This window comes from Mesoplodon mirus, assembly GCF_964341445.2.
Source record: "Mesoplodon mirus genome assembly, chromosome: 4".
In the NCBI taxonomy this organism is placed as follows: Eukaryota; Metazoa; Chordata; class Mammalia; order Artiodactyla; family Ziphiidae; genus Mesoplodon; species Mesoplodon mirus.
In genome coordinates this window covers 183,754,565-183,869,885 of record NC_138979.1, presented here as the reverse complement: position 1 = coordinate 183,869,885, position 115,321 = coordinate 183,754,565, and the positions used below count along the sequence as shown (strand labels likewise).

The window sequence follows — 115,321 nt, the reverse complement described above, 5'->3', positions numbered from 1 at the left end:
TTATCAAGGCCTCCATTTATTCATTCAATCAAACAAATGTGTTTTGGGATTTTGTTTTTTGTTTTTTTGCTATTCAAATACACAATTTATTCCTTGGCTTTGGAACATTTTGGCATTAACCCAATAAAAAGTGTCTAATGTTTATTTGCTCTTTAGTTCATTCCTTCATTCGTTTGTTGGTTCATTCATTCTACAGACATTTGCTGTGAGCCTTCTTTTTTTTGTTTTTTGGGTTTTTTTTTTTTATGTGAGCCTTCTTCTGAAGGTCAGGTGCCATGCCAGATAAAGACTCAATTCTTGCTGCTAAAGGACCTCGCCTTTTTATAAGAAAAACTTAAAGGAGGTTAAAGATTTATGTGCCTTTTCACTTTGTTTTGCATATAAGATGGGTTTCTGAAGAACTCTAAATTCTACATTTGTAAATCAGTTGAAGTCTTGGGAAGATGTATGGCTGGAGCTTGCTATTTAAATCTTTTGGGGAAAAAAACCCCTGCATAATATATGTGTAAACGTATAGTTTCATATACTGGCCACTCTGGTGAGAAATAGGTGTGGTAGCAGGAAAGGTAATTTGAGAACAAATTTATGGTGACATTATTGCCATCTGGCAAGAGGGGAATCCATTTATGACCAATATTACTAATGACGACAGATGAGAATTCATCTATATTCCATTCACTGAGCTGCGGTCCTTAATTGCATGATTATGTGCATTCTTAATGATGTCATTTAGTGATTAAAAACAAACCATATCCAATAAATGGGATGGTAATGTGTTCAGCTGTACATCATTGAGATTCTGCATGAATTAAATTCACAGGTTCTTAATTCCCTCCTTTATAACAGATATACTTGCTTCCTTTCAGCTTCATGGATAAGGGTACAGAGGAGAACCTCTTCTATATATTTAATATACGAACGGATATGTTACCTGCTAAGATTTTATTTTTGCCTGTAGGACCTTTTATTGCACCAAGTTAGAGAAGCAGGGAAATATTCTTAAAAGATAGCCATCATTTGGAAAAACCATCTGTTTTAGTTGGACGAGTGTACACGTGAACTGTATCATGAAAATTTGCTGTGAAAGTGCTCTTTCTCCCAAATGTTACTTTTGTGCTATGACTATTTATAATGTCCTGGATGAGTCTACAAAATGTTTTATTCAAAGTCCTGTTGCTCTCCCAAGACTGCCATTATGAGGAAACAGTAGAGTGTAATAAGTTACACTGGTGTATTAGGCATGCCTTTCAAGTTGGTACAAAAATCATATCAGGCAAAATACATCCCAGAGTAGTGAAAACATCTTTTCCACCTGGTGGCCAGATTGGCCTGCTGAAGTGCAGCTCTAATCCTATCACTGCTCAGCTCAAAGGTCCCCCGTGGCTCCCCACTGCCTGCTAAATGAAGAGCCAGGGGCCAGGCCATCCTTCCCAGTGTGGGATCTATCACACATGTTCAGGCCTTGGCTTACTAGCCTGTGAAATGGACCGTTTGCTGTTCTCTGGATACAGCCCTACTCTGTCCCCTCTCAGACTTTGTGCTGTCCCTTCTGGTTGCTCCGTGTTAGAGACTGGACTGTGTCCCCCTGACATTTCTGTGTTGCAGCCCTAACCCCCAATGTGACTGTATTTGGAGACAGAGTCTATGAAGAGGTAATGAAGGTTAAAGGAGGTCATGAGGCCCTACTCCGATAGGATTGGTGTCCTCCTAGGAAAAGGGGCCTCAGAGCTCTCCCTACCCTCCACGTGAGGACACAGTGAGAGGGTGGCCATCCTCTTGCCAGGAGAGAGTACCCCCCCAGAAACCTAACTTGCCGGCACCTTGATCTTGGACTTCCAGCCTCCAGAACTGTGAGAAAAGAAATGTCTGACGTTTAAGCCACCCAGTCTGCAGTATGTTGTTATGGCAGCCCGAGCTGATTAATATACTCCCTATTCTCCAAGTCATCACCTCTCAAGGTTCATCAAATGCCATCTACTCACATGGCACCTGCTTTGGGGACCCCTCCTCCCTCCTCTGAACCTGGTACTGTCCAGGGAGCCCCTAGCCCCTCGAGACCTTGACTAGTCCACCCCGTGGGCTCTGCATGCCCCGAGAACAGATTCCCTCCCTCCCGATGCTCTGCATGTAGAAAATAGATTCGACATGGAAACATGGGTTCCTGTAACTTTTCAAGAAGGCTGTGGCGCCCTGCCTCTGTGTCTCGGGCAGTGTGCCAGGAAGCTGCATTCCTAATTATCTAACAGTATTAACTGTAAAGTGTGTGTCAGTATGAAGAGAGGAACAACCTTTTTTATTTTTTTATTTTTTGGTATTTTGTAACCAGAAAAGCTCTTTATGATCATTGGACTAGTTTCCATTTTAAGCTAATTAGTAAATTGCATTTTTGGCTCTTTAACTGGCTAGGTTAAATTTAGCTCATCTTTTCCCTTCAAGTCAAGCTGTCAGTGGGATCTGCAATTAAAATTTTCACTCTCAACTTTCTTTCCCATTCAAGGGAGAGGTTGGCAATGTACCTCCTCTTCCCAGCCTCCCTCCCCTCAGCTTTCTCCCCAACCCAGGGCTTCTCATGGCTGCAACCGGCCAGCTCCCTACCCCTCTGCTTGCTGGCCAGCCGTGAGCAAGGCTGACAGCCCTGGCTCACGCCCACAAGCAGGCAAGGCATGTGCCCATGGCTGCAAATCAGCCTCATTCGTGCAGCTGAACACCTATCATGCCTCAGACCCCAAAGGAGTTATTTAAAATATGCAACAAACTATATGACCAGGAACGGGAGCCTGGAGGTGCCCCGACGCGCAAGGTAGGAGCCCTTCCACTGCTGGGCACAGGAGGTCTGAGGGGGTCCCAGAAGAGGAGGCTGGGTGGCAGGAGGAAAGGGCTCATTCGGCGGAGGAGGAGGGGTGGGAAAACACTGCAGAAATACTGAGCTCTACAGAAATATTTGACTCTTCCAACAATTGCCACGGCCAGGCCCAGGTGTGCCTGCTTACGCTGCGCCCTGCCTGGCCCCAAAGATGCCTGAGAAGGTCACGGTGAGGATCGTGGATGAGTTCATGCAGAAGTCACAAAGCCACGCCTGCACGGCTATCTCGGAGAGCCAGGAAAAGCCCCCCACCCCTAGAATCCCACCCTCTCACCTCCAAGCCATCTGCTCTTTGCCTGGAACTCCGCTTCCGTCCCTCCCCACCCCCCCACCCCATCTCCCCTTGAACCCTGCAGAGGACTCTTCCACGGCCCACCCCCAAGCGCAGTTCAGAGGCCCAGTTCCCCAGCCCCTCAGTAGGACAGCCTGAGAGTGGGAGTGGGGGAGATGCTCACGCAGCCTCCGTCGTCGGGCGGAAGAGACACCAGGCCGGTTCCCCCTGTGTGAGCATCCTGCTGCCCGTCCTCCAAGGAGACGGGGAGTCACAGAGCAGCCTTATGAGCAGAGGCTCGCAGCCGACTTCTCTCGTGGTTGTTAAGCAAGACGGGCTGGTGATTGCCAAGAAGACAGGAGGAGGCCTCCATTATGTGGGCACCAATGCATCTCCGGGTGGAGTGTGTGACAGGGAGCAGTGCCCACCTCGGTCTGGCTGGTTCCTCTTCCCATCCACCTCTGCTTTCTGCGTATCTGGGTGATGGCAAGTAGGGCGGAGGAGGCCACCCAGGGGACCAGCTGCGGTTGAAATGAGCTCTGTGGCCTGGGGAGTCTATGGAGCAGAGAGGGAATCCGGGAACAAGCGCCTGCGATTTCGCAGTCAGAGTGACTCGGAAGTTCAGTGGAGAATTACCTGTGCAAAACCTGGAAAACATTTGTTCTCTCCCAGGTGTGGGACCCCGGGTGAATGCCCACCCCTCTCTGGCCGACACAGGAGGGAGGTGGGTTCTAAGACCTCCTGGTGTCCTCCCAGCCCAGGGCTCCCGTGGTCCCAGCTGTATCGAAGGCTCCCAAACACCTATCCATGGAATGGTGACAAAGGTAGGGAGTGAGGTTTCCATGGCAGGAAGTGAATTTAATTTCAGGACTTGGCCTTATTCTGCAATTGTCCATCTGGCATTTTTGTAACCTTTGGTTTATGAAATCATGGCCAGAGTAGATAGTCATTATTTATTTATTTATTTTGGCCATGCCACACGGCTTGCTGGATCTCAGTTCCCCAACCAGGGATTGAACCCGGGCCACGGCAGTGAAAGCCCAGAATCCTAACCACCAGCCCACCAGGGAACTCCCAGATGGTCATTATTTTTAAGTATCCTTATTTAACAAAATAAAAAGTTGGCAGCTTTATGTTTCTGTCCTGGATGGCCAGAGATGTATGAAGTCTGTGAATCCCATTTAGCAGGGAGTCGTGGGTCCTGAAGGACTTACTGCGGGCTTTGGTCATGGTAGCCCCAGAGGGGTGGGAGGGGGAGGGGACACAGATGTGCACCCCATCTGTGGGGGCAACATCATGACCACCATGCTCAGAGTATGTTCAGGATGCAAAGCTTGTAAACCTTGTGCAAGGGATTGAGATGCTCTTGTGTTTTATTCATTCAGTGAGCTTGTACGGTAAAAGCACCTGCTCCTGTCTGCCAGGCGTTAGAGCACAGTGGGTCAAATCAATTTAGCAGAGGACTGAGACCAGCCTTTTTTTTTTTTTTTTTTAGCGTTTATCTTTAATCTTTATTTATTTATTTATTAACATCTTTAGGTATAATTGCTTTACAATGGTGTGTTACTTTCTGCTCTATAACAAAGTGAATCAGCTATACATATAAATACATCCCCATATCTCCTCCATCTTGCATCTCCTTCCCACCCTCCCTATCCCACCCCTCTAGGTGGTCACAAAGCACGGAGCTGATCTCCCTGTGCTATGCGGCTGCTTCCCACTAGCTATCTATTTTACATTTAGACCAGCCTTTTTTAACTGAAAGATTGTGGAATAGAACAGAAATGATTGGAATATATCATATGTAGACATGTAGTAGGTAAGTATTGATTCATGAACCTTTTGTTTCAAGTATATATAGATTCAAATATTCAAATATTTAAAAATATGTATATATATGTATATATTCTGCTTCTGTATGGAGGAGTAAATTGCTCACAGACCAACCCTCCTGCAGACAACATATACAAATCTACAAACTATGGACAATATAAACAAAAACAACAGGGCCCTAGAGGGTAAACATAAGTAGACACGTTTTGGAGCAGCATCAAAGCCTAGAAGGATCAACCCACAAGGGGCAAGTTTCCTATTTTTGTGGTTTTTCCCTGAGGGCAGCCACATTTGTGATGGGGGCATGAGGTAGCTAAATTCTAGTAGGAAGCCTGTTGTCCCTGTGGACAGAGGAACAAAGAGAAGGAGACTTAGACAACCAGGATCACTGGAGAGTGGGAAGGAACCCCACGACACAGAGAGCTGGAGAAGAAAAACCCAGATTTTGTGTGTAAACCCTGCCCAAGTCTCTGGCTGAGCCCCAAACGTGTGCGCAGATCAAAGCAGTCTGAACTCCCACCTACCACAAGCGTCATAGAGTGTAATGTTCGAGTCTAGCCAAGTTAATTGCCTAATGAAACAAAAACATCAATGTTCTACAAAACAATATCACTGAATCAGTTTCCACAACACAACATTCACAATGTCCAGGATACAATCCAAAATTACTCTACACATGAAGAGCCATTTTCAAGAACAAAGTCAATCAATAGATACCAATCCTAAGGCAACCCAGATATTGGAATTATTAGGCAAGAAATTTAAGCAGCTATTATAATACTCAGTGGGGTAAAGAAAAATACGTCCTAATAAAAATATACGACATCTCAGTCAAGAGATATAATACATAAAAATGAACCACTTGGCAGCATTATTCATAACAGCCAAAAAGTAGAAAATATCCAAATGTCCAAATGTCTATCAACTAATGAATGAGTAAACAAAATGTGGTTCAACCACACAATGGAATATTTTTCAGCCATAAAAAGGAATGAGTTACTCATACATGCTGCAACATGGATGAACCTTGAAAACAATAAGTGAAAGAAGTCAGTCATATAGACCACATATTGTATGATTCCATTAACAGGAAACTTCCAGAAGAGGAAAATCTATAAAGACAGAAATTAGATTAGATATTGCCAGCAGCTGAGAAGAAGGGAATATGGGGATTGGTTGCTAATGGGTACTAGATTTCTTTGGGGTGTAATGCAGTGTTTTGGAATATATAGTGGTGATGATTGCACAACTTTGTGAATGTACAAAAAAAACCCACTGAATTATATACTTAAAATGGATCAAATGAAAATTTCAGAACTGAGAACTACAGAATTTAAAATGAAAAAAGTCATGGGATGGACTCAGAATGAGAATGGAATGACAGACTGAAAAAATCAGTAAACTTGAAGGGAGATGAATAAAAATTTCCAATCTGAAAAAGAGAGAGAGAAAAAACATAATAGAATAAAATTAGCAGAGCCTCAAGGACATGTAAAACAATATCAAAGTCTAAAAGTCCCAGAGGACAGGCAAGAGAGAATGGGGCAGGAAAAGTATTTGAAGAAATAATAGCCAGAAACTTCCCACCGTTGGACAAAAATATACATTATAGTTTTAAGAAGCTCAGCAAAATTTGAAGAGTAAATGAAGAAAACTATGCCTTAGGCACATCGTAATCAAACTGCTGAAAATCAAACATAAAGTCAAAACTTTGAAATCAAAGAGAGAAAAACCATGCATTTCATAGAGGGGATCAATGATTTGAATGGCTGCAGACATCTCATCGGAAACCACGGAGTCAGGGTATAGTGGAATAACATCTTTAAAGTGCTGAAAGAAAAAAATATCATCAACCCAGAATTCTATATTCAGTAAAAATATCTTTCAAGAATGGGGATGATATAAAGACATTTTAAAATGAAGGAAACTTTGGTAATTCTTCACCACCAGACCTGCATTATAAAAAATGCTAAAGGGAGTTCTTCAGCTGAAGAGAAATGATGCAGGTGGGGAATTCGGATATTCATGAATGAATAAGTGGCATCAGAAATAGTAAATATTTGGGTAAATATGAAAAAATATTTTTCTTCTTAATTAAAAAAATTACATGTAACTTTCTGAAGCAAAAATTATAACACTGTCTTCTGGGATTTATAATAGATATAGATATAATACATTTTGCAACTGTAGTGTAAAGCAGGGGTCCCGCACCCCTGGGCCATGGACCAGTATCAGTCTGCAGCCTTTTAGGAGCTGGGCCACACAGCAGGAGGTGAGCGGCAGGCGAGCGAGCCAAGCTTCATCTGCTGCTCCCCACTGCTCGCATTACCTCCTGAACTCTTGCCCCCCAGTCTGTGGAAAAATATCCAGCTAAGCCAATAATTACATTAAATCTTATTGGGCTAAACATTCTAGTTAGAAGGCAGAGATTACCAGAATGGAAAAACGAGTAAGACACAACTATATTCTGTCTATGTGCTATCACTCTAAATAGAAAGACATGTCTAGACCGAAAGTAAATAGGTAGAAAGAGATGTAACATGTAAGCCGTCAGTATGAAAAGGTTGGAGTGGTTCTATTAATATCATGGAAAACAGACTTCAGGACAAAGAATATTACTAAAGCTAAAGAGAAACACTTCATAATGATTTAAAGTTCAGCATGTCTTCATCAGGAAGACATAACAATAATAAATGTTTATGTGCCAAATAGTAGAGCCTCAAAAAATACATGAAGCAAAAATTGACAGCTTTAAAGGGGAGAAATAGACAATTCCACAATCATGCTAAGAGACTGTATCACCCTCCTCTCAGCAACTGATAGAATAGTTGGAACAACAACAACAAAAAAATCAGTAATGACAAAGAGGAGTCCAACACACCCTGACCTAACTGATATTTATATGTACAGGTTACGCTATAAAATATATTACTTACTATGAATCATTTCTTTAAAAAAAAAGTTTGAAAATCACTCTGCCAAGGCAAACACAGAGGACTGAACCATAGACCCTTAAAATTGAACATCTAGTGGGGAAGGCAGACACAGATCATGATAATATAATTGGAAATTGCTATAAGGAAGGCTAGGAAAGGGAAGGGATTAATGTTTACTGAGTGTCCACTATGAGCCAGGCCCTGTGCTCAACACATTACATAGCTATATAATTCTTGTTATTTGTCTAGATGTATTATCATCCCCATTTTACAGATGGGGAAACTGAGGTCCAGGGAGGTAAAATTACGGGGTTCGTGTCAGAACTGGGATTTGAATCAGCTCTGACTCTTACAAAATGACCATAGGAGGACAGAGAAGGTAGTTCCTTTACTTTTGAGGAAAGTGGAGAATAATGGTACAGCGACGTTTAGGTGCCATCAGAACAGGGTGGACAAGAGAGAAATGGAAGAGTATGAGCAAAGGTGAGGAGGGGGGAAAGTTTGTGTGTGGTATTTATGGATGTCGGGTGGCTGGAACTTGGAGGGAATAGGAGGGGCTGGTGGCAAATGTGGCTGGAGGGGTCTACAGGCACTAGATCAAGCTGAGCCCCATTTCCATTCCCAGGCAAAGGGAGAGAGAGAGGCAGCAACAAAATAAAGAGCACATCTCCCCCTGCTTGGTTGGCTGCCTGTGGGAGACGCAGCCTGGGAGGAATTTTCCCTACACTTAAATTGAGGGTCCCCAGTGTAATGTCCTGAGAAAACCTGAGCATCAACGGCAGGGACATCTAGAGGACATTGTGACACTTGTCCAAGTGCTGACACACATATTCCCTGTCCCCAGTCCAGACTGACGGCTTAAAGTATGGGGATGGGTCGTGTGGAGACGTGTAAACAATTAGCATCCCCTTCACTATCCGGGAGGCCCCAAAAGGAGCGAAATAAGATGGGCCACATAAACTAAGGAACCTCGGACTGTCTGCATTAGATGCGTGTCTAGGGGAAGAAAGGGATGCCCACAAATGAGAAGACACTTGTTTACCTGCCCACTGCCAGGGAGGCCAAGGTTACTGAGGTTCAAGGCCAGCACTGCCTACTGAAGATGACCCTGTGGAACTTCTGGCTCTGACTTCCACGGGGGTTGCCTCCTGCACACGCTCCAGAGGGTCTTCTCCTGCTGGTGCCCACCACAGGGGCCCTGGAGCCAGGGCCATGCCCTTTGGGTCGGTACTTTTCTTGGCATCTCATGGATGAGTTCTGCTCTCAGGAAGACCTCAACCAGGGTCAAGTGTCCCCACAGGTGACCAGGATGCCATCTGCAGAGCAGGCCTTGCTGCCTGCACGCTAACACCCTCCAGCTCCCCAAGTGTCCAGCAATGCTGCAAAACCCCTGCCAGGCTGACTTGCCAAAAGAGATGATTAATGCTGTTCCCTTTTCTGCTTCTCAGGCAAGTAGCTGGCACATGGAGGCTCCAGGGGCTGGCTGAGAAAGGAGGACCAGAAAGGGACCCTCCGGTGGCTTCCCCTTGTCGCTGGAGGGGTCTGTGGTTCCTGGCTACCTTGAGTCAACATCAAAACAACCAACCAATGCCAGTTTGGGTCACCCTGGAGCCCCAAACTCATGACGAAAAGACATGCCTGCTCTGGGGGTTCTGGCTAGTGAAGTTCTAAGTCTTTGCCTTTTTTTTTTTTTTTTTTTTTTTTGCTGTACGCGGGCCTCTCACTGCTGTGGCCTCTCCCGTTGCGGAGCACAGGCTCCGGACGTGCAGGCTCAGCGGCCATGGCTCACGGGCCCAGCCGCTCCGCGGCATGTGGGATCTTCCCAGACCGGGGCACGAACCCGTGTCCCCTGCATCGGCAGGCGGACTCTCAAGCACTGCGCCACCAGGGAAGCCCTAAGTCTTTGCCTTTGACCAGCTGTTCTGGTGCATCTGAGCAGGGATTCTCTTTGTGCCCATGAATCGAATGCTACAGTGCACGTGGCAGTTCTCCACGTGGCGCCCCGTCCGCCTTCTCTCCACCTCCTCCCTTTTCTGTGCTCCAGCCCCGTGGAATTACTGATGGTTCCTTGAGTTGCATCAGGCTGTTCTGTGCCTTTGCCCACGTTCTTCCAGATTTCTTCCAAAATCTCTTCCTCTGTGGCAGCTCAGGGAGCTCCACAGCCTTCACCCTCCCAGCTCAGACTTAACCCTCCAGCTCACACGGCTGCCCCGGGAGACACTCTTAGCCCTCACCTCACCAGGCAGAACAAATCCTTCCCCACTCTGGGTCACTTCTGCCGACAGGACATCCTTCTGAGAAGTCCACTTAACACGTGCCATCGTAATGACCCTATTTTCTCAACTCTAAGACAAATCTTTTTGCTTTTGAAGCTTTCCGAAATAAGGCTGACTCTTAATGTTCAGTGCATACATTTTGCATAGGAGGGCTTCTCCCCTGTTTCCCACCCCCGGGAGAAGCTCCTGTGAAATCACAGGCAGGTCTTAGAATCAGGGAGACTCAGCCCCCTCCCCTGAATTATCTCTATGCCCCACAGCCTGGCGCAGATGGAACTTGGCAAGCATTTGCTGGATACAAAGCGGAATCCAGTTCAAGCATTTCTTGAGGCCCGTACTAAGTCAAATCACCTGCTCTGCAAAGTGGAGGGTTCTGGGTAAAGGCAAAGCAAAGTTCCTGCCTCTAGGGGGTCCCAGATGTGTGTGTGTGTGTGTGTGTGTGTGTGTGTGAATGGGGGTCTGGAGAGACCATAAGGAATGCCGTTGACTGTAACGCAAGATAAAACCACCTGCAACAGCACCTTGGCCTGCACTAAGTAGAGGTTTTGTATTTGTTTTTTGTTCGTGATTTTTTTTTTTGGAATAAGTTTTTACAATTTGTCGGTGTCTTTAATTTTTTCAATCAACCCTATAGAGAATCCTAAATTCCCATTTGCCATTTTCATTTTGCAGAGAGAGGAACCAAGTAAAGAGTATTGCCCAAGGTCAACAGCTAGAAAGTGCCAGAACCAGGACCCGTGGCCCAGCTGGTCTCATTCCCTGACCCCCGCGCTCTCTTGGCTAGAGTAAACTCTGCGTCGTGGGACCTAACTCTCCTCTTTAAAATATAAAACATGTAGCCCACTCTTCAGCAGAAGTCTAATCTCAGTTCTGTGAAATAAGAAGTAAATCCTGAAGTTTCTCTCTATGCCTTGTTCTCACACAGTCACCATGGTGATGGGAAAATATTATGGGAATATGAATCAGCAGAACCAGCGAAAGGACCTTTGGAAAACGGTGACTCCCAGTGGACATGCCGTATTTTCAAAGCAAACACGCCAGGATGATGGATTGCACTTCGCTTCCTCCAGAAACTTGAAGGCCAGCCTCACTCCATTAGCGACAGAACCACTTCTCTGGGCACTGGTCTCCTCTCCTTTTTGTAAGAAAAGCACTGGCCGTTTATTAGTATGATTGCTGCTCGGCAACATGGGATTGTGATTATGTGCTGGCTTCATTAAATTTTAAACATTTTTCCTTGCCAAGCGGAACAAATTATTGATGTTGATTTGGGTGGATATTTAACACTGTCCAATAGAATTTCAATGGTGAAGAGGTCAAGCCTGGTTTTTCAGTCTAGAATGATGACCAAACATTAAATATTGTCTGAACGTAACGACTGGCTTACCCTGTTCTTGGTAAGCCTCCCTAAAATTCATAGAAAATCTATGTGTCATAAAAAATACCAACTGAGTTCCTCAAAAAAGTCAAAATAGGGGCTTTCCTGGTGGCACAGTGGGTGGGAATCTGCCTGCCAATGCAGGGGACACGGGTTCGATCCCTGGCCCGGGAAGATTCCCACGTGCCTTGGAGCAACTAAACCCGTGTGCCACAACTACTGAGCCTGCGCTCTAGAGCCCATGCTCTGCAACAAGAGAAGCCACAATGAGAAGCCCGGGCACCACTTGCTGCAACTAGAGAAAGCCCGCGCACAGAACAAAGACCCAACACAGCCCAAAATAAAGAACAAATAAATAGATAAATTTATTTTAAAACAAAGTCAAAATAGAATTACCATATGATCCAGCAATTCCACTTCTGGCTATACATTCAAAACAATTGAAAGCAAGGGCTTGAACAGGTATTTGTACACCTATGTTTATAGCAGCATTATTCATAATAGCCAAAAGATGGAAACAACCCAACTGTCCACTGATAGATGAATGGATTAAAAAAATATATACAGTACACCATGAAATGGAATATTATTCAGCCTTAAGAAGGAAGGAAATTTAGACATGTTCTACAACATGGATGAATCTTGAGGACATTATGCTAAGTGACAGTCACAAAAAGACAAACACTATATAGATTCCACCTACATGAGGCTCCTAGAGGAATCAAATTCATAGAGACAAAAAGGAGAATGGTGGCTGCCAGGGGCTGCCAAGCGGTGTGGGATTCAGAGTTAATGTTTCAAGGGTGTAGAGTTGGTGTTTTGCACGATGGAGAGTTCTGGGGATGGATGGTGGTGATGGTTGTACAACAATGTGAATGTGCTTAATACCACTGAAATGCACACTTAACAATGGTTAAGATGGTAAATTTTCTGTTACATGTGTTTTATCACAATTAAAAAAAAAAAACCAGTCGAGGAATGGGCAAGGCAGCGGTTGGTGTCCCTGAACTCTGATTTGGATCTACTGCTGGCACTTTAGTCCATGTTTCACCAAGCATGGATGGTGCTGCGGTCATGTGTGGTCCACCCTGCTTCCTCTATTCTGTTCCTGAACTGAGACACAGGTGGCTGCCTCTCTCTCCTGACTTGGTCGGCCACCTCCTCTTTCCTTCCCACTGCACCTCAGGCGTCTCTTGCAGAAAGCCTGCCCTGCCCTTCCAGGGCCCTCATTATCCTCCATCTGTTTACAGGCCCCTGTGCCCCCTTAGTCTGCAGCCCTTGAAAGCAGGATGCAGTGCCTTGGGACTCAGAGCATGAACTTCCAACCAGTGGCATCAACAGCACCTGGGAGCTGGCTAGAAATGCCAACTATCCACCCAGCAAATCAGAATCTTGGGGGGTGGGCTCAGGAATCTGGATTTTACGAAGTCCTCCAGGTGAAGAGGGCTTTGTCACCCATCTTCCACCCTGCCCGCCCCCATGGCTCTTAGCCAACAACTGCCCGGTGAGCCAGCAGGATAGGCCAGCCCCTGAGCTCAGGGAGGGGCAGACTCTGAGGGGCCATGCACCCTGCAGAGCCCCGCAGGATGCAGTTCCACCTAGTTTGGCCTTTTCCCTTTCCCTGCCCTGCTTCTCCCTCTCCTATACCGGTTTCTCCTGGGAGCACGGCTCTGGGGAACCCACCTTACATACACAGCAATGGCTCATTGATTTTTGCACCGTGCGGCTGGACATGCAGTAGGTCTCAGTCATTGTTCATGTTAAACTCGATCGCCTAACATCTGTCAGTGCATTTTTTAATAAATGTTTTTTGATTTTCACCAAAGATGTCATTTCTTTCAACCAAGGGAGTGACACACTAAGGGGACCATTTACAGTGTCACTCTTTACCCTCATTCCTCCACACCTTAGTGAGTGTGATGGTTCAATTTCTGTGTCAGTTTGACTGGGATAAGGGTGTCCAGATCGCTGGTGAAACGTTATCTCTGAGTGTATCTGTGAGGGTGTTTCTGGAGGAGCATTTGAGTAAAGAAGTTGGACTTGGGGCTTTCCTGGTGGCGCAGTGGTTAAGAATCCGCCTACCAATGCAGGGGACACGGGTTCGAGCCCTGGTCCGGGAAGATCCCACATGCCGCGGAGCAACTAAGCCCTCGTGCCACAACTGCTAAAGCCAACGCGCCCTAGAGCCCGTGCTCCGCAACAAGAGAAACCACCGAAATGAGAAGCACGTGCACCGCAATGAAGAGTAGCCCCGGCTCACCACCACTAGAGAAAGGCCGCGTGCAGCAACGAAGACACAACGCAGCCAGAAATAAATAAAAAAGATGTTGGCCTTGGGAGGGATAAGTTAGGAGTTCAGGATTTACATATACACACTACTATATATAAAACAGATAAACAGCAAGGACCTACTATATAGCACAGGGAACTAAATTCAATATCTTGTAACAGCCTATAATGGAAAAGAATCTGAAAAAGAATATATATGTATAAGTGAATCACTTTGCTGTACACCCGAAACTAACCCAACATTGTAAATCAACTATACTCCAATAAAAAAAAAAAAAGAGGTTGGCCTTCCCCAGTGCAGGTGGATACCACCCAATCCACGGAGGGCCTGAACAGAACAAAAAGTAGAGGAAGGGCCAGTTCATTCTCTCCTCTTGAGCTCGGACAGCCATCTTCTCTGCCGGTGGACATCAGAGTTCCTGATTCAGCCTGGGACTGACACCTAATGGGACTTCTTGGCCACCCTTTCTCAGGCCTCTGGGCTGGGACTGAATGACACCCCCAGCTCTCCTGGTTCTGAAGCTTGCAGGTGGCAGATCACGAGACTTCTCGGCCTCCCGTGATCTGCCATTTGCAAGATTTATGATAGGAATTGACTCAGCCAATCTCCTCTTGTTTCTCTCTCTCTCTGTCCTATTGGTTCTGTTTCTCCAGAGAACCCTGACTAATGCCCTGGGCTCTCCTCGCCCTGCCGTAGGCCGTCCCCACCTGGAGGAGGCACCTGAGGCCCTCAGCTGACCTGTGATGTTAGCACCGTGTGAAGTGCAGCCCCAGCACCCAAACCCTGCCTTCCAGGAGGGTCTCCACGGTTAGCAACCTCCTGGAGCCAAAGCCTCCCTCGGCCCGGCCCCTCCCACTCGGCAGATTTGTGTGAAGGGTAGGCGGTGACGTCTCGGGCCCTCTGGTGTCCCCCACTGCCCTGAGCGGCCCCCCATGTCACTATCCATGCTCGTGTGTGTTGTGCAGCTGTGCTGAGGCTCCAAGAGGCTAAGGAATGAGAATGGTAAATGCTAAAATCAATGGAAACATCTGTACAGCTTAGTGGAGGATCCAGAGAGAAATCCCAGGCACGAGAGTCATGACCAGGACACCAGCTCTGTGCCCCAGGCACGCGGTGGCTGCCAGGCGCTGCTCTAAGCACTTCCCAGGGGTGGCCTTGGGGCTTCCGCAGAATGACCCAGGGAAGCTCGCTGTGGGTGCGCCTGGGGGTCTGCCTCTGAGATCCTTCCTGGTGTGCATCCTTCTTTCTTTCTTATTGCTGAACAGCGGTGTGGTGCATGAATGTACTGATGGTTGATCGATTTTATTGTGGACGAACATCTGGGCAGTTGAAGCTGTCATAAAAGTGCTGCTGTGAACATGCCTGTCTTGTAGTGAATGCATGTATTTATGTCTGTCTTTACACACACACACACACTTATATACAGGTACATACATCATGCATACATACCTAGGAATGTCATTCAGCTTTAGCAGATAATCTCAGTCTTCCAAACTGCTTCTTCCAAGTTACACTCTACCAGCACCAGGCGTGAGTTCTAGTGGTTCCAAATCTTTACCAGCATTTGCATTTCCACTTGCATAACGTCTAAAACAAGCGAAGCTACTCTAGAGTGAGAAGTCCGGCAGTGCTCACCGTGGAAGGGGTGCGAGGGGTATCCGGGTGCTGTAATGCTCTGTCTCTTGATCGGTGCTAGTTACACGTGTGTGTGTTCACTTTGTGTTCACTTTGTGTTGTGATGGTGTTCTCGCCATCTGTGCACTTTTCTGTATGCAATGGTCAACTTCAATTAAAAAGTTTATGAAAAAATATAAACTGAGAAACAATCCAGGGGCACAGGGGCCATTATTGTCCTTCTGGTTCATATGAAGACGCTGGAGGTCAAGGTCACGACCTGGTGCTGGGTTCACTGTCAGAGTCAATTTACGTGAAGTCCCTTTTCTGACTCATCCCCACATCTGTTTGGTCACTGAGTCATTTCTACCTCCACAGTGTTTCTCTAACTGGTCACCCATTTCCGTTCGTGTTACTCCTCAGGCTGGATTTTGTCACCCTCAAATTTCATGTTCACTTTGCCCTCAATTCTAGCCCAGGTGTGATCAGTTTGAATACTCATTCTGTGATCTCCCAGGCCACCTCTTGGCCCCAGGCTCGGTATCATCCACTAATTTGATAAGTGTACCTTCCCTGTGTCCATCCAGACGCCAATACAAACGCTGAGCAACTTTCCTCTACCTGGGAAAGAGCAGCCAGGTCTCACGACACACAACGAGAGCCCTGGCTAGATTGCCGTGGGCTGAGTGATCCATTCTGGTCGGTGTTTGACAGCCCCCTCCACCCCCCACCCCATGGCTCTTCCAGCCTGCTTCCTCCCAAATTATTCACAAGCGTGCTATCTGGCAAACAGTCCTCCACTGGACAAATACTGATTCAGCACCTCCTTTGGGAAGGCCCTGTGCAGGCGATGGTATGGGTACAGAGCTGGATTGAACTTGGCTCCTACAGAGCTGAGAGGAGAAAGGTGACTCTGGAGCCAGACAGCCAGAGCTCAAATCCTGACTCTGTCACTTGAAAGCTGTGTGACTCTGCCCAAGTTACTCAGCCTCTCTGAGTCTCAGTTTCCTCATCTGTTAATAATAGTGCCCCTAGGGGTGTGGTGAGGATTAAGTGAGTTAACAATTGTAAATCTCTTCCAAAAGAGAAAGCGCTTTACAAGCTTTGGATGGCATTACTTCTGGATCCATCTGTGATTCCTCCTTTTCTCTTTTTCCCTGCTTGCCTGTGGTTCCCCCCGGGTCAAACCTTGGTCGTCTCTGTGGCCCTCGGACAGCAGAGAGCGAAACATGCACCGGAGGCTCTTGGGTGAGATGCACCCGTGTTTGAAACCCAACTCTATACTTACTGGCTAAGCAAGACACTGTTTGCACAGCCTAGGGTGAAAGCAGGGCTGCCGCACACGGGGACCGTCAGCCCAGGGTAGGTGCTTGCTTGGTGAGGCCAAGATGAATACCAGCAGCAGGGGAGAGAAACGTGTTTCAGGCTGCAGGAGACTAGAGGCGTGAAGGAGGGACGGTCGATAGATGGTCCTCCTTTAGCAAGGCGACACAGGGATTAAATCAACAAAAGGCTGAAAGTCATTTCCCGTGACCAGTGACTTTTAAAATCCTGCACAGTAACGCCCAACATCAAGGACTGATTCCATGCATAATGCTCTGCCATCGTTAAAAGTGGTAACTGTGGACATGACGCACCGATGTGGGAAACTTACCACAATGCTCAGCGGAAGGAACAGGAGATACCATTTTCTTTTTTTTTCTTTTTCTTTTTTTTTTTTTTTTTGGTTCGCGGGCCTCTCACCGCTGTGGCCCCTCCCGTTGCGGAGCACAGGCTCCGGACGCGCAGCCTCAGCGGCCATGGCTCACGGGCCCAGCCGCTCCGCGGCATGTGGGATCTTCCCGGACCGGGGCACGAACCCGTGTCCCCTGCATCGGCCGGCGGACTCTCAACCACTGCGCCACCAGGGAAGCCCAGGAGATACCATTTAATGGGTGGCTTGATTGGCAACCCTGCTCAGAACAGGTGGGGAGAGAAAGGAGGTCCACATGGCTGGCAATGCTGGGTTTCCAAATGAAGACACTACAGTGGATTTTGTTTTCTTTTTCTCTGTTTAATGCAGAGGGTTTTTTTTCTTATACACAGTTGGAAGTTGACTTTTTTTTTAATACATTTATTTCTGTATTTATTTTATTTTTGGCTGCGTTGGGTCTTCGTTGCTGTGTGCGGGCTTCTCTAGTTGCGCTGAGCAGGGGCTACTCTTTGTTGCGGTGCGTGGGCTCTAGGTACGCAGGCTTCAGTAGTTGTGGCTCGCGGGCTCTAGAGCGCAGGCTCAGTAGTTGTGGTGCACGGGCTTAGTTGCTCTGCAGCGTGTGGGATCTTCCTGGACCAGGGCTCAAACCTGTGTCCCCTGCATTGGCAGGTGGATTCTTAACCACTGTGCCACCAGGGAAGTCCTGGAAGTTGACTTTAAAAAAAAAATGGAATGGTTTAAGCCTAGCCCTTTAGCTCCTGATCCGTGAACAATCATGGTGTTTTTGAGGGCATAGCCCTGGCCCTGTTGCCCGTGAAGACGGTTGAGGCTGGGCTGGGCTGGAAGCAGTGCCTGAGTATAGACGGGTGTCCTCCAGACCTGCAGTGCCACATCCCAGCTGCTGACCAGGACAAGCCCTTCCCTCTCTGGCCGAGGCCTGGACCATACAATATGCACCGGATTCCTGCCCAGGCTGCTGGGAGGCTGAAATGAAAGGAAGGGTGAAGTGGCCACACGTGGTGGCCGTGGATGCAGGGAGGGTGCTGGCAGTCACAGGACATTCGCTAAGAAGAGAAACCTCCCTGCCCAGGAATGCACACAAGGCCGGCAGAGGCGTAGCTGGCAAGGAACAGCCGAACTGTCGGAAAGCCGTGAGGTCAGTGAGATCAGGAAGTGGGCACGTATGGCAGCAGCTGGGGAGCAGGAGGGAGGGCCCCCCAGGGAGGAGCAACCTTCAGCCAAGGAGGCCGCGCAGAGCTCACCTCAAACCCCAACCCTGACGGCCCGTGTGCCCACCGTGTGCACCCCATCACCAGTGGGAGGCCAAAGCTGGCTCCCGCGAGGCTGGGGGCCCTGCGCCGGAGGAAGCAGAGCCGCTCCCTCCCCTCCCTGCTAGAACCTGGGCCCTACCCTGACTCCTGGCCCAGTGCTTGTTGCGTGATGCTGGGGCCACCTGCACCTGAGCGCGCTCTGATCCAGCAGAGCATAAGCTCTTTGAATGACAGGTAAATTACACATCTGGGCATCAGCTTCTCAGCCGGGGGGGCCTCGGTAAAGCCAAACTTCTTTCAAGATGTGTGGGCCTGAAGCAAGTCTCCCAGACGAGCTCAGGCCTGCTCTGACCCCGATGGCCCCTCCAGACCTGCCAGCATTGTCATCAGAGAAGCAACAGCCAAGTAAACTCCAGATTCTGTGAAAACCAAGGTGCCATGTTTTAACAGAGCTAGAGAGGTGTCCTGCAAGTTCACTATGATGGGGAGGGAGGGAGGAAGGCAGGAATAGGTGCTTTATAAGAAGCTTTATAAGAATGCTTTATAAGAAGTCCTTGGGAGCAAGACTTCGGACACAGGACTGAACCATTCCCAGCCCTCCTCGGCCTCCCCAGGAAGCCTGGGTAAAAAAATGCATAATTTATGAGGATGAGCCTATGCATATTCATGAGCTTGCTGCCTTCCAAGGCCAGTTGCTGTCTGTGAAAAATCCTCCCGCAATGAATTATTGCGTGAAGGAGCTATGGAAGCCAAGGGCAGGCCTCCAGTCCTCAAAATGGCTATAATCTCTAAAGCTTGCTTTGAAGAAAATGCTCCCAATGTGCCTGCCTTTGGTCAAATGAGGGGGGTTGCAGAGAATGAAGTCTCCACCGTGGGGAACCCCTGAGCCCCCAGGCTGCAGTGATCAGGGTGGACCAGCAGCATTTCAGGGAAACAGAGGCAGGTCTCCATCCCCAGAGCAACCCTGCATACCCAGCAGGTGTGACTCAAGACTGAGCCCTCCTAAGCCTCTGATCACAGACTAGCAAGAGCCTAAAAGGCCCTCTGGCCAGGTATCATCCTTTCTGGGCCTCCGTCTTTCCATCTGTTGACTGGGGAGGCTAATCCCTCCTTCCATCGACTCTGAAACATGCTTTTCACATTTAAGCACCTTCAAGACAGAAGTGTGCCCTGCCATCAATGCCTTGACTGGGTCAGGGTTTGTAGGGCAGTGTTTCCTCTTTCTAAGCCGTCCAGAAGATAAAGTGTGTGTTACAATCAGTGTATCCTAGGCTCTGATGAAATACAGCAGTAAGCTACCATTTACTAAGCACCTACTGTATGCCAGGCACCATGCACACCACTAAGCATAGGGGCTGGCGCATAGTAGGTGCTCAATAAATGTGAGTTTCCTCCTCTTCTCAATCCTAGGAAGAAAGGGCAGTCCTGCTCATGGCAATTTGCCTGGGAGAGAAGTCTGTTCACGCAACTCCTTATGTCCGCATTGTATTCAGGGAGCTTCATGGTGTTTGAAGCACTAATTAAGTGGCGCAGGTTTAATTTGGATATGTGGTGAGGTGGGAGGACTGAAAAGTTTTCCCAAACTAGTCACAACACCATTAGAATGTTACTCATGAACCCCAGGACGGTGATTCATTTAATATTCCAGCTGGCGTTTCTTGCTGACAAGCGACTCACATGTGACTCAACTTTGATTTTGCTTATTAAGCATTAACCAGCACATTTCCTCATCCCAGAAAAAGTCATTTTGGAAGCCTTGCTGCACCTGAGCTTGTGCGCCCATGAGTGTATATTTGTGTGCGTGTGCGTGCACGCACAGGCACGTGCACCTGCACCCTGGGGTGAGTTCATCCAGGAGTGTCCCGGGATGTGTGACGTGAGGGTCTGCAGTGCTGGCTTTGTTGATACGTGACCTGTGCTGTCATAATAGGGCCCTGCGCTCAGCTTGATGTTCTGCTTGAAATTCTTTGGCACCAGGCCCCGCGAATTGTGTAGCCAGCCTGGGTGTACTTGTGCATGTCTGCACGTCTGTGTGGACGTGAGTCCATACAGATGGGGTGCAGGAGTGTGTGAGGACATGTGTGCGTAGGGACTGAGAAAGTGGACGTGAGGGGACATTGAGTGCCAGAGGGTGCCTGAGAGAGGGACCCACAGCCCACAAGGGGAGCCCCCAGATGCGGATTCCACGGGCCTGGGTGCAGCTCAGGAATGCAGGATTTTCACGAGCCCCTCCTTCAAAGTGGCTACAGTTTAAGAACCACTGACCATAGGTCTTAGGTACTGAAAATCAAGGCCGTGACACAGCGGCATTCTTTACGGGTGCGTTAGAAACTCGTGCTGCTCAAAACCATTTCACTGCCCACGCTATTATCTGAGCTCAGGTTCTCAAAGGACCAGCTGCCCACCAGGAACGCGAAGGAACCAGTGAACCTTGAGGCTGCTAACCAGGGGAAGCCCAGCCAGAGGCCTCCCTCAGCTTCCTGGGCCCTGAGCCAGGTGGTGACTCACGGCAGAGCAGGACAGAGTGGCCTTGACGGCCAGCCCTCCCAGCCCACGTCCCTGCATCAGTGGGGCAGGGCCAGGGCTGCCACTGCTGTGATTTCTCTGATTTATCAGCATGGGTCGTACAGCGGGCCCTGCTCCCATGTTCCCGCCCTTGTCCATGTTCCTGGCCTAACCCTCACCCACACTGAGACCCACCCTAAATCAGAAGTGATTGGCCTTGGCCAGCACCCCCGCTGCCATCAGGGGATGCCACCTCCAGAAGCCCAGGGGAGGTCCTAATTGTACCCTCCTGGGGCCTAGCTGGCACCGGCCCTCAGATTGTTGGCACCTGACACCATCCAGAATAACTCTGTTCCCAGGCTCCATCTCACTGAAAAGCCATCCCAGGGTCAAGATGGTGCCCCCTCGCTGAGCACATCACGGCTGGGTGAGGGGTTGCAGGGCAGCAGCCTGCCGCTGCCACTGGGCAATCCCTTGAGCTCTCTAAGCCTCAGTTTTCTCATCTGTGAAATGGCCCTTTCCTGTGCCAGCCCTTGGCTTGGGGCCTGGCTCCTGCCTCCGGCCTCCCTCTGGCCACACCTATTCCCAGCAGCCCCTCTTGGCCACCAGAAGCTCATCTCGGTTCCCCATCCCTGCCCTGTGGGGGGGTGGGAATGGAGCCACTCATCAGCATCAGTGTAAATTAGACTTAGAGTCCTGAAACTTACGGTTACCAAGGAAGGGAAGCGGGGAGTGGGATGAATTGGGAGACTGGGACTGACATATATACACTACTATGTATAAAATAGATAACAAATGAGAACCTGCTGTATAGTACAGGGAACTCTACTCAGTGACCTAAATGGGAAGGAAAGCTAAAAAGGAGTGGATATATGGATACGTACAGCTGATTCACTTTGCTGTGCAGCAAGAAACTAACACAACATTGTAATGCAACTATATTCCAATCAAAATTTTTAAAAAAAGTAAATCAATAGACTCCAATGAAAAATTTTAAAAATGTATTATAGGTCTTCCCTGGTGGCGCAGTGGTTGAGAGTCCGCCTGCCGATGCAGGGGACACGGGTTCATACCCCGGTCGGGGAAGATCCCACATGCCGTGGAGCGACTGGCCCGTGAGCCATGGCTGCTGAGCCTGTGCGTCCGGAGCCTGTGCTCCGCAAAGGGGGAGGCCACAACAGTGAGAGGCCCGCGTACCACACACACAAGAAAAGTATTATAAAAAACGAATGTATGTTTGAAATATAGTCACAGTCTGAAAACAAAACCAAAAAGAAAGACTTCGAGTTCTGCAAGCTTTCGGTGGACCAGAAGGAGCTCCCAGTTTCCCAGGAGGGAAGCGGCTCCAGGACGGGAACCAGGCTGGCCCAGCACCACACTGCCAGCCCGAAGCTGTAACGGGACAGACATTTTCTGCTACTCCCTCCCTTCCAGTGAATGCTTTCTTCCATAGCTGCCACTGTCAGCCACCCACTGTGTACCAGGCACTCTGCTGGCTGGATTCTGGAGCCCCTGAAATGGTCATAAGTGGTAGGCAGGGATGTCATAGATGAGGAAATCAGGGCTCAGAGAGGTTAGGCGTCTTGCCCAAGGACACACAGCTTATGAGACCTGAGACGGAAGCTGGGGCCTTCACAATGACACCTCGCCTCTCTGAGCAGCGTCAGCCTAGCCCCAAACTCCTCTGGGCCCCTAGGGTCCCCATGCCATTCGAAGCTGTGTAGCCCCCATGGGTCCTCCCTCAGCTCCCTGACACAGCCCAGGTGGCTGGGAGCACAAGGCCAGCCCTCCTATTATTCACACCTCTCTTTGTTTGTCAATGGGGACCTGGCCCAGAGGCCCCAGCTTTGCCAGGAAAGATAACACGCCAACACCTGACTCATCCTCCTCTGCGCTCCATCTCAATTTCCCCAAAGAACATGAAGGCCTATTGTTCCTGGCCCAGTGCAGGAGGCTGGACCTCCCTCTCATGAAAGGAAGACAAGCCATCAGCAGGATTACAGGATTAGAGTTACAGCTTTTCCTTGTGGCCACCTGTTCCCTCCTGTAACACTGCATGGGCACGAGGGGCGGGTGCCTGCCCACTGCAGGGTCTCGGGCAGGGGTGGCCTCGGCTCCCACAAGCCCGGCTTCACTTGCATCATGGAGCTCATGCAACTCTTTTCAAGGTCGGTGCTACTAGTCCCACGTTAGAGGTGAGGAAACTGAGGCTCACTCAGACCACACAGCCGGTGGATGACTTTGCCAGGGATCCCTGCCCCATGCCGGGTGGCATGCTGACTCATTTGTCCTCAAAACAAGACTCGGAAGAAGTGAACTCGTGTATGAGCAAACCCTGCCCGCCCACACCTCTAAGTCTAATTTGATACTTGCCTTCAAGCAGAAATCGTAAAGAGAGAACAAAAATGCGAGGCCACGAAAGGGAGCCATGGAAGGTCAGCCTGCAGCCCCTCACCCCTTCCTCCTCTACCTGCAGCACAGGGAGCTGGGCAGCTGATCTGGGAGTGAGTCACGGCTCCAGTCAGAGGTTCAATGGAGTCCCTGGATCAAAGGATGCCTTTGGTCTCCAAGTGTCATGGGTGTCACCATGGGGGAAGCAGGGCAGGGAGGCGGCCTTCCAGGCTAGGAGATGGGTCCCTCCCTGCCCTGGCAGACCCCACCACGCTGATGATGCCACTGCCCACACAGGATTAAGATGATGTAACAGGAAGCAGCCTAGTGCTGGGACAAATTAATGTCTTCAGAATGTTGGCAGGCACTCCAGTGACACCTGGGCATGAGCAAAACGTGGCAATGTCTTGTGTCTCCCCACCCCCAGTGATGAGACACTTTAATATCACCCACTGCTCCACCCATTTTACACATCAGGGAACTGAGGACCAGAGAGGGGAAGGGATTTATCCATGAACCCCCAGGGCCAAGGGGGGTGTCAAATGGGGTGGATGGGGCACTGGTTGGAAAGCTCTCTGGCTTTGCATCCCAGCAGCCCTGCAGTTGAACCCTCATGCCTCCATGGACTAGCCATGTGATGATCCACACCCTCTGACCCTCGGTTTTCTTGTCCATAAAATGAGAGTGTTAATAACACCCAGCTAACAGGGTTGCAGGGAAAAGATAACAGACACTACGACTTAAAGGCTTTGCAGACAGCTGTCAACCCTAAGTCTTTGTAAGGGCTGTTGGAGGAGCAATGACTGGCAGCAACAGAGAAATAACAAGACAGTTTGTTGAACACCTGCTATGTGTCAGGTTCTGGGCGTAAAGATGACTCAGACATAACTGCTGCCCTCAAGATGGTCAGCATCTAATGAGAAGATGCACAGAGTGGAGTGATGGAGGCACACAGAGCAGGCCCTTCCCTGCCGGGGAAGGAGAGGCGGGGAGGGCAGGAGGGCACCCCTGGGAAAGATAAGGCATTCCAGGAAGAGGGACCAGCACTGGTCAGGACCAAAGGGCGAGAAACGGCGTGAAATACGTGGAATTCCATCTGCTTGGCTGTACTCGGGATGTGAAGGGGTGGGGTGTTGGCAGTGCTGGGCAGGGAGCCCAGGGTGGCCAGTGGTGTCAGACCACCCAGAGACGGCCAGTGGGTGCCAGGCCAAAGGGCTCAGACTCAACTCTAACGGGGAATTCTCCCTGAAGGGTCTCACTAGCTGAAGTGTCAGGGACCCCAGGCTGCTGGGCTGAGACAAGAGGTTGCCCCGCGGAAAGGGCAGGTGGGGGGCTAGGGTGCTTCCGTGGGGGACAAGTCATCAATAGGCAGGACCCCCCAGCACGGGCTGTGCTCGCTGTGTCACCTCTCCTGCCCCCTTCTCACGGTCATCTCGAGGTGGGCCCCGAGTTACAGATGGGGAAACCGAGGCTCAGCCAGGGGCAGGCGCTCAGCAGGGAGTTGAAGCGGGGCCACCTCCCACCAAAGCCCTTGCTCCTTCCTTCCACTATGCTACCTTTCAGCTTCCTGGAGTACTTCTTCCATTATCCACACATTTCAGGGTTTGTTTCCTAATTCAGGGTTCACTATTTAAAAAAACCTCTATTTCAAAATGTGCATTTTTTTTTCTTGTTTTTGCTGTACGCAGGCCTCTCCCGTTGCGGAGCACAGGCTCCGGACATGCAGGCCCAGTGGCCATGGCTCACGGGCCCAGCCGCTCCACGGCATGTGGGATCCTCCCGGACCGGGGCACAAACCCGTGTCCCCTGCATCGGCAGGTGGACTCCCAACCACTGCGCCACCAGGGAGGCCCCCAAATGTGCATTTTTTAATGCATATTTTTAAAAAGTAGCAGCTGATTCTTCTGGAGTCAGCCCCCCGTGCATCCTCTCCCTCCAGCCCCATTTTCTCAGAGCCATAAATCACTTTCTTAAAGGGGGCCGGGAGACAAGCTGCGGTTCACCAGCCAAAGAGGTTTGGGCTCCTGAGGCCCAGAGGGGCAGCCGGGAGTCGCCAGGCCCTGAGGCAGGCACTGCTCCTCTGGGAAAACACCCCAGCCCCTCGTGTCTGCGCCTCAGACCAGCGGGACCAGAATGCTTTCTGCTGCTGCAGGCCTGAGCTCTGAGACCAAGATCCTCACCCTCTGGCTCCACACACAGGGCTCAGGGATGTGCTGGGGGTGAAGGTCCAGACCAGCCATGTCCTCAGTCCTGTGAGCCTGGAAGGTGCAGAACTGTCATCACGGGAGATATTCTTGGGGGGATGTTCTGGTTGCCAATAAGGAGAAATTTGGGGGGTTTACTTGCACTTAAAAATTTTCCTGTTGTTGGGCTTCCCTGGTGGCGCAGTGGTTGAGAGTCCGCCTGCCGATGCAGGGGACACGGGTTCGTGCCCCTGTCTGGGAAGATCCCACATGCCACGGAGCGGCTGGGCCCGTGAGCCATGGCCGCTGGGCCTGCGCGTCCGGATCCTGTGCTCCGCAACGGGAGAGGCCACAGCAGTGAGAGGCCCGCGTACTGCAAAAAAAAAAAATTACCTGTTGTTGATCTGAAATTCACACTGAAGCAGACATGTGCATTCTATCCGGCAGCCCCAGTGTCGCTCACAGGAGTTACAGTGAGTGCCTACCCATGTGTGTGTGTCGTGGCGGAGTCCAGGGACAAGGACTTGGAATAAAAAACGCCTCTCCTGGGGGCTGTGCTGGCTGCACTGTCTCCAGGCAGAGGGCTTGGAGGTCCCAGCACGTTTGCACTGAGAACCGGCTGCATTTTACACACCAGTCGCTTGCCGGGTCCATCAGGAGGGCCTCTGGAGCAGCTCCATCTGGGACGCGGTGATTAACAACTCCAGCCTGGGCTGGCAAAAGGCCCTGGCTTTGACACCTCTTATCTTCTGATGCTCAGAATCCCTGGAACTTAGCATCTCCACTTCCTTCCTGCTGCTGCTTGTAAAACCCCAGGGAGGCCTCTCCACTCCTCTGCTCTGAACCCTTCCACAGCTCCCCCCTCACAGAGGGGCAAAGCCAAGGGCCCCTCTTGGACTGCAAACAGGCCCTTCACAACCCGCCTGCCCCCTCCTCTCCGGGCTCACCTCTCCCCACACCCCTATTCACTCTGCCCGAACTGACCTCACTGGTGTTCTTTGAAAAGATCGGGCACCTCCACCTCAGGGCCTTTGCCCCTGCTGTTTCTTCTGCTGGGAACTCCCTTCCCTCAGCTATTCCCAGGGCTCACCGTTCACCTGTTACCCTCTTAGAAAGACCTTCCCGGGCTCTCTCCAAAGCACTGCTCTCTCTCTTCCCTGATTCACTGCCCTCCACCCTTTTCACCCTCATCACCATTGTACATCCTTTGGCTACTTATTTTGTTCATTGTCTGTACACTGAAGTGTCGACCCTGTGAGGGCAGGGACCACACACTCTTTACAGCTGATCAACAAATGTTTGTTGATTGACTGATTGACCAAATGCCTCTGCTGCCTCTGCTTCTGTGCCAGGTCACCCAGGACCTTCCATGCAGCAGGCCTCGCTTCAAGGACTCGCTTTGTAATAGGAAGACCCGTGTGTGAGGCTGTCTCCAGCACCCTGGAGGCTCAGCTCCTCCTGGGCCCTGGATGGCTGTGCTTTCGTGTGCCTCTGAGCCAGTCGTGCTGCCCTCTGATCTGGAAGACTCTCCCCTCCCTCGTCACCTCCCAATTGTCCCTCGAGACCCAACTCAGGGTCACCTCCTCCAGGAAGCCTTCCCTGTCTATCCCTCATAACTTGAGTCACAGCACATGGGTTACTGAGCTCTCATTGTCCCTCTTCTCAGTTGTCTCCCTTCCCAGCTGTGACAGAGAGCCCTCTGTGTCCCCAGGACCCTGCGGTGGTCCAACCGACAACAGGTGCTCAGGGCATGATTGGCAGCTAAGTGAACAATGGCTTGCATAGTTTCTTTTTATTTTCTTTTAAGAGTCTCCTTCATAGATCCTGGTGCTTCACTGAAAGATCTTTAGAGGCACTGGCTCCAGACTGGTTCATTTCACAGGCAGGGAAACTGAGACCCGGAAGATGAAAGGCGTGGGAACTAATTCCTGTCTAGCATGTTCTCTGAGCCCATCACCAGTGTCTGAGCAGGGTGACTCCTCCCCTGGCCACCCCCAGCTGCTGTGGGACTCTCCATGGCCATTCCTTGCGGGGCGGAGGTCACAGCCTGCACCGAGGCCATGGCGTACTGGGATGCTCAGCCCAGATTGAGTCCTTCTGGAGAGAATAGACTTGGATCTTTCATAGAAAGATTAAAAGGGTTTCTAAGCCCCCAAACTTCCCTTTCCACAGCAAGAGAAAAGCCTAAAGAGCACAGAGAGGGTGGGGCAGGGAGAGGAGGGGCCCAGGAGGGAGGGAGGAGGGCAGGGGACCCAGGTAAGGCGGGTGCTCGCTGCCTCTCCCTTGGGGCAAAGCCACCTGGGGACATCTGAGACCCTTGGGCCATTTCCTTTGGTCCCCAGCAAGAGCCCCGGGAAACTATAAGCTTCTCTGAAGAATCCTGTACTTGTGCCTGCAGTGGGCTGAAGGCCCTAATCCCTGGACCCTTTGAATGTTACCATATGTGGAAAAAGGGTCTTTACAGGTGTGATTAAACTAAGGATGTCAAGGGGCTTCCCTGGTGGCACAGTGGTTGAGAGTCCGCCTGCCGATGCAGGGGACACGGATTCGTGCCCCGGTCCGGGAAGATCCCACATGCCGCGGAGCGGCTGGGCCGGTGAGCCATGGCCACTGAGCTTGTGCATCCGGAGACTGTGCTCCGCAGCGGGAGGGGCCACAGCAGTGAGAGGCCCGCGTACCGCAAAAAAAAAAAAAAAAAAAAAAAAATTAAGGATGTCAAGATGGGGAGATTATCCTGGATTATCCAGGTGGGCCTAAATGCCACCACAAGCGTACTTATAAGAGGGAAGCAGACAGAGATTTGATGCACAGAGGAGGAGAGGGCAGTGTGGCCTTGGAGCCAGAGATGGGAGTGATGAGGCCACAAGTCTAGGATGCCCAGAACCACCAGAACCTGGGAGAGGCCGGGGACAGAGTCTCGTCCAGTGGGAGCCGAGCCCTGCTGACCCCACGGGAAATTAATATCGCGCCTCAGCCAAACTGTGCAGGAGCAGAGGGGGAGTCGGGGAGGAGGGGAGACGAAAGCGGGACCCTTGGGCTGGAAGCCACCTGACTCACTGGGGCTGGGGTGCAAAAGCGGGGCCTTCTTGTCTCAGCCTCCACGGTGCAGTCTGTACCGCAGAGCTTCCGCACGCAGGGCCAGGCTACTGCAAGGTCCTGGGTGACCCGGCACAGAAGCAGAGGAGGCAGCAACATTTGGTCATTAGTCATTCAACAAACATTTACTGATCGGCTGCAGACGAGGAAGGCGTGGTCCCTGCCCGCACTGGAGAGTACGGACAATGAACAAAAGAAAGCTAGACGTGTTTCTCTCCGAAGTCTTCCCATGGAGTTGACAGTTTTATTAAACCACTATTTATTTTATTAAACTATTATTTAAAAAAAAAAAGGCTAGACGTCACCTGAAACCCTACCCTTTTCCCCTCCCTCCTCTCCTAAAAGCCTCTCCTGATAAGCCACGTGCATAGGATAGAAGCTCTGTTCTAATAGAATCCCCCCGCCACTTCTGCCCTTGACCGCGTGTGCTATTTCATGCACACTTAGCAGCCATCCTATAAGGTATCATCAGCCTTGTTTTGCACATGAGGAGACAAAGGCCCAGGGAGATTATATGACTTGCAAAGACCACACAGCACCAGGTGCAGAGCTGGCATGCCAGGGCCAGCCTGTCTGATTCCCGGTCCCTGCTTCCCACCTGTGTCCCGCGTGACTGTGGACAGAGTGGCAGGATGAGGAAAGAACCTGGGACTCCTGCAGGCTGCAGCCTCCACACCCAGCCCCAGGGCCTGGAGCCCCCTTAGGATATGACCCGCCCTTCCCAGGTTAGAGACTCAGTTGAGCATTCCAGGGCCCTCAGGGGGGGCTCCAGAATAGAACGTAATTGTTCCCTCCGGGGCAGCCTAATGAGCTTGCCATCCAGCAGTGGGTTTGTTTTCCACCCGTGATGAGCTGACTGTGTTCCCTCACCTCCCGCCTGGCTCCTGGCTCAGGTTTCTGCTACACAATCGGCCTGACCATTGGCACCTCCGCCAGGTCCCAGGCTCTCACCCAACCTCCTGGGAGGATGCTCCTGGCCTAGTTCCAGAGCTCTCTTTTGACAGACGCAAGGGTACAGATCCTGGAAGGGCAATGTCAACCCCCATGGGAGCAGCCACGGGGAGGAGGCCAAATAACTCATGATAAGAAAACCCACAGGTGCCCCTCCCCAGAAACCCAGATGACAGGCCGGGCTTGTCTTCACTGCGCATGTGGTCTGGACACCTGCTTCATCTGCATTTCACCAGGCTGCATAGACACAGCCCAATCACTTGGACTGCCCAGCTGAGCAGAGCTTCAAAGCTGGGGAAGAAGTCAGCCAGGGCTGGGCCACTGCCAGTCAGCACCTTTTCTGATGATGTTTGTCCCTTTCTTTGGAACTTGCAGAAGGCTCCAGATTTCCAGCTTTCTCCATGTTGCTCCTTCACACCAGCCCTCAGAGGAGAGGCTCTGACCCCAGCCTGCAGATTCAAGCAGCAAATGTTTGCTGGCAGCCTCTCTGCACCAGGACCCTAGAATTATCTCACTGAATCCTCACCACAGCCTGTGAGGCAGGTGCTGCTGTCATTATCCCCATTTTACAGATGAGGAAACTGAGGCATAAGTTCTCAGAGCCGAGAGGTGATGGCCAACAAGCACATGAAAAGATGCTCAACACCGTTAGTCACTAGAGGAAAGCAAATAAAAACCACGAGACACCACTTCACACCCACTGGGATGGCTATAATCAAAAAGATCACAACAGGTGCTTGTGAGGATGCAGGGAAATCAAGACCCTCACGTACTGCTGGTGGGAATATAAAGTGGTGCAACCTCTGTGGAAAACAGTCCGACCGCTTTTCAAAAAGGTAAACATGGATCCAGGAATTCCACTTCTACGTGTATAACAACCCTAGAGAGGTGAAAACCTATGTTCACACAGAAACTTGTGCACTAGCGTTCACAGTGGCATTACTCATAATAGCCAAAAAGTAGATGCAAGCTAAATGTTCATCACTTGATGAATGGATAAATAAAACGTGATCTAGATCCGTACAATGGAATACTATTTGTCCACAGAAGGAACGAAGCACTGATACATACCAAACACGAATGAACCTAAAAATGTTATGCTAAGTGAAAGTAGCTGATCACAAAAGGCAATGTATTGTATGATTCCATTTACATGAAATGTCCAGAATAGGCAAACCTATAGAACTAGAAAGTAGAGTACTGGTTGCCAGGGGCTGGGGGTTGACTGCTAATGGGTTAGGGGTTTCTTTGCGGGGGTGGGGGCGGGCGGGGTGTTGAACTTGTTCTAAAATTGATTTTGGTGATGGTTGCATAACTCACTTTCAATGGGTAAGTTGTATAGTATGTAAATTACATCTCAATAAGGCAGTTACCAAAAAATAAAAAAAGTGATGGCCCAGGACTCTCCACAGAGCCTGCAGCCCTGAAGGTCACTGGCTATACCCTCCTGCCGCCCTGTGGGACTCAGAGGGGCCTGAGCACAACTTCCCTGACCAGCTGACCCCGCAGCTGATCCCACAGCTTCAGGGCAGGCTTGGGAGCCTGGGACCCCCACATGCTCTGAGTTAAGGCCACCCCCCAGACCCCACAGGACCAGGGAGATCCCAGCTGTGGCCTGTCCTCCTGCCAGATGCGCCTGTGTGGATGCTGATTGGAGTGGGGATCCTCCCAGGAATTGGATGCTCTCACGATGGCACAGCTGCCAGTCCTGGTGGCACCAATTCATTTATAGCACCTTGCCTCCTGGGTTGGGGTCATGGCTGAGGCTCTTCCTCTCTCAACAAGTTTCAAGATGGAAAGAAAAGGGAAGGCATTCCATGGGGGCTGAGGGATGGGGTTTTTGCAGGGCCTCCCCATGTCCACCTCTGACAGCGCTGAGGGCTGGATTTCCTCCTGGTCACGCCCCCAGATGTCAGGAAGGAGTACCTGCTGTGGGGGGACTTCCAAGTTCCCGGCTGGAACTCAGTGGTAATTCATCACCCACAAGTGTCCAGGCCTATGAGGTGGGGACAGTGTCCCTCACAGAGCTGTGACGGCACGGGGTAGCAAACGCAGATGGGAGGGAGCTGCCCAGAGCAGGCCACACAGCTGACGCTCAGTGAACCGGAGCTCGTGGCCGTTGGTGCTTCTCTCTCTGGGAGGAACTGGGGAGGCCTGGGGTGGGGCCTGTCCAACGGGTGGAGCCACAGTCCAGGCTGTGTTCCAGCCTCAGCCACACTTCCTGGGTATGAAGGTGCCAGGAGCACCCACCAGCAGCAGTTCAGGGATGGACTGTAGCCCCAGGCTGCGTGGAGGGGCCCCACTGTCACAGGTGTGGCTGAGCCCACTGTGGTCCTGGGGCAGAGGCGGGGGCCAGCGCTTGGCTGACAGTCACCGAGCAAGCAGAGAACTGCTCCAGAGAGATGCTGGGCCTTCGGAGGCCCCTCCGGAGTCCTAAGATTCTGCTACAGGAAAGAGAACTGATTATCTTATGTAACATTCCTGAGTCCAGATTCTAATGGAAACCTCTTCAGAAAGGGTAAAGGACTTGCTGGAGGTCACAGTACTTTCATGTCAGGACTAAGCTCAGGGCCAGGTGTCCAGGTTTCAACCCTGGTGCTCCCACTGGCATACCCCTGCCTTCCAAAGGAATTCGGAGCGAATCTCATCTGCTGTCTTGGCTCTCATATAAGCCCTCTCCCAAGCCTGCTCCCTGATCCACTGGCCTTCTTTGGGAAGGACTGAAGCTCTCCCAGCCCTCCTCAGGCTGCAAGGCTGCTTGGTGCAAAAGAGGAGAGCCAGGTTGGGGCCAGCACACCTGCATCCTGGTCCCACCTCCCGCATTGTGTGCTCTGGGGTAAGTCACTCAACGTCTCTAAACCTCAGTTTGCTCATCTGTAAAATGGAAAAACAGTGTTTACCACATAGGGTTACAGTATAACGAGAGTCATGCTGAATTAGGTATGCAAAAGGACCTAGGAAAAGGGGAGACAGCATTTACTTAGCGCCTACTGTATACAGTCTCATTTAGTGCTCTCGTAACTTAAGTCCGTTAACCTTGTAGAGGAGGAAACTGACGTGGGTTGGTGAAGGCAAGTCTGCAGGAGGAGACCCAGCTCTCCCCTCACACTGCAGGGCCCAGCAGGACATGTGCACGGGGGACGTGCTTATGACAAACACACTGAATCAGGGTGTCCACTCAGACCGCCAGCTCATCCCTCCAGCGAGAAGTGGCAGGAGGGGTGTTTTTGGCAACTGCACCAGTGCTTTGACCTGTTTTTCCACCCGAAACAAATGAGGCCGGATTCCTAGAAATGTGTTTAAAGCGGGTAGAGAGTTCTTTAAACGGTTTGGCTTAGAGGTGGAAATACGGGGCCCAGAACTGCAGGAACGTTTGTGCCCTGACACGGAGCCCAACATCCCCAAATTCCAGTTTTAAGTCTCGCAATTTGGGTGACATCATTGACTCTTGGGGCAGGGCTCGGAGACCACCTCCAGTCTCCGCAAACATTATTTTTAAACCAGGTCTGATCTCGTTATACAAAACAACGTGTGTCATCCATTGCCACAGCCCTCTGTTACGCTGTGCATTTTTATTCAAATTCGTTTAGTTATATACTATTAAAAGTCAGGTAGGAAAGTCTGTAACAAAACTGATGCTGCAGCATTTATTTGGTGATGTTGTACCATCGAGGAAACAGTGTCTGTATGAGAAGAATGAGGTACAGACTCACGGTTTTTATTTTCCAATATATTTGCATAACCATTTCCTTCTAAACTCACGTCCTATTTTTTTAATCTGTTGATCTCAGTGATTAAACTGGCTCATGAACTATTCCTCCCAGCTCCCTCCTTTGTGCCTTAGCAAATAATAAATCAAGAGAGCTTTTTGGCAATAAGCAGCAAACTTTTCTCTTGCTTATGTTTTCCTCGCTGGTGCTGTGACCACATCTTTCAGAAATTAATTTTTGGGCTTTTCAACTCAGGTTCAAATCTGTGGGAGAGAACACGTTTTGAAAAATCTTGCCCCTGGTTTTGGGATTTGCATATCAGAAGGACTCATGATTTACAGTTCAGAGGCTTGCTGACACATACAATATGCTCCAAACATTTCATAATTTAAATGGATTACTTTTTAAAGAGTCAATTGGGAAAAAAAGTTAAGGGGGGGGCAAACATTACTAATCTGTTCCCTAATGGGAACCTGTACCCCGCCCTCATGCCATTAGGTGTGGCTATAGGACTTGTTTTAGCTGATGAAATGCTGGCAGTGATGATATTGATCACTTCTGGGCAGAAGCATTTAATTGCCGGTGTGATGTCTCAGCCCCTCCCGTCACCTGCCTCATGAGAAGGGGAGCTGGGTCCCTATGGAGGCATCACACCCCCTGAGTCACCATGTAGGCGACCTGCCCTGGAGAGTTACCCAGACCTGCAACAGACTTTGCATGAGCGAGGAATACACCTTTGTTGCTTTAACCCACTGAGATTTGTTTTTTTCACAGTATACCGAGCCTGTCCCGAGTAATAGTACAAACCAAAAGGGGCTGTTCTGATCAATGCAAAAACTGGAAATCAGTAAATATGGATGATAGCAGATGCCTTTGGCCCATCTCAGCCACCAGTTCCTGTATTTTATTTTGCCTGCATAGTTTCAAGAAAAAAGCTGATAAATGGTTGCAGACACCCACAGCTTTGTGTCATTTTAAAAATATAATTTAAAATATTTAAAATGTATCCTGCTATCTCAAGAAAGGTCAGTTAGAATGGACCCAATACTTTAAAAGAACAGAAGTGGGGGTGGGGGGGTGGGAAATTCCCTGGCGGTCCAGTGGTTAGGTCTCAGCACTTCCACTGCAGACGTCATGGGTTCCATTCCTGGTTGGGGAACTAAGATCCAGCACGCTGTGCGGCTCGGGCAAAATAAACAAAAAACAAAACAAAAAACAGAAGAGGGTAACTTTTATTTCCTGGTTGAATTCCTAACAGCTTCTAAGCTGTATTTCTTGTCCTAAGTGTAAAAGCCCCCTAGGGTGCTTCAGACACTGGAGCTGGGACTGGAGCCGCGTAGATTTCTTCATTTGCTACTCAGAGGTTCACGGGTAGAGCCGGGGTCCCTGAGCCCTGCCTGATGTCTGAACACAGGACACATGTGCAGAACTGTGTGCTCACCTGTAGGAGTCCACCGGGGTGGATGCAAATTTAAAAACCCCCTCTGGGGGCTTCCCTGGTGGCGCAGTGGTTGAGAGTCCGCCTGCCGATGCAGGGGACATGGGTTCGTGCCCCGGTCCGGGAAGATCCCACATGCCGCGGAGCGGCTGGGCCCGTGAGCCATGGCTGCTGAGCCTGCGCGTCCGGAGCCTGTGCTCCGCAACGGGAGAGGCCACAGCAGTGAGAGGCCCGCGTACGGCAAAAAAAAAAAAAAAAAAAAAAACCCCTCTGGGACCAGAAAGGGCAGGAGGCTTGTTCTGGGTCACACAGCAACGAACCTCCAACACATCTCCCAACAACCAGTATCCTGTGAGCAGTACAGGGGTGTCCAGGTTGGCACCAGTCAAGCTGTTTCTGAGCAAGAGGGGCAGATGGTGGGGTGGGGGGGCGCCCCCCAGGAATGCAGGGCCCCTGGGGCTGCAGACTCCAGGGAAGGTTCCCTGGGGGAGGCAGGGCCCCACCAGCCTGGATGACGGGCCGGCTTTGAGCGGGAAGAGTGAAGGGGTGAAGCCCCACAGGTGCCGAGGGGCGTGTGTTAGGGAGTCAAGTCCCGGCTCATCACTCTCTAGCCGCTGACCCTGAGCCAATGTCTCTTTCTCTTGGGCCTCAGTTTCCCCCTCCATAACATGGGGATCCACGGGTAGGGAGTGTGGACTCGGAGTGTGGCGTGAACTGTGACGCGTGGGAACCAAGAGGGGCGGAAACGGGGCGCAGTCTGGAGGGTCCCGAGCCGCCCCTGACCCCAGCCTCCTGCGCCAGGTCTGATGCTCCTCAGCTTAAGCCCTGCCTGCCGTCACTAGCACAGGTACCTGGACCACCTATGGCCACAGTCTTACGGTTCATTCCTGAGGACCACCGGCTGCCACCCATACCTCTCCCGGCCCGCGGTTCACGGGAGTCTGAAGGCGACATCTCCTCTAACCCCCATGACACCCCCAAGGCCTTGGTGTCACCCGCACTTACAGATGAGCCGGCCGAGGTTCAAGAGGGGAGAAGGACCTGCCTGTGTCCGGGGGCGACAGGTCTGCCTGACCCTGGAAGTCATTCTCCATCGACTCCAACGTGCTGTGCGCACCGACCCCTGGGGCTCTGCCAGGTCACCCCACTGGACCCCGAGTCCCTGACGGATGAGCCGTCTGTCCTCTGGACCGTCCTGGCGGGGAGGCAGCGTCGGGCCTCGGCCTGCCCCGCCCCCTCCCCTGCCCCAGCAGCTGCCCCATCCTCCCTTCTCCCCCCCCCCCCAGTGGGCCTCACCCTCTCTGCTCAGGACCATTTCACCAGGCTCCTCCCAGGCCTCCTGGCCCCCAGAGTCTCTCTCCTGACCTTTCACCCCCCACATGGAAGTGAATCCAGGCACCTCCCCGGCTCGAGGCTTCCCTGGCTCCCAGCCAAGAGGTGACAATGGAACCCAGTTGCTGTCTGGGGTCGGGGACAGCCCTCACCGCCAGGAGGGGAGCCACGTAGAGAGATGCTGAGGCCCAGGGGCCAAGCCTGCCTCTCCTGGGGGAAGACGCTTCCTCTCCAAGAGTGGGGCCTAAATAATTAATAATTATTAAATACATAATAATTAAAGCGTTTTGCTTTTATCTCCTCACAGAGATGCTCACCCAGACCCAGGCCCAGAGGTCGGTCGGTAGCCGTAAAGGAGAGCAGAGCCCAGCCCACACCTCGGAGGGAGGCGGACGCTGTTCTGCAGCCTGGCGGGGGGCCCACTGCGAGGTCCGCGGGCAGCAGGCTGGGGCAGGCTGGTTCTGGCTCTGCGATGCCAGGAGTTGAGTGAGAAAGGGGTGGACCACCCCGATGTCAGCCACCAGCCCCCCTCTCCCCAGAAAAACCACTTCCAACTGTACAAACAATGTGACTGCAGTCCCCGGGGTCGGGGGGATGGAGTGGGCAGTGGTGTTTGTAGAAGGAGGTTTTGCAGGAGGAGGGAGGAGGTCACTCTGCTGGCTGAGCCCTTACTCAGGTCAGGGGTGTCCATCCTCACCACAGCCCCAGGAAAGGGCAAGTGTCCACCTGTCACCGAGCCTCAGAGAGGTTAAGTGACTTGCCTAAGACCACTGAGCCAGGGAATGGCAGAGCAGGGGTTCAAACCGCAGGCTCTGGTGGACCTGCATTCGGGTGCTCTTCTGAGACTACAACGGCCTATTCCTTGGTGCTTGGAATCATAAAATTGCTTTGCTGGAAACTTTTCCAAACATGGGAGGAACGGACAGCACGGAGGCTGGATTCTCTTCCTGTGGAGTTCTGCCAAGAGGTCAAAGTCACCACAAGGTCAAAGGCAGGAAAAGACAGTCAACAGACCCAGGATATAAGGAGCCCCTCTACCCAGGCATGGGCCAGCACTTACAGACACTGTGTAAGTCTCAGGGCCAGTGAGGGACGTGGCAAGGCCCCACTTTATAGATGAGGACGCCGAGCCTCAGTGAGGAAGTGACCTGTCCAGCCCGCCACCTTGCTAAGGGGCAGAGCCGGGTCTGGAAGCCAGGCGACTGTAAGGGAAGCACCTTCACTGGACATGGTTACAGGCTGGCCGTTCTCGGTGCAGGCGAGTTCCTGCTATAAATATGATGCTGACTCCCGGTAACCTTAGCCTCCAGGCTCCCCTGCCCAGGCACAGGGCCATAAATCCCAGGGCGGACTACCTGCCACTGCGCTCCGTGCTGTGGAATTTTCCTGACACTCTAACAAGGTACCACCTTTTTTTTTTTTTTACAGGCTCCAAATTATTGGAAATAATTGGAGCCTGTAACATTGGAGAAATGTTGAGCTAGCTGTCTCCAAATGAGAAGGGCCGTTGCTCACAGGAGAGCCAGAAATACCTGCAAGATGGCCAGCTTCCCCATCCCCCAGGTAAGCAGAGTAGGACTTCCTGGAAGGGGCATCTGATCTGGGTTCTGCACAAACAGGGTCCGGGAAGCTGGGTTCAAAGCCCAGCTCTACTATTGACCAGCTGGGTGAACTTGCACAAGTCTGTCTGCCTCTCCGAGTTTCAATTTCCTTAGTTATACAGGGCAGTTCATGCCACCCTCCTCCTGAGATTAAACAGAGTGTCCACAATGGCCAGGACACAGCAGACAGTTTGGTCCCTTCATTTTCCTTTTTGGGTTGCAGCTCATTTACTGGTTGAATAATGAAAACAACAGCTATGATTGCTAACAACAAGCCTGGAGTTATGTTCAGTGTGTTACATGCTTTTGGTCGCTTAATCCTCCCTGGAACTTGAAGAGCTAATGTCTGTTATTGTCCCCATTTAACGGATGAGGAAACTGAGGCACAGCACCCTTGAGTAATCTGCCCACGGTCACACAGGTCGTGGGCAGAGAGCTGAGAAATCTCCCGCTGTCTACACAGACACAGAGATTGGATACTGAGAATAGGTGGAAATATTTCACAGCAGCCTCCTGGGCCCAATCACTGCTGCACAGAAGGAATCCAAGAAAGACTTGAATTTCAGACAACAGACTCTAGGAGCGCTCCCCCCTCACCATAGACAAACATACATCTCTGCACACAGGCTCTGTCTTTACTCCTGCCAACCAGGTGTGATCCCAAGCCCAGCACATCAGAGACCAAAGACCATCACACGGTATTTTGTAGGCGGGAAGCCAGGCACCAACCTCACCCAGAGAAGCCCACCCAGCCAGGACGGGCAGAGCAAGAATGCTGCCCACCAGCTTCCGATCCCGCTGACCTTCTCCCAGACCCGACAGTGAAGGCTGTCTCCTCCCAGCCTCCAGGCCACACACACACACACACACACACACACACACACACACACACACTCTCAGTACCCATTCCATCGCCCCGAAGGGCTAATATTGTCCTGGGCTTCCTGAAATACCCATCCCCACAGCAGGGCGGTTTTACCAGCTGCTAAAAGCAGGGCTGTGTCCCTGTGGAGGGAGAGGGCTATTCCGGGTTTGGGTCAGGTGTGGGCAGAGCCAGCCAGAAAGGGCCTGTCTGCACTTCCCCCACCATGCTGGCTCAGCGGACAATTCCTGGCAGCCAGCGCCACTGGAGCCCAACAGAAGAGGGCGAGGTCGGGCCAGTTTTGTCAGTGTCCCCCTCCCCAACACACATACACACCCGCTCTGTTCCACATCTGACTCAGCCAGGCCCAGGCGCTGGAACTGTCCATCTGACACCATGCAGAGTGGGCACACACCGCTGTTGCCCACAAGGCACCCCGAGGCCCTCCAGGACAGCCTGATCTGCCCGAGATTCCCCACGGCAACGTTTGCCGGAGAAGGAATCCATGACCTACAGGCACACAGTGGCTTAGGCGGTCAGACTTGGCTGGAGGGGGCCGGGCAGGGATGCACAGGCCCATGGGCTTCTGTGCACCGGCCCGGGACCCCCACTTGCTGTTTCCACGAAGACACTGCTAAGCGCTCACTACACACCTTCAGACGCTTTCATGCGTCATCACATTCAATGTTCACGACCCCCTGTGGGTTACATACTGTCACCACTGTCTCCTTTCTCACCTGGGGACGCTGAGGCTCAGAGCAGTCAAGCCACTTGCCCAAGGTCACCCAACTTGGAAGTGAAGGAACTGGAACTTGAACCTGGGCAGCCTGACTCCAGAGTCCCCAATATATTCCCTGGATTAAGCTGTCTCCTGCCCCCGCCCCACCCGAGGCAGGTTCAGGATGACGTCCACATCAGAGCTTGTCTTCAGCTGGACGGAGCCAGGGGCCGCCAGCCAGGGACATGGGCAACCAGTCCCCACCATAGCCCCTTGCCCCGGGCAGAGCAGAGGACATGTGGGCAGACTCCAGTGTCAGACCACCCCTCCGCCTGCCTGTGTCCCTGGCCATTTCCAACCTAGAGGATTTGGGGGCCCATGGGGGGTCTGCTTCGTGCTGTCAGACCAGAAGCTCAGAACTTCCTGGAGGTCTCTGATCTCTGGGGAGTCTGATGGATGCTGTGGACTCCCCCTTCCCCCTGATGACAGGTAAATGTTCATGCACACTCGTTTGCACGTGATTCCAGAGGCCGGCACCCTGAGCCCACCCAGGGTCCAGCCGCAGCCAGAGCCCCTGCTGCACCGTGGGTCGCTCCGGACGCCCCGCTGAAAGCCGGGAGGGTCTGCAGCAGAAACAGCTTCCTGCTCTAGCCCCGTCGTCGGGAAGCCGGGAAAGGGGGGGTGGGGTGGGGGTGGGCGTGTGAGACACAGTGAGCTTTGAAAGTCACTCGCCCCCCGCCAGGAGCCAGCCCCCCGAGGCATCAGGCCCAGAGGAAGGGGGTCCGGCCCCACAGCTGCCTGCAGCCTGCGGGGGGCCCAGCGCCCTCAGTGACCAGTGGCCTTGGCTCTGCAACCAGAGCAGCAGTGGGTAAATATAGCGCTGCCACTCACCGGCCGAGGGGCCCTCGCCGTCCGACATGGTGCAGGAGATGGGCGGGCAGCCGGCCACGGCCCGCTGGGACGCTCAGGGCCCTCGGCGGCTGTCACCCACCTGGTGGGGCTCTCGGCTGCTGGCCCCGCTCGGCGTCCAGTCCCCAGACAGTGTCCTGCCCCGGCAGCCCTGGCTACCCACCCCCATGCTGGGTCAGGCAGATAAGAACGCGCTCCAGGGCCAGGAGCCGGCGGGATTGGTGGATAAATCTGGGCACTGCCCTCCCCTGCCCGGGCCTCTCCAGCAGCCTCAGAATGCTGCCCAAGAAACCACTGCACCCCCTGGTGCTTGGTCAGGCTGCAAGACCCCCGCCCCAGCCTGGGACCCCAGAATGCCTGCAAGCTCTCTCCCTGGGACTGGTCCCACCTACGCAGTGAGGGGCACTTAGGGGCGTTAGAGAAGGAAGACAAGGAGTGATGCCAGCCTGGAGCACATGTGCCAGGTGCCGGGGTCGTGCTGAGTGCTGCCGCTCTTGTCCTTGCTCTCAGGTCCCTGGGGCGGCCTCCCCCATGTTCTCCATGTCACAGAAGGGGTTAAGTGACCTACCCAAAGCCAGTTAGGGGTGTGACCGGAGCTGGGCTCTGGAGCCGGGCTGTCTGTCTCCAAGGCGACTGTAAGGTGTGCCCCTCGCCTTTGTTTGGCAGATGGGAGCTGTCCACACTCAGGGGCACCTCCGCCTCCTGGGTTCTAACTGCTCCATGTGTGCTGGGGGAGGCGGGGAATGGAGATGGACCCCCCCCTCCACCAAGGACAGCCATGTGACCCTGTGTCTGGCACAGAGTGGGTGGTCAGGAAATATCAGTTGAGAGAAGACACCTCAGCAAGCACTTAGTACGCACTTGCTGTGTGCTTGCCTAAGAGCCAACCCAGTCCCGCTCCTGAGTCCCCACAGGGATCCAGGCCAGAGACCAGCGCAGTGAGGCAAGTGGAGGGCTCTGGGCTGAGTTCCCAGGGCTCGGTGCCGGTGCCAGGGCTCGAGCCCGCCCAGGCTCGAGGTCTACCTTGTTCTGCATGCAGAGCACAGAGGGAGTACGGTGACTTAAAGAGAAGGCTGGTATCAACCCCAGTCAGAGAAATACTGGAGGGCTTCCTGGAAGAGTTGGCATTTGAGTTACATCTTTGAGGAATAAGAAAGTCTTTTCAGGGGAAGAAAGGACACTCCAGGAAGAGAGACCAGCAGGTGCAAAGGTAAGAAGTGGGAAAGCTCAACTGGAGAGTGACAAGGGGCCCTGGCAGGGGCTAGAGATAGTAGTGACCCCAAGGAGAGAAGAAGGTTGACGCTTGTGAAAAGGGAGGCACACAGGGCTGGGGAAGCCAGGGCAGGCTTCCTGGAGGAGGGGGCAAATGCTGGTGGTGAAGGGTCCATGAGCCTCAGAAAAATGAGAGGGGGGTGGAATGGTATTCCAAGGCATCTAACAGCTCTTCCATTGGCAATGAGACCTTTCCTAGCCTGGAGACCTGGGGAGCAGAGGCAGGAGGGGCTCCCTTCCAGAGACGGGGTCAGGGGAGGGCTGTAGAATCACACCAGCTGTCAGAGAGAACAGCAAAGGAATTCAGTCCATGTGAGATGGTTCTAGGCCTCTTGGCCTTTGCCTGTGGTGTTCCCTTGGTCAGGAATTCCCCATCCTCCTCCCCCGTCTCCTTCTCTGGGAAGCCTTTTCTGACTGCCCCTAAAGGCAGGTCAGAGGACCCTGCACTCTGCTCTGCAAATTCTGACCTCACTGTGGACAGTGCCTGGTCCTGGCTGTGTCTACCTCTTGGGCGGCTCTTGCAGTTATGAACAGTAATGAGCTCACTGTCACTGGAGGTATGTAAGCAGGGCTGGACAGCTACTGGGTGAGGACACAGTGGAGAGTTCAAGCATCAGGTGGAATTAGATTAAATGGCTTTGGAGTCCCTCTAGAGTGACTTGTCGTGGTTTCCCTGGACATTTCCCTGTTTTAGCCCTGAAAGTCCTCATGCATCCTGGGAACCCTCAGCCTCAGGCAAACAAGGCAAGGACTGCTGGTCATCCTGGGTCCCTCCTAACTGAGATTTTTATTTTAAGTGAGAAAAAGACAAAGGACTGGATCTGTCTCTGGAGCCCTACACCCCCAGCCGCTCCACCCCAGAAATCCTCCCCCTCCTTCTGCACCAGCTAGATGTGATTCCAGGACTGGGATTCTAGGCGTGAGTGGAAACCTAGCTGCCCTGTGCCTTGGGAGGGCACGCGGGAAAGAAAGGAGGCAGGTCAGCAAGGAGAGAAGCAGCTCTTCTGGGCGCCCCCTACCTGCAGAGTGGGGAGGAGTCTCTCCCGCTGGGTCTGGAGGACTAAGGAGATAATGCCGCAGGGGGAGCATCACAGGTGGCAGCTGTATCTCTAGGGAGGGGCTGGAACCAGGTGGGACCCACTTGCCCAGGCCTCCACCTTACTTTTCCCCTGGAGCTGCAGCGGGAGGGCATGAGCGGGTTCAGAGCTGCCTTGCTGTGTGTCCTTGGGCAGGTCATGGCCCCTCTCTGTGCCTCCATCTCCACGTGGGTGGAGCATTTATGAGAACTTCATGCACCGAGGCCTGGGCCAGGCTTGGGGGCAGGGAGAACCCCACAGAGCCCTTGCCATAAGGCACACATGGTTCCGCGGGGCCTCGCAGCCTGGGCTGATGGCCCCACCATGTGTGTGTCACCTCCGGCAGCATGTGCTTGGGGCTCCCTGGGCTGGGCCCCCAGAGCAGCGCACTGTGGAACCCACCTCAGGGTGCCCCCCGAGACCACCAGAGGCCAGGCCAGGTACCACGTGTGTGCCCAGTGCTGGACGAGCAGCGGGGCTGCAGAAAGAGCCCCACCAAGGCAGCTGGACTCCCAGGCAGAGGACTCCACCGTGGCCACTTCCAGGTGGGGCGGCAGGACCAGGGCTGGGGAGCGTGATGTCAGATGAGCCTGGGTCCAGGGCCAGCTCCGCCTGTCCTCCCTGGGGACTGGGACGAGCCACCCCTGCCTTGGTTTCTCAACTGGATACGTGAGGGGCGACGCTTGTGGGGCCCTCAGAGAGGACCAGGGCTTAGACACCCTGTGGGCACACTCCACCTCCCCACCCTGCAGCCGTCTGTCTGTCTGCCCTTGAGTCCCGCCCGGCTGGAGCCGGCTCCCTGTGTGCAGGCCACTTCCTCTTCCTGTCCCTGGTCCCAAGTCCCTTCCTGTTTTCTTTAGCGTGGGAACATGTATTGGGGAAAAAACAACTTGATTCCTCTGCGCCTGAGCCCACTGCGTGTGTGTTCATGAGCGTGTGTGTGACAGTGTGTGCGGTGCACCTGCGTGCACGGGAGCGTGTACTCGAGTGGAGGGGAATGTGTGTGTGTGCACATTCCTGCGGGAGCGTGTATGTGCGTGTGTACTTGGGGGGTGGGTACCTATGCACCTGCGCCCTCTGGCCCCTCCCAGCCCATCCTGCAGCCCTGACTCTGCGTGGCCGAGGGCACCTGTCGTGTCCCTGTCACGGGCACCGAGACCTGGCATGGTCTTAGCTCACAAGGAGCGTGTGATGTCATTTCAGCCGCCCGGTGGGCATCTGTGATGGGCAGTGGCTGCCGGGGCCTGAGGGGGACGTGGACGCAGCCTCCTGGGGGGCTCTCGGGCACGTGGGGGGTGGCGGAGGAAGGGCAGGGCAGGGCGCAGGGCGAGCGGAGGCGGTCAGGGAGGGGCAGCCGGACACCTGGACGCCCAGGGTCAGGTTCAAGGTGGAGGAGAAGCTCCGGCGAAGAGCTCGGGGTGCCGCGGGGATGGATGTGGCGGGACATAGGGTGAGGGGGCGGGCGGGCTGCTCCTGTGAGCTTGGCAGCTGGCCAGAGTTGGGGTGCTTGGAAGGGAATGGGGGGTAGGAGGTGCACGTTTGCCGGGTTTGCTCTGAGCTGGGGTCCCTCCCGGGCCCTCCCCAACATCGTGCGGTCTCGGGAAGCTGTGTCCCACTTCACAGGGGAGGATGAGCACGAGCCTTGCAGTGGCCGCTTGCCTGGGGACCGTGCGCTCGGCGACCTCCCACACCCCGCTCGCTCCCCTGTCAGCCCCTGAGTTCCCACTGCTCAGCCAACCAGCACCGATGCTGGGAGCAAAGTGACCCAGGAGGGAGGGAGGGTCAGGGCTGGCCCGATCAGAGGTGGGAGGGCACGGGAGCCTGGCGGGGTCAAGGTGGACGCCCTGCTTCCTGCGGGCACCTGCCCTCCCCACATTCACACAGACCCCAGCTGGGTCTCAGGGGTCCCGGCACCTCCTCCCTGCTGGACACCCCGTCTTCCTGGGCCCTCCGCCCCGTAAATAGAGGCAGGAAAGTTTCAAACAAGGAGCCTCACCTGGGGCCTTGGTGACCATGACTTGAAGAAGGACAGAGGATGTCCCCATTGGATGGACCTGCGTCCCCTGGGTGTGTGGCCTTGGGCGGGCCACCTAACCTGTCGGGGTTAGGATGGGGTGTGCGATGCACAGCCAGGGCCGAACACCAGGTGTGTCCACCTCCTTAGCTTAAAACAGACACCTCCTTAATAGCTCAGGTCACGGCAGACACACACCCAGATGCACGCAGCCTGAGGCACGCAGACACGGAAGCTGAGACCCGTATGCACAGCCTCACACGCGAGAGACAGAGATACACAGAGACAGGGAGACCCCAGACACAACAGAGATATATGGGGAGACACAAATGGACACACACTTGTGGGGCTCACACACGCACCCATGGGCTCACATATACATAGGGCTTACACACACACACACACACACACACACACACACTCCAGTGCAGCTCTGGGAGCTGGTTTCCCACACCTGAGGCACCCCCAGCCTGCCCAGGCACCCTAAGCTGATGGCTGCCTGGGTGTGGGTGGCCTTGGGTGAGCCTCCTCGTCTCCAGGCTCCCAGCCAGGAAAGAAGCCTGAGAGGCCCGTCAGCTGCACTGGGTATCCCTGGGGTGTGAGGGTGTGGGCAGTTCCTGGGTTCCTTGGGGCAACCCCTCACCTCTGGGCGCAGGCCAAGGAGCTGCCGTCATTTGGTGTGTGCGAGGGACGGGTGGCCCAGGGGACGCGGAGCTGCTGGGGAGACTCTGGCCTCCTCCTCAGGCTCCTGGGCTCACAGCAGGGGAGAGGCCCCCCAGGGACAGTGAGACCCCACCTCTCGGGGCCCTGTCTGTAGAAAGGGGCCCGGGGTCACAGTACAGCTGGGCCCGGGGCTGGCCAATGCCACCATCACGGACTCCTCCTCAGCCAGGGTGCCAGGGCCGCCCGAAGGGCCCTGCCCCCAGGCTGGGGACGCAGGAGCTCTGCCACGGCTGCATCACCCCCCTCTGCCCCCCAAAAGCTGAACCAGCGCAGCTGGGCCCGAGGACCGGGAGTGGGGAGGGGAGACAAGCCCTTTGCCCCTGCCCACCTGGCATTGACCCTGGGACCCCCCACACCCCACCTGGGAGGCCGAGCTCCTGCATGAAAGGCTCCAGGACTCCCCACCTCCTGCCCGGCCGCACCGCCTTGAGGTCCATGGAGCCTCCTGCAGGGCAGGCCTGAGGCCTGGGCACGGCCAGCTGCAGGCTGCCTGTGGGACAGCCGAGAGTGGGAGGCTCTGGGCCTCCTCTGGCCCCATCCTCTGCTGTGACCCTCAGGCCCCCCACCCTGGGCGTGACCACTCGGCCTGGCTGGCCGGGCCTGGCCCACCGGCAGAGGCTGCCTAAGGTGGGCAATTCCAGGAGGGTGACCATGGTTTCCTCCAGTGGGAAGAAAGTGCGGGAGAGCCATGTTCTGGGAGAAATAAGTGTTTTCAAAGCCCTAGACCATCTGTCCCCATCCCAACCCTGATTCAGAGAAATGCCCCTCCTCTGCAAGTCTCCTGCCGCCCGCCAGAAATATCCCAGTGTCTGCCCCCTCTCCCGGCTGGGGTTATTTTTGGACATCCAGGCAGGATGCCCAAGGCTGTCTGGAGGAGCCCAGGGTGAAGTCTGGGCAGACGTGCATTTAGGGGTTCGAGACCCCCCCTTTGGGTCACATACTTATCAGGAAGCTGCCAGAAGATGCGGGATTCTTGCCTCAGAGGAGAGTAAGCGTCCACGCAGAGGGGGTGCAACGCAGAACGAACCCCTGGCTTGAGTCCCCTCTCGCCCCTCCCCTGAGGTCACCTCCAGGTGGTCATCCCCTCTCGTGATCACGCAGGAAACCCCACACACACTGTGTTTGTGGGGTCTGCCTGGCTGGACCTACTAGGGTAGCGGACACCATACCTACTCGGCCAAGACAACCAGGAGGGGCTGAGACCCATCCAGAACCTTCCCAGCAGGACAACTAGTTGTGGTCCTCTGCCCAACCATGTTGGCGGTCACTGAGGCCCAGCAGGGCCACCAGGCAACCCCAGAGCCAGCCTCCAGTCCCAGCACCCAGAGCACAGAGGAAGAAAACCTCCCATCTGACCACAGCTGGGCCAAGCTTCTCATCTCCACACCAGCAGACAAGGCTTCTGAGGCCACTCCCCACCCCAGCCTGGCCAGAAGACACCCTGAGGGTCCCCCATCACCAGACTCCAGACCCCTGGGGCCGAGGGCACCGGAGGTGACTTCCGGGGAGCATAAAATGCATTTGAGGTGTTAGAGCAGCTCAAACCTGAGGGGTCAGGGGGGACTTGGGTGAGTGTGCAGGCTGGAAGTTTCCTGCCCGGAGTGAGACTGTAGACCCACCTCACCTTGTCCAGGTTTACAGATGAGGGGGCGGGCTGGGAAAGGGCCATCAATGCCCGAGGTCCTGAGGGAGGGAACGGCAGGGCAGAGAGGACCAGAGAGACCTAGTGAGGCATCAGGAAACAGCCTGACGCCAGACTCATCTTTGGGCATTTCTCCACCGCGGGACTTTTCTTGCCAAAACTGCCCCTTCCAGGTGAGTCCAGACCTCCCGGCTCGTCCCACTGCGGGTCTGCCAGCATCCCACCACCAGACGCAGGCCCACTGCCCGAAGAGGTGAGGGGAAAGCACCGAGTGATCGCTGCCCCCCCACCCGCGTGGCAGTGCCCCTGCCACCCCACCAGCTGCCTGACCCTCGCCATGCCTCGATGCCCCATCTGTGAAATAGGGACCGTGATGCCCGCCTCCCTACCCCCACCCCAGTGGTCATTGGATGCCCCAGACCACCCGCCCCTCTCGCCCTGACCCCTCCTCCAGGAGGCTGGGCTTCGTCGCCTCGAGTCCCGCCCCCTCCGGACCTCCGGACCCTCCGAGGGTTGGGGAGGCACCGCCCACCCTGCCTGCGGCAGACCCGCAGTTCTGAGAGCTGCGCCGGGGCGCCACCGTGTGGCTCTTCTGGGAACTGCACTGCCCCGCCTCCTCCTCTGGACGTAACAGCGATAAATTAAAGATGCCACCGCCAGTTCCAGTTCCAGCTGCTGAGTGTGCAGCACCGACGCTGAAAGGCTCTGTGCTAAGCACCGCCCACGCAGAACGTTCTTAATTCTCCCACAAACCTTCGGATGTGGGTCCTGTTATTTGTCCTCCCTTACAAATGGGGAAACTGGGGGCGAAGCCCCATAACTAGTGACAGATGGCGTAGGATTTGACCCCAGGAGGTCTGGCTGCAGGACCTTGGTTTTAATCCCATCCATCTTGCCTGGGCCCCGGGGGTTGGTACCAGCCCTGTGCACACTGAGGTCTCCTGGGGGGGGGGGTTAAAAGGAAAGGTTTCCAGGCCCCAGCCCAGCTGACCCAATCCAGCTGGCCCAGACACACCCTTCTCAGAGCCACAGGAGGTTCTGGACTCCCCACCACCACCCCAAGGCAGGGACATGGAAACAGAGAGGGTGGGGCGTAGCTTGATAAGGGCCCAGCCGAGTGCTTAGGTCAGTCCGGGGCTGGGGGAGCGGGAGGACCGTCACTCAGCAAGGAATCTGCAGCTACAGAGGCGTCCCAGAGGCCAGACGCCCTGCCCAGAGGCTCAGATGCGGCCACCCTCGTGGGACCCCATGTCCAGCCTGGGCTGGGAACGCAGGCCCATCCTAGGGCAGAACACCCACCTGTGCTGAGCATGCCACTTCCTCCCCTGAGCCTCAGTTTCCTCATCTGCTAACTGGGAAGACCCCTCGGAGCTGTCGTTCAAGACTGCAGCAAGGCCTGAGGAGCTGACGTACAGCAGGGGGCAGTCCGAATCTGTGCCCTCTCAGGTATGGTGGGGGGGACCTGTCCGGCGCACGTACCCCAGGCAGTGGGCCAGCTGTTCCTGCATGAAGACAGACTCCCAAGTGCCGAAGGAGAAACAGGCCCTTTCCCTTGGACAGGCCCAGAGGACATGGCGGTCCAGTATTTCCTGCCCCTTGGCCACCCGTCAGCCTCGAGGAGGAAGGGACGGCTTCCTCACCCACCCACCGCCGCGAGGGTTACAATCTCAGCGCCTGGGCCCCAGCAGCCTCCTCCTCCACCCAGGTCAGGAGGGGCAGCCCTGTGCCAGCAGATGCACAGGTGCAGTGGGTGTGAGGCCAGGCGTCCACACTCAGCTCCACCAAGCTGCCCCTAAGAGAGATCCTGGGGGCTCCAGCCTATGTGAGGTCCTCTGGAGTGTCAGTGGCCTTGCTGGGAGTAGACTAGACCACGCAGGCCCCAGGGCCCTCGACCCTCTCAAATCAAGCTCTCAAAACTGCCCACAGTCCCAGCCTCACCCCCCAGGAGCATGGCCTTGCACATAACATGGGGCCCTCCTGGGAACCTGGGCCGTCTTCTCCCGATGTGGCACTCTCTGGGCCTCTCCAGGGGCAGCTTCCAGAGCTGCATCAGCCCTTAGGGAGATCAGCCTCAACAAGGCACCCATTTTACAGATGAGAAGACAGAGGCCAGAGCGCCCTGGCCTGGTCTAGCCGTTCATTCATGCAGTCAACACATTTATTTATTGAGCATCGACTCTGTGCCAGGCCCTGGGTGGGCACAGGGGGCTCAGAGGTGAATCACACACAGACCCTGCCCTTGAGGCACTCACAGCCTGGCAGGGCAGTCGGTCACATCGAAGGACACTCATGATACAGTGTGGTCAGTGTGGTGCTGGAGGTAGCACAGGTGGCCAAGGGAGCACAGAGGAGGGGCCCCTGGCCCAGCCGGGGGGTGGCAAGGGGGGCTTCCTGGAGGAGGTGACACCTGAAGAGGGCTTTAGGAAGTGAGCAAGAGTTAGGGTGTCTGGCAGAGGACGTGGCCTGTGCAAAGAGGTGGGGGGAGACAAGAGCACATCTGGGCGGCTGCTGGGAGGAGGCAGGCTCTGGTCCAGGAAGGGCAGTGGAGTTAGCAGGGGACGGAGAGCTCTCAGGGCTGTGAAGCAGGTGGCGGTGCACAGAGAACCCGCTGGGAGCCAGTGTGGAGGGCGCTCCCGGGGAAGAGGGCGGGGGACAGCGTGGGCGCGGCCCTGGCGGAGGAGTCCGGTCCTGCACGGGGCCCCTCAGCAGGGCGGGGGCGGGGGCGCGGGCTGCCAGCCCCGAGGCTGCAGGGTGCACAGCACGGGGTCCAGCGGCTTGAGCGTGGCCTGCTCCAGCAGCCTGAATCGCTGCCCGGGCACCAGCCGGAACTCCAGCCTCTGCAGCAGCTTGGCCATGACCACCTTCACCTCCATCTGTGCGCGCGGGGGCGGGGTGGGGGGGTCAGTGGCGTGAATGAGGGAATGAGCAGCAAATGCCACAGCTGCCTGGGTCCCCAGCCCCCAGCCCCCAGCCCGGGGACCCAGAGCAGGGCTCTGAAATGCTTCCTGGACAAGACGTCACCCCGCAGTCACTTCTGGGCAGAAACCCCAGCGCTGGCCCCTTACCTGAGCAAACTGCTGCCCAATGCAGGAGCGGGGTCCCAGGGAGAATGGGAAGTAGGTGAACTTCGGCCTGCGTGCGGGGCGAGAGGCGTCAGGAGGCAGCCCCGCGACAGTCGTGACAAAGCCAACCTTGTGAGGACCGGCTTTGGGCCAGGGCTCGTTATCGAACATGCTAAAGGCATCAACAGCTGACTCGGCTAAACTCTGGGTCAGCATTGTCTCATTTTATCCTCCTTCGAGCCTTCCGGAAGGAGCTGTTATTATTCCCATTTCACAGATGGAGGAACTGAGGCTCAGAGAGGCAAAGCAACACCCCCAAGGTCCTACGTCACTTACTCCACTTATTCAGCCGGTCACATGCCCAGCTCTGGGAAGTCTGGGTCTGGACTCAGGCGTCTGTCCCCTGAGCCTGACTCTCCTCCCCACCACTGCTTCAGTACTTGAAACCATTCACTCCCACAGCCACCTCTAGAGGGAGCCGTTGGTATTCCCATTTCTCAGATAGGAGCATCAAGGTGTGGGGGGGCAGGGATGCAGTCACTTGCCCAAGTCCCAGGCCTTCCCGGTATAAGGGACTGGTCACGAGCACAGACTTTAACACCAGTCTGAGCTGGGCTCAAGCCTTCGTTCTGCCCTTTCCTGGCTGTTCATCTTTGTGCAAGTTACCTAGCCTCTCTGAGCCGCGATTTCCTCCCTGTAAATGGGGGCAGAGTGGGGTTCACAACGCCCTCGCAGTGATCTGGAAGGCTATGTGGGCTCAGTGAGCACAGGCAGCTCAGACCAGAGGCCACTGGGACCATCCTCCCACCAGGTCTCCACTTGTGGACAGCTTGAAGAGAGACTTACTTGGGTGCTTTGGGGCTGAAGCGATCTGGGTTGAAAGTCAGCGGGTCCTCAAAGTATGTGTCCATCCGCCCCATGACATAGGTGCTGAACTGCCGGGCAGAGGATCTGCTTGTCTCTGGCTCCGAGGATGGGTCCCCTCGCACCTCCCAACCTGCTGCAGTCACCCAGTGGGGAGACTCGGAGCAGAGTACGCCCTCCTGCACTCCCCACCCACCTCTCCACCCGCCCATCTCTCCACCCATCTCTCCACCTGCCCATCTGGACCAGTGCGGAATTCCACTGGCCCCTGGAAAGTCTCTAAGAGGAAGAAAGGGGGTAGCCCAATATGCTGCCAACCAGCTGGGCATGCTCCATCATCCCATGCTTGACCTCACCCTGTGGGGGGTGGGCTACAATTATCCCCATTTTACAGATGAGGAAACTGAGGCTCAGAGGCTCATGACTTGCCTAAAGTCACCTGGCAAGTAAGCGGCCAAAATGAGATGCAAACTCAGGTCTGCTGCGAGGCCATCTGTCTCTAGATTCCTGAGAGCTGTTATTGTTCAAAGTTTCTCTTCAGCACAAGACTTGCTTCAGCGGGGTGGGGGTGGGGGAGCCGCAGCGCCCCCACTAGCCTTTCACCTGCACACCTGGTGCCTCCTGATTGAAGGTGATGCTCCATGCCCCGGCCCCCAGGGGCCATTCATGCCCCATAACTTGGGCCCTGGGTGCTGACCTTTGCACAAAGTGTCTCCCCAAGCCTGTGCTGCCCCTGGTTCTCTGTGAGAGTCCAGGGCATCCAGGGCTGGAGGCGGGGCCTGGAGCTGAGTGGGAGCATAAGACCAGGAGGGGTCTAAGGTCAGCAAAGGGCGCCTACTGTGTGCCAGGGGTTTTGGCCAGACACATGATGTACGTTATCCTGTATTATCCTGTCGACTCAGGTACCATTATCCCCACCTTACAAGGATGGTACTGAGGCCTGGAGGTTCAGGGTCTTCCCTGAGATGACCCAGCCAGCAGGGAGCAGGGCCGGGATTAGAGCCTGGGTGTGCCCACTCAAGGTCCACGGGGTTGCACACGTGGGTTGAGAGTCAGCCCCAGGGCTTCGCCCTGCCAGATGTAAGGGCATTCTGAAGAGATGGTCATTAAGGCAGGTGGTATTGGTGCAGGATGTTTTAAAAAAAAAAAGTACAGATACGGAATTCCCTGGCGGTCCAGTAGTTAGGACTCCACGCTCTCACTGCCGAGGACCCAGGTTCAATCCCTGGTCTTGGAACTAAAATCCCACAACCTGCATGGTGTGGCCAAAAAAAGAAAGAAAGAAAAAAAAAGCACACATGGATGAAGCTTTGATACGTGCTGGAGAGGGCTTGGCAGAGCCCTGGGGAAGGGAGACTCAACAGGTGGGACTGGAGCACGTCTTTCTCCTCTGTAAAAATAAACATAGGGGGCTTCCCTGGTGGCGCAGTGGTTCGGAGTCCGCCTGCCGATGCACGGGACATGGGCTCGTGCCCCGGTCCGGGAGGATCCCACATGCCACGTAGCGGCTGGGCCCGTGAGCCATGGCCGCTGAGCCTGCGCGTCCGGAGCCTGTGCTCCGCAACGGGAGAGGCCACAGCGGTTAGAGGCCCGCGTACCGCAAAAACAAAAACAAAAAACATAGGTTCTGTCTGGGGCTGAACTGCATCCCCCTAAAATTCATAAGTTGAAGTCCTAACTTCAGAATGTGACTGTATTTGGAGATAGGCTCTTTAAAGAGGTAATTAAGTTAAAATGAGGTCATCGGGGCCCCTAATCCAGTATGACTGGTGTTTTTTTTTTTTGCGGTACGCGGGCCTCTCACCATTGCGGCCTCTCTCGCTGCGGAGCACAGGCTCCGGACGCGCAGGCTCAGCGGCCATGGCTCACGGGCCCAGCCGCTCCGTGGCATGTGGGATCTTCCTGGACCGGGGCACGAACCTGTGTCCCCTGGATCGGCAGGCAGACCCTCAACCACTGCGCCACCAGGGAAGCCCATGACTGATGTTCTTATAAGAAGAGGAGATTAGGACATAGACACACACAGAGAAGAGGCCAGGTAAGCTGGAGGGAGAAGATAGCTGTCTGCAAGCCAAGGAGGGAGGCCTCGGAAGAAACCAACCTGCTGACACCTAAATCTTGAACTTCTGGCTTCCAGGACCATGGGAAAATAAACTTCTGCTCTTTAAGCTACTGTGTCCGTGATGCTTTGCAATAGTAGCCTCAGCAAACACAGACCCTTACCTCACACCATACGCAAAATCAATTTCAGGTAGATAGGAGCTTAACTTTCAAAAGTGTAAAATCGGCAGAAGACAATGTAAGTGAGTACTCTTCTGACTTCAAAGCAGGGAAGCATTTCTTAAACAAGACAAAACAAGATAACGAACCACTAAAAAATTTAAGAACGTCAGATCATTAAAAACAAAGACAGGGCTTCCCTGGTGGCGCAGTGGTTGAGAGTCCTCCTGCTGATGCAGGGGACACGGGTTGGCGCCCCGGTCCGGGAAGATCCCACATGCCATGGAGCGGCTGGGCCCGTGAGCCATGGCCGCTGAGCCTGCGCGTCCGGAGCCTGTGCTCCGCAACGGGAGAGGCCACACGGTGAAAGGCCCGCGTACCGCAAAAAAAAACACAAAAAAACAAAGACAAACCACATATCTAGAGATGACATTTGCAACACATCTACCTGATAAAAGATTAACATGTGAATTTGTAAAGACAACTCTACATAATAATAAGAAAAGACAAAGGACCCAAGAAAGGGAAATGAACAAACACCTCACAGAAGAGGAAAAACAGTGTAGGGCTGCCCAACCTCACCAGTAATCGGGAAAGTGCACATCAAGACCACAGCAAAATACTTTCCTTACAATTACTGAACTGGCAACAAATAAGAAACTGGCCCCTACTAAGTGGTGAGGCAGATAAGGAACAGACTCTCTCTTACACCACAAGGGAGCCTCCGAACTGGCAAAGCCACTTTGGAAAATAATTTGGCCCTAGTTTATAAAGGTGATCAGTCATCCGTCCTACACCCCAAGCCTCCCACTCCTGGGCACACACCCAAAAATCACATTTGCACATTGCATCAGGACACAAGGACAGGAAAGCTGTCAGCAGCAGCTGTGCTCATAATGGCAACAAGCTGGGACCCTCTCAAATGCCTGTTGACCCCGGAATCAATGTGCAATAGTGCAACTCACATGGCAGAACATTACACAGCAGTGAAAATGGATGGCCCACAGCCACACGTGGAAATCTACACTATCTTAATAGACATTGTACTGAGTCACAAAGCAAGTCCTAGGGCATAGTATTGTGTGGGCGTGCACACACACGAAGGCGAGGGAATCGCGAGTGCAAAATTCAGGAGAGTGACAGCTTTTGGAGGGTATCAGGAGAATGATGCGCACATAGGTGGTTACGTTCTAGTTTTGGGGGCAGGTGGTGGGTTTGGGGAGGTCATTGTGCATGAATGGAGCCTGAATGAATGAATGAATGAGGAAACAGCCAGAGGAACAAAATGTAAAGGAGACCAGGGGGGAGAAGGTCAACCTCAGTGGCAGGAGGGGCCATGGAGAGAGAAGGAACTGGGGCAAATATGGGCCAGCTCTGAAACTGGGCACATCCCATTCTGCCCCTTGCTGGCTGTGTGACCTCAGGAAAGTAACTTAACTTCTCTGAGCCTCAGCAGCCTCAGCTGTAAACGAGGTACCTCCCTTTTAGAATCATCCGCTGTAATCTTACACTGGGCCGTGGGGTGGGGAGAGAAAATTCATCACAGGGTTATGGTAGGTCTCAAACAAGAATGCACCGGGAGGCCAGGGAGAATAACAGGGCCACGGACCTCAGAGGAGTCCCTGACCTCAGCGGACAGCCCCGAATTGGCCAGCTGGGGGCAGGCAGGCAGGGGCCCCACGCACCAGAAGCGGGGTGTTGCCGGGGACCCGGACCCCATCGATCAAGGTCTCTTCCTCCAGCAGACGAAAGGTGCCCCACGCTGGCGGGTACAGCCTCAGCGACTCCTTGAGGACCTGCAGACACCACACGGGGAGATAACGAGAGACATCAGGAGACCCCATGGAAAGTGCCAGAAGCACGTCCCAGACACAACTCTGCTCCATTTCACGGTGTTGAATGTGCACCCACGGACGAACTGGGTCCCTGACCCCTGCAAGGTCAGCCTCTTCTGCGTGTCCAACCCCTCATGTGACAGAAGGAGAAACCAAGGCCCAGAGGAGGGGTTGTGCAAAGCCACAGTGCCAGAGACCAGACCAGACAGGAGACCAGAGCCAGGCCTCCCTCTAAACCAGGGCTCCCACCATCCCGAGGACTCCAGCAGCTCGAGGAAGGCCTCCTCCTGTGCTGTGCTGGGGGTTGGAGGGGGGTTCTGCTGAGCCTGGCCCCCAGCTGGGAAGCCCAACGCTTGTGGAACCCAGGCCTAACTGGGTTTTACTAACTGGGCTGGTTTCCATACTGGAATCACCTGGGAAACCGTAGCCATGCTGGGTCCCGCCCCCAGCGACTCAGTGTCATTGGCCTGGAGCAGCCTGGACGTGGGCAGTTTTTTAACCTCCCAGGGGATTCTCAGGTGCAGCAACGTTCCAGAACCCCTGTACTAAAGGGTTCAAGCAGGCAGCAGCCCTGGTCGATGAATCGCCCACCTCTGCCCAGAAGCGTCTCCCCCATCCCCACACCTGGGACAGGTACTGCAGTCTCCCCAGGTCCTCGCAGTCAAGGTGCCTCTTGGAACCGATGACCTCGTCCACCTCGGCCTGCAGCCTGTCAGTCAGATAAAGACAAGTTCGTCTCCAAGGAGAGATGCCCCACGTTAGTTTTAAGAAGGGCGGGATGGGAGGAAGCGTGAAGCGAGAGGCCTGGGGCTTCCCCGCTGCACACACTGCCCCCCCACCCAGCCCCCGTTCTTGAAGGAACCTCCATGTCCAAACGCAGACGCCTGGGCAGCTGGGAACTACGTTCCAGGCCCTTAAAACATTCAACCGCTGCGTGTGCTGCTCGGAATCGGCTGTAGGAAACAAAGCACCACAGAACAAGGTCTTTGCGCAAAGATGCCTGTTTCAGCCCGGTTCACAGCAGCTGGAAACAGCAGAAGGAGCGATGCAGGGATGCAGGTACAAGCCTTAGGACGTGCACCGTTAGAATAACATGCAGCCATAAAGGTGGACCTGGACCACTTCCCACCCATGACGGGGTCTTTTGTCAAAAGACAGAAAATAACAAGTGCTGGTGAGGATGTGGAGAAATCAGAGCCCTTGTGCACTGCTGGTGGGGATGTAAAGTGGTGCAGCTGCTTTGGAAAATGGTATGGAGGCTCCTCCAAAAGTTAAACACAGGGCTTCCCTGGTGGCGTGGTGGTTGAGAGTCTGCCTGATGCAGGGGACACAGGTTCGTGCCCCGGTCCGGGAAGATCCCACATGCTGCGGAGCGGCTGGGCCCATGAGCCATGGCCACTGAGCCTGTGCGTCCAGAGCCTGTGCTCCGCAACGGGAGAGGCCACAGCAGTGAGAGGCCCGCGTACCGCAAAAAAAAAAAAAAAAAAAAAAAGTTAAACACAGAACTACCATGTGATGCAGCAATCCCACTTCTGGGTAGATGGGTCTCAGATAGATATTTACACACCCACGTTCACAGCAGCACTATTCTCAATAGCCAAAAGGTGGAAGCAGCCCAAGTGTCCACTGATGCATGAATGGATAAACAAGATGCGGTCCATACATACAAGGGAATATCACTCAGACTCAAAAGGGAAGGGCGTCCTGCCACCTGCTGCCACACGGATGGGCCTTGAGGACATTATGCTGAGTGAAACAAACCAAACAAAAAGGACAAATACACTATGATTCCACTTGTATGAGATCCCGAGAGGAGTCAGATGTCTGGAGACAGGAAGCTGAATGGTGGTTGCCAGGGGCTGGAGGGAGGGAGGCAGGGAGTGAGGAGTTAGTGTTGGACGGGGACAGTTTCCGTCTGGGATGCTGAAATGTTCCGGGGATGGACGGTGGTGAAGGATGGTGGTGATTCACAACGGGGTGAATGTACTTAATGCCCCTGAGCCATTCACCTGAAAATGGTTTAAATGGTAGATTTTATTATATATATGATATTATATATGATATATATATGATATACATATATACACATAGACACAATATTAAAGAAAAAAAGAACTTGGGAAGAGGTTGCAAAACTGTGGGGCAATGTTGTGATAATAGACATGGCAAAATTCAGGAATTAACATGAACTGTCCCTGGGTGGATGGGGGCGCCATGGGTGGATTTATTATTATAATTATAATCATTATTTTAACTTTTCTGCTTTTTTCCAAATTTTTAATAAATACTATTACGTATTTTTAAACACCAGTAAGCTACAGTTGACCCTTGCACAACACAGGAGTTAGGGGCACCGACCCTCCGCACAGTCAAAAATCCGAGTATAACTTTACGGTTGGCTCCACATCCACGGATTTAACCAACTGCGCCTCGTGTGGCGCTGTAGCAGGTATTTAGTGGAAAAAATCCATGTGTAAGTGGACCCGCACAGTTCAAATCCTTGTCGTTCAAGGGTCAACGGTGTTATATTCTCAGGCGATCGTTCAGTCTGCCCTTTCCTGCTGGTGATGACAACCGTTGCTCTGATGGACCCTTCCCCGTGTCCACGGAGGTCCCACCCCCAAGCCTGTCGGCGGCATTTGCAGAGCGCTCTTACATTTAGCTCAGCCCATCTGTGCAACAGTCCTTGAGGGACACTGTTTGTATTTAAGGAAACCAACGGCCCAGCTCAAATGCCATCTCCCCAGCAATGCCCTCCTTTGTCTTGCCAGCTGCAGACAAGCGCTCCCTCAGCACTTTGCTTGGAATTCTGTTCAGTCCTAAGTGCCAGCCCCTGGCCAGGCCCTGAGTACATCTTGGGAGGGAAAGAGCCACGTCCCTGCCCTCCTGGAGCTTCTGGTTTCATGACCGAAATAGACTCAAAGCAAACAGTCCCAGGAGAAAACGCATCTCTGAGCTGGGAGGAGGCTAGGAGGGGAAACAGAGTGGATGCTTCAGGGGTCTAAGAAGGCTTCTGAGGAGGGGGAAGAGGAAGGGGGAGGAGGAGGAGGAGGGGGAATTCTCCAGGAGAAAAGCAGGAGGAGGAGCTTCTAGAAGTAGGAATAGCATGTGCAAAGACCCTGGGGCGAAGGAAAGCGGGACACTTTGGAGGGGGCTCAGCGTGGGAGATGGGAGCAGGTGGTCCCCTAGGAACAAGACATCAGATAAACCCCTTCACCAACGTCAAGGGGAGCCCCCCCATGTCCCCTCCTCGTACCTCGCCAAGATCTCCGGCTGGCGCGACAGCTCCATCACCGTGAATGCCAGGTGATTGGCAGAGGTCTCGTGACCTGCAGGAAAGGAGGAGAGCGGAGGCTCCACGAGGCCTACGGGGCTGCCGCTGGCCCAGCCTGCCTGGCCTCTGAGACCCCAAGCCCCTGTAGTAGTTCAAGCCCTCACTTCTCCCCCTTGGCTGAGCCAGACATACAGATACGAGGGAGACACCTGCCCACCTCCGCATTCCTGGTGCTGCCTACGTTGTCAAAGAAATGGCCTTTGCCCCACGCATCCATGTCTCACACCCTAAAAGCCCCTTGCTCCAACCATCCTTGTGCCTTGCCTGGCCTGGAGGGATATTTGTCCCCATTTTGCAGAAGAGCAAGCTGAGGCTGAGAGGAATGTGTCCCTCTTAGGTCACACAGCAGGAGGAACAGAGCTAGGACTCAAGTCAAGCAAAGCTTTCAAGCCCAAAGCCCATGAAGCTGCAGGCACCAGTCCCTGAGGTCTGGAGAGGGTGTATCTCCTGTCACGGGGACTGACTTCCCAGGTGCAGAGGGCGGATTCTGGGTTCTGGAAGGATCTGGTCAAGTTGATAGCATCAACCCCACCCCCACCCCAGTTGGCCAGGGAGGGAACCGAGTTGCACCACTTTCCTCTAAAGGGGCAGGGGGCTTAACAGGTGGCAACCACTGCCAGCCAGGGGGCCCCAGGGGCTGCTCGAATGCAAGAGAAGGGCCTACACCTTCCAGCAAGTAGGTGCTGGGAAGGAGGTCCAGCTGTTCCCAGGCCTGGAATGTGGGCAAGTCACGGCCAGGGGACCCCACACGGGAGGCCGGGCAGGGGAATCAGAAGTGGCCGGAAGTCCCCGCCTGGCCCTGGCTCTGCATTGCCAGCAGTAACTCAGTTTCCTCAAAGGACAGTGGGAGGAGAGACACAGCTGTCCTCTCCCTGGCCCCTTGCGGTAGGGGCACAGGGCTCGTGGTGGGCTGCGAGGAGGACATGAAGGGAGTTATTAAACCCCCACTGGAAGGTTGGATGGACATCCCCATTTTACAGATGAGGAAACTGAGGCCCAGGCTAAAGAGCCAGCCTATGGAAGAACCACATCCAGGACTCGGGCCCCTGGCTCACAGCATGAAGACCAGCCAGCCTTCATTCAGCAAGCACTTTAACACGCGCGGAGGATGGTGCCCTGAAGTCCTGCTCCAGCCCTACTGCTCCGGGTCTCCAAGCTATCTGTGAATGTGACCCCCACCTGGAGGGCCCTCTTCCACGCTGTCCACATGGCAGACCCCTTCCCACTTCGTGACCCTCTCGCAGGGGAGGCAGGCTTCCTCCTCTGAAAATCCACTGCCCAGCAAGGCAATTCTGTCTGTCTGTCCACCTCCACCATCAGACTATGAAGTATCCCTCATCTTGTTCATCTCTGTCTTCCCTGTGCCTGGTCTTCGTTCATTTCATCCGATCTTTATGGGTACCTACAGCACTGGGCCCTGGGAATACACAGGTGAGCAAAACAACATAACCCCTGGCTCACCGAGCATGCAATCTGCTGGGGGAGACAGACCTTATCGACTTACACCAATAAACATACGACTTAACACTGTGAGATGTGTGGGCAGAGAGGAGCTCTGGGCGCCATGGAGAGCTTCTAACCGGGGCCTGATGAGTCTGGGCAATCCCTGAGGGCTTCCGTGAGGTAGAGACACCTAAGGGATTGCTGAAGGGTGAGGAGAAGTTTTCCAGGTGAAGGACAACGCTCAAGAAATATTTGATGATCAAATGAATAAAGTTGCTTAGCACATCTTCTGGTGCTAGTGTACGGAAGGCCTCGGCATAAATCTTGAGTGAGGCAGAGACTTGAATTCAAGTGGCCAACCTCTCCTGAGCCCAGAAAGGCAGCTTCACAAATCCTCACAATCACCAGCTCCAGAGCCAGGTGGGAGGCCACCAAGAGAGCCTCCTGGGCCTCGCCAAGCTAAGAGAGAGGGCGTCTGCTCCCCTCACCCCTGCCCCCCAGTTCCACAGCAGAACTCTGCTCAGACTGTCTAAGAAAATCTCTGAGCCAGGGTTTAAGCCATCCACGGTCCCCTTCACTCCTGCAGAGCTCTGAGCCTTTGGTGGCTGCTGAAGCTACAAACCAGCAATGAAGAAGGTGACGAAGTTGTCCAGCAGAATCTCGTCGTCCTGGGCTCCCTCTTCAGCTGAAAGACAAGGCGAGTCTCAGAGCCCCAGGAGTAGATGCCGCCTGGGACACTAAGAATCCTGGCCTCCTCCCCACTCCCCGCTCCCCTAGAGCCAGACAGAACCAGCTGGAGTCAACTGATGGGGGGCACCCACTCTGCCTGGCCCTCCCAAGGCCCTCGAGGGATCCCTGGCACCTTTGAGAATCTGTGTGAGGATGTCAGCAGGCACGTCCTCCCCCCTCTGCAGGGCCTCCCGGCGGCGCTGGACCCAGTCCTTGCCAACCTGACGCAGGAAACGCACGCTCTCCCGGACCTCGCGAAGCTGCTTCCACTTCCCCGGCATAAACTGAATGAGAGTTCCAGCTCAGCGTGGTGGACTGGACACACACTTTCCCTCTCCCCCATCCCCCCAACTCCAAAATGACTTCAGAAATCCACAGTGGCACCGGCAAGCCGGGAGGGTGGAAGAATGTGAGAACATTCTAGAAAAGATCAAGGAGCCAGGAGACTTTATCAGAATGGTGGGCTATGGGGAATTCTCTGGCGGTCCAGTGGTTAGGGCACTTTCACTGCCGGGACCCCGGGTTCGATCCCTGGTCTGGCAACTAAGATGCTGCAAGCCATGTGGCCTAAGCCCAAGCACTGGCTTCTCCTTCCTGCCCCAAATCCCTAGAAATGATGGGAAAGATGCCTTAAAATACCCACAGAGCACTGGAAAATAAGAAGGGATTCCTGAAGGATGGAGGCAGTTAGGATCACATTGAAGGAGGAAACTTCAGCCAGAGGGAAGTAGAGTGAAATTAACTGCTGAAAAGGTGGGGTGGCATCAGGGGACTCTAAGCTCAGAGTCTGAAGTCCCAGGGAACAAAAGGGGGCCCTGAGCAACTGTCTGGGAATCAACTCAAGTACTGTAGCCAAGCAGGACTCTATGGGGTCTTCCCAGAACAGACGCCCCCCCCGCCCCCATGTCCTCCGCCTGCCTCTTGTCTATAGAAAAACCTTAGCCTCCTAGAACTTCCCCAAGTTCCAAAGAGTGAATTTAATCAGAGAAGGAGTAAAATGCAGAAAGAAAGGAAAACAGTCCAGCAAGACAAAATAGTTTAACTATTAAACAAAGTCAAGGATCTTTAGTTCCTCCTCAAAGGCTATAGATAATATTCTGAGCCATGTCCTTTGAGCTGTTTTCCAGAAACTGAAGCCCCCACCAGGTGGGAGAAGTTAACTGTATGTTGCACACCAGCACGTAGACCCCAGACTGGTTGGAACCAGAAGGTTGATTATGCTGATTCCCGATTACCTCACCACCACTTAATCAGAAGAATGTCCACAAGCGAATCACATACCCACACCCTCCCCCCACCCCAAACACACACCCTCGTCTTTAAAAACCTTTCCCTGAAAGGCTTCAGGGAGTTTGGGCCTTTTAAGCACTAGCTGCCTAGACTCCTTGCTTGGGGCCCTGCAATAAATGCTGCACTTTCCCTCACCACAACCCAGTATCAATATATTGGCTTTACTGCACGTGGGCAAGCAGACCCAAGTTCGGTTTGGTAACAGTGCCACCTTTCCCCCTCCTTCTTCCTTCATGCCTGGAACAAGGAGGCGATAGCTGGATCTGCGGCAGCCATCTTATAACAATGAGGTGATGTACTAGAGACAGTGGAACAGAAAGACAGAAAAATCCAGGAACCTCTGACATTATGGGGTCATCGTTGCCATCCTGCTTCAGGATCATTTCACATGAGAGAAAGATTTACTCCTAATTTACTTAAACCACTTCGATTTTCAGCCTCTACTTTAGGGGATGTATGCAAATCCTAACTGATTTGGAAGTCACTTCAGACATATCAGAACTCAAAACCCATTCTGAAAAAAATCACAGGAGGAAGTTCTCCAGCAAACGAGGACAAGACAAGCTACGATGTCAGGTACCTTTGCCAGAGTGTTTCGGGATGCACTGATGCCCTCCAGGATCAGTTTCACTTTCCGGGACAGAGGCTTCTGGGCACCCAGCAGCATGCTGGTCTCCATCCCAAAAGCTGCCTGGGGGAGAGAGAAGGGCAAGGTCATGCGTGGGTGATGGGAGGACTGAAGACCCAGGGCAGAGCCTGAGCTAAGGATTGTGTGCATCATGTCATCGGCTCCTCACAACAACCCACGATAATCCCGAACCTGTGGGATGTGGTAGGATTAAGTGGCACATAGTAGCCACTCAACAAACCTTGGCTTCCTTCCTTGACAAGATGCATTTCCCCTGAAATGCAGCCTTCCTTGTGTGTCTATTTCACACCCAGCTTCCCAGTGAATTGTTGAATGGTGACGACTCTTCACTCACTGTGCCTGAGCTCCATCCTTAACCTGGGTTGGGGGTTATCTAGGCCACTGCTGAGACAGCCAGGGTGAAAAGTCAAGCAATACCCCATGGGGGGTGCTGAGGGGGAGGTAGGCTTGGGCTAGGAGTCAGGCAGACCTGAGATCCGGTCCTAGCCCTGCCACTGACCAGCCAGAGGCCTGTCTCTGCATCTCTTTGTGTCCCTTTCTAGAGAATGAGTTAGGTAGCTCCAACCTCACACTGTTGTTTTCAAAGTTCGAGGAGATAAAACAGATGACCCTCCCGGCCCAGAGAAGGGGCGGCTTATATGTGGAGAAGCGGGGAGAGGAGAGGGAAGCAAGCAGGGGAAGAGGGAGGGAAGAAGTGCCCTCTGCCCATGTGGCCCTCCCCACACCCCACTCCGCCATCCTCCCATCACCTTGGCCAGGATGTCCATGGTGGTGCAGGTCAGCATATCCTGCATGGACACCGGAGTCTGTCCATCCGCCTTGGCTTCCAGAATCTCCACCAGCTGCTCTGCTTTCTCATTGAATGTTCCCATCAAGCTAACCAAGGAGCTGAGGAAACAGCACAGACATCAGCGGCCACTGGGACCAGCCCAGGGCTGTGGACATCCTGTGCCCCCCTTTCTGAAGGGAGACCAGTGTGCAGAGTGGAGGTGGGGGCCCCTCCCAGTCTTTCTGCTCTCCCTTTAAGACCCAGCTCACAGGATGGGGCCGCAGTAATCAAACTAAGCCTTGGATTTCACCAGCCCCCTCCACTCAGGATGGCCACTGTCCCTTTACCCTTGTTTTAATGGTTTCTTGTTTGCCACTTGGCCCTTCAACTCTGACCCCAGGGAGACATGGCAATGTAGAAACTCCAGAAGACAGTGGGCAGGAAGGGAAGAAAGGCCTCTGGGGCCTCTTAGAGTCCATGAAGTTTCCCCTCCAACCTCTTGGTTGCACTGCCCACTCTCCTTACCTGCCCTGCCTGGGGGCACCATCTGCAGCCCTTTGTTATCCCATTTCACTCTCTGTCCTTGAGCAATCATAGTGCCCAACCCTACACAGAAATGAGTCCTCTGACCCAGAGCTCCCAATCCACAGCGCCCCCGCCCCGGGACAGCTACCTGGCTTGTCTGCCTGGCATACAGCTTAGAAAGAGGTATGGAAGGATGTGCTCCAAACTCACAAAAATGGTATCCCTGAGGGAGTGGAAAGGGGGGAAATTGTCCCTTTGTACATTACATATTTCTGAATTTTTACAAAGAGAAAGTGCTGCTTTTGAAATTAAAAGTAATTTTTAATGTTAGCAATCTGGGTAAAGGGTATACGGGTGTTTTTTTCTCCTGTTCTTATTCTTGAAACTTATCTAGAAATTTGAAATTATTTCCAAATAAGAGGTTTTAAAAAACAGTAAAAAGAGCAAATTGGGGAAGAGAAAAAAAAAAAATAACTTTTTTAATTAGGAAAGACTATCCACTCTTCATTGCCGATCAGCCAGCCCTGCTCTGTTTCCCAGCTCTAGCACAGGCCCCAGCATCTGTCTGGTTACTGCTGCTCCCACCCCATGCTGGCTGCATATCTCGTCCTCTGTGGCCCAGGCATATAATGAAAGCACCACTCGAATCTGGTCCCTTGCCCACCTAAAATGCTTTGAAGCACCCTGTTGTGAGGGAGGGGAAATCCTCACCTGGGCCCAGGAGGCTGTCTGCTCTTGTTCATTCCCACCTGCAGCACTGCCTTCCTGTTACAATGACCTGTTATCTTCTCCAAAGCCCAATGCTCCTTCCTTTCTCAGGGCCTTTGCACATGTTGTCCCCTCTGCCTGAGCTGTCTCCCCTCCCACCCTCCATCCCTATGCCTCATAACACCTTTACATCTGCCCTCTCTCCAGGTGGACACCCAAATGCCACATCCTCAGGGAAATGTCTCTTAGGCCGAAGTAGTCTCAATATATGCTCCCATAGTAGCCTTGACTTTTTTTTCATAACACTCACATGGTTTGCAAGTATATATTTATTTGCAAGATTCTTTGTAGTTGTCTTTTTTAAAAAAAAATCACATTCAAATTGGATCCCATGTGCTGGTTACCACACCAGTACTGAATCCCTTGCAGCTACTGCAGATACAAAATATCGGACTGGAATGTTAGCGGTACAGTGAAATCCCAACCCCCTGTCTTTTTTTTTTTTTTTTTTGCATTTTTTAAAACGTCTTTATTGGAGTACAATGGAGTACAATTGCTTTACAATGGTGTGTTAGTTTCTGCTGTATAACAAAGTGAATCAGCTATACATATACATATATCCCCATATCCCCTCCCTCTTGTGTCTCCCTCCCACCCTCCCTATCCCACTCCTCTAGGTGGTCACAAAGCACCGAGCTGATCTCCCTGTGCGATGCAGCTGCTTCCCACTAGCTATCTATTTTACATTTCCTTGTCTTTTATGGAATGATTGATTGGGACCAAGGTTTTTCAGTAAAATTAATATCTAGAAAAGCAGAAACTGGCAGTTCATTCTCACGATTTTATTAAAAGTATATAATGATATTCTCTGTGGATAATGGCTGGAGATGAAACTCACCAGTGGTTCCTATTTTCTTCGTCAGTAGTGAATTCGGATTAACCAAGGGTCACTGACACTTTCATAAACACAGTAATCTCCCAAAGCTTCTTTCATGCAACTTTGTGAATTTTGCATTTCCAGTAAAATCATCATCTCTTAGCTGGCTACCTTATTGTGAAACTAAAAAATAAAAATATGTGGTGATGGTTGCACAACAATGTGAATGTACTTAATACCACTGAACTGTACACCTAAAAATGGGCAAGATGGTACATTTTATGTTATGTGTATCTTACCACAATTAAAAAATTTTTAAATAAAAATGTGAAAGCACTTAATAAAATGTAAAGTGCAGTTCAAACGTGAGGTTCAGTGTGATGGAGAGGGTTAACCAAAACAATGCTGCTGGTATTTATATCATGAGCACTATGGGCGGCCATCTGGTTAGAATCTATGCCCTCCCATAACCTCAAAGCTTCCTGAGGGCGGGACCACGTCACCTTGGTTGGCCTTCATAACCCTGGCACTTGGCACAAGTATTCATTAAATAAATGCCTCCTTCTAGTCTATTCCTTTTATCATTCCTGGCAACTTTCCAGTAAGACCAAGACCATTCCATGCATTCATTCTATGGACATTCCTGGAGGGCTTGTGAAGTGCCTGGTGCCGTGCTGGGTGCAGGGGTCCAGGAACAGGGTGCATCTTCTGCCTTCACGGACCTGAGGTCTAGTGAGGGAGGCAGATTGAATGAGAATCATTTCAGTGGATGTGACAGAAGCCATCATGGAGACATGAACTCAGTCTTGGAAGGTCAGGAAACAGTTCCCCAAAGCAGTGACATCTTAGCTGGGTATCAAAGGAGTCAGAGGAATTCCCTGGGGTAGCACAGAAGGCAGAGGGAATGGCAGCAACACAGGCAGAGATGCCAGAAAGAGCCCAGCGTTTCCAGAAAGGTGGAGGTGAGAGGGTCCAAATGTTGGAGGGGTCTCAGGGGCAGACTAAGGGGGAGTGAGGTCTGACCTTCATATTTCAGATCATAGGGAGCCACTGAAGGCTTCAGGACAGAGAAGAGATGCGGTCAGATCTGAGTTTCAGCAAGATCTCTCCAGGGTGGTGAGGTGGATGCATTAGAGGAGGGAGACAGGAGGTGGGGAGGCCAGGGAGGAGGCTGTGATGAAAGTCTAGGTGAAAATGTTTATATGGTTGTCCACAGACTACATACAAAACAGTAACTTCACAGTGGAGAAGCCTGGAGGCTCCCTTAACCAAGGGAGCAGTTAACATCTCCAACAATGAGACAGATCAACACATGCTTCCAGATAACAATGCCCTAAGGAGGATACAACATTACTCCTGAGCCATTCCCACCAAAAAAAGCACAACCTGAGTGTAATTGAACAGAAATAGCAGACAAACAGAACTGAAGGATGTTCTATGTAATTGGCCTGTAATCTTAAGGTCAAGAAATTTAAGGAAAGAGTAAAAACTGTTCTAGAATGAAGGAGGCTAAAGAGATATGGTAACTGGGACTTCCCTGGTAGCACAGTGGTTAAGAATCCGCCTGCCAACGCAGGGTACGTGGGTTTGAGCCCTGGTCTGGGAAGATCCAACATGTCGCACAGCAACTAAGCCCGTGGGCCACAACTACTGAGCCTGCTCTCTAGAGCCCATGAGCCACAACTACTGAGCCCATGCACCACAACTACTGAGCCTGCGCTCTAGAGCCCACAGGCCACAACTACTGAGCCCGAGTGCTGCAATTACTGAAGCCCATGTGCTTAGAGCCCATGCTCTGCAGAAAGAGAAGGCATCGCAATGAGAAGCCCATGCACCACAGCAAAGATTAGCCCCTGCTCACCGCAACTAGAGAAAAGCCTGCGCGCAGCAACGAAGACCCAATGCAGCCAAAAATAAATGAATTAATTTAATTAAATTACTTAAAATAAAAAATAAATAAATAAAATAAAGAGATACGGTAACTAAATGTGACACATGGACCTGGATTGGATCCTAGACAAGAATAAAAAGAGCTGTCATTACACAAGTGACAAAATTTGAATATGGATTATGGATTAGATAACAGTATTGGATTAATGTTAAATGTCCTCATTTTGATAACTGAACAGCAGTCATGTAAAAGAATGTCCTTGTTCATAGGAAATACACACAGAAGCATTTAAGAGAAGAGATTACAATGTCTCCAACTCACTCTCAAATAATTTAAAAAACATGCACTATACAAAAATGTATATACATACACACACAGAGAGAAAATTATAAATATATTTATATATACACATAAAGAAGAAATGACAAAACATATGGTGATTTAAACGATAAACAATAAGTGGGTCTGGGTAAAAGATATACAGAAGTCCCTTAGACTATTCTGAAAATTTTTCTGTAAATTTGAAATTATATCAAAATAAAAGATTATCTTCCTCAAAATGTTAAACATAGAATTACCATATGACCCAGTAATCCCATTACTATATACCCAAGAGAAATATATCCACCCAAAAATGTTCATAGCTGCATTATTCGCAATAGCCAAAAGGTAAAAACAACTTAAATGTCCATCAACTGATGAATGGATACATAAAATGTGGTATGTTCATACAACGGAATCTTATTTGGTAATAAAAAGGAATGAAGTTCTGATACATGCTATAATGTGGATGAGTCTTGAAAATATTATGCTAAGTGAAATAAACCAGGCATAAAAGAAATGTTGTATGATTCCATTTATAAGACACGTATAGAATATGAAAACCCATAGAGACAGAAATTAAATTAGTGGTTGTCAGAAGCTGCAGGCATTGACAGGAAATAAGGAGTGACTGATTTGGGGGGTGATGAAAATGTTTTAAAATCAACCATGGTGATGGTTGTACACGTTTGTGAATATGCTGAAAATCATTGAATTGTACCTGTAAATGGGTGAATTGTATAGTATTTGAATTATATCTCATGAAAACAGCTATTTTAAAAATAAAATGTTACCAAAAAATGAAAACTATAATAAATGAAAAAGCCCAGACAAGGAGTGCTGAGGTCTGAGCCAAGGGAGCTGCTGGGGGACAGGAACCCCACACCTCCAGGCATCGTGGTCATTCAGCTCCTGACATTCACAAACTACTTGGGGGCCTCTCAGACTCCCACCCAGCTGGCTGTCTTGGTCTCTCTTTGACCGGTAATGCCGTGTCCTTCCTCTCTCCCTTCAGCCTGGGTGAAGGTGAAACCCCTTCCAATGAAGACTCGCCCTTGCCAAGCCCACCCAGGCTGGCAGCCCAGCACTGCCTCTGAGCAGCCAGCCATGACCCCAGGGCCTGTCTGCAGCCACACTCACCTCCGGCTGAAGGCCAGGTCCATGACCCTCCGCTGTTTGTGCCAGCGTTCATAGTCACATTCGGACACCAAGCCTTGGCCAAACAGCCTGCGGAAGAGACAAACACGTGATGTGAGAAACGGGGTGAAGGAATGAGAATTGACTGCCTGACGGGGTCGGGTCACTTTTTGGGGTGATGAAAATGTTCTAGAACCAGACAATGGTGATGGTTGCCCCACATGGTGAATGTAACAATGCCACTGAATTGTAATTCCAATGCGGTTAAAACGGTGAATTTTATGTGATGTGAATTTTACCATAATACATACATACATACATAAGGGTGATTGTGTGCCCCAACCTCAGTGACCCCTGCATTCCCACCTTTATCCGGAGGGGAAAGGATGAGAAGGAAGGTGCTGGTGACAAGAGTGGTGACCACCACGGATGGCCCCTGTTGTGCGCTCGGCAGCCAGGGTATTGGGACTTAATGCTACATCCAACACTCTGGACCCTGTGAACCCTCCACTTGCAGCCAGAGGCTCTCCTGGCCTTGCCCCAGACCCCTCCTCGTGTCTTACCTCTCACCAAACACAGTCTGGATCGCGTGGTACATCTTGGAGTCCTTGTTGTACTTGGTTGACATCAGGAACCTCTAAACATCCCCAAAAAAACAACATGAGCTTGTGCACCCATGAGAGGCTGCAGAAGACTCAGCAGTTTTCTTGTCTCGTATGAAACACGCCTCCAAATAATCACCCTGAGCTGAGTGCCAGCTACGGTGTGAACGCTCATATGAGTGATCTCACCTACTCCCTCTGGAAGTCCTGTCTTTCAGGGATGAGGAAAGTGGGGCACAGAGGGGTGAAGTGATTTTTTCCTGTGGTCACACAGCTGGGGACTGATGCAGGGTGGCTTCCTCACTCCAATGCCCACACTCAGGAGCCCACACCACGCCACCTTCCAAAGTGGCGACAAGTAAAGGCCTGGGCTGCTCTGAAACCAGAGTGGGGAAGGGGAGAAGCCTGGTGGGAGGGCTTCTAGGACACAGGAGAGACACTCAGCACAGATTCAGTGTTGTTAGTGCCAACCCAGCCGTGGAAGTCAAGGAAGGCTTCCTGGAGGAAGGGTCCACTTCCTCACCAAGAGCAGGAGGGTAGCAACAGTAACATTAGCTAGCAGCTTTTGAGGCAGCACAGCCCAGGGGTTGACAGCTCAGGCTGTGGGTTCCACTGGCTTAAATCTGAATCTGGCTCAAATATTTCACTCCACCACTTGCCAACTCTATGACCCTGGGTGAGTTACTCACCTCCTTGCCCCTGTTTCTTTATTTTACAAGATGGGATTCGGGAGAGTACCTGCCTGGTAGGGTTGCTGTGAAGAGAAAATTGTTTCTACGTGAAAAGTGCAGAGAATGGCACCTGGCACACAGCAGGTGCTCCATGAATGCCAAATGCACACCAGCGCCCTAGAGCTCATTTAATGCCCAATCAACCCTAAGACGTGGGTGGTATTTTTATGCTCATCGTACATCTAGGTGAAAAACGGAAGTTTAAAACTGGCCCAGGGTCACCACATGGTAAATGGTGGACATAGGATTTGAATCCAGGCAATTTGCTGTGGGGGCAAGGGGAGAGAAGGCTGTGATCCAGGCAGGAGAACCCCTGTCACATGGTGCATTCAGGCAGAGGAGTGGAGGTGTGGAGGCGGGGGAGGGGCAGCAGCAGGGGGGCTGCCGGGCCAGACCCCCGAAGCCTGCCCTGTGGGACACTTGGCTTTACCCTGTGGGCACTGGGACGCAGTAAGGTGACATCTCTGCTATCCATTAATCCCAGGGGCTGCTGGTGACTGTGGACTTAGCTCCTGGGAATCTAAGCCAAATTTTCAGCTCAAAGGAAACCTCAGAAATGGTGACTTCAGGTCACAAGCCACATCCCGGGGACCCCACCCCTACCCCAAAACTGTCATTTGTAAACCAAGTTCTGTCACTATCCTATGTCTGCTGGTTTCCTCTTCTGCAAAAAGACCTTGGCAGTAAAGGCCCACTTCCCAGGCCCTACTCAAATACCTCTGAGTAGTCCAAGGTCTGTGCCAGCCCTTCCCAACCTGAACTGAGGAGCACCCCCTGAGGCAGAACAGCCTCAGCACAGTCTCTGACCAGGGTCCCCACAGCCTGCTGTCCCTGGAACTACAGATCCTTTGTTTGGCCCAGTGAGCTGGGCTCTGGGGCATGAAGGATGCACAGGGAACCCCCAGCACCTTGCTGCCTTCTCCTGTTGCCCATTCTGACAGTGCACTTCTGCCCATGGAGGAGTAACTGCTAGGCACTTTCCCTCCGGCCATAAACAGCCAGAAAAATAAACAAAAATTATGCGATGTCTGCTTTTGGACACTGGACAATGGGCAGTGAACCATGACAGAAGGAAAAGGGGAAAAAAAAAAAAAGACAAGAGCTGTACAATACAGGATCACTCCAGCTTTCTGCCCAGAGGCAATTTTAGGACAAAGGCACTTAAAGAATAAACTCAAATACAGCCCAGCAGGCTTTCCAAATTGATAAGACAGAGGTCAGAGTCCAGGCAGGCCAGAAAAGCCTAGAATTTGTAGGGCAGAGGACACAAGAGGAGGGAGCTATGCAGAGAAGGAGGTCCTGTGCAGAAATCTGCACAGGGATCCCCTGTATCTTTGTATAACTACCAATCTGGGCATGTGTAGAGTGAAACTCCACAAGACCAGGTAAAAAACTTCTGGGGAAAGGAGAGTTACCGGGTAACTATAGGCTAAACAGAGCTCAAACAAGCTAAGAATTGTTCAAGTCCCCATTGGCCACAGTTAAACCTCAGACACAAGGCCTTTATTAGAGTCCTCAGAAGGGTCACTCCTTAGTTGTGGGGCTAAACTAGCTCTAGAGTAAAAGCCTACACTTGATCAACCCTCAAAAGCCTTAAAGCAACCTGGAGAGGATCAAAGTGATCTGCCAGAATGAAGTCCAGCACTCTTTAAAGGAATAAAACAAAACTGAGCACTCAGCAATGTACAAGTCACAATGTCCATTGTGCAGCATAAAATCACTAGACATGCCAAAGAGCAGGAAAATCTGACCTATAACCAAGCCTAGAAATAATGGAGATGACGGAATTCACAGACAAGAACTTTAACACATTTATTACAATTTTACAAATATGCTCAAGGAACCCACATATCCAAGAAGTTCAAAGAATTCTGCATAGAATTAACACAAAGAAAGGCACACCAACGTGGATCATAATCAAATTTCTGAGCCCAGTGATAAAGTCTTAAAAGTAAACAGAGATGAAGTGATATAATATTATTTGAGGATAGATTGATATAAGTTAAAAATTATTCTATGAATCCTAGGACAACCACAAAGAGAGAGAAAGAGGCTAATAAGACAATAGTGGATATAAAATGGAATACTAAAACATACTCAATCTAAAAGGTGGGAAAGGAGGAAAAGGGAACAAAAAACAGGTGGATCAAATAGAAAACAAATAACAGCATGGTATGTTTAAACTTAACCATATCAATAATTACCTTAAATGTAAATGACCTAAGCACTCCAATTAAAAGGCAGAGATTTTCAGATTGAGTGAAACAGCAAAACTCCACTATATGCTGTCTATAAGAAACCCACTTGAAATATAAAATTCCAGATAGGTTAAAAGTAAAAGGATAGGGCTCCCCTAGCGGCGCAGTGGTTAAGAGTGCACCTGTCAATTCAGGGGATGTGGGTTTGAGCCCTGGTCTGGGAGGATCCCACATGCCATGGAGCAACTAAGCAACTAAGTAGTTGTGTGCCACAACTACTGAGCCTGCGCTCTAGAGCCCACAAGCCACAACTGCTGAGCCTGCGAGCCACAACTACTGAAGCCCACATGCCTAGAGCCTGTGCTCCGTGACAAGAGAAGCCACCACAATGAGAAGCACACACACCTCAATGAAGAGTAGCCCCCACTCGCCGCAACTAGAGAAAACCCACGTGCAGCAACAAAGACCCAGTGCAGCCAAAAATAAATAAGTGAAATAAATTTTTAAAAATAAATAATAATAATGATAAAAAGTAAAAGGATAGAGGGAATTCCCTGGCAGTCCAGTGGTTAGGACTCTGCGCTTCCACTGTAGGGGGCATGGGTTCTATCCGTGGTCAGGGAACTAACATCCTGCATGCCAAAAAGAAAAAAGCTAACATCCACATGGCATGGCCAAAAAGAAAGGAAAAGGATAGAAAAAGATATGCCATGAAACACTAAACATAAGACAGATGGAGTGGTTATATTAATACCAAACAAAATATACTTCAGGAAGTGGAATACTACCAAGGAAAAAGGGGAAATTTCTAAAGATAAAGGGATCAATTCATCAAAGATATAACTTTGCGTAATGTGTACACACCTGGTAACTAAACTTCAAAATACATGAATCAAAATTGATAGAACTGAGAGTAAAAATAGACAAATCCATGATGGGGTTAGAAAGTATAACACTCCTCTCTCAGTAGAGAGTAATTTACTTTCTGCATGCTAGAACGTGTAGAAAGTAAATTAGTAATGATTTAGAAGATTCAAACAACACTATCAACCAACTTCACCTAATTGACATTTCTAAAACACTCCAACAATTACAGAACATATTTTTTTAAGTGCTCACAACGTTCACAAATATAGACCATATACTAGGCCATACAACAAGCTTCAATTAATTTTAAAGGATTGAAATCATGAAGAACACTTTCTCTGACCTTACAGAATTAAATTAGAAATCAATAAAAGAAAAATATCTGGAAAATCTTATAATACTTAGAAATTGAATAACACACATTTAAATAATCCATGGTTCAAAGAAGTAATCACAAGGGAATTAAGAAATTATTTTAAACTGAATGAAAATAAAAGCACAACATATTGATATGTGTGGTATATTTGTGCTAAAGTAGGGCTTACAGGGAAATGTAAAGCTTTAAATGCCTGTATTAGAAAGGAAACAAAATCTAAAATCAATTATCTAAGCTATCACCTTAAAAAATTAGAACAAGAACAAACTGAAAGTGAGTAGAGGAAGGAAATAAAAAAGAGCAGAAATCAATAAAATAGGAAACAAACAATGGAGAAAACCAATAAAACCAAAGGTGGGTCTTTGAAAAGATGAATATGATTGAAAAACCTCTTGCCTGTTTGTTCAATAAGATAAAAGAAAACCCGAATTACTGTTCTCAGGAACGAAAGAGGGGACATTTCCAGAGATCCAGTAGACATGATAAAGTTAATAAATAAATATTGTGGAACTTTATATCAGTAATTTCAACAATTTAGGAGAAATTCCTTGAAAGATACAAAACTCAAGAAAAAATAGAAAATCTTAATAGCCACATATCAACTTTAAAAATTGACTGCATAATTTAAAGAAAACAAAAACACTTCCCTGAAAGAAAATGCCAAGCCCAGATGGCTTCACTGGTAAATTCTATCAAACGTTAAAGGAAGAAATAACACTACTCCTATACAAACTCGTTCAGAAAACAGAGGAGAGGGAACATTTCCCAACTGATCTAATGAGGCCTATTAACCTGATCCCAAAGCCAGGGATCAAGAGAAGAAAAAATATAGAAACAAAAATTCTTAACAAAAGATGAGCAAATTGTATCCATGTATCCAGGAACAAATTGTATCATGACCAGGAAGTACTGATTTAACACTTGAATGTTAAGCAATGTAATTCATCATATTAATATATATCTTTCAAGTTCTTATCTCATTGAGCATCATGAAGGTCTTGTGTATGGGTTTTGGTAGCATGCTTTAAAAAGTCTTAGGGCATGTGTCTGTATTTGCTATGAAACTTTTAAAAAATAAAATGACTTTTAACATCCTGTTAGAGACACCATGGTCATTCAACTTGTCTTGTGATCTAGACCCCAAGTTGTATTTTATCCCCCTTAGTGTCACCACAGCCACTGTCTAAGCAGAGCATCATCCCCACACATCTGCTCAGTACCTACCATGAGAATAACAGCACAATCATTTATTGAGCACCTGCTGTGTGCCATGCACGGGCTAGATGGTTCACACACATTATTTCAGTTCCATTCTTTTTTAAATTTTATTTTATTGGGGTATAGCTGTTTTACAATGTTGTATTAGTTTCTACTGTACAGCGAAGTGGAGTTCCCTGTGCTACACAGCAGGTTCTCATTAGTTATCTATTTTATACATATTAGTGTATATATATGTCAATCCCAATCTCCCAATTCATCAGTTCCATTCTTACAACCACCTGTAAGCGAGGCATCATCCCTATTTTACAGACGAGGAAATTATGGCTCAGAGTGAAACAGTAATTTGTCCAAGGTTCCATAGCCAGTTGGTGGCAGAGCCCAGATTTAAGCCCAGTTCTGCCAAGTGGCCATTCTTAGTACGTATATGGCAGACACCATCCTGCACATATTATAGGCCAACTAATGCTGCCTGTCTCTCTTTCCTCACCTCTAAAATGGGGACTAATAAGAGTCCCTACCCCTCTGTGGATTAAATGGGTTAATAATTGTGAAGTACATAGAAAAGTGCATGTTGAAGCATCTTTTGACCCTTTATTTGTTAAATAAATGGATCAATATTTAGTTCCCATCATAGTCTTAAAAGAAAGGGGTTATAATCCCACCTCGCAGATGAAGGAACTTCGAAGAGAGGTGAACTAACCAGACACATGTGCACCAGCTGGGCAAAACTCCCAACCCAGAAGAGTCTAACAAGAACTCAGGCCCACATCAAACAGCCCTGCTTTTAGGAGCCCCCCAACCCCACTGCCAAAAAGTGGGTGGTTAGAGGGAAAGATGCTGTTCCCTTCAGGATCCTCGGGAAACCAGCCCAAATGTGCGTGACTCTGGAACGTTTCTCCCACAGTCCCTGGGGTAGAGTTTCATGCACCCATCCCAGGGAAGAGGAGGGCTCCCCTTGGAAACCACTCTGTTTCCTACCTTGACCGACTCGGGGCTTGTGACGATGACCGAGGTTTTGTGGAAGACATTGACCCGCACGACAGGTCCGTACTTCTTAGCCCTGGGAACCAAAGTGATGCAAAGGAGGCTGTCAACTACCAGAGATGTGAATGTCATCAGATCAGCCCAGGCTCAGCTGGAGAAACAGGGCATCCCATCCCTGGGGGGCGGGGGGGGGGAGTTGGGCGGGGCGGGTCTCAGCAGGGGTCTGGGGCCAAGGTTCTGCCTTGTTGCTGACTCACTGCTGAGTCACATCCCCCACTGCCTTCAGTTTCCAAATCCATGAAATAGGGTTGCTACCCTCCTCCTTTGCCCCAAAACGTTGTGCTGGGAATCAAGCAATATCACGTCTCTGAAAAGTGTAAAGCACCACCCTAAACAATGACTGTTACCTAGTCATACCCCCACCCAATTTACAGATGAAGAAACTGAGGCTCAGAGAGCTTCTGATGCCTGGTCTAAGGCCACGAAGTTGGCAAAAGGCAGAGCTTGCCTTCTGAACCCCCCTTGTGTGCCTCAGAGTAGGAACTGCTGGGGGTGGGGGTGACCTGGGCTGGGGAGGTGGGTGTGTGCTGGACTGGGGGTTAGGGGATTGGGGGAAGCTGGCTCGTGAGGGGCAGAGACTGGAGTAGGGGCAACAAATGACAAGTTAGGACCCACCAATCCAAAAACATATCTTGGAGCACGCGGCCACAAACCTCATCCTTTTTCCAAAAGTAGGGGAGGTGTCCTAGAAGGAAACTAGAAGAAATGGGAAACATTAAGATGACCGGAAGTCACCATCAAAGAGTGCTCCCTTCCCCACAGGACCTTGTGAAGTTGGCATTATCAGGTCCACTTCACAGATGGGAGGACTGAGGCACGGAGAGGTACAGTCCTGGCTCAGGGTCACCAGGCAGGATGCAAATCCCAGTCTGACTGGCTCCGGAAGCTTTCTTAGAAAGATGGAGAGGGATAAAACCATCTCGCTGGTGCAGAGATTGGGGGCTGGCATGAGGAATAACCCGAGACATTCATGGAACATTTACTAAATGCTGGGCCCCATGATGAGCTTGACCCCATCTGAACTCCCCACACCTCCTGAAGTAGGTCTATTATTAACGTAGTTAATAGGTAGGGCAACCGAGGCTGGGAAGAGGAAGTCACCTGGCCCCAGGTGCGTGGCTGTTACCAGGGTGCCCCACGGTCCTTCTCACCAGGACATAGTTTGGTCATGCTAACGCGGCAGTGCGATTACCAGATTGTAAACAAGCCTGTGTGGTGTCACCTTAGGCACATTCCAAGGTACTGGTGACTTCCTGTCTCCTGTTTAACTTTATTCCCATCAAGCTCACTTACTACAGCTTCCAGAATGGGCGACACCAAAACTGCAATTGGGGTTTTCTGGGTCATGGCACTCACATTCTCCTGGGAGGAGACAGAGTGAATAAATAAATACGTAAGTAAACAGGGAGTCAGACAGTGATGGGAGAAAAATCAGACTTGGGGGAGGTAAGGAGAGCTGCTGGGGGTGGGTGTAGGAGGATTACTGTAAATAGGCAGGTCAGGGAACATCCCTTTAAGAAGGTGACATGTGAGCTGCAAGAAGTGAGGAACTTGGCCATGTAGGTATCTGGGGGACGAACATTCCAGGCAAAGGGAATCGTAGGTGCAAAGGTCCTGAGGTAGGAGAGTGCTTGGTAAGTTCAAGGAACAGCAGGGAGGCGGTGTGGCTGGAGCAGAGTGCTTGAGGGGAACCTGGTACACGATGAGGTCACCAGGATGGGGGAAGATCGTGTACAGCCTTGTGGGCTGTTATCCAAACTTTTGCTTTGAGCTTGGTGAAGTGGGGGCTACTGGAGGGTTTTGAGCAGAACAGACGTGGGATCTGAACTGGGTTTTAAATGAATTGTCCTTGCTGCTGCAGAGCTGAGAGTAGACAGGGCAGGTGGGAGGCAGGGATAGAAGCAGGGGCACCAGTGAGGGGGCTGTGAGTGGAGATGAGAAGTCAGAGTCTGAATGTATGTGAAGGTGGGCGGAGCCAAGGGGACCTGCTGATGGACCGGATGTGGGGTGTGAGACAGGGGTCAGGGATGACCCTGGGGCTTTTGGCCTGGGCCACTGGGAGGTTGGATGGAGCTGCCACTCACTAAGGTGAGGAGGACTGAGAGGGGGTCTGGTGGGGGCAGCAGACACTGTTGTACCCGCCCCCGACCCTTGTCCTTGCAGGTGGAGAGGCTTCCAAAGGCCAGAAACCGAGTCTCTGCCCTGTGCTCTCTTGGCTCTGCCTGCAGGTGGAGTAGCCTGGAAATTCCAGCTCAACACCCCCCCGAGCAGCCCTCCATCAATGATCCCCTCTCCCTCCACCTCGTGGTGGGGTGGGGGGAGCCTGTGTTCCACCGGGTCCCAGAGTTCCCCAGGGGGGCTGCATCTCAGTTGCCCCCAGAGGTAATTTGCTTTATTGACCTTCTGACCTTCTCTCTCCATCCAGTCCCTAACCCCACCGGGATCACTCCTCCCACACTACTTACACTTCGATTCTTGTCTCAGGATCGGCTTCTGGGAACCAACCTGAGACAAGTGGATGAAACTGGGAGCCAGCCTTGGAGCTGTTAGGTGTGCGCTGCCCGTCTAACACGGAAGGGAAGCAGGCAGGTAGGCACCTGAGGCTGAAGTTCAGGGAAGAGCTCCCAGCTAGAGGTGTCAGTGCGAGACTCCTCAGCAGAGAAGTGGTGTTGACAGACTGGGTTAGACCACAAGGGGTGGGTGTAGACAGGGAAGAGGCCCCAAGAGTGAGCCACGGTTGAGGGGACAGGCAGTAAAGGGACAACCAGCCGGGAAGACTGAGCAGGAGATGCAGGGGAGAGAGAGGGGCAAACCTGAGAAGAAAGGCTTCAAGGAGGAGGTAGGGATGCGCCCTGCCCCGAGCAGCGGAGGGGCTGGGCGAGATGGGGACCAAGTGCTGACCATGCGTGTAGCTCCACGGAGGTCACTGGGGCCTTGATCAAACCCTGTTGTGTGGAGAGGTGGAGGCCAGAGCCTGACGGGCGGTGGATTCAAGAGAGAAGGGGAGGGAGGAACAGGGGCCAGAGACAGGCAGGCTTCGGACGGGGGTGTTGCTGTGGGCGTGCAAAGCTGGGATGGGGGGCGGCAGCTGGAGCGAATGAGGGGGAAGAGGTTTGTGTTGTTGCAGCCTATTACATAAAAATAGGAATGATGCAGAAGAGAAGGAAAAGTGATGACGGAGGAGAGGGGGCATTGCTGGAGTCTCGGAGCAGTGGGGGGGTGGGGGCGGGCATCCTTGGCCGGGAGCACCGAGGTCCCGGGGGGAAGGCACGTGGGCTCAGGGCAGGCAAGGGGGCTGATCTGGCGGCAGAGCCCTGGAAGGAAGTTGTCTCAGGCTGTTCATTTGCTCAGGGAAGTAGGAGGTGAGAATAAAGGCTGAGCATGCGCTGGCTGGCACGGGAGGTGAGGGACTGAGGAGAGAGCGGGCCTGCGTTAGGAAGCTGGGGGGGCGGCGCCAGGCAGCCACGCCCGCTCGACGTGAGTGGCTTTGAACTTACACCGCCCCGCCTGCAGCAAGATGGACCGTGGACATCACACATGACTGGCTGTATTTCCAGAATAATCTAGCACCCATGGCCACTCCCCAAAGCTGCAGGTTTGGAGAGAAGATTCTCGGTTTTGAGGCACCTGAGTGAGAACAGAGTCTGGACCCTCCTCACCTTCACAGGCCTGGGAGTCTCCACCCTAAGCACCGGAGTCCAGAGCCACCTGGGGAGGCAGGTGAGTGACACCTCAAGAAGGTCAAGGGCATGGCGTGGCGTGGGGTCCTCACTGCCAGGCAAGAAAGGAGCCTACGACCCGTTCCTTCCTGTTCCTGCAGGGGGCGCTGGGGGAGGCGAAGGCAGGGCCCGGAGACCAGGGGTTAGAAACCAGCAGATGAGGGATGATGGAAGGAGGGGATGGTAGACTCCTGGGATGGGGAGGGGCGGACCGAAGCCCACCTGGTGTGCCCCTGGTGGTAGACAGGACATGGCAGAGCAGCCCAGGGAGAGAGGAGAGGGCAAAAATCCCCCTCCTCTGCCCGGTCCCCAGAACGCATGGTTTCCTATAACCCTGCGACTGGCACAGTGGGAATCCGAGGTTTCCTGTGGGCAGAGAAAGTTTGGGACAGTACTGGAGCAGAAGTCATCTGGAGAGCCCACAGGGAGGCCACACAGAGGGGTGGCGGGAGCCCACGAGATGGCTGAGGGGTGGGCCACCCACTAGGAGTGAGGGTGAGGGTGCGGGGCCAGGAAAGGGCCTCGCGCCAGAGGGATGCGGTGGTTGAGTGCTCAGCTGGGCACCCCAAGTCCCCTGGATGTGCCACCCAGCAGAGCCAGCCATAGGTCTCCACCATCACCGAGAACCACCCAGCAACGGTCGAACAGCCCCCAGGCCTGGCAGCTCGGCAAGCAGGAGAGGGTGGAGAGAAGCAACACTGCCCAGAAGTTTTGAAAAACTTATTACAAAAGAAATAAAAACTGAGAGAGAGACTTTTCATTGTCAAGTTTACATTCATCCCACACTACCAGGAGAGTAGGGGGTGATGAGGAAGCTCAGAGCAGTGACAGAGAAATACAGAAGCTACAAGTGTTTGTGTGGGATCTGAACATGGGGTCTGAGTTTTCAGCTGTTACATGGATCGTTGCAGTAGGATGTTGTCTGTAAGCAGCACACAGAAGCAGGGCACTCAGGGAGGGCATCTTGCCGGTGACTCTTGCAGGGCAGAGGGTTCCTTGCCTGCAAGCTGGCAAAGCCCTAAAGCACACTACTGGAGACCCAATACGCACAGATTTCTTGTCAACCATGGTGTTGCCAATCATGGTTTGGGGATCCAGGCTTTGAATGCCAAAGCATTTGATTTATGCTAAAAAGAGGTTCCAGAACGTTCATTTAGTGCAGTTTTGTATTTGACCACCAACCAATTTTTAATCCAAAATCTTTTTGTATATGCATTGTTCAGTTGAACTCCTTAGAATAAAGAGCCCAACCCAAATTATATTCAGCCTCCTCCACCCACCCACACACCTGTAGGTGACATGTAGATTTTGTGGTGTAAGACTTGAGGGAGAATTCAGGCATAAAAAGGAAAGATATATGGACACATGCTACTACATGGATGACCCTTGGAAACATTCTGCTAAGTGAAAGAAGCCAGACACAAAAGGTCAAATATTGTATGAGTCCATTTATATGAAATGTCCAAAACAGGCAAATCTATACACACAGAAGGCGGATTAGTGGTTGTCAGGGGCTATGGGAGTTCCGGGGGCAATGAGGAGTGACAGTTAACGGTTATGGGGTTTCTTTCTGCAGTGATGAAAATGTGCTGGAACTAGCAGTGATGGTTGCATAACTCCATCACTATACTAAAAAGCACTGTATTGTACATTTTAAGGGATAAACATTATGGCATACATAACTTTATTTTTTTAATGCAATTAAAAAATTGATGTGGGGAGAGTAGCCGAGAGGAGCTTGGTTTAAGTTCTCTCTTCTTAAGACACAGAGATTGGCTCAGGTCTGCAGCATTTGAAGCACTTGGATTTATGAGAAGGTCAAGTCATGAGGAGACCTATCAGAATGAGCACAAAACTCATTCAATTCCAAGCTCTTGATGGCTGATTTGAAAACCTGAAAGGGTGAGAGTGTACCTAACAGAATTGGCAGGAGACTTCCACCATCCACCTTGGATCAGAGTTTATCCAGGGTCTACTGTGCATGGACCAGGTGCTGCTGAGCTAGATGTCAGGGGCACAGCAGTGAACAAGACAGACACAGGCCTATGGGAGAGACAGACACTTAACAAGAGGTAGCACAAATAGTTACCCAATTACCATTCAGGTGACTTAGAGTTTATAAAATGAACAAAATATATTTGCGTGTGGGAGCAGGTAGGGCCTCCCTGAGGAGCTGGCATTTAAGACAAGCCTAGAAGGCTGGGGGAAGAACCATCTAGATGGAGGGGAAGACACAGCTGCAAAGTAAGGGAAAAGGGTGGGAGAGGGCACCTGGGAGGAGAGAGCTGGCAGGGGGAACAGTTGCCTCCCTGTGTCCCCAGCTAGAGATCTTTCCCGAACCCACCAAGCAGGGATTCAGGCTTCAAATGCCAGGGCATCCGGCTTGTGCTGGAGGTGGGTACCTTCCAAAATGTTGGTGTCCTGAGGTTTTAAAAAGTGTGTCTAATACCCTTGTTTATTCACTCAGTCAACAAATATTTATTGAGCATCTGCAACGTCCCAGGCTCTGGGGATACACAAGTGAACACACAGTATCCCTGCCCTCCCAGGGCTCACATTCTAAAGGGGGAGACAGACAGTCAACAGGTGAACAGACAGTCAACAGGTGAAAAGAAGGTAACTTCAGGGATGATGGCCCCAGAGTTTGGAGCTAGGAGGTGGGCTTTATACAGGGTGGATGGGGAACAGGAAGGCCCGGGAGGAGGGATTCAGCTGGGGTGGGTGCATGCAGAAAGAACTGGAGGCAGCAGTGAGCAAGCAAGGGGTTAGAACAGTACAGAGCAGGTTCTGAGAGCTCAGCAGGGGCCTTGCTGGCCCGAGTAGACTTAATTTAGAATCAGATTTAGTTCTAAGTGATGGGAAGCCTTTGGAGCACAGAAATGACACGTCTGATTTAAGCTTCAGAAAGGTGTGCTTCTGGTGGAGTCGGGGGGAGGTAAGGTGAGTGGGGTGAGGGCCGAGGATGGAATGGAAGTACTAAGGAGAAGACAAAAAGGAGATACCAGGACAGAAATTTTAAAAAAATTGGGGGGATGTGACCAAAGTACAGTGTATGACAACCCAGGTTGAGTGACCCCATCCAAGTCCCAAAGTTAAGAGCACCCACTTTAGAACCAGGCTGACCTGGGTTTAAATCTAGGCTTACCAACTGTGTGACCTTGGGCAGGTGACTTTGCCTCTGCGCGCCTCAGTCTCCTCGTCTGAACGATGGGGTAACAATAGCGCCTACCTAACAGGGTTGTCGCTGCCATCACGTTTTCGGGGCCCAGCAGAGCGCGGTGGGCGCCGAGCAGCTGCTGCGGCTGTGAGTAATTTGTTACTAAGAATAGTTAGCGCCCCTCTCCCTGCCGCCGTTTCCAAGCGGCCGCGCGCAATGGCAAGGCTGGACCCGATGCCGGCTTGGACGCGGTCCCCCGGCCCCCCATGCGAGAGCCCCATCCAGGTCCCCGCCCCCACCCCCCGCTCACCTGGGCCGCGGCGGCCCGGGGATGTGCTCGTAGCGGCTGCGAGCGCGGTGCACGAAGGTGCAGCAGAGGCCGAAGACGACCAGGACGGCGCTGCCGAGCAGCATCAGCAACCCGGGGCTCATGGCTCCGGGGCAGGCCAGGCCGGGGTCGGTGCCGGGCACGGAGGGGGCGGGAGGCCGCGAGCCGACTCAGCTGTCAGCGCCGCGCGCCGCCTCGGCCCCAGGCCTGGCGCGACCCAGCACCGCCCCCGCCCGTTCGGCTCCGCCCCCGCCGGCTGCGACCCCTCCCAGGAGCTCGGTCCCCACCAACCACGTCTCCGCCTCCGGCTCCAGCTCTCTGGACCGGCCCCTGCTTCGCCCCGCCCATTCTGAAGCTCCGCCCTAACATCAACACTGTCTCCTCCCAGCTCCCAGGCCCCGCCCAGAGCATGTGATCTCCACCAATCACAACTCCACTTCTGGCTCAGACCCACCCCCGCTCCGCCTTCTCTCCGCCTCCCAAGGCTCCGCCCACATCCCTCAAGCTCCACCCCAACAGCAGCTCCGCCCAGAACGCGTTGTCCCTGGCAACCCTAATTCCTCGGCGCTTGCTGACCTGGCGGCGGCGCTAAATCCTGCTGGGTGCTCAGCCCGGTTTGGCGCCCCCAAATAACGGCGTTTCTCTCTGCGCGCGTTCCTAGGCCCTTTCCTTTCTCCCTAAACCTTCCTGGAAACCCCATCCCAGCCTCCAACTTTCTGTATCATGCCGACTATTCCCATACCTCTCCCTGAAACCCCAACCTCCAAAGCTGGTTTCCCCTGCCCGGCCTGTCCACACGGGGCAGGTGAAGAGGACCCCAGGGACACAGGGAGGCCTATGCCTGCGAGTGAAGAGCACACGACTGGCACCCAGACCAAGGGGAAGCCCCACTGGGGGACCGCGGCCGCAGCGTCCGAGGCGTTGACCCAAGTCCGAAGGGTTGGAGTGGGTGAAAATCTGGTTACGGAAAGTCCCCGTCAAGCGTGAAAGTGAGAAATGTGCCCGGGGTGGCCAAAGGGTATTTTCGAACTACTAACGAAGACTTTCCTCCCTTTTATAACCTGCTTCTTCTTACCAGTCCGGGTATGACAGAAGAGGCCAGCTCTGGGCTTTTTACTTCCCAATTCTTAGACTCAGGAGCAACCCAGAAGGAAAGCAGTGGATGGGAAGGGCCAGGTGTGCCCCCTCCTAATCCAGATAAAGATCCTTACAGCCGGGGAGGAGGTGCCCAAAGAGTTTAGATGCTGCTGGGTTTCTGCGAAAAGGACATGCCCCTGGGCCGGAGTCCCAGAATCCTGAGAGGTTTGGGAAAAACAGAGGAGGCCTGTATACCTCCTTCCCAGGTACAACCAGGGACAGTCCCCACCAGGGGCATAAGTGTTTGGGGCGTGTGGGCTATGGGGTGTCAAGAGGGCCAAGCTTTAAGAGTGGGGTCCAGCACGGAGGAGACAGGATTTCTGCCCCCAGCACGGCAAGCTGGACATCCATTCCAGCTCGGGGGATGGGGCCCCATCCTAGGGGGAGCACCAGCCTCCCCCTAGGGCTGGGAGATGGTGGCTTGCCACCTTGCCCCCACGTGGTGGTGAGAAGCAGCCACAGGCACGCACTGGCTGGCCCTGAGGGGCAGGGGAGAGGGAGGCGGGGAGACCGGGACAGACCCTCCTAGGTTGTGAAACCTCCAGGGGTTGGGGGCAATTTGAAGGGAGGACACCAAACAATTGTTCCTTGAGGGCAGGACCAGATCTTAAACTGCTCTGGCCACAGTCTGGGGCAGGCATGGGACAGCCTCAGTGTACATTTGTCAGTGTGAACCTGTCCAACTCTGGTGCATGAGTCAATACCAGTGACCTCTGGCTCTGTCCCATAGCCACCTCATCTGAGCCTCCCGGCTCTCCTGTGAGCATCAGGGAACGCTTAAGACTGTACACTGATGCTCCCAGGGGAAGCCCTTTGCCTGGACAGGCAGCACTGCAAGCCCCCAGCAGAGGGAGTTCCCTGGAAGCATGTGGCCAACCACCCGGCCCTTCACTGGGAAGGTCTGGACAAATGCTATCCACTGTGGTAGCTACTGGCCACATGGCTTCCATACAGGAAGTGGTTGCCTAGGAGGAATCATTGAGGGAGATGCAGGCACAAGAGGTGGCTCTGAAGTAGCTGCCCTCACTTGAGTGGCCTGGCAGGGCACGGGCACAGTAACCAGGGAAAGAGAAAGATCAGGCTCCTTGGTTCAAAGCTAACTCCCCCTCTGAATAAGGGACCCAGTCACATAGCCAACTTGGAGATCATCTGGAAAGGAGCTGTTGACTGAAGAAAAATATACAACCTAAAAGTTGGGAGTTATGTTTTATTTGGGGACATTGCTGAGGACTATAGCCTGGGAGACAGCCTCTCAGATAGCTCGGGAACTGTTCCAAAGAGGTCAGGGTGGAGCCAGGATACATATATAGGAGTTTTTGCTGAAAATAAAAAACATGTAGTCAAACATCAAAAGATTACTGCTAATCACAAAAACCAGACATCTCAAGTTAATGATTTTAGTGCTGAAGATGTAAGAGTCTGGGCTCATTGAAATTATTCCTTAGACATGCATCTTAACTATCAGGGCCAGTATCCAGTTTTTCTCCATCTTGAATTCCCCTCAGGGCGCACCATAGCGGGTGGCTGCAGTGGCTGATGGCTTGATGGCGGGCAACATTCATCGTTTACCAGGATGGCAGGCAACGTTTTTTTGTCCGCAGTGTCAGGGGTGCCTAATGGGGTAGTTGTGAGGATTAAATGATTCTGCATACCTGAGGCATCTGGTATATAGTTAGTGATCAATAAAGGTTAGTTTTTAGCAGCAGGACCAGAGGACAGATGCTCCCACAAGAAGATGTGGGTTCTGGGCTTCCCTGGTGGCGCAGTGGTTGAGAGTCTGCCTGCCAGTGCAGGGGACACGGGTTCGTGCCCTGGTCCGGGAAGATCCCACATGCCGCAGAGCGGCTAGGCCCGTGAGCCATGTCTGCTGAGCCTGCGCGTCCGGGGCCTGTGCTCCGCAATGGGAGAGGCCACAACAGTGAGAGGCCCGCGTACCGCAAAAAAAAAAAAAAAAAAAAAAAAAAAGATGTGGGTTCTACATGGTAGCTGAAGGGGCTCATCTTCCTCCCATTTTGAGGATTTGTCCCTGGGTCATTCTCATGCTGGTCCCTCTACCTGGCATGCCCCTCCCACCCTGTCTTGTGCAGATGGCAGCTGCCAATGTGGGCGCCAACAGCCTGCTACTGAGCAGGAACAATACGGAACGTCCTGGGCATGTTTGTAAACGTTACCTCATTTTTCTTCCAATAATCCTGCTGATTACTTCTGTTTTCCAATGAGGTTCAGAGAGGTTAAGCGACCTTGCCAAGGTCACACAGTCAAGGCTGGAACCCTAACATCCCAGGCATTGTCTCCCAGCCAAGCATTTGCAAAGTGTAAACATAGGAATGCCTTGGAGAGCTGAAGGTTGCTCCCTAGCTTGGTTGTCTTCAGCCACTGACTGAAGCTGTCAGGGATGCCAGGGACAGTGGGCCTTTCCTGTCATCAGAAGAGAAAGGTGGCCACCTAGGGCCCAGCCCAGTCGAAGCTTGCCAGAGGGATGCAGGTGAACAGGGAACAAATGAGGCCCAGCCAGAGACCTGGAGTGTTGTTACCTGAGGCTGACACCATGGATGCAGTCCTGGGTGCTGGGCCACACCTGGGACATCCCTGCAGCGGTGGCTCCAAGGGCTCCAGAACTAAGCTGTGTGACTCTGGGCAGAGGCAGTCCCTCTCTGGGCAGGTTCTGCGAGATCACTCTAGCTGCTGACTGGAGGCCAGATTAGAGGCAGTGAGGGCAGAGGCCTATAGGGATCTCGGGGAGCCTTGGCCCAGACTAGCCTCCATCCCCAGAGACTTTAGAGGACTCAGAGGCAGGATCAAAGTCCCTGGGGACAGAGTCACTTGTGACTGCTCCCTTGGCTTGCCGAGGCTGGTGGTGGAGTGAAAGGAGCACTGGACAGGGAGTCTGCGCCTAACCCTGCCCCTCCCTGGGCCTGTGTCCCCATCTGCACAATCATGGGGCCCAATGAGGGGGACACTGAATTCAGTGCTCTTGAGGTAGCACAGCGTGACAGCCCACAGCTGGGGCTCCAGAGCCAGGCTGCCTGGTTTCTAATATTGGCTGTGTGACATTTGACAAGTAACTAAGGCCCCCTGGGCCTCAGCTTCCACATCTGTAAAATGGGTGGGAGGGTGACCCTAGCACCTACCTCGTGGAGTTAATACAAGGATTAAAGAGTGACTAATATGTAAAGCCTTTAGAACAGTGCCTGGCATAGTAAGTGCTCAGCCAATGTCAGCCACCTGCCCTTATTATTACTAGTAAAACAATAGTGTATCTCTGTGAGGCTCCTTCTCAGGAGTCAGGCCGCAGCCTCAGCCTTGTTTGGAGCCTGAGGGGTGATGGGAGGGGGAGCACCCTTCCTGCAACACTGACAGGCCAAGGCCAGCACTGCCCAGAGGAGTGATGGGGCCTGGGACCTCCCCTACTTGCCCCAACAAACAACAGTGACACTCAGGGCCCAGCAGAGGGCTGGACCACTCCCCCTCGCCACTTGGGGGAAGTGCCACGGGCCCCAGATGGTGGCCCCAGGCTGTGGGTGCTGAGGTGCAGTGGGAGGTGCCCACCTCCCAGGCCCCGCCTTTTGGCGTCATGTCCTCCAGGCCTTGAACTGAGTGAGGAAGGGGGCTCCACAGGGTGGGGAGGGGCAGGAAAGAGCACAGAGGAGCCCTAGGACGAGGAGGCAGAGGCTGCTAAAAGCCATACCCCACCTCTAAGCCAGAGGGACCAACAGCCCTGGCCCTTCCGCTGAGCAGGGCCATGGTGCTGCCCTGCTCTGAGGGCCCCGAGGGCCACCTTCCCTGGGCTCTCGTCTTAGCTCGGCCCCATCTGACCAAAGGCCTGGGACACTCAGCCTCCCAGGTTCATTTCCCCAGCAGCCAGTGAGGAGTTCGGCCTGGATGGTTCCCACGGGCCTCCCAGCTCCTAGCACTTCCAGATGTCCCAGGGACCTAGAAGATGCCCAGTCAATCACCCCTGGGCAGTGGGAGGTGGTACAGCCACCTGCTTGGCAGAAGGGGCCCATAGGGGTCTCCATCAGCTATTTCCCAGCAAGGCTGGCAGCCTACAGCGGGCAGGGGCCCTGGGCCATGCTGAGACTTTCTGTGGGTATAGCTGGGGGTTCAGTGGTTATACACCTGGCGGGTGCTAGGGCTAGCCAGCTCGTGTTCAAATCTGTCTTCCCCCTCCCTGGCTGGGTGATCTCAGCTAAGATATTTAAGCTCTGTGCACCTCAGTTTCCTCATCTGTAAAAGGGGAGGAAGAGGGCTGTTGCGGGGATTGAATGACTTCAGGTATGCGGCACCGTTCTTACGACGGTGCCCAGCACACAGGCCACACTCAGTGGCAGGGTTAATGGTGGTTTGCACGCGGGGCTCAACAGGGTTAGAGGAGCCACAAGGGTCTGGGTCCCTCGCCCACCCCACTTAGGGCAGAGGTAGGGGGGAGTTCGAGAGGGTGACCCTAAAGCTTCTTTCTGCAGGCTCATACTCCACACTCAGCTTCAGCGAGCAGCTGGGAGACCCCGACGGGCTTTGCCTGCACCATTTCCTCTGCCAGGCACACCATCCCTAGTGTCAGCTCAACTCCCAGGACAACACCCAGGCTGGGTTGGGATGCCCCACCCAGAGCCCTCCCCCACTCCCCCGACACGGGCCATATCCGGTCCTCACTGCCCGGTGACCACCTATCTGCTTCCCCTCCCTGGCCTCCTATCAGAGGCTGAGCCCAGCCATCCTTGGTGCCCCTTGACCGGCCTGGCATAAGCCAAGGCTGCGGCCCTTAGTGGGCAAAGGCACTTCCACCTGTGAGCAGGACAGAGGCTGCAGCCCCCTTCTCCCACCCGCTCCCTCCGCTTCCAGGCAGGTGTGAGTCAGAGAAGAGGCAGGAAGCGGGTTTGTAAACAGTCACGCTGTTGGCACAGCACCGGGCGACAGAGCATCAGCGGTCTCACGGGGTCCGCAGCCCGGTCGGCCCTGGGGTTGGGCTGAGGAGGCAGAGGGGGCCCTGGGATTTCGCTGAGCAGGTGGGCGGGGAATGGAGGTGACAGGGGCGGCCCCGGCACCGGCTTGGAAGTGGAGAAATCTGAAGCCTCACCAGCGACCGTGGTGCTGGGAGTGGCTGGGTCCAGCGTGATGCTGAGGCCCAAAAGGCTTCTCCCGGGTCATGCACTGCTCCCTGCCAGCCCACCCCGGCACTCGCCTCCTCCTCGGCAGCCTGACCCTCGCTGGGGCAGCCACAGCCCAGGGGTCACCCCGGACCCATTAGTCTGATGACTTCCCTTGGCCCTACTAGATGCCTTCGTGTTCTCTTCAGCAACTCTGACTGTCCACGCCCTCTGGGCCACGTTCCTCAAGCCGCGCTCCAGCTGGTCTGGGGCCTTCCACTCCCCACCGTGGGGCAGGGCAGGCCTGGTCCCCGCCCTCCACCCACCGGCTGTCCCTCTGTTAGTGCAGCGAGGCCGTGTCCGCCCTTGAAGGGCAGTTGCCCTCAGTGCTCAGGGTTCTAGCAGACTGTGCTCCTGCGGCTGCTTGAGATGCTTGGAGGTAAGCAAAGAAGCCCTCAGGCTGCAACCACACACCCACGGGGGCCACACGGATTCCAACACATACTGCGGCTGAGGGGTTTCAAAGACATGTGGGCAGGAACACACAAAGAACACGCGTGCACTTCACGCACCACAGGACAGCGTTACAGATGGGCCACCCCTAGGCCACCCCCCACGTTCCTCCCCACCCTCAGACTCGGGCGCACGCACCAGGCGCGCACAGGGTGGACAGGCTCCGGATGCACGATGGACAGCCCGGCCGGCCAGACAGACAGACAATGCTCGCCTACAGATTGGGGTCCTCGCGGCTGCACACGACGCCGGCATCCTCCTGGTGGTCGCAGTTGTGGGAGCCCAGGCCGGCATGCGCGCACCCCAGCAGGTTGCGTTCACTGCCCGTGCAGCGCACGTCGTCCAGCAGGATGGGCAGCGTGAGACCCTCGCCGAACTCGGCACGCTTGGCGGCCCGCACGGCGTACGCGAAGCCCAGCTGGCGGCACACGACGGCAGCGCCCTTGGTGTCCCAGGCGTCATCGCACACGGTGCCCCAGCGTCCGCCCGCGAACACCTCCACGCGCCCGTGGCCTGGACTCAGGCCCGCGGGCCGCACCAGGCGCACGGCGCCGTTCGAGGGCTCGGGGACCGCGGTGCCCAGCCGTCCCCGCCGCCGCCCGCCGCCCCGACGGCGCCCGGGCCTCGTGGTGGGTCGTGCCGGCCGCGGGGTGGGTGCGAATGGAGTGGCCGTGGGGCGGCTGCGGCGGGGAGCCTTGGTGGGCGCGGGCGCCGTGGGCCGCGGGGTGCTCTCCGTCCTCCGGATGAACTCTGCGCAGAGGAAGAGCCTGTGTTCGGAAGGGCCCCGGCCGCCCCAGCCCAGCCCACGCGACCCCACCCCACCCCACCCCACCCCGGCTCTTCACCCCGGAATGCAGACCCCGGGGAAAGACGTCCTCGTTCCGCCCTCTACTCAGACCCTGAGGATGAGGTGCCCCAAGCGTGCTTCTGGGGTCACCCTGGCCCCACAAGGTGCCCACCTGGAGCTGAATGCCAGGTGCTTCTGCAGCCATGCTGCACACGCTTGCTGGCAGCTGCTTCGTGCCTCTGCTGCTGGGCCTCTCCCCACCCCCATTCCTCCTCCCCTTCTGGGAGTCCCCTGTCTGGCAGGGGAGGGACCCTCACGCTGTAAATCCCTGAGCGCAGTGGCAGGGAAGGAGTGTCTGGGAGAGCTTCTCAGAGCAAATGACGCTTTCTGGCTCCAATCTCTGGTTTAAGGGTGAGGAAGCTGAGGACGGCTGATGGGGGGTGGGGGTGGGGGGAACTGCAGTGGGTGGAGGGCAGGCCAGCAGGATGGGAACCAGCCTGCCCGGGGCCCCTCTGCTCAGGTGAAGCCCTCCCCTCCAGGCTCCCAAGGCTGCTGCTGGTCCCCCTGCCCATCACAGGGGGGCTGGTCAGGAGCTCTCTAGGTGCGGAGCTGTGGTCCACACTGACCCCCGCCCACTGACCCCTCCACAGGGACCTGGACTCATTAGGTGTCAGGGAGCTGCGGTGGGTGATTCCCTTTGTCCCTGCAGGATGTGGCCCTCACGCTTGGCCCAGGTCAGCCATAGGGCTAAACGTCACTCCACATCAGACACTCTGCCAGGCACTGCCTCCCTCAGGGGAGGTGGAAACCCCAAATGGCTCGGTTACTATGGGCAAGGATCCCGGGGCCACCGGCCAGTCTCACTTGGAAAACCACTGCGACGGGGGCTGAGAAAGGGCCTGGATACAAGACCAGGTGCAGGCTGGGGCTAGAACATGGGCCAGATGCTTCCCCAACCTGCACCCTGGCCCCCACTCCACCCGCAGGGAAGGACTTCCAGCTCCCAGGGCTCTTGCTTCTCCCGCTGCCTTCGCTGCCTAGGCTGCCCCTCCCCGACCTCTGCAATGCACTTTCGATCCAGGCTCAACCCTCAGCCTCCAGGACCTTCCCAACCCTCCCCTCCACCCCCAGCTCTGCACTGCTCTGGGTCCCCATGGCGCCCAGCACAACTTCTGTCACGGGGCCTGGGACACTAAATGACCCCTCTGTCTGCCCCAGCCAGGACTGGGCCTGGTCTGACTTCTTCTGTGGCCCCAGCACCCGGCACAGAGTGGGTAACTAACAGAAATGCAGAAACTGCTGAATGAGTGAATGGAAAACTCTGCCAAGGCCCCAAACCAACTGTAGCTGGAAGTAAATTCCCCAAACAGCCAGCTTCCCCAGCCTTCCTCTTCCTGGTGGGGCACCCCTTCCTCAGGGCCGGGTAGCCCCCCACCCCCCCAACCTCCCCCTCTTCCTGCCCCCCACCCCAGTCTGCCAGCTGGAGACCTGCTGGGCACACTCAGCCCACTGAAGTATTTCCTTTGGCCCACAGGGCGGTTTTGAAAATTGTAAACTAGTTGCCAATATTTTCAAATCGGGAGATTGTACAATAACAACCCAAGAAGGTAGGGACCATATCTGCTTGCTCAGCATTATAGCCCCAGTATGAAGCACATATATGTGGTGGATGGATGGATGGATGGATGCCTGTCTTGAGAACTGGAAGATCTGACAACACTGGGTCTCTCTCTGTTCCCACCTAGCTTGGACCCAGTGGAACAGCCCTCTCCTCGGGCCATACCCTCTTCAGATGGCCCCAGATCCCATGGGTGGTCACTGTGGCTTTGCCTGGCCCTCGGCTCATGAGGCTTTGTACCCCTCTCTCCCCACCAAGCTCGTCAAAACAGAGCCGTCGTATAGAAGCCCCAGCCCAAACGCTCCTCTAGGCGCCCTTGCACCTAGAATAACTCATTCCAATCTTGCTCACATATAGATTTACCCTCTTTCTCCGTACCTCCCAAGAACTCTGAGAGAACCTTGCCTGGGACCAGCTATTTCTCCCTTTGCCATGCTCGTTGTGAGGCCTGCGGCCCCTTGGAGCCACCCACCATGGCCTGGGACTGGCAGACACTGCATGAGTGGAAGGAGGTTGAAGCAGTTCCGCCCACTCCTAGTATCTCCTGTGTACGGGGCCCAGTGCTGGGCATGGGGGCCAAGGAAGGGCATCCAGGCCCAGCTGGGAGCATCCACCTCTGGAAGAGGGGCGGCGGGGGTGGGTCGCAGGAACTCCCGCTGTGTCCCCTCCTTGGCGGACACTTACTTTCTTTGGGCACGAAGTGGATGAGGCGGCCCCGGACCTTCACGTGGGTGGCTCGGATCTGACACTTGCCGGGTGGTGCCCGTCTGCCGACACACAAGAGGTCATGAGCCGCACCCTGGGAGCCCGCCCTGAGCCTGTCCCCCCTACGTCACCTGCCCCCTGCAGCCAGGCAGGAAGGGAAAGGGCCGGTGTGCATTCAGGCCTGGGCACGTGTGTGTGGTAACAACAGTGGCCACTTACGGAGCAGTGACCCTCCTGCTCCACGCCTCCCAGACCCCAAGAGTCCAACCCCAGGACAGGAACCCCCTATAAAGGCCTGCCAAGTGCCCGCTCAGCCTCTGCCTGAAGAGCGGGAGGGCCGGTGGCCACTTCTAATTCACAGCATGAAGTGTCCTTGGGATGTGATTAAATGTCACAGTCCTTCTCCCCAGCCTGCCGGTCCAGCTCCTGTAACTGTCACCACAGCCCCATTCCTGCACTTTACCCTGGTCCCCATTCCCCACAGCCTCTGAGGAGGGTTTCTCTCTGCCCCTCTGGTTCTGGGATTTCTGGTGATACAGAATCAAAGGGAAAGGTTAAGTCGATCTAAAGAATAAAGTGGGGAGAGAGAGAAAGCCTCAGGTCTGGCAGCAGAGCTGAGGGCTCTGGGGGCCTTGGAGTGCGAGGTTAGAGAGGGCTGGGAGAAAAAAGAGCCTGAGAAGGGTTGCCAGGGCTATGAATTGGGTCTCCTTGGACATCTTTGAGGGACACAAGTAAGGAATGGAATCCCATTTTAATGAGCTTCTGGCCGTTGATCTGTAAGTCTTTGAATGGGACCGACCCTATTCTGGGACTAACCCACGTGGGTCCAAGACTTCAATGGGTCCCAAGAGCACGAGGGGAAAGCCCAAGGGCTGAAGCAGCCACGTGACCTGGGGTGGCTTTCAGACAGCCCTGGCAAAAGAGGGAAGCCGAGGAGGAACGCGGGCCATTCCCCCCAGAGGTTGAAACACAGCCCAGCTCACACCCTTCTCCAAGCTGCAGAAAGCGTGGGTTTTCTGGCTGCTTTGAACTCCACATAATAGCCACACGCTTCAGACTGACCCAGCCGGGTTTTGTTCCTTAAGGAAATTACATAAAAAATTTTTGTCTTGCCAAAGGGTAGGAGATACACCAAAAAATGCCATAGCGGTTTTGTTTGGGTGGCAAAGGATGACCCCACCCTACCCCCTCTGCTTCCCATTTCTTCATTTTCCAAATGTTCTGGAATGGCGCCCCTCTGCAATATGTTGTGGATGCACAAAATTACATGGATTCCAAAAGTGAAAAATGAAAAAAGGGATGAGAGGGTCACGGAGGGAGGGAGGGAACGGGGGTCTAGCACGTTGCTGGCTCCTCCCACCCACGAGACCTCGAGCAGAAATCCCTAAGCCTCGGGTTCCCTCTGTTGCGCGGGGGCCTGAGCCCAGAAGGGTGCTGCACAGACTAAAGGAAACAGTGGGTCTCAGGCAGCATCTGGCATGAATTAGGTGATGTTTCCTTAGAGAAGCACTCTTTTTTCAAAAACTGGAAATAACCTAAATATCCAAGGGATGGATCAGGCAATCACGGTGCAGTGACTCAACAGAAAATTACGCCGCCATCAAAAAGGAGCCTCCTGAGGGTAATGTTACAATGTGGAAATGTTTATACAAAATAAGGATAAACCTACGAAGAAAAATGCAAAGATTGCATGTGTTGCTCCACAACGACATAAATCCAAAGAGGGCCTAGACCTCGGGGAGAGGAAAGGAGCAAGCGCTTATGTTTTTCTTGATTAATAGTTATGTCAGTAATTAATAGCTTTGTACTTTCAACAGAAAAGTGTGGTGAACAAGGAATGTCTGAGAAGCTGTCACAGACTAGAGGAAGCTAACAGGACATGATGACTAAATGCAATGTGGGATTCTGTATGGGATCCCGGAGAAAAGGACACTAGGGAAAAACTAGAGACATCCTTTTGTTTTTAAAGTATGGAGTTACCTCAATTTAAAAAAAAAAAAAGAAGTGTGGCATTTAATGAATAGTAATGTACCAATATTGGTTCATTAATTGTGACAAATGTACCATGATAACGTAAGATGTTAATAACAGAGAAAACTGAGTAAGGGGTATATGGGAAACTCTGTACTATCTTTGCAACTTGTCTGTAAATCTAAAACTGTTCTAAAATTTTAAAAAAGAATTAAAAAAATGTGATGGTGGGGCCCATATTTATGGGCCCCCACTGGTATCTTTGGTGCCCTCTTAGCATGAATAGAACTGGACTTTGAGGCTGGCAGATCAGTTTTGAATCCTAGATCTGCCCCTCACCAGCAGTATGAACTTAGCTAGTCACTTCCCCTCTCTGGGCCTCAGTTTTCTCATCTGAAAAATGGGCATATTAACCACAACCACCTTAAGGAGTGGTAGAGAGGGGAAATGAGGTAATGGAGGGGAGGGCTCCTGGCAGACGGTAGGAGCTGAGGCCATGACGGGGGTGGGGTGGGGGGGACTCACCTGGAGGGGTCGATCACTTTGTAGACAACCCCACGTGCTACTGTGGCACTCGGCACGCCCGTTGACATGAAGTACAGCTCCCCTTGGACAAGAAACGAGGCAAGAAGTGAGAACACTGCCTGCAATACCATCCCGGCCAGCCCCACGGCCCCACCTCAGCTCTGAGGTGCACCCCAACCTCAGTGAGCCAGGAGGGGAGATGCTGCAGGTCCGTGTAACTCTCCAGTCCCCAGAACTGGAAACTGAGGCTGAGAAAGGCATCCAGATGTGCCCAGGGGCCTCTGCAGCACAGCCTCCCGGGCTGCCGGCTGCTCTGCCTGGACCCTCCCAGGCTCTGACCTCTGGACTCTTGTCTCCTCCCTGGTGACCCAGCCCCACCTCTGGTCCCTGCCTGGGTTTCATGCCCAGGATCACACACCTCTGAGCACCAGCGGAGGTCCACAGCCCAGCTCCCCACTGACTGCGGACTCAGCTTCCTCATCCCCAAATGGGCCGGCCTCACAGGGCTGTCATGAGGATGAAAAGAGCGTGTGTAGCAGATGCTCCATCAGTTTTAACTGTTATTGCTGTTCTTATTGTCATCGTTGCCCAGGGTCCAGGTCCTGCCAAGTCCTTGGGGACACAGTCTCTCTCCACTGGCCAGCAGACACCTCCCAGGCTAGTAGCAGGGGCAGAAGCGTTCGTGCTTTGGGAGCCTCTAGTGTGAATCCCAACCCCTGCACTTGGCCCCGTGTGAGCTCCAGCAGCTCCGGGACAGCCCCACGCAGAGCCTCTGTCTATAGAAATGGAATTATGAGCACCTGGTGCCACGGATGCTCTCAGGGAAATTGAGTTCTCTGCTCTCTCCTCACCCCCATCCTGCCCCCTGGCCCTTGTTGCCACAGGTACCCATGCCCAGGAATTAAGCTTCATTATTCTCAGCTTCCAGATGAGAAAACAGAGGCTCAGAGAGGTCCAGTGACTTGCCCAAAGTCACGCAACTGGTGGATGGTTAAGCAGGCCTGGAACTCAGAAACGTCTGCTGTCCCCAAGCCCACACTAATGTAGGAGACGTGGTAGCTGGGAGGCCCAGACACAGGCCACATGTGGCTCATTGTGGTGGTTCAGCCATGCTAATACCTTCCGTCCTTGTAAGAGGCAGCGGAGAGCCCTCCCAAGGATGGGGGCGGGGGTGGTTTCCCCAAGGAGAGGCCAATAGAGACAGTGAGAAGGGAGCTTGAAGGAAAGCATGTCCCTGGTGACTGGTGCAGTCAGGGAGGGCTGCATGAGGGAGTTGTTTGAGAATCAAGGCCCAGGAAACCTGGGGAATTCTGGAAGGGGAAGACACTTGAGAGGTGACCTGTGCAACTGGGGTAGACCAGCTGTGGCAGGGAGCTGGGGGCTGGGGAGGGCAGGATGCCGAGTGGTCAATGGCCCCTGACCTCCCTCCAGGAGCACCAGCCCTTACTTGCTGGGCGGTGGGAGCAGGGCCGATGGGAGCGGGGGCGGGGGGCAAGTTGGTGGGGGGAGGAATAGGCCCACAAGGTGTGATGCGCCCTGTGGGAGGGAGCAGGGCCCCTGGCAAGCAGGTCCCTGCAGGAGAGTCCACAGGCACAGCTATGCATTTGCATGTGGCTTTGAACCTTACTTCCCTTTCTGGGCTCCCTTCTGGAGAGAGGCCCTTGGGAGCAGCCACTGTCCCCTCCCTGGCTGTGCAGCCCTCCCTGACCCTATGCTCCAGGCGCTGGAGCAGCTCAGAGCTCCCCGCACATGCTGCTCCCTTGGCCTGGATGCCCTTCTCCATTGTCTGCCTTTGCCTGACCAAGCTTGAGCTTGAGGTCCTGCTCTGGGAGGCCTCCAGGGGCCAGGCTATGTCCAGTGCTCCCCACCCCACGACCAGGCAGGAAAAGTCAGCCTCAGTTTCCCCATCTGTAAAGTGACAGCATTGGACCGGGTGCACCCCAAGGCCCCATCCAGCCTTAATCTGCAGGAAACCCCCAACCCCGTGCATGGGCGCGGAGCCCCCGTGGCACTGCTAAGCCCTGCCCAGGGCCACACTACCCTCCTGGTGTCTGCGGTATGGACTGTCCCTGGAGGACCCTGGGCCAGCAGAGGTCCTTGTTTTGCAATTTGCATGTGTCAGAAGATCAGGCAGAGAGGCAGAGGCCAGAGGGAGCTGGGAGAGGTTTGCTGGCATCAGACTCCCAGGTCTCTGTGCCTCCGGGGCCGCCTGCCCAACTCACCAACATGCTATCCCTGGGCTGTCTGTCTTTGAGGGGCCTCCTCCTGGCTGTCCATCCCTTGGTGTCACTCAGAGGGCTGAGGAAGGGCCCCCCTGGGAACTGCGCTTTCCAGGCCCTCCTCTGGGTCTGGGCTCTGGAGGGGGAGGCGGGTGGGGGGAGGGCATCCCCCGATTCCAAAACATGTTAACTCCCTAATGACCAAAAGAAATGGCTTTCAAGGGCCCAGTGGGCTCGGGGAGGGTGGTGGGGTCTGAGGCTGCCCTTTTGAAAATTTAGACTCTGACGGGTATCGGTTCAACAAAGGTTTCCCAGACTCAGGCCTGGGGGCTCTGGGCACTGGGCCCTGCAGGGGACACCTCTCGAAAGGCCCCTGGGAAGGCGTTGCTTAGTAACCTGGCCAAGCATCCACCAGGCCTCACTGGGGGCCCCTCAGCTTTTGTCCCGGGACAATCCGGGGCCAAGGACAAAGGCGGGATCCAGCCTCCATGGTCCTTCTTCCTCTCCCCTCCCCCTCTGTTCCTTGCATTGAAAACACAAGTGCCTGAATGGGGGACCCACTAACAGGCAAGAAAGCGGTGCCCACCACTTTCTGAAGACAATGCGGCTTCATTTATAGGCCCCGATACATTTGCCATCAGGAACCCAGGGAGCTGGAGGTCCCCAGGGAGGCACGCCTTCCCCCACCTGCCTTCATTTCCACCATCACAGATCCTTTCCTGGTCCCATAACTGCCCTGGACTCTTACCTGTGGGGTCACACTATCCCTCCTGGCAACCCTGTCCAGGGTGAGAGTTGGGGAAAGGGAAGGACGGGGACCACTGCTCCCAACTTCCAGATAAGGAAATGGAAGCTCAGATGAGTGAGAACTGACACCGAAGCAAGGCTCAAGCCCTCTGAACACGTCACTCTCCAGCCAGAGGGTGATTCCAGGCCTGAGATGCCATCCCTGGAATCCCAGGCCGGAAGGACCCATGGGGTGGGGCACAGTCCCAGGCATTGGCAGCCTGGATGGAGAGGCCTCAGGAGCACTCACCGGCCTCGTCCTCCGCGAAGGAGATGATGTGTGGATAGTAGTTGTTGATGAGGCCCGGGAACGCACAGGTCTGGCCACGGCCCATGCAGATCTCGTTGTACCGCCACTGGCCTGTCCCCAGGTTCTCTCGGAGGGACATCAGACGCCTGCAAAGGAGGATGGGCTGTGGGGTCATGCCTGGCAGGGTGCCCGAGGGAACTCCACCCACCAACCATCCATCCGATCATCTATTACCCATGCAACCAGGACCATACATAACTTGCAGGGTCCAGTGCAAAGTGAGTATTCAGGGCCCCTTGTTCAAAAAGTACTAAAAATTTCAAGACAGTAACAGCAGAGCATTAAACCAAGCATGGGCACTTCTGAGACGGAGCCCTGCGTAAGCGCACAGGCCGCACATCCATGAAGCCGGACTCAGGTGCAGGCTTTACTGAACACCTGCTACGTACCAGGAGAAGCACAGGGTTGAACAAGACCAGCTTGGTCCCTGCCCCCTCAGCTCAACCCCACCTGCTGACCAGCAAGAGGCAGTCAGCAGCTGACTTCCAGTTCAGAAGCCTCCAAGGCTGGTGCCCAGGAGTTTCCACATACTTTGGAGCTGCCTCCACTTCGGAGCGTGAAATGGAGAATTTGGCATCTTCAGAAAATGTTGATCTTGTCCCTTACTCCCTTCTATGCCTGTCAATCACCTATTGATACTTTCAGGTCCTGCTCGGTCATCCCCTCCTCTGGGAAGCCCTCCTGACTGCCCCTGTGCTGGGCTTCCCCAGCACTGCTCACAGGCTCTCTGAGGCCGGACTCGAGTGGACCGAGTGTGGGTCTGTCTCCCTGACTTGGGTACGAGGTACTCGTCAACTCTGTTGCTTTGGCCCTGGCACGAAGCCTGACCCAGCAGAGGGGTTTGGGAAGTGTTGGCAAAATTCATTGTATTTCTGAGTTCAGGTGGCTTGGGCACTCCTGGGGGACTGCAGAAGGGAAAAAGGAGAATCGGGGTAAAAAAAAGGGTTTCATCTAGACCCATTTTCCAGATGGGATAACTGAGTCCCAGAGGGAGACGCTAAGCTGGGAGAAGGACCCAGCAACCAGAGGCCCAGGTCAGGGTTCTCTGTCAGCTCCAGCTGTAGATGCACTGGCCACAAAGCCACCCTAGGTCAGCAGCCTGGAGGAGGTAAGAATTCTGCCAGCCTTGGGCTTCTTATTTCCTCTCCCGAGGGACCCAGTTCAGCTGCCCTTACATGGAGAGGCTAGGGTGGGAATAATTAAGAACTGGTGGTCCAGTGGTTAGAATTCCATGCTTCCACTACAGGGGGCCCGGGTTCAATCCCTGGTCAGGGAACTAAGATCCTACAAGCTGCACGGTGTGGCAAACAAACAAACAAACAAACAAACAAACAAAAAAATTCATTTCACATGAGGCTGGAAGGGTCCTTAGGTAGCCAACAGATCCTTCCACCTTATTAAACAAGCAAACAAACAAACAAACAAAACACAGAAATTGAGCACGTTCTAGATTCTAAGTGCTGTATATGTATGAACAGGTCTCAAACAACCCTAGTAAGCAGGTACTATTATCATTTTGCAGATGAGGAAACTAAAGCACAGAGTGGTGAAGTAACCGGCTCAAGGTCACATGACTAATAAGCGTGCCAGGCTTTGAACATAGGCCATCTCAGCTGTACTTTTACACATCACGCCAGGTGTATAGCTTCCCTGGGCCTCTCTGGTCCTCAGTTTTCCCCTCTATACAACAGGAGGAGATGGTCATGAGTCTCCATAAGCTCCCCTGGGGAGAGAGTTTGACCCACAGCAGGCTTGGGAGGTATGTTCTACCTCCTCTGAAACCTATTTGGGGTGTGACTCATCCCAACCCCTCTCCCAGACACACACACACACCCTCTAGGGGCTCAGTGGGTGGAGGCAACACTGCCATAAAGCATGGGAATCGGGCAGACCCCAGCTGGAGCCCCAGCTCCCCTCTCTCCAGCAGGGTGACCTCTCTGGCCTGTTGGCGCAACGGCAGGTCCTGGCTCCCAGGAGCCAGATGGCCCCGGGGCTGTCAAGGGTGTTGTACATTCCCCCACCTTTCACCTCTGCAGTCCCTGCCCCCTCAGAACTGTTGTCAGGCCACTTACCCGCTCATGAAGTCTCCGAAAATGTAGAGGCCGTTCAGGTTCGGGTACTCGCAGCCCCGGTACACGTAGCCCCCAGTGACCGACTTGCCCAGTTTGTGCGGGTAGGCGAAAATCGGCAGCACATCATCTGCAGAGGCGGGAGAAGCTGGGTGAGTCTTCAGCCGGTTCCCAACAAGGCTTCTTGGGTGGTCCTGAGTCTTGCGTGGGGGTGGGGGGAGGTTCCCGAGAGGGCCCAAGATGGGGCCCCAGACAGTCAACCAGAAAGGGTGGTGTTTCAAGTTTGTAAACCGCGGGGAGGGCATGGGTTTGCGCGGGCAAGGGAGTCCCGGTCGGGGGCGCGGTTGGCCACAGAGGGAGGCGCGGGCGCACAGCCGTGGAGTGGGGGGCAGATCCGGGGAGACAGGTCCTCGAGGGCGCGGGGGGCGGTCACCGAGGGAGGTGTTGGCGCACAGCTTGCGGTCGTAGCACTCGAAGCCCTCGCGGGCGCGCCAGCCGTAGTTGCGGCCGCGCTCCACCAGGTCCACCTCCTCGAACTTGTTCTGGCCCACGTCGCCACAGAAGAGGCGCCCGCGGCCCGCGCCCGACGCCGGGTCGCCGCGGTCGAAGGAGCAGCGCCACATGTTGCGCACCCCGAGGGCGTAGACCTCTGGCCGCGCGGCGGGGTCGCCCACGAACGGGTTGTCGGACGGGATGCGGTAGAGGGGGCCGCGCTCGTTGCGGTTCACGTCGATGCGCAGCACCTTGCCCAGCAGCGCCGACCTGCGCGCGGGAGAGAGAAGGAGCCGGCTCGGGGTCTCCCCGCGCCAGGGGCTCGGGCACCGCGGGGCAGGTGCGGGGACGGGGGTGCCGGGGCCCACGGCCAAGCCAGGGGCAAGGAGAGCCTCGGCTGTGTGGCCGCTTACCAGCTGGGTAACCTCATTCATTCATTCGACATTTATCGGGCAGCTTACCAAGTGCCAGGCCCTGTCCTAAGTATTGGGCATACATACCGTCTATTGCTTTGTTTCATCCTCACAACGAATCTTTTAGGTAGGTGGGTGCTATTGTGATTCCCTTTTTTTGTTTGTTTGTTTTTTGTTTTGTTTTGTTTTGTTTTTTTGTGGTACGCGGGCCTCTCACTGCTGTGGCCTCTCCCGTTGCGGAGCACAGGCTCCGGACGCGCAGGCTCAGCGGCCATGGCTCACGGGCCCAGCCGCTCCGTGGCATGTGGGATCCTCCCGGACTGGGGCACGAACCTGTGTCCCCTGCATCGGCAGGCGGACTCTCAACCACTGCGCCACCAGGGAAACCCTGTGATCCCCTTTTTACAGATGGGGTAGCTGAGCTCAGAAAGGTCATAAAACATTCCCAGTTGCCACACCCCCAGGGAATGATAGGACTGGGATCCAGCCTCGGCAGCCTGGCTGCAGAAGTCCAAGCTCTTTACCACACTTTCTAATCTCCCCGGACCTTGGTGTCCTCCTGTTCCCTCTCTTCCCTGCCTACTCACAGGGCTGTGCTACAGGGTGAAAATCATACCAGAAAAAGTACTCCTATTTACAGCTTTCTTCCAGCACCTAGCGCAGTGACTGGCGTGTAGCAGGTGCTCATGAAGTGTTTGCTGAGTGAATGAATGAATACCTGCAATCAAAGTCAAGTGCCCCATACAAGAGTGCAGGGCAGGGCAGGGAGAGGGGAGAGAGAGCACCTCGGATCTTAGCGGGAAACGGGAGGCTGGGGTACTTGTCATCTCTCTCATACACCCCCAGTGCCATCGCAGCATGTCAGAGAGCCAAACAGGCCTCAGAAGCAGTTTAGTTCACCCCACACTCCACACACACCACCCTGATCTCAAAGATGAGGCAACCCACGTTCTGAGACAGGTCAACTTGCCAGATCCCTCAGGCAGCTCTGGACTGGAAGCGAGGCCACTCCTCGGCACCATGCAACATCAGCTTCTGGAGCCCTTGGAGCAAGGAGACCTCAGGATGTGCCCTCCAGAGCCGCGCAGAACAGGGTGCAGCCCTAACCTCCATGCAGCCACTGGGGGTGAGCAGCTTTTGGGTCTCATTCATTGCATAACAAAAGTGACACATGATGGAACCTACAACATGCTTAAAGATGTACGCCCTCTTCATCTGTGATTTTTTGATGCGCTTACTTACTGCGTGGTTTTCCCCTAGCTGTTAGCATTTTGGTGCACTCCCTTTGGCTTGCTTTTCAAGGCAGGACTGGTTGGTCCGCCCATGTGATGCAACTGTGTAACCCATCATTCTCACATAGCATCAGCACCCAAGCTTTTCCCTCATCATTAAAGACTCCTCACAAGTATTCTCTTTCATGATGATAAAACGCTCTCCCCCAGTAGATGCCCCACAGTTAATCCCCTGTTGTGGACTTCTAGGTTTTGCCCCAGTGAGTTTCTCTCATACACTCCTGTCTGCTCAGCACCAAGCTACAGATTACTCCCTGGAGCCCATACACCGCGCACCAAGCTTTGATATATAAGTGGGCAAAACTCATAACAGCAAAGTAATATTTTAAGTCCTGTCCAATTATCCACAAATCCTTAATTTCTATTTTCTCAACTTCCTGTCTAAATACATCCCAAACATGAGAAAGCTGCAATGATTCTTACACTGTCACATATGAAAGCACAAGTCACAAATTGGGAGCACTTTAATTACTGTAATCAACTTCATACTCGCTATTTTTACTTTCTGGGCTGAGGAAGGTTTTGTGATTTTTGACTAAGAGAATGGAGGAGGCTGCCCTGAGAGTCCTGGTTATCCTCATCTATGTGCACGAGACTCGTGTGTGTGTGTGTGTGTGTGTGTGTGTGTGTGTGTGTGTGTGTGTGAGGAGGAGAATGGTGGCAGGCCATCTACTCAAGTCCAGAAGTGAGGAACTGAGAGAAAGACAATGCTTCAATTTCTGGGCTATCTTGGGTGACCCTAGGGGCAGAAAACCCACATGCCCATCCATACAGCGCTGCTCCAACCAGCCCACACTCCCCATTAGGTCTGGAAAACACCCTTTTCCTTCCTCTGGCTCCAGCGGGGCTGGGAAGACTTCAGAGAAAATCTGATCTTCCCAGAGGCTCTGTGATGTCACCTCTCAGGTACCCATGACAACGAGATCACCTTTATTCTTCTTGACTAGATGATGATGATGACTATTATTATTCCCCCCACGGGGATTCTTCTTCTTCTTCTCTAACTGATGAGAGGAAGTGACTGGGTTCCTCAGCTATCTAGCTGCAGACTGAGCTGGGGTCCAAAGCCCTTTCTACTACCCTACACTTTGTGGCTGAGGAAGTAACCCCCCCTCCAGGATAGTATGTAAACTAGGAGTATGTAAAACAACCCACCAGCCAACCAAATCAGAACATACTTGTTTTGGGCGTTTCCAAACTTTCCAAAGGGGTCTCCAGCCATCCCGCCATCTCCAGTAAAGATGTAGAGGTACCCATCATCCCCAAAGAGCAGCTGGCCCCCATTATGGTTCGAGGCTGGTTCTTCGATCTCCAGGATTATCCTAAAAGAAGATAAGCACCCCGCCCCCCCCCAAAAAACCTCAGCCAAAACACAAAACAAGATCACAGCAATAAAACCTCCTGTCCCCTGGTTGCCATTTCATAGTTGGAAAAACTTTTCATATCCTTTAGAGCAGGTGATTTTTATAAGGATCTGGCAGGCTGGGCAGGAGGAATAATTCACGCCATTGTGCCAATGAGAACCGAGAGGCTCAGAGAGGTTGAGCAACTTGCCCAAGGTCACACAGCCCACAGATAGCAGAGCTGGGACTAGAACTCAGGACTTCTAGTTCTGGTCTAGCACTTTTTCCACTCTCCCCACAGCTAGCACCTGCCCTGTTAGGATCAAGCGAAACTGTTGACCCAATCACTGGCACAACCGGTTTCTTCATCATCATAGCTACCCACACGCCAGCCACTTAAGCCGAGCACCTCTGACACACTCTCTCATTGATTATGTGCTGTAGCTTCTAAGGAGCTGGGCTGGATGGTGTGGGTTGTGCTCAGTCACACTCACTCCTCAGCAGCCTCCTTTCCTGCCAGGGCGGGAACCTTCCATCATACTGCCAGCCAGCTGGCTTCCGGTTAGGGGCTTGCCAGCGGAGGATGGAAGGCAAGGAGAAGGGAGGGGCCACACGTCCCTGGCTTCTGGTGCTGCCTCCAGAAGCAGTGGTGGCAGGACGGGCAACACTGGCTGGCAAAGATGGACTCCTGGGTTTCCAGCCAGACCTCTGGGTACCAGGAGGGGCAAAACTCAGCAGCACAAAGACCCTTTTGCCTTTTGTTCCTCTAGCTTCTCACAGGCACTCATCTTTAGGTAACCTGACCGTCCCCTTTTTTTATTATTTTTTATATTAATTATGAGGTTCCCTCCATCCTTCCGAATCCTTTTCTAGCCAACTCCTTGTACTAAATTTCCTCTGATCGAAATGCTTAGGCTGGTTTAGGTTTTCCAGGATTGGTGACTGACTTGCCAAGCCCTTATTAATACAGATGAGAAACCCGAGATACAGAAATGTCAAGCAACTTGAACCCAGGACTTTGGACCTTCCGAGCCAAGACCAGAAGCCTTTCTATTGTGAGGCCAACACACACGCCTTGGCAAGTCATACACAACCCCAAACTCCAGGTCCTCCATGGAGAGGACAGCTCAGGCTGTCGGTCATCCATCTCCCATTGGGGTCTCAGCCCTGAGAACGGAGACTGACAGCTGACTCAGGCAAGGATGGTCACTCACTCCTGTGGCTCTGCCCTGAGCCAGCTGTGACTACTTCGGCCCCTGCAAGAGTCAATTTCTAGGCTTGTACTACTTGTGAGGTCCCCATAGAGCCTTTGCTGAACCCTAACTCTGCAATATATTCATCTGTTTATTTTGTGTTCCACCTTCAGTCTTCATCAGGAATCAATTTTTAAAAGTCACCATTGAAGACACATCCACTCTGTCCCTCTCTCTCCCCTCTGTGAGATCCATGTGATAAACTTGGCCTCTCTTGGAGAACTGGTTGTGCAGCCTCATACGAGGTCATGAGAATTATGTTTTCTCCTTTTGCCCTGGCTGCCAGGAAGCTCACAGGCAAAATCTACCTTAGACCTCACATTAGCCAGCATATTTAACTCCATCTTTTTATAAGTTCAATGGCAAGAGTTTACAGTTTTATTGAATGCATGATGCGCTATTATTTGTCTATTTGCCCTCAGATCCGTCCTGGTCCTCCCCTTACATGCTCCACTACTTCAGGGGGCCAGCTCCTGAAAACTACATTTCCCATGCTCCTCCGCTACGTGGCCTCCAGCTAGGTTCAGCCAGTGGAAGGCACTGGCCAGAGACTGGAGGGCGGGGAGTGGGGAGTAGCGGGTGGAGAGGCAGCGGTATTTCTCCCTCTCTCTCTCTCTCTGTCTGTTTCAGGCAGTGTCTTGGCAGTCCCTGTACCTCCTACCTGGCTCCAGCTCCCCCCGACCCAGGTCCACCATGGCTCTAGCTTCCACCAAGTGGCCCCAGCTCAGCGGCTCCAGTAACCCCACTTCTCACAGCCCAAGAGACGGAGGCAGCTCTCTCCGGTTGTTAAACTCAGAGTTGCCTCCCTTCTTCCCCAGGTTGCTCTTCCGTCATTTCCAACACCCGAGGCACTAATTCCCAGTATCAAATTCTGCCTATTTGAGTTACCTGGTACAGGATTTATTTTCCCATTGGAGACAGATTATGGCATACCCTCCTTGCCAGGCTAGGTCAAACCTGTTTTGAAAACAGCTGGGGCATAACTAATACCCAGAGGGCAGGCTGGGTGTTGAGAGTAGCAGAGGCCTGGAGGCAAGGAACGGAAAAACCTGTTGGGGGAGGGTGGGGAGGAGAGCAATCTGCCCGGGGGGCAGAGGGTCCAGGTGAGAAATAGGAGGGGGGGCCAGGTGAGACTGGGGCCTTGGGGCCATAGTGCCCTGGTACGAGCAGTGGGTTGGGCCTGGGAGGGAGGGAGGCAGACAGACCAGAGTTCCAGCTCTGACACTTCCTAGCTGTGTGACCTAACAGTCCTGTCACCTCTCTGAGCCTCCACTTCCTCATCTGTAAAATGGGGCTGTATGAGAACCAAATGAAATGCACCATCTAAAGTACCTGATCCAGGAGTTGGACATGACCCGGTGATGTCTGTTTGGCAACTACCCACCCCCCGACCCCAGAACAGGGGGTTCGGCCCCCTCACCAAGCGTGACATTCAAAATATTTCGCAACTCTTGGGGGGGCACAACTCCAATTGGCCATATGTGGTCACGCCAGTGCTCATCCATGCTCGCGGCCCCGGCCCTCCCGCCTGGGCTCCCGGGAACCACCTCTCCGAGTCGTGGTCCACAGCGTTCACGTCCTCCGCTGAGACCCTGAACTCGCTGATGCGTATCCACTCGTGGAAGCCCACACCCACTGAGTAGTAGACGTAGAGCTTGCCATTGTGCCGGAAGCCGGGGTGGAAGGCGAGGCCCAGGAAGCCCCGCTCGTCACCCTCCCAGGGCGAGGTGAGCACGGCCCGGCTGATGTTCAGGAAGGGCTTCTCCAGCCGCGAGCGGTCGGGCAGGTAGACCCACACCAGCCCCAGCTGCTCGGCCACGAAGAAGCGGTGGGAGCCGTCCCGGGCGTGGACCATGGCCACGGGGTTGCGCAGCCCATTGGCCACCTCCTCCAGGCACAGCTGCAGGCAGCCCATGGCATCGGCCACCACACGGCCCAGGTTGGAGTTGAGGTTCTCGTTGACCAGCAGGCGCGGGAAGCAGTAGTCCGTGTCGTCCAGGGACAGGTAGCGGCAGAACTTGGCGCGGTTGCCCTCCAGTGTCCAGAGCTCGCGGTCGGGCGACAGGTGGCGGAAGAGGACCCGGCACGACTGCCACAGGTCCAGGCAGTAGTCCTCGCAGAGCCCGGGCACGGTCCTCAGGGGTGTGGATGGATCCTCCGCGTCGTAGAGGTGGGCCGCATATGGCGAGCATTCCTGCACAGACAGGGATGGCTCAGGGATGCTCTGGGGTGGTCTTACCAGCTGGGTGACCTCGGGCAGGTCATCCCATCTCCTAGAACCTCAGTCTGCTGATCTGTAAAATGGGAGGATGCCATCTGTCCATTACCACCAACTGTCTCAACTACAGCAGCAGCTACACAGGACCTGTATCTCCTCGCCTTCATGCCTTCTCTCTCACCTTGATGCTTCTGTTAGAATAGCCACACTATTACTACTCTACTAACATCAGCTTCAGGAGCAAATCTTAAGCACCTACTGTGTGCCAGAAAGGACCTGAGGCATTTTTATACACTTTCTCTTTTAATATGCTGCCTCTGCCCTATACCTCCATGATTCACTCCACTTTTTAAATTTTTTTAATTAATTAACTTTTTTGGCCACACCATATGGCACGCAGGATGTTAGTTCCCCGACCAGGGATCGAACCTGCATCTCTTGCATTGGAAGCACGGAGTCTTAACCACTGGACCACCAGGGAATTCCCTCACTCCACTTTTTATAGATCCCTACTCAAGGGGCACCTCCAGGAAGTCTTCCCTGACCACCCAGCCATCACCCCCATTCCCTCCTGGCCTCTGACTCGGCTTAAAAAACAAAATCTTAACATTCCCTGATATTATTATAAAATCAGTGTGTTTACATGTTTATTGTCTGTCTTCCTCAGAACCGAAATTCCGTGAGGGCAGGAATTTTGCCTGTCTTGGGCACTGCCGTATCCCAGAGCCTGAGACCATGTCTAGCACATAGGAGGCCCACAGTGAATACCTAGGGACTGTGCTGAGCACTGACCCGCCCAGACCAGCCCTTAACAGGGAATAAGGTCTCCTCCCTCATTATTCATTTAATCATCACAAGGGCCCATGAAGGGGGACTTCCCTGGTGGTGCAGTGGTTAAGAATCCCCCTGCCAATGCAGGAGACATGGGTTCGAGCCCTGGTCCGGGAAGATCCCACATGCCGCGGAGCAATTAAGCCCGTGCGCCACAACTATTGAGCCTGCGCTCTAGAGCCTGTGAGCCACAGCTACTGAGGCCCGCGTGCCTAGAGCCCGTGCTCCGCAACAAGAGAAGCCACCGCAATGAGAAGCCCGCGCACTGCAACGAAGAGTAGCCCCCGCTCGGCCCAACTAGAGAAAGCCACGCGCAGCAACAAAGACCCAATGCAGCCAAAAAAAAAAAAAAAAAAGAGCCCATGAGGGTGAGAGTGCTACAGATGGGGAGACCCAGGTGCGGGCCCCCCAGTGTCACCCAGCACCATCGGTCAACATGGAGGATCTGGGTTTGGTCTCAGGCCGACCGCACCCTCCCAGCACCGGGGAGGCTGGTGCATGTACACGTGTGAGTGCGTTGATTACGCTCATGCCCACATGTCCCCCTGACCGCCGGGACACCTTCCTCCATCTCTTAGTCACCTTGGGCTCAGCCCCTCCCAGGCAGGGCCCTGGGGCTGTCCTCTGCTGCCAGAGCTGTTGTCCTATGAGATAAATGAATCAGGAACCCCCCCACCCCCGGGCACCTCTTCAGACCTGCTTGACCTCACTGGTCCTGGGATCTAACGTCACAGGGCAAAACCCAACAGCCGTAGCTCACCCCTCACCTCCCACCGAGGGCATCCCCATTGATGAGACGCTTGGGACCCCACTCATCTCCCACATGGGCCCCATCCGGAATGTGGGGGAGTTAATGCCTGATGTGACAGACCTTTGACCCCTGGGAGAAGGGAGCTGACAGATGACTTGCTCTGCCTTCCTCCTCCCCCTCGCCCCAGGATAGTCCTGATTCACAGTTTGTGTGGTTTCTTGGAAGCATAGTCTTGCCAATTCAAGCATCAGTCACGTTGGGGAGCAGCCGACTCGCAACTGCATCCTTGACTGGGCTCTCCCTCTGCACTGTGCCACTTCTGCTTACAGCGTCCTCTCACCCTAATAAGGGAAAGAGCCATGAGCTTTGCCCCAGGTTCTGCTTTCTGGGAACCCAGGCAGTGGCAACAAATGTGACCAGGTCCTCTCCGAGCTTCAGGCTCCAGTGCCCCCACCTGAGAGCTGAGAGCTGAGAGCCCCCCAGAGCAGAGGCCTCAGCACCCCAGGCTCTCTAAGGGACTCCCTCGGCTCGAGCCTCTGACCTGAGCATATGTAACTGTTTATGTGTCTGATACCCCCCGCCCACCCCCTGTATGAGCTCACCAGGCCAAGGCCTGGTCTGACTCAACCCTGGGCCCCCGAGGCATCAGGGGATGCTCTTCCCACAGCAGGGGAGGCGCAGACAGGCACATGCTCCCCCCTCACAGGCAGGGCCAGGCTGGGTTCCAACAGGAGGCCCTCAGGGGCAGAGGGTGGCAGGCTGCCCTCCTGACTGTGTTCTCAGGCTCCTGGCCAGGGGCCGTACCCTCCCTTTACATGATTGTGGCTTTTGGTCACACCACGGCCTGTCCTCCTGGCCCAACTACTGCTACTGTGGGGCCGAGGGCCACTTGGTGACGTGCTTGTGGGTCTGGTCAGTACTGCCCAGGCCCAGACAGGGAGAGCGTTTCCACATGTTCCAGACGGCCAGGTCCTGGCCTCTGTGCAGTGCCACCTCTCCCACGGTTCCCCTGGAGCCCCCTGTGAGTCCAGCCAGCAGCCGTGGGTGGACCAGGGAGGGTCTGTGTGCGCACACGCCTCATTTAGTCATTGCGAGGTAGGGTCATTGTGATTTCTACTGTATAGATGAGAATCTGAGGCTTAAAGAAGGCCAGGTGCCAAAAAGTGGCCAAGCCAAGGCTCAGACCCAGGCCTCACGATGCCCAGACCAGGGCTTTTCTCAGATTACTCAGCAGAGTTTCATTCAACAAGTGTTTACTGGGTACCAACTCTGTGCCAGGCACTGTCCTCGGCTCCAGAGACACAGTGGGGAGGAAAACAGACTTCTGGAAGCCAATCTGAGTGCCCTCCGCTCATCAAAACCCCACCCAGAACTAGAGATGGAGCAGGGAGGGCCTCCAGGGAGCCAGGCTGGAATTTCAGCATCCATGCGTCAAACCACCGGGTCCGGCCAACCCTTACTCATGACCCATGCACTCTTACTTACACACAATACAAACCTGGTGCCCAGGCCTGAGTAGTCCAGACCAGGAAATGACAAGAGGGTACAGCGGTCGCTGCTGCAAGGAGTTCAATCGGCAACCAGCCTCACAGTGGTCAGTGAGGGCAAGGCAGCAGAAAACCCATGGAAAAGCAACCCAGTATCACATTGCTTAGCTGTCTGGGCCTTTCAGCACAGGGGCAGACAGCCTGCCCAGATTACTGCCCCGAGGTTGCCAATGTGCCGTCACTGACACTCATGATCCATTGTCCTGAGTCCCGAAGGCTTCTTCTTTTTTTTTTTTTCCTTGCGGTATGCGGGCCTCTCACTGCTGTGGCCTCTCCTGTTGCGGAGCACAGGCTCCAGACGCACAGGCTCAGCGGCCATGGCTCACGGGCCCAGCCGCTCCGCGGCATGTGGGATCCTCCCGGACCGGGGCACGAACCCTCGTCCCCTGCATCGGCAAGCGGACTCTCAACCACTGCGCCACCAGGGAAGCCCCCGAAGGCTTCTTATGTCCACCGTCTACTCTTTAGGAAGACCAAGTCTATTTTTTTTTGGCTGCGCCATGCAGCTTGTGGGATCTGAGTTCCCCGACCAGGGATTGAACCCGGGCCCTCAGCAGTGAAAATGCTGAGTCCTATCACTGGACCGCCAGGGAGTTTCCCAGGAAGACTGAGTCTTTGTACACAATATTCTCTTATAGGACGTTCCCTCTTCGCCCACTTCTGCATCTGGCAAACTCCTATTCATGACTCAAAGCACAACTCAACAGTCTTCCCTTACACCTCTATTCTCTCAGGGCCCTGATCTCCCAGCCCTTGTGGATGCTCCTACAGCTCTCTGTCCATATCTCAGACACAACATTCACCAAACTGTAATTCTGTCGCTTGCAGTGTGAGCTCTCCACTTCTGCTGTCACCTCCCCACTGCTCAGCTGGTCTGCTTGACGAGGACTTAATTATCTCTGTGTGTCACCCCATAGGCTGTGAGACCATCCAGGGCAGGGACCCCAGGGCCCAGCACACGGTGGGGCTTCAAGAAGGCAGGCAAAGTGATTAAGAGAGGGGTTTTGGAGTCAGAGCACACTGGAGACTGAGTCTACCATTCCCTGAGTGACCTTGGGCAATTTCCTTAACCTCTCTGTGCCTATGTCTTTACCTATAAAAGGGGAAAAAAATCCAACCTCATAGAATTATTGGGAGGAATAAACTGAAATGATGCATGTGTTTGTTGAAATAATGCTCAGACAATATGGACTATCAAGAAGGCAACTCAGTGTTCCCTCTTCCAAGAAGGCTTCCCTGACTTTTTCAGGGTAAGTGTGGCCTTTCTCACTATGGCTCCACAGTCACCCTTGGGAAGCCTTTTGGCCATTCTGGTAAGTGTCTGTGTGTCTGTCTCCTGAATTGAACAAGGGGACTTTTGAGACTGAGCTTGCTACTGGCCAACTACCTCTGGGCCCAGCACCCAGCATAGGGCCAACTCCTAACAGGCTCCGAGGAAATGTCTGCCCAGTACCTGAGCCTGCAGAGCATGTTTTGCACAGACTTCTATCAGAAACCATGCTTTGATGATTTTAGTACTTAAAGAGGCCAGTTACATGGGAAGTTCGTTATGTGGACTGGCTCCCATCAACCTGGGACCTGAGCTGCCATGTGTCACAAGTTGTCTCTTCTCCCAATGACACAGGCATCAGATGGACGAGGGCAAAGCCCCAAGAAAGGGTCTGAAGGGGCCAGGAAGGACTACTGCCCTCTGGCTAAGGAGCCATCCTGGGCATCTAGAGGAGTTGTGGGTGCCAGATAGGGGCAGGTTCGGGGGGGACTTTGGGCATAGGCATGGTTTCGTGGTCTCTCTCCCCATCTGGAGTCCAAGCAGACGTGGATCCCTGAATGCCGTCATTGACTGAAACTTGTAAATAAGTTACCTTGGCCACGTGGAAATCAGGAGGTGCTGAATCCAGACGCAGCCTTGGCTTGCAGAGAATACCATCCCCCATCTAGCATTCTCCTTCCCTCCCTCCCACGAGGCCCTGCCAGGGAAACTGTGATCCAGCCTTGGGTGTACTCTCCAAGCTTGCTCCAGACATGAGGTCACTCCCAGAGATGCCTGCGGTGAGATGCTAGTGGCCATTCTACCACTGCTTGCTCAAGGCCAGGCCATACTGGGAAGGTTCCCAAGGAGAGAGGGGAGCCTCCTGCCAGGGGCGGGGTAGCAGGCCTGACCCTTCCCTTCTCCCTCCTCAGACCTGCACACCTTTGGGCCCTGCTGAGCCTGGCACATAGTAAATGCTCAATGAAAAGAAGTGGAGTGGATGCATGTACTCTGCTATGTGACCGGGGTGGGAAGACCACAAGATCTGGTCCCCAGGAGTCCCCAGGCAGGTGAGCTAGGTGGACACTTGACCAGACCATTCTGGCTCCCCTGAGATGCACAGTGTGGGTGCTCAGCAGAGTCCACCAAAGGACAGCTGCCCACCCCCTTGCATTCTGGAGCTCCCCAGGGTCTGTCTCCTTGTCTGCCCCCAGCACCCCCCCCCTTATTTCTTACCCAGATGGCCCATTCACATGGCAATGATTGTGGTCCAAGTGCCACCATGGCCACCACTGAGTTGTGTGACCACCAAGCGAGTCCCTGCCACTCTGGGCGTTCCCTGAATCAGCCTGTAGGCCCCACTCAGTCCCTGCTCAGGGCTGGGCAACAAGTGGGGACCAAGGAGGCACGAGAGAAACCCAGGCAGAATCGTCCACTGAGCCCTGAGTATGTGTCATTTAGTCTTCATGGCAACCCTGGGGGGGAAGCTAGGATCGCCCCTGTTGTAAACATGATGCAACTGAAGTGCCGTGATGACCTGCCCAGGGCTGCAAAGCCAGGAAGTGGAAGAGCCAGGATCGAACCCTAGTATGTCTGAATCTAAGCCAGCCCTCTCGCTCCTCCCATCAGCACCTGCCCCTGCCGGCTGAAGGCTACGACTCTGTGCTGTGTGGGCAAGACCCCTCCACCCACGGGTCCTCTCACTGTCCAGGTGCGGGGCCAGGGCCAGCCTTAGGACTTCTCAGCCTTGACCCATTGCCGGCCAGGGCTTCTGCTCAGGCACTCCGGAAGCAGGAAAACGAACAGCTAAGGCACAGTCTGGTGTGAGCAGAAGCAGGGCCTCAGCTCCCACAGGGGCAGAGGGGTTTCACCAAAGGGATCTCACTGGGGTGGTCTTGGAGGATGAGAGCGCCTAGGCCTACGCCGGGTGGGAGTGCCATCCCAGGGAAAGGGCACAGCACAAACCAAGGTATGGTCTGGAATCACCTGGGACATCTCAGCACCAGGGGTCACCCAGGATCGAGCACCAGTGCACGTCAGGATCCCGGAGTACTGAGGGGCTGTCAGACAGCTCCTTCAGGTTGGGGGAAGGGCCCTCACTGGGAGCAGTGTGCCCCCAAACCCCTCGACAAACCCAAGCCCAGCGCTTTGACCATGCCCTCTGCAGGGGTCTGCGGCTCGCATCTCCCCGGGGGGCAGCGCAGGGGAGCCCCGAGCGGGACAAAGGCTTCCCACCCTGGTACTCCGACAAGGGCAGGGCTCCCCAGGGCCGCGGCACTGGGGGTCTTTAAGCGGTGCCAGGGCAGAAGAGCCCCCAAACTCTGAGGGAGTGATGATCTCATCAGGAGGGGAAACCGAGGCCCAGAGAAAGCCCAAGTCACAAAGCTAATGATGGCAAAGCCCAGAGCCATCCCAGGATGCCCGAATCCCTGCCCCGTGCCCAATTACTCCTGCGGTGGGGGTGGGGGGCTCGGGTTACAAAGCCCGTCGCCCACTCTTGATCTTCCCCCAGTGGGGTTGCCAGAGCCGACCTCCCATCTGGGAACTAGGCCCCTGGCGCGCGCCCCGCGCGCCCGCTCACCTGGCACAGCAGGTCAAGCGCGTAGCCGGCGCACTCGGCCCAAATCGCGGCGTCCACGCGCGCCGCCAGGGCCCCGAAGCGCCGGGCCAGCGCCGCGTCGTGCTCGGGAGCGCAGCAGCCGAAGGCCGAGTACTGCGCGCAGAAGCGCAGCGGCTGCGGCGGCCGGAAGGGCGGCCTGAAGTCCAGGCACTGTGGGTGCGCCGCGGCGCCGAGCGCCCGCAGCGCCAGCAGCGCCAGCAGCGTCCGGACCCCGGTCCCGGCCCCGGCCCGCCGGCCCGCCATGCCGCCGCCCCGCTCCGCCCCGGCCCGGCCCGGCCCGCGGAGGAAGAGGCGGAGGGAGGGCACCCCCGGCCCAGTGCGGCCCACGAGTAGCCGCCGGCCGCGCCCTGAGCGCCCGCCCCTCGCCCCGCCAGCACCCTCCCGGGGCGCCCGCCCCGCAGGGCCTGGGGTTTGGCGACCTCCCCTGCTAGGAGGTCGCCTCTGGTCGGGGACGTCCCGGCGGGACTGAAGGAAGAGGGGCGCGGTGCAAAACTCGGAACTCGGCGCAACCTCTGTTCCCGCCGTTCGGGCAGCCCCTTCCTCCTGGCCCTGGAGTCTTTCCAGTTACAATGGCAGGGACCCAGCCTCCTGGGGCCTGGGTGCGGACTGTTTCCCGTTGCCGTCTGGGACGCAGCTGGCCCCCACCCCCGGCGCTTTTTAGCGCAGGACGTGCAGGAGCCCCCCCCGCCAGAGGCTTGGACCCCTGGATTCCCGGTCCTACCTGTGACTGGGCCAGGGGAGGAAGACGATGGAGCCAGCGGTTGGGAGTGCTCACAGAATCACTTAAAAATGGGAGTGCAGCCGTGTAAAGGGCTGGTGGTGTTGCCCTGGGACTCACAA

General features: G+C 53.6%; 2 protein-coding genes and 1 long non-coding RNA gene across 8 annotated transcripts; 1 reads left to right on the top strand and 2 right to left on the bottom strand.

Annotated features, from left to right (window-relative positions):
* The first annotated feature begins 31,786 nt into the window (after nucleotides 1-31,786).
* On the top strand, nucleotides 31,787-37,928 carry LOC309803094. Its single transcript, XR_014293897.1, has 2 exons — nucleotides 31,787-32,387; nucleotides 36,339-37,928. It is a non-coding gene; the product is annotated as an uncharacterized lncRNA (long non-coding RNA).
* An 11,118-nt stretch (nucleotides 37,929-49,046) lies between these two features.
* Nucleotides 49,047-82,849, bottom strand: CYP46A1 (cytochrome P450 family 46 subfamily A member 1; the record flags this gene model as incomplete). The annotated part of the gene is made up of 15 exons (XM_082618167.1): nucleotides 49,047-49,721; nucleotides 49,914-49,980; nucleotides 50,757-50,845; nucleotides 54,680-54,790; nucleotides 55,454-55,538; nucleotides 58,086-58,158; nucleotides 60,229-60,291; nucleotides 60,469-60,619; nucleotides 62,206-62,316; nucleotides 63,024-63,162; nucleotides 68,506-68,592; nucleotides 69,066-69,139; nucleotides 75,476-75,557; nucleotides 76,157-76,237; nucleotides 82,728-82,849. 15 exons carry the CDS (start codon nucleotides 82,847-82,849, stop codon nucleotides 49,551-49,553), a joined length of 1,506 nt encoding a protein of 501 aa, XP_082474293.1. The 3' UTR covers nucleotides 49,047-49,550.
* Nucleotides 82,850-84,923: 2,074 nt separating this feature from the next.
* On the bottom strand, nucleotides 84,924-114,747 carry HHIPL1 (HHIP like 1). 6 transcript variants are annotated; one of them, XR_014293826.1, is made up of 10 exons: nucleotides 114,443-114,747; nucleotides 106,813-107,459; nucleotides 103,848-103,991; nucleotides 100,906-101,234; nucleotides 100,476-100,602; nucleotides 98,344-98,489; nucleotides 95,089-95,170; nucleotides 92,572-92,654; nucleotides 86,417-90,232; nucleotides 84,924-85,201 (listed from the first exon to the last, which is right to left on the bottom strand). XR_014293826.1 is itself a non-coding variant. In XM_082618166.1 (10 exons), exons 1-10 carry the CDS (start codon nucleotides 114,722-114,724, stop codon nucleotides 89,941-89,943), a joined length of 2,196 nt encoding a protein of 731 aa, XP_082474292.1. In that variant the 5' UTR covers nucleotides 114,725-114,747; the 3' UTR covers nucleotides 89,811-89,940. The 6 variants fall into 6 exon arrangements, 2 of the variants coding, with proteins under 2 accessions (XP_082474291.1, XP_082474292.1); XR_014293827.1 differs by having other exon boundaries at nucleotides 84,924-86,571; nucleotides 89,621-90,232; XR_014293828.1 differs by having other exon boundaries at nucleotides 84,925-85,495; nucleotides 89,621-90,232.
* Nucleotides 114,748-115,321: the final 574 nt, after the last annotated feature.

Coding starts and splice junctions, on each gene's coding strand:
- HHIPL1 (XM_082618165.1), bottom strand. CDS start 114,724: ATGGCGGGCCGGCGGGCCGGGGCCGGGACCGGGGTCCGGACGCTGCTG. Junction 103,992..106,812: donor GTGGACCACGACTCGGAGAG/GTGGTTCCCGGG, acceptor ATCTTCTTTTAG/GATAATCCTGGAGATCGAAG. Junction 92,655..95,088: donor AAAGTGATCGACCCCTCCAG/GTGAGTCCCCCC, acceptor GTGTGTCGGCAG/ACGGGCACCACCCGGCAAGT.